The sequence below is a fragment of the Staurois parvus genome, unplaced genomic scaffold (genome assembly GCF_062004578.1).
Source record: "Staurois parvus isolate SC_StPar_1 unplaced genomic scaffold, SC_StPar_1.0 ptg000535l, whole genome shotgun sequence".
Classification (NCBI taxonomy): domain Eukaryota; kingdom Metazoa; phylum Chordata; class Amphibia; order Anura; family Ranidae; genus Staurois; species Staurois parvus.
In genome coordinates, this window is record NW_028318331.1 from 49043 (window position 1) to 193221 (window position 144179).

Consider the following 144179-nt stretch of genomic DNA (forward strand, 5'->3'; position numbering starts at 1 on the left):
AATCTTTGTATTCATTTAGAGAATACAAAGCTACCCATGAATGGCTCAACTCCGCTCAGCCACACTATTTTGCTTTGGGTGTGAGAGATAACAAGGTCTCTCACACCCAAAGCGGCAAAGCTGTATACTGTATTTAGTTGGGGCTACATACAGTTTTATACAGCCTGCCCAGCAGGCACACCTGGTAGTGTAGGCCCAGCCTGGTCCAAATAGACTATATAAAAGTGACAGTAAAGCTGGGGACCGGTTTTAAGGCTTTTTATGCTGACTGTTGGCCAAGGAGAACTAACGTCAGGTCTGCTCCATAAGCACACATTAATACATCAGTTCATACACATGTTTTTTTTTTTAATGGTTCTCTCATCATATCTTACTTGGTAACACGTGAACATGCTGATGTCCATCCATATGCTGAGGATTCTGTCCTGTCAACTCCCGAAACAGTTTGACTTGAGCGCACAGCTCCTGGCGAACCTGCCAAATAAACATGAGGACAGTAATATCTATTATGATCAGAAGCTTCATCTCATCCAAAAACATAATTCATGGCTTAACTACTTCAAGTGTTACTAAACCCACAAGAGTAAAATCAGTCTGTATATGCAACAAAGAATGCTTGTTATACTCACCGTGGAACCTAAGGGGTTAATCCTCTGCATTGTGTAAAAAAAGTCTGTTTGATCCTGTATTCGCTGATCCTCCCCTTCTACTGTCCCCAATCCATTTGCTGATAGTACAGAGCTCTGTATGTCATTCTGTACACTTTTCACTTGCTCAGTTTGGTGTGTTATTTTTCTTCTTTGGGAGGGTGCATGAGATCAGCACAGAGCCAATCAGCACTGTCCAGACAAAGGGACAGGGGACAAGCAGCCTCATAGGACGGTCAGAGGAGAATGAAAACTCCTCCTACAGGCTTTAACCAGTGCTCTGCTGGACACTGATAGAAGTCACAAGACTGCTCTAACTGCTGATGAGAAAAGCTATTTAGCAATTTATATTTACTAAAATAATTGCATTTCCATGTTCTGTGTACTGTGGGAGACCAAATAGAGTGAATGCAGGGTCCTGGTTTTAGTAACACTTTAAGTCCTGTAAATGACTTCACAACTCAAGCAGCTGGAAAACTTTAGAAAATAAGAGAATCAAACACTCTACTTGCATAAAACTATGAGAATATAAAGTTGGTCCATTAAGCACCAACTGCACATAAACTAGCCATGTAATGTAATCCATCCAAGAAAAAAAACCCACTACATGAAAAGAATAAAACAAAAACCCTTGTGGTTTATGGGGTCTCTTAAACGTTAATGTATATACATCATAAGCAGGAAAGGGGTAACTTTTAGGCAAGACTATATATTTCAGTGTTGATTAGAGCAGGACTTCACAATACAGAGGCATAGTAACACAACATGTAGTTTTCTTGGGAATATAAAAGTACAGAAATATAGTGAAACTACAATGCCCATTATTCTTTTCCCACAATTCTCACATTTTGATTGCCATAAAATCCTTTTCTTGTTGAGTTCACTGTGGGAAAAAGAGCATGCTTTGGGGGAAAATGTTCCACTTAAAAAAGGGTAGACGCTATCTGCCACCAAGTTCCAGCCTGTATGTGTAAAACACAACCACTAAGGAACCATACTTGACACATGAAATGATTGGCCAGGAAACAGTCTGTCTGTACTATGGATAATATATAAATAAAGGCTGGTTTTAGCAAAAGAAGGTGGGATTGCTTTTCATCTTCCTTCTACAGTTGCTGTTTATTGTAGGTTCAACTACTGCTGCTAGAGTTCTTGGACAACTCACTTGGCTGTGTAGTAGGTTAAAAAAAACTAGTCTGAAGGAGAAAAATTCAGGTTGCTGCCTATATTGGTAGTTCTCACATGCACGGCTTCTGCCATGTCCAAATCTGAATCTTCCAAGTAAAGTAGGCGAAAACAAGATGCTGGTGCGATTATTTGAGCAGTGCAGCATATGCTTTTGATATTGGCAGATAATTGACTAGCCATTCAAAGACAGAGTTAGGTAAACCCCTTTTCCATAGTGTGGGTCATAGTCCACACCAAAGCTGGGTCAGCTGCGCAAATTCCTGAAGGTCCAGAGGAAAGCTTTGGATGGCCTGAATGTGGCATGACAGGTTAGGCTGACCGCAGGACAGCTTTACCTTGAATCTCGAACAATATAATAGTAACTGCTACTAGATCCAGAAATGTCAACACCTGACCTGCGAAACAGAAGAAAACACTACCTATCTAAGGTGTTAATTTAGCACTCTAAAAGCTGGCTGTACAAGTTTTCCAGCATGTCCCTTCAACAGACGGTCAGTCAACAACCGACTTCTGTTGAACATTGACAGCCACACACTGCAGAACTGACTGCATTTTGAGCCATCTATGGCCAGCTTTAGAGGCAAGAGTTAATAAGACCTTATGCATAGGTGCTTTTTTAGGAATAAGTGAGCAGGTGGCAGAAAAAATCTCTGGCACTGAGAAAATGGACGCAAAGAAGAGAAGCACAGTCAGAAAGAACCATTGAAAAAAAAAAAATCTGAAGAAAGGATGAATGCCAAACATGAAAACACAAGATTGTTTCTACAAGTACAATAAAATGTTTACTAATGTGCGTTTTTACAGTTTGTCTATGTGCGGTCTACTTTTGTGTCAAACTATAACAAATAGCATAGTATACTAATATAAATAATAAATTACCAAAATGCAGTCACTGCCCATTCAAATGACTTCTAGCTGTAGGATACAAACTGTCCCCTATACCTGGATGTGCCTGTGCTGATAGACGCATTCCAGAGGGAAAAAAGGTGCTGTGCAGTGTGAGAAAATTGAAATGATATACGTTTGTTTACCAAGGGAACATGTTATGTAAAAGTTTAATACTGGTCATCTAAATAATTATTTTAGCTTTTCCAACCACTTTAAACTAAACACACAAAGACAATCTAATGAGTTATTGCATCCTACTACCAATGCCTCTATATAAATGTAAATGCAAAATATAGGAACATCTAAATCTAGATAGTATTGTGGCTTTGAAAATGATTAGAATAAAAAGCTGGCTGAAAGTGGCTGCATGCGGTGGACATCATGAAGGAAGAGATGGTGGCACTGGCATGCAAATAGGGGTAGGGAATTGGAACCTGTGGGAAGCAACATGTGTAGGCAGCCCCTCTGCCCTTCAACAGGTTTATACTGGCAACATGCCCCCTATATGTTCAAGTGTTTTTTTTGTTTTTTTTTAAAATATTATTAGATTGCGGCAAATTTAGCATTTTTATTGTTTTGGTTATTTTAATCAACAGACTGGCACACAAAAACAACATCTGGTTAGTTTATATCATATACCCACCTCTGCCATGTTGAGAAGACCTTGCACTAGTGCTTTTCGGATACCCATTTTACCATGAAAGACCCCCTGTGCACCGATAAGGGTGGAGTTGTGGTGAAGTTCTCCACATACTGGGATTCCTTCTGAGAGATTTGCATGCAGACCAATTGGTATACTATATCTGTACAACAAAACGAACAAAAAAGGCAACCATTTTTTTTTTCAATTTTAGGACATCATGCCTATGTAATAAAAGACCTATGAGCTCTTATTTTTATTATCTGAGTGATAAAAGACCTTTGTGCTCCTGTTTGCATTACTCATTTGAATTTGTACTAAAATACAGTACTTGTAACTAAAGTTTGGCTTGTGTCACACAGACTTGTGGGTCAAAGCAGCATTTTAGGTAGTCATATTAAACAGATAATCAAGTTTATTTTTCCCTCTCATTGCAGTGGCAAAATGAACAGTGAATACATGAAAATCAACTGAAGCCATCCTTTACAAGCAAACATTAACTGGATCTGTACAGTCAAACCTGCAATGACAGAAACACAGCTGTGGCTGTTTTTGACCTCCTGGTTTAAAATGCTAATTGACTGGCATCTATGCTGATCCAACAGGGTTTAATATTATCTAACTAACCCAGAACAAGTATGAAGATTAAGAGAGTCAGATAATTATCTGCATACTGATTCCAGGTCTACAATTCAAAGAGTGTCAACAAGACAGCCAGGCAAGCCTTAACCATAGACTCTCACTTTTCCTACTGCAGCATTGGATAAAATTACACCTTCACATGAATCCTTCAAGCCCTGACCAAGAACATATGTCAAGGGTAAAATACAGCTAACCATACCGGGACACCTAAAGGGAAAAATGTGCGGTAAGAGTAGAGTATACAAGCAGGCAGTAGGGAGATGCTGTCTACCTCCTGAACAAAGCCGGGGTCACAGTAGAAGAGAAGAAGGTGTATTTTTGGTTTCGTGCTGCCCTAGGCAAGACTAAAATCGGGCACCTCCCCAATCTAAATTTGTCTCACCGCAGCAACCGTACAGCTTCCTCATCAGACCCCGAGACATGATTCGTCCAAGTGCCACATATGTGGTCAATGGGCCAGAGGTCGGGGTCAGCAGGGTATAGGACAGGGCACAGTAGGGCAGAGCATGGGTTCAACAGGGCAGAAGATGGGGTCAACAAGCCCCTCTCTCTTCCTCCTGTACACTATGCACATTCTTCTCTCTCTCGAACATTATACACACTTCTCTCATGAACCCCCCCCCCCCCCCCCAATATCACGGCTCCCCTCACCACCCTTTTCCCGGAAACCCTCTGTTCGTTCCCCTCTTGGTCATTGGTCCATGCCCCCGTGACCCTCCTCACCCTGTCTCCGATTGGCCCAAGCTGCTGCCCGACCCCTCCCTGGCTGTAGTCATGAAGGAAGAAGGTGAGAAAACAAAAACAATCGTTCGGGGCCGCCATCTTGGGGGGTTCGGTGGCAGCTGAATGGGGTGGAAAGGAGATAATAGGAGACGGCAGATGCTACTAAACAAAGAGGTGCCTCCTCCATTACCTTGCCGTGTGTGTATGTGTGTGTCTTCTTACATGGGGGCCTCCAACCTGCTGCTTCTCCTCATCCTGCCCTCAGACCCTCACTGTTTAGGAGCAGAGGTGGCTCTTTAATTAGGCACATTAGGTGACCACAAGGCCTAAATAAAATACCGCTCAAGGTAGATACGCCCCTTCAGTCAAGTGGACTTAATTGAGGTTCATTCACTGTCAAGAAGGACCTACACATAGCTAGGCCAGTTCACCAAAGAGGCAAGTCACCTTATAGTGACTACTTATCTTATAGAACATGGGTGGGCAACTGTGGCCCTCCAGCTGTTGTAGAACTACAAATCCCACGAGGCATTGCAAAACTGACAGTTACAAGCATGACTCCCCAAGGCAGAGGCATGATGGGGTTGCCCACCCCTGTTATAGACCTATCCCAGCCATAGAAAGGAGTGGGCCCAGACCTTTACCTGCCCGTAAAAAGTAAAGAGAGTGAAGGGCAAATTCGCCCTTCAGTCTCTTTACTTATAAAATTTGCCATTCAGTCTCTTTACTTTTTACGGGCAGGTAAAGGTCTGGGCCCACTCCTAAAAGGCAAAAGTTTTTTTTTCCCATTTTGGATAGAGCCATGGAAGGTAAAAACCCCTGTCAATTTTTCTTCACCATCTGTGTCCCATTGCTGAGATTTCCCTTCACTTCCTGCCCCATAGCCAAACAGGACGTGAGAGAAAATCCCTTCAGATTAAGGGAATCCATTGAGGATTCCCGGGTCACCAGAACTAGTGTGCCTTTTGGAAGATTTCTCCTCTATTACTTTTCTGGGGCAACCAAAAATGTGGGATTTTCTTTTGCTTTCACTTTCAATGATAATGGTAAAGGGTAACGGTTCTAGAAAAAAAAGAAAAGAAATGGTTTGCCTTAACTTATATGTTAAATGCGAGTAGAAGCAAACGGAAAATTGTATCAAATACTTACCGTAATTTTCCTTTCCTGCTGCCAATCCATGGCTGAGTACATATCAGGGGCGGACTGACAACTCATGGGGCCCCCGGGCAATAGGGGATCATGGGGCCCCTGTGTCCTTGCCTACACTCAAAGCACACACAAAAAAGCCTATAAAAAAAAGGTACCAGGGGCATTTCATGGGGCCCCCGGGCAATAGGAGATCATGAGGCCCCTGCGTCCTTGCCCACACTCAAAGCGCACACAAAAAAGCCTATACAAAAAAAAAAAATAAATAAAAAGGTACCAGGGGGCATTTCATGGGGCCCCCTACTGACCCCGGGCCCTCAGACAGTGCCCGAGTGCTAGAATGGTCAGTCCGCCCCTGGTACATATGGTAGTATGCTGCCAGGAAAATAGAGAATTGTGTCAAATGCTTACCATACTTTTCCTTTCCTGGCATTAATCCATGGTAGCATACTACCACATGCATGCTGCCATGTTGGCACCAGGAAAAAGGAGTTGGTAGAGGACTGCAGATGGGAGCACTAGGCTGAACCAATTTCCACCAGTTTACAAGTGATTCATCTTTTTTAGACATAGGAAATACCAAGACTAAGCAGTTCTGTGGAAGGAGTTCCTCTTAAAGTTTCTGGTGATGCATTTCCCGTTTCTGGTGGAGAAGGGGCTCATTTATGTACTGATGCAATAACTGACTTGGGAAACTATAACCCACTGGCTGTGGGCACATTTACTAGACAGACAGGGAAACTCAAGTGCATTTTGCCAATGGAGTCCCTGAATGATGAAGAAATCAGGTGACTCTTTAGTATCTATCAAAAACGTTATGACCAATATTTATTGGACTGACCACATAGCTATACTAGGTGCCTCTTCTGATTCATTTCACTCTGGAGAAAAGTAATACAAGGGGTTATTAGTTTGTTAGATGGGTGTGGTGTCACACTTTGGATAATAAAAACAGTAGAAAATCATGCAAACGTGCTAACTGCTGATGCAAGAACCCACAGGTCTATGCTGATTGACTATAATATATGTGCAAACAAAACAAATAATGATTCACACAAAATGACGTCCGTCTTACCTGTTTGCTAGGTTAGCTGCACTAGCTGCTGAGTTTCCATTTACCAACAAAGACACATTGGAGATGGCACCAGCCCGGAAACACTCTACGATGCCAACATCTCTGCGAGGGCAGTAACCAAAGTCATCTCCCGTCACCACCAGCTTGAGAGGGTTTAGAGACATTGCATACATCAGGGGTCATCTGCATGTTGGAATTTATTAAAAACACATTAGTAAATGGACATTAAACTAGCCACAGAATTAAGATGGTGGCCAAACAAGTAAAAGCATACATGTATGGCCAATTTCAGCAGAGGAAGGAGGAGAGAGTGGCCAGATACTCCCAGGATCCTTTTATCAGTTTACCAATCACCTAAGACAATACAACTCCAAAATCTAAAGAAAAGCATGTGGCATCTGTAGCAAAATTAATCATTATCACTGAATTTGGCTCAAATGGGCCAGATCGTGCAACTGTTATCTCTGTTCTGTGGGTTCATTTAGAACCTGCAATTGTTTTATGTATTATTTATTACAGGTACCTATATAGAGCCGTCAATTTATGCAGCGCTTACGCTAACCCTCAAGGAGCTTACAATCTAAGGTGCCTTACTCACATTCACACAGACTAATTAACCTACCAGCATGTCTTTGGAGTGTTCGAGGAAACCGGAGTACTTGGAAGAAAGCCACGCAGGAACAGGGAGAACATGCAAACTCCAGACAGGTGGTTTCTTGGTTGGGATTCGAACCGACAACCCTAGTGCTGCCAGGTGGAAGTGCATCATCAAAGTGCAGATTATATCACATGTATCAATAGTATCATATGCTGGAGTATCCAAATTCTGTGTGCACCATCTTCCTTATTGCACATGTGCAGATGCTCCACAGCATGTACAGGACATGCGATCTTTACCTTGTCAGTACTGCCTAGTTTGCCGTAAAGTGACAGCATCACACACGCCACATTACAACATTCATATGTGCAAAAATGCAAGTGTAAGAGCAAGGCTAAAGCCCAACTCAAGAATGAGAAAAATCGATCCTCGCAATGTAAACTAGATTTGAAACCCCCTTCCTGCATTGTATAATAATGAGGGCTAGTGTGGGGACAAAGACACATCAGAATGTCTAGAAATTCCTAGAACCAGCCAGGACACCTGCTCCTTACAAACATATACATTATAGGAATGTTTTTCTTTTTTAAATATGTTGTGTGAATGAATGCCCAAAGGGTAGAGTATTTTTCTAAAACCAATAAAAACAATTTTTAAAAAAAAATGAATGTGCAAATGAGAACACATCATAAACATATAACAGGGTTTGATCAAATTTGACAGCAAAAAGTGGAAATTTGTTTTAGCCTAGGTTCACAATGTCAACCGCATGGGCATCGCACTGCATTCCTGTGCAATTCACATGCGACTTTGAGCACAGTCATTTTGAACGGCATAATAGCACCGCATCAGCATCAAAAAGGGGCTTCCAGCTTCTTTTGTTTTCTTTTTTTATTCGACCTGGATCCAAATTGCATGGGTGTTTATACCAATGCGATCCGGTTCAGGCAAACACACTGCATTTGCGACCTGCTTTTGGGGTGTCATTAACTTTCCATTGACAGCAGCAGTGGATTGCAGAACACAGTGCAATTGCTATGAGGTACGGGAAACGTCATCAGTGTGAACCGGGGCTTAAAACCTCTTGCACACTGGCACTCGAGCCCGTACAATGTAAATCCTGGCATATTTCCCTCCCCTGGAAAGCCCAAGTTGTGCATACAGCAGCCTATAGACATGAATGGTATTATTATTATTATACAGGATTTATATAGCGCCAACAGTTTGCTCAGCGCTTTACAATATAACGGGAGACTATACAGCAACAATACAGTGCAATACAAGAGGGTTAGGATGGCCCTGCTCCTTGGAGCTTACAATCTAGGCAATACTCTGGTGCTTAGATATTTTCTGCATACATCCATACAATATACAAGTGTATAAGTGAGCACTGGCACATACCCAAGTACAGTCAGAAAATGCTCTGCATGGGCTCAGGTGCAGGAGGCCGAAGAGCGCACTATCTTATCGCATTCCATTACCTACAAACAAAAGTCCAAGACTGATTTTGTAGAGTTCTAGCTGTTTATCTGAGAGCAGCTGTCTCTTTCCCACCAGTAACTCTGCCACATCAACACTGTGGGGCTAATTTACTAAAGCTAAACATCTGCAAAATCTGGTGCAGCTGTGCATAGTAGCCAATCAGCTTCTACCTTCAGCTCGTTCAGTTAAGCTTTGGCAATAAAACCTGGAAGCTGATTGGTTTCTATGCAGAGCTGCAGCAAATTTTGCGCTCTCCAGTTTTAGTAAATCAACTTCTATAGTTAGCTTGCATACTTTGTGTGCATCCAGCAGAGATCACTGCAGGTAATCGCTGGCTATATAGACAGCTGTGAAAAGCTGCGGCTGCCGGCAACTTGTTATTACAGTGATTGGGTACAGCAGCCGCAGCAGGAATCAGAAGATTCGAGGAGCCTTTTAGGGCCAGTTCCCACCATAGAAATGCAGTCCGGATGCGTTTCTGTATGTGCGTTTTTGACATGTTTCGGTTTATTTTTTTTCTCCTTTCTGTTTTTTCATCCTAATAAGGACATGTGTGTTCTGGTGTGTTTTGTATGTGTTTTACTGCTTTTCAGAAAAAAAGCAAAATGTTCTACTTTTTTTTCTGGAACTGGAACGCACTGGAACTTATTGCACTGGTGTAAACTATACCATTGTAAACCATATAACCTACTATCAAAGCTTTTTTTTTTATGCAGTCCAATGCGTTTTTTTTTTCTGCATGTGGTGTGAACTGGCCCTTAGGGGGAAAAAAAAATAGAATTCTGTGTGTCCACGGGAAGATAAGAAATCCTAAACATATGTAACTGCAGGCACATTTAGGGGTAGTTCACACTATAGAAAAGCAATCCAGATGCGTACCAGATACATTTCCACGGATGCGCTTTTGACGCATTCCAGTGCGTTTTTTCATACATTTCAGTTCATTTTTTCCCCCTCTCTTTTTCTTCAGGGCCAGTTCACACTACATGCGTTTCAGTTTCTTTTTTTCTGCATCCAAAATGCACAGAGAGAAGGTTATATGGTTGTCCATGTCATAGTTCACATCAGTGCTTGCAGTTTCAGTGCGTTCTGGTTGCAGAAAAAAAAGTAGAACATGCTGCATTTTTTCTGCACAGAACGGTTCAGGAACGCAGTAAAACTCATCAAAAACGCACTGGAATGCACCAAAAATGCACTGCAACACACATGTCCCTATTTAAATTAAAGAAAAAGAGAGTGGAAAAATTAAATTAGAACGCATCAAAAATGCGCATGTGGAAACGAATCTGGAACGCATCCGGACTGCATTTCTATAGTGTGAACCGGCCCCCAATTTAAATAGGGACATGTGCGTTCCAGTGCATTTTTTATACGTTTTGGTGCGTTCCGGTATTTTTTTTACCGCGTTCCAGTGCAGTTCTGTGCAGAAAAAAAATGCAGCATGTTCTACTTTGTTTTCTGCAACTGGAACGCACTGGAACGGCAAGCACTGATGTGAACTATGACATGGACAACCATTTAACCTACTTTCTGTGCGTTTTAGATGCAGAAAAAAACAACTGAAACGCATGTAGTGTGAACTGGCCCTAAAAGCAGGGGACAGGGATCTGGGAAGTATAAACTTTATGGATCAATGTCCCCTACATAATACAAAGGGCTCCTATAAGTAGAGCAGTACACACAAGTATACTAGAATTATCTGCACATCAACAAGCACGTGTACATCTAAAGATAGATAGATAGATATATATATATATATATACACAGACACACGTGCACATACATATCCTGTAATGTCTACATAAGGACACACACGTTCTATACTGAGACATGAGCAGTGCAGAACAGGGAGTAGTAACGTGTGCCTGCACTGTGGATGTCCTCCATACACAGGAAGAAGGAGAAGGAAGTGCTGATCGCACACACACTCACCATCCCCGGTTCCAGCTTCTGTACCGCTTCCCAGTGATCTGTCATTTCCTTCAACACTCATCACCCTGAAGTGTCCATCCGAAACCCCGCCCGGCTCCCCATGATGTCACATCAGAACCCCGCCCCTAACATGTTCCGCCTTCCTATTCCCCAGGACGGTGACGTGTAGAGCAGAAGGCGATCACTGTGCAGAGGACACCCAGCAGCTGTCATTGGGGCTCCTCCCTGCCTGTCATCCCTTTCCCCTGCCTCCAATACCTCCCATCACAGATAAGGGGCTGTGCACAGCTCTAATGCTGACTGATTCGTGCCATCTGCATACTTCTTCCTGTCCAGTGTGATAGAAAAGCATTGCAGGCAGAGGCAGGCAGCATTTTTAGGACTCATTTGTGCTAATGCTGCCATCTGAAAAGCAATATCGAGGAGGTTGCATGCCAGTTATTGTGGGAGAAAGGGTTAAATACTTTTTTGTTTTATAATGTCTTCTAATAATTTTTGTCAGCACACTTTCTCCCTCACCGCTAAGACCTAATCAATACTGCAATGTTTATTCAAGTCTATGAATCCTAGGTCATGATACTCTGTTTGCTGATCTAGCTGCAAGTACTGAACTTTGATTTCCACCAGTTTTAGAAATTAACCTAGCTGGCAAGATATAGGTATCCTTGGTAATAACGTTCTGATTGGTTAAAGTGTCATTGGTTGTAATATTCTGATTGGATGGAGGCACATCCCTCACTCGGTACCAGTTTGTATTTAGTCCCACCTCACGCTACTATTAAACGAACACACTTAAGAGTCTATCTGTGTCCTGGTCTTTATTGTGTGTTCCCAAGGATCCTTGAAAGGGGTCTCACAGATCATCCGAGGAACAAACATTTATGCTATCAGTTAGAACACTTGAAAGCCCACCTGTATGTGACTCAGCCCCAGGGGCGGACTGACAACTCATGGGGCCCCCGGGCAATAGGGGATCATGGGGCCCGTGTCCTTGCCCAAACTCAAAAAAGCCTATAAAAAAGGTACCAGGGGCATCTCCCGGGGCCCCCTACTGACCCCGGGCCCTCAGGCAGTGCCCGAGTTTCCAAATGGTCAGTCCACCCCTGGTCAGCCCTATTCACTTAAAATAGGGTTAACTTTCAGTACCAAAAGCAGTAACCCCGATCTACACTCGGGATTACCCTGCAATGTTGCTCTGGGATCCCTGTTTCACCTACCTTGTCCTTCGCTCCCGCGATGTCCCTCCTGCAGTGTCCCCAGCCATCTCCGGCCGATGCCGGCATCTGTCTTCTGAGTTCCGTTCCATACGAGCATTGGGATGTACGGGGGACGGAACTGGCGGGAAATTAAAAAATGTAAAAAGTGACACTCACTAAATACACTAAAATCTCATAGTATACATTACTGTATCAAACCATTTCACATACATTTTGTCCTGTGCCCTGCCTGCATTTTTACTGTTCTTTCTGCCTGGAAACTGAGAAACGTCCATGTCGTCCAAAAAGCGTCCCTTTATGTCAAAAGCGGTTTTAGACCAGCTAGAGAACAGCGAAAGTAAATCAGAACCACTTGCAGAATTGAGTGATAATGATTTGTGGGAAAATTCAGACACTGAAAACAATTTTGCAACTAAGCTCAACGATGTTCGAACTTGGTGCTCTATTTCAAATTTCTGTGTTTTTGGTTTGATTACATTATTGAATTAAATTTATTATTATTATATTTTTTTTTGTGATTATTATATTATAATTTATGATTTCATGTTTCAAATTTTATCATACCCGGGATGTTTACTAGACTCTTGTTCGGACAGATTTCAGTGAGTTATTCATAAGAATTACAGGCCTACAATAAAAAAACAACATATTTCCATGCAAAAAAATGTACCACTTTGAGCACAGAAATATTGACATAATCATACCACTAGAGAGGTTAAAGGAGAAGTTCACCTTTTAACAAAAAATAATAAATGCACATTTTTTTGCAGGTAAAAAAATGTGCATTTATTATTTTTGGTTGCAGGAGCCTGTAAAACATTGCACCAGTGATCAGCAGATTGCTGGTGCCATGCAGATCTCCTGCAGACCTGTCAGTATAACTGCTTGTCCATACAGGATGTACAGCCAAGCAGATATACTGACAGGAAGAATCAATGAACTACCACAGCGCCGTTACAGTTCATAGAGAACTACAAGCTGACAGTCGCTAAGGCTGCTGGGACTTGAAGTTTTTCATTCACAGAACACAGTGAATGAGTGATGCAACCAGGCTTCAAGCTCCACACAGCCATGGTTTTTTAAAATGGGACAGCTAGCAAGGGGGCAGAAGATCGCCTGCTAGCTGTCAAAATGGGAGCCAGTCTGATCATAACATGTTAAATCCTGAACAAAGGTATAACATGTTTGAAAGGTGAATATATCCTTTAAGTAAAAATAAAAACTCAGGTGAATACAGCATCAATGCGATGCTGCATCTGTCCTCTCCCCTAAGACTAACCACTCAGTTCTCAGTCTTCAGTGAGCAGAGCGTGGTGACGGTCATCTCCAGCTCTCTGCTTTGCCCCTCCAGTGCTCACTGGAGCACTGGTCCGTGGAGGGGGCAGGAATGGCAGGCCAACAGAGGACTTTAGCCCGCTTTCAGCTGAAAATGGGTCACAGGAGTGCAGAACGAACTGCACTCCTGTGATCCATAGAAGTAGAGCTGAAAACGCTTTGGCCATTCTTCTTTAAAATGGTCATATTTGGTGGGCTGTAGTGGCCACTAAATATAACTAAGGGGATCATTTGTGCATGTGTACACCCCTGTCCGCTGCCTTTGCAGCTTAAAGATGAATTCCAAGTATGGATTTTTTTGCATAGTTACATTAAGCCAGCCTGGACCAATGTACCTATATATACACCATACATAGCTGATCCCCCTGGAAACTGGAAATCACTGACGTAGACACTACTACTCCACTAGATTCTGGGTTCTGCGCTGAATTCTGATGCTTTGCATTTTATGAATGAATGCAAAATGTCCTCTGACTGGACAAGGTGGAGAGTGTGACATCATTCCCCCCAACTCTTCATCTCACCCCTTGCACTCATTCAAAAATTGCAAAGCATGTTGAGCAACCACTGAGACCAAGACCCAGAAGCAAGTGAAGATCACTGGAGTAGCGGTGTCTACTTCACTGATTTCCAGCTTCCAGGGGGATCAGCCAGGTATGGTATATACATACACTGCTCAAAAAAATTAAAGGAACACTTTTTAATCAGAATATAGCATCAAGTCACTTAAACTCCTGGGATATTGATTTGGTCAGTTTAGTAGCAAAGGGGGTTGTTAATCAGTTTCAGCAGCTTTGGTGTTAATGAAGACAACCCCCAAAACAGGAATGGTCTTTCAGGTGGAGGCCATTGATATTTGTTTCCCTATTCATCTTTTTTGACTGTTTTTCACGAGTTTTGCATTTGGCTAATGTCAGTGTCACTACTGGTAGCATGAGACAATACCTGGACCCTACAGAGGTTGCAAAGGCAGTCCAACTCCTCCAGGAAGACACATCAATACATGCCATTGGCAGGAGGTTTGCTGTGTCTCCCAGCACAGTCTCAAGAGCAAGGAGGAGATTCCAGGAGACAGGCAGTTACTCTAGGACAGCTGGACAGGGCCGTAGAAGGTCCTTAACCCATCAGCAGGACCGGTATCTGCTCCTTTGTGCAAAGAGGAACAGGATGAGCACTGCCAGAGCCCTACAAAATGACCTCCAGCAGGCCACTGGTGTGAATGTCTCTTACCAAACAATCAGAAACAGATTTCATGAGGGTGGCCTGAGGGCCCGATGTCCTCTACTGGGCCCTGTGCTCACTGCCCGGCACCATAGAGCTCGATTAGAATTTGCCATTGAACACCAGAATTGGAAGGTCTGCCACTGGCGCCCGGTGCTTTTCACAGATGACAGCAGGTTTACCCTGAGCACATGTGACCGAATTGAAAGGGTCTGGAGAAGCCGTGAAGAACGTTATGCTGCCTGTAACATCACTCAGCATGACCGTTTTGATGGTGGGTCAGTGATGGTCTGGGCAGGCATATCCATAAAGGTACACACAGACCTCTACAGGCTACACAATGGCACCCTGACTGCCCTTATGTATCGGGATAAAATCCTTGCACCCATTGTCAGATCCTACGCTGTTGCAGTGGGTCCTGGGTTCCTCCTGGTGCACGACAATGCCTGGCCTCATGTGGCGAGAGTATGCAGGCAGTTCCTGGAGGATGACGGAATTGATATCATTGGATGGCCTCCACGTTCGCCTGACCTAAATCCAATAGAACGCCTCTGGGATATCATGTTTTGGTTCATCAGACGCCACCAGGTTGCACCTCAGACTGTCCAGGAGCTCAGTGATGCCCTGGTCCAGATCTGGGAGGAAATACCCCAGGACACCATCTGTCGTCTTAGGAGCATGCCCCGCCATTGTCAGGCATGCATACAAGCACATGGGGGCCATACAAACTACTGAGTACCATTTTGAGTTGCTGCAATTAAATTTCAGCAAAATGGACTAGCCTGCTGCATCATTTTTTCACTTTGATTTTCAGGGTGTCTTTGAATTCAGTCCTCTGTAGGTTGATAATTTTCATTTCCATCAAATGATGGCGCATCCTTACGTTCTGAACATATTACCCAGTCTAGATATCCAGCATGATATTTTTCCCCATTGAGATCTGATGTGTTTTCAAAGTGTTCCTTTAATTTTTTTGAGTAGTGTAGTTACAGTGGTCCAAGCTGGAACAATGAAAATATGTATTAAAAAATCCCACTGGTGGGCGTTCAGGGCTAGCAAGGCGTTCTCTGCTGGCCTAAATACTGCCTAAACTATCAGAATCAATGACTTACGTTAATATATTTTTTCCATGAATGTGTTATTCCCACTGTAGTCTATTCTCTTCATTCCATAGCTTTTCTCTTGCTTTTGTTGCTTCCAGTAGTATATAATTATGTTACAGCTTTTATCCAATCATATTTCAGCCATGATAGCCATCATGTGTTGCCAGGGTCAAAGATATCTGCTTTGAGGCCTTCAGAATTAACAGTCCGGGGCCTGTAGTATACAGTAAATAGCAATGAAACAGTTGCTTTCAGTAATCAGATTCTGAGTTGGCAATACCAGGGCCATCTTGCAGGCGTACAGTTACATCAGCTTTTCTGGCTGACTTGCAAGGCTGTTTTTTTTCACTCTGAGTGCTCCTTTATCCTCACGTGGCCCAAAAATGTGACTCAAAAATTGCTGGATTAATTCAGGTAGGACATCACTGAAGGCCTAGGTGTGAAATGTATGGCCAGCCACTGATACACTATATTGCCAAAAGTATTGAGAAACCCCTCCAAATCATTGGATTCAGGTGTTCCAATCACCTCCATGGCCACAGGTGTATAAAATCATCACCTAGGCATGCAGACTGCTTCTACAAACATTTGTGAAAGAATGGTTCGCTCTCAGGAGCCCAGTGAATTCAAGCCTGGTACTGTGATAGGTTGCTACCTGTACAATAAGTCCATCCGTGAAATTTCCTTGCTACTAAATATTTCACGGTCAACTGCTAGTGGTATTATAACAAAGTGGAAGCAACTGGGAACAACAGCAACTCAGTTAGGAGGTGGTAGGCCACGTAAAATGACAGAGTGGGGTCAGCGCATGCTGAAGCGCACAGTGCGCAGAAGTCGCCAACTGTAGAGTCAATAGCTAAAGTGTCGGATGCAGTGATGTAAAGCACGCCGCTACTGGTTTCTAGATTAGTGGAGTTGTGTTCTCTGGAGAGACAAATCACGTTTCTTTGTCTGGCAATCTGATGCACGTGTCTGGGTTTGGCAGTTGCCAGGAGAACAGTACTTGCCTGACTGCATTGTGCCAAGTGCAAAGTTTGGTAGAGTGGGGATTATGGTGTGGGGTTTTTCCAGAGGTTGGGCTTGCCCCATAGTTCCAGTGAAGGGAACTCTTAAGGCATCAGCATACCAAGACATTTTGGACAATTTCATGCTCCCAACTTTGTGGGAATTTTGGGAATGGCCCCTTCCTGTTCCAACATGACTGTGCACCATTGCACAAAGCAAGATCCATAAAGACATGGATGAGTGAGTTTGGGGTGGAGGAACTTGACTGGCCTGCACAGAGTCCTGACCTCAACCCGCTAGAACACCTGTGGGATGAATTAGAGCGGAGACTGTGAGCCAGGCCTTCTCGTCCGACATCAGTGTCTGACCTCACAAACGAGCTTCTGGAAGAATGGTCAAACATTCCCATAGACACACTCCTAAACCTTGTGGACAGCCTTCCCAGAGTTGAAGCTTCATCAAACACCACTGTCATGAAGAGAAACTACAAAAAAAAAAAATGAGCAGATTTATAATGGAGATGGATACAGCTATCTGCTGTACTTCAGTACATTATACACACTATGGGCTGCCTTTTACAGCCCATTCATGAAATGTAGGCAGCAAGATGGAGCATGCAGTACCCCATGGAGTGCTGTCTGCTTAACAACTGGAGGACAGCGGGTCATGTGACTTTAACAGGTCAAAGGACCAAGTACTACTCCCAGATTTTTTACCAGCTATTCAACATACAATACATCCTTTTTATTTAATTTAAATATTTTATTATTAATTTTCAGATTAACAGTTTGTACAAACAAACCATTTAAAATAGATCAACACAAAAATAAACTCACATTTGCCTAACACAATATCAAAACAATAACATTAATCATCTTTTCCCCGCTCCCAATGCCCCCCCTACCAATAAACCACATACCACCCCGCCCCTCCATCCAACTGTTCACAGCCTCTACTCTGCATTTTTCTACTCTTTCTGGAGATCCTAATCCAAGAATAAGGCCATAATAATTCTATATTAATCACCCATAAACTCTAGGATTAAATTTGACTTTTTAAATTCCTCCCATTTTTTCCATCTTATATGGAAACTCTCCATCTTATCTTCATTCATATAGTAAAGTTCCTCTAATCTATATATCTGATCCACCCTATCTACCCAATCTTTTATTTTTGGTGCCTCTTGTTCCTTCCAAAATTTGGGTATCAATCCCTTCGCTGCATTCAGATAATACAATAAACCAGATTTTTTATATTCTTTAACTGAAAGCTTAGTACCATGAAAAAGGCAAATCTCTGGGTCTTTTGAGATATTAACCTTCATAATTTTCTGAATCTGGTGTACTATTCTCCCCCAATACTCTTGGATTTTAATACACTCCCACCATATGTGATACATTGTACCTCTACCTCCACATCTACGTCAACATAAAGGTGAATTGTACCATCTTGCCAAACATTTGTAATTCATTTCTACCTCCTTCATATTTACATTCACATGAATTCCAGGGCTTAAAATTTCAAGTCCTGAGCTACTAGCCAGGCCTTAGAGTTACTCGCCACCAACAAACACACACAGAGACACCTGTACACACACACACACACACACACACACAGACATGTACATAGATACACACACAGAAACATGTACACACACGCACAGAGACACAAGTACACACACACACATACGTACAGACACGCATACACAGATACATGTACATGCACAGAAATACACATCTTCTCTCTCTCTTTGCCCCTTGTCTCTCTCTTCCTTTCTCACATCGTATGGGGCTGCATACAAACACCTTCTCCAAGGGCTGCTGATCTCCGGGCAGCAGGAAGGGGGGGGGGGTTTCAGCCCCATACGATCCATCAGTGTAGGGAGGGAGGCAGGGAGATCCCACAGAACACAGCACAGCTCACCTGCTCCGGGCTTATTCCTCTCCGACACTTCTTCTCTCCCTGCTCCAGTCTGTCCCCTGGTCCCGGCTCATCAGCTGCTAGAGGGAGAGGTACAGGAGCATCGCTCTGCAACTGCCCTCCCCCGCATCGATTCTCCTGCTGTCCGGGCCACTGCAAGGGTACTGGTGCGACCCCTCTGCTGGCGGCCCTGCATGGCTCTGTCCGCTGCTGCCCAAAAGGTCCCTTCTTCTGGGGAGCAGTACCTCGAGGTAGATACGCCCCTGCCCTGGGGGACACACTCACCCCCACCATAATTTCCACTGACCATTGGCGAGCAGGCGAGTGGAAATTTCAAGCCCTGAATCAGACTATACATTTTCCTCAGCTTTTCCGCATCTATTGTTACTCCTAAATCCCTTTCCCATTTCTCTGAAATAATCACAGATATAAGGCCATAATTTATAGTGAGGATCTTATATATTTTAGAAATCCCATGTTTCCCATCTCCCTGTGTATCTAATAAGTGCCCAAAAGGGTTCCAATCTTTTTTCTCAATTCCTTATGTGAACCCATTTCCTCACCCACAATTATGTCTCTTAATTGTACATCTTCCTTCTTTATCCACTTCCCTGTGATACTTTCTTTACCTGGAGGGAAAAACTCTGTGGGCCCTAAAGGCATTAACAATGAATTCAATTCCCACCCCATCTGTTTGTGTAGAACATCCCAAACTCTTAAAACATTAAGTGTGAACAAACGTGTGCTATCTGCTAATCCTCTATATTGTGGAGATAACCATACAATTCTACTTAAATTACTATACCTTTGTGTATTTTCTATTTTTACCCAGCTTTTCCCATGTGCATTATGTGTCCAATCAAAAATTCTCCCCAATATTACCAAATTATAATATCTTTTCATGTCTGGTACTCCCAGTCCTCCTGTCTCTTCATGACTTATTCTAGGTTTTTTATTCCTCCAAATAAATCTTAACATTTTTTTAATTATTCTAAAGTATTCTTCTGGTAGTTTAATTGGTATCATTTGAAATTTATATAGAATTTTTGGAGCAATTACCATTTTTATCAAGTTTATACGACCTACTCATGACATAGTTCCCCCACCTAATTTCCTTAGTTCATCCTTGATCTCATTTAACAATGGGATATAATTTGATTTATATAAGTTCTTGGAGGATACAGTTAATTTTATACCTAGATATTTTCATTCTTTTTCTCTCCAAACAAAGGGAAATTCCTCCTGTAACATATTTTTCTCTCTATTTGGAAGATTTATATTTAAAATCTCTGTTTTAGTTGGATTAATTTTTAAATTTGACATCTCCCCATATTCTTTCAATGATTTTATTAAATTTGGCAATGTTATCCTTGGGTTTCCCATATAGAACAGCATGTCATCTGCATAAGCTGCCACCTTATGCTCCGTATTTCCTATTCAAATTCCTTTTATATCTATATTATTCCTTATTGTAGCCAAAAGAGATTCCAGTGATAAAACATATAGCAGTGGAGACAAAGGGCATCCCTGTATTGTTTCGTTTTGCATCCCAAAATACTCTAATAATTTCCCATTAACTATGATTGCTGCAGAGGGTTGACTATATAATTTCCTTATCCATTCTCTCATTCTGGGTCCCATTCCCAATACTTCCAATGTATCCAACATATATCCCCAATCTACTTTATCAAATGCCTTTTCAGTATCAATCGAGAGTACCACCGCAGGGATTTTCTCTTTCCTACTTTTTAGCATGAGAAACAGAGATATCAGTCCGTTATCTCTACCCTCTTTCCCTGGGACAAAGCCTACTTGGTCTATATGTATCCATTCCGGCATTAGGGCTTTCAACCTATTTCCTAGAACTTTGGCATATAGTTTAGTATCTGTGTTTAATAAGGAAATCGGTCTATAACTTGAACAGTGAATATCATCTTTACCTTGCTTATGCATGAGAACTACATGGGCTTGTAGGGATTCCCTCCTCATTTCCATCTCTTCTCCCAATGCATTCATATATATCTTCAGTTTGGGTACTAATAGTTCTTTATATTTTTCATAGGATGTCACTATGTATCCATCGGGTCCTGGACCTTTCCCAGCTGTAGAACTTTTTAATGCTAAGTGTATTTCTTCCTGCATTATTGCTAATTCAAGGGATTTTAATTGTTCCTCACTTAATTTCGGAAATCCCGCCTTTTTTTAAGTATGTCTGTCTTTTTTCTATTTTTCCTACATCATCTTTACTTATTGAACTGTGGGGAATAATATTATATAGCTTATTATAATATTCTTTAAACACTTTAGCTATATCTTTAGTTGAATACACTAATTCTCCTTTGTGATCTCTTATTTTCTCTATATAGTTCCTAGATTTTTTCTTGCTATGAGCCCTTATTAAATATTTGCCTGGCCTGTCTCCCCATCTGTATCTCTCACTTATTTTATTAAACACTCTTCTCTTATCTTCTTACAGAAAATTATTTAATTCTTCTCTTTTATTTATTACCCTCTGCATAATCTCTTTTGTTACTCTATGTTTATGTATCTGCTCTAACTCACAGAGTTCACTAAGGAGCGTATTTATTTTTTCTCTGCTTTCCATCTTCTTCTTTGCTCCAATCGCTATCAGGATTCCTCTAGTATAGGCCTTATGAGCCTCCCACACCATAGCTACAGACACTTCCCCGAAATAATTTTCCTTAAAAAATTGCTCTCTTTTTTCATTTTTTGATCTGTCTCTGGATCCTGGAGAAGTGTCTAATTTAATCTCTATAATTTTCCCCCATTCTGCTCATTTCCCCATAATAATTGCATTGTGACAGGAGCATGATCCGATATTGACATCACTTCTATTTTTACTTTGACCAGAGACTCAATAAGTTGATGGCCCAACAATATATAATTCAGTCTTGAGTACATCTCATGTGCATGAGAATAAAACATATAGTTTCTGTCTTTCATGTGCTTAATTCTCCATATATCTACAAGTTGGCATTGGTATATAATTTTTTTCAAGGATTTCAGAGACCTACTACCATCTCTCTGCACAGGAGAGGTCATATCCATCTGAGGATCCATGCAAAGATTAAAATCTCCTGCCACAATTAAACTACCTTTTTTGAAATCCATTAATTTCCTCAGAGTATTTTTTAAGAATACCTCCGGTTTCTTATTCGGGCAATAAATATTTGCTAATGTACAGCCTATTTCCTGTAATTTTCCCTTCAGAAGCAGAAATCTCCCTTTCCGGATCTACCAATTTGTCTTCCAGCTTAAACCTTATATTTTTCGCAAAACCTATTGCCACTTCCTTGGCACGTTTAATTGGGGAATCTGCATAAAACCACATTGGATAATATCTATAATTTAGTTTCACATTTGTTTCTTGCACTAAATGTGTCTCCTTTAAAAAAAACCACCAAAGAAAATCTATGCTGAATTTCTTTAAGAATCCTGAATTTCTTCCTAGGGCTGTTTAATCCTTTAACATTATAAGTCACAAAGTGAATCTCCTCCATTCTTCCCTTCTTCTCTCCTCACCTCCATCTTCCCCCATCTCTTCCTCTCTCCTCCATATCTTCCCCTTCGATCTCTAGGATTTCTCCAGACTGATGTTTCTCTTACTATTTCGCAGAGTCTTAAACTACCTACCCCCTCCCCATACCCTCCTCTCGCCCACCCTCCCATTCCTCCTCCCCTCCCTCCCATCCCCCCTCCCTTTTTAGGTCAATAATTTGCCTATGAATCATTTGTGGTCCTAATCCCACCCTTGATTCCACTTTAGGGTGAAGCTCTGAGCATGCACACCCTAACCCCATTGAACTCCCCCAGCGTCCCGCCAGGCTAGCCAAAAAGAGGAAGACACAAACAAACAAAAAAAAAAAAGAGGAGAGAGAGGGAGGAGAAAGGGAAGGACAACAGAGGGAATGGAGGAGGGATTAAAAAAGAAAAAAAAACAACTTCCAGCTTCAACACCCCCCCTCTCCTCCTCCACCCCCTCCCAACATATCCTCCTCCCCTCCCATCACCCCCTTCAATTTCCCCCCCACCTGCCACCTCTCACTCTCTATATTCCACATCTCTTCCTCCTCCACACCCCACCCAGGAATATCTATGTATTGCAACTCAAGTCTCTCACAGAAGTCTCTCAATTCTTCAGGAAATTTTAGTCTTGCAGAGCGCCCATTTTTCCAACCGATTAAACATGCTGGGAACCCCCAGCTATATCGAACGTTCTGCTTCCTCATTTGTTCTAGTAATGGTTTCAGGGTTCTCTTTCTTAACAGTGTCTCTGCAGCAAGATCAGCAAAGATCTGTATGTTTATTTCCCCATATTTTATAACTATTATTATTATACAGGATTTATATAGCGCCAATAGTTTGCTCAGCGCTGTACATTATAATGGGAGACAGTACACGAGACAGTACAGTAACAATACGATTCAATACATGAGGGGTTCGAGGGCCCTGCTCCTTGGAGCTTACAATCTAGGAGGGAGGGGATAGTGGTAACAGGAGGAAATAGCTGTGGGGGATGGAGTGGTAGGAAGAGTGGAGGAGATTGGCAATTAGCTGAGGGCGGGGTAGGCTTCCATGAATAGATGGGTTTTCAGAGTGCGCCTAAAGGTGAGGACAGTAGGTGATAGTCTGATGGATTGGGGTAGGGAGTTCCAGAGGATGGGGGAAACCCTGGAGAAGTCCTGGAGATGGGCATGGGAGGAGGAGACCAGGGAACTATAGAGTAGGAGGTCTTGTGAGGAGCGGAGAGTATGTTTAGGGTGATATTTGGATATCAGATCGGTGATGTAGTTTGGGGCAGTGTTGTGAACAGCTTTGTACGTCAGTGTTAGCATTTTGAATTTTATCCGTTGGGCAATCGGAAGCCAGTGGAGGGACTGGCAGAGGGGGGTGGCGGATACGGAGCGGTTGGTAAGGTGGATGAGTCTGGCCACAGTATTCAGGATAGACTGAAGCAGGGGTAGCCTGCGGTGAGGTAAGCCAGTGAGGAGGGAGTTACAGTAGTCAAGTTGTGATATAATAAGGGAGTGAATGAGTTGTTTAGTAGTTTCCGGGGTTAGGAACAGACGTATTTTGGAGATGTTGCGGAGGTGGAGTCTACATGAGTTTGTCAGTGATTGGACCTGGGGCTGGAAAGACAGATTGGAGTCTAGGATGACACCTAGTACTCTGGCTTGCGGGGTGGGACTGATGGTGGCGTTGTTGGTCGTGATGGAGAAGTCAGGGGGGGGGCGCGGGCTGGGGGGAAAACTAGGAGCTCGGTTTTAGAAAGATTTATTTTGAGGAAGTGGAGTGACATCCAATCCGATATGTCGTTCAGTAGGCTTGTGATACGGGCGGAGACTGAAGGGGTGAGGCGAGGGGTAGAGAGATAGATTTGCGTGTCGTCAGCATAGAGATTGTAGTTGAAGCCATGGGAGTGTATCAGTTGGCCAAGGGAGGAGGTGTAGATGGAGAAGAGAAGGGGCCCGAGGACAGAACCTTGAGGGACCTCAACAGAGAGGGGGAGTGAAGGGGATGTGGCAGCATTATAGGTAACACTGAAGGAGCGCTGTGATAGATAGAAAGAGAGCCAGGAGAGAGCGGAGTCTCTAAGGTCAAGAGAGTGTAGTTTTTTGAGGAGGAGGGGGTGGTCAACTGTGTCGAAAGCCGCAGAGAGGTCGAGGAGTAGGAGCACTGAATAGTGGCCATTAGCTTTGGCGGTTAGCAGGTCGTTGGTGAGTTTGAGTAGGGCATTTTCGGTGGAGTGTAGGGGACGGAAGCCACACTGTAGGGGATCAAGGAGGTTGTTGTCGGTGAGGTGGGAACTCAACTAATCCTCCTTTCATCCTCTTCCAGATCTCTTCTTTGTCAGGGTAATGATGGAATTGAACAATGACATCTCTCGAGTTTCCTTTCCTCCCTTCCTGATGAATTCTCCCAATTCTATACACCCCATCAATTTTATAGGGTTCTGTTGCAGATCTATCCATTATTGTGTCTAACATTTTCTCTATTGTTTCCCTCAAATCTTCTCATTGAGAGATCTCTGGAAAGCCTTGTATCCTTAAGTTCTAAGAAACGGACCTCCTGCGCTAGAAATGGGGCCCTATCTCAATAGCTGCTGACACTTAACCTCCTACCAAAGTGAGTGAATAAACAATAAATAATACAAAGTGCAGCGCTAAACCTTAAATAACATATAAAAAGGTAATAAATATATAAATACGTGCTCTAAAAGTCTGTGCAAATGTGCAAATAAAAGTTAAATAAAGTGCAACACATGTATTCCCACCGGGAATATTCAAAGTGTCAAAGTGATCACAGCAAACAATCTGTCAAAATCACTCAAAATAAGTCCATATGTAAATAGTGTCCAAAAAAACGCAATCTTCATGCATGTGATGACAAGTGTCCACACTGTGTGAATCCAAACAATGGCTACATTGACCCCACAGGGTCAGCTCGCCTTAGGATAAAACACCACTCTGATGTATCACCAGATCCTCCCCAGAGTCATATACTCTGTCAGCAGCTTCCTCCCCAGTTCATATATAAACAGAAAGCTTTCATAGTGTAAAACTGTATTTATTCAATCTATTTATAATAAAAAATGCCCACTCACATTTTAAATCTTCAATATCAGGCTCCTATACCTCATGCTATGAGTGCCTTGCATGGGTATTTGATATAGGGATTTCAAATATGGCCGCTACGCCGGAAATGACGTCACCGCGCTCCCAGAATCCTCCTCGCGTAGGGTGAGGAAGTCGCATGTCTATCGTGACGCAACGCGTCGGTACGCAAGGAGGATTCTGGGAGCGCGGTGACGTCATTTCCGGCGTGGCGGCCATATTTGAAACCCTTATATCAAATACCCATGTGTTGATAAAAAGGTTGGGGGTGCCCTTTTTTCAAATCAATGAATTGCTGTCACTGTGCAAACTCGGAATGCAGAATCCACACAAGTGTGAACCTAACCTTATGTGGAACACACTGCTCAAAGGTCCCTTCCAGGCTAGTTTTGCAACGTCTGGTCTAGTGCTGTCCAAATGTGCACTCCAAATTCCAGAGTAAGGATGGCTGAGCCAGATAGCTGCAGTTGAACAGACTAGTTCTATTGGTGATGTAGAGAAGAGTCTCGACTGAAGAAAAATGCAAAAAGTATGTCTCTTAAAAGCAGAACTGGAAAAAGACATCCATCCTCCTAGGATACCAGCAAAACACTGAGGCATGTTAGTAGTAGTAGGGGCTATTCTGGGCTGGCCTACAGGGTTTTTTTTGCCAGTGTCCAATCCTCCTGCAGGTGGCAATATAACCGAAGGTTTAAGATTTCCTGTGTCCCTCAATGGATGAGAAAGAATATTCTATTTTTGTCCTTAGCTACACTTCATCCTATGTTCTACAGTTTTCTCGCTCTCAGTGGGTTTTTCTGTAACAGTATCTCTGTCCTGCTCTACAGGAATTCAGTATGCTTTAAAGTGACTCAGGTGCCTATGAAAAATAAAAAGCAGTGTGGAAAAGAATCTTAACACATACCTGATTCACTGCCTGCATCGCCATTCTCTGTATTCAAGATTCAAGACTGAAGAAACTTCAGCATCCAGCACACATCTGGATATGTCAGATGCTTGGTTCCCCGCTCCGCATTGTATTTCCTTTTGCCAGCCCCTACATCACATATTGTGAGCTATGATGACCTAAGCCATGGTTCACACTGAATGCAGCTATGAAATTGCGCTACTTCATTTGAAGCAGCGCAATTTCAAATCCACTGGTCAGTGCGATTTCATGTGCGGCTTGCCTGATATTTGTGCTGCTTCATGCACAGATGTCTATGCAAGTTGCACATGAAACATCCAAAAATAGTGCAAGAACCTTTTTTCAAAACCGGTGCCACAAAGATTTCAATGGTTCAATAGACACAAATAGGGTGCGACTACCTCCATGGAAGTCACGTTGTGACGATACGCGTGAGAAGTCAGGTGACGTCAGCGCTCCTATATCGTTGCGACAGGCAGCGTCTTGCTCTCCATTGTTTGATTCTGACCGCTGTTTCATGCTTTTTTAACACTATTATCATGTGAGTTCATATGCTTTAATAAATATATGCCTTTTAAAGAAGCCTACTGCACTATGGTCTACTTTGTGGTTGTCGAGCTTTATCCACGGAGTTGGCTGTACTGAAATCGGGTGCCATTTGTGAAGGTCCAGTGCTGAATCATAAGGGGAAGAGTGCACAGAGGAGCAAGTTATGTGTTACCCCCACTAATAGGGGAGATGCTTTGTTTGACCTGTGTCCACATACAGGTCCATGCGAGAAGGTGAGAGTCCACCTGAAAGTCTATGTTCACTGTGGTGATTCACATATATTGAAGATTTACAGAACTGGGATTTTGGGTGCAATCACCAGCAGGAAGATTTGTCACTTATTTGGATTTTTTTTAAAAATTGCATTTATTTTTTGTTTCATCATCTTTTTGGGACTAGCAGTCACTTTTTTGCTCGTATATTTACATGTATTGATTTATGCTAGCAGCGTGACACTTTCATTTGTTTTAGTCTGTTTTTTATGCTCACACACATAACACGTGTTTGCAGCAACTCATCTATTATTATTTTCATTATTTGGCAGCGCACAATTTTCTTTTGCCTTTATTATCCAGAGAACTTGTTGGCCCTTGGTGAACTCCCGACCTCGGACCCTGCGGTCGTACCACACCTTCTGTCATGTCTGAGCCGCTTTGAGGTGGCTGTGGGCTACAGCAGCAAGTCGGGTTAGCTGCTCTCGCAGTTCCATTACATAAGATACGACTGGAGTGCGAGTATCTTCAACCTTCCCTTCCCAGTGTTCCCGCAGTAAAGTAAAGAGAGCCTCAGACTTTTCCCCCGTATAGGAGATCAAAGGGAGAGAATCCAATATGCAAAGAGAAGATGGCGGACCTCGACTGGCTTGGCTCCTGGTCACAGCCCCGATGTACTGGCATCGCAGCTCCCCTAAATCATTTCCAAGCAGGACATTTGCGGGATGCTCACTCATAACTCCAATCTGGCAGTGCCTTTCCCCAAATCCATAGCCAAAACGTACTGAAGCCCTTGGAATGTGCTGTCTGGTGCCACCTACTAGTTCGATGGAGAACCCAGGGCCTGGTTCGATAGCTTCCGGTTTCACCACACAGGGATCAGCGATGGTGAGGAATGCCACGGTGTCTCGGAATCCCGTGGTACTTTGCCCATCAATCAGGACTGCTTGCACGTGGCGCTGTCTCTGCTCAGGGTAGGAAGGGACAAGTGGGTGAACACTGTAGACACCATGGGGTGTACTAGCCTTTGTGGAGGTCACCCATTTGTATGGGAAGCGGCTCCTCCTTCGGTGGTAGTTCGATGTAGTTGACCAGGCTGGTGAGGTGGTGGTTCCTGGGACAGCTAGCCTGGAGGTGCCCAGTCTGGTTGCACCCATAACACCGACGGTTCAGGGGTGGCCCGATGGTCAGGGGTGGTAGAAAGGTATTGGTGAGGGCCCCTGGGCTGGCATGATGGGCCGCCGGAAGGGGGGCGTGGGGAGGTCGGGCGGGGCCCGGGGCCTTAGGTGGTTCGGTCACCCGTTTTTTCCAATGTGGCTTGATGGTGAAGACCTCGTCTGCCAGTGCAGTAGCATGCTCAAGGGTGGCAGGGTATCTCTCCTTCACCCACTATCGCACCTCTGCAGGGCATTGGGTATAGAACTGTTCCTTCAGAAAGGCCTGGATAACGTGTTCAAGGGTGAGGGCCTGTTCCCCTTCCAGCCAGCGCTGGCAGGACTGCGACATCTTGTGTGCATACATTTTGAAGGACGGCTCAACGTGACAAGAAAGGTCACGAAGTGGATTTCCGGGGTTACAGCGTAGTGTTCCAGCACAGTCTGTTTGACCCTCATGCAGTCTCAATACCATTGGGCATCCATTGTGCGGTATGCAGCAGCTGCACCCCCTTCCAGCAGGCTGACCATGTGCCACACTCAGTCTGTTTGGGGTACCTCCAGCAGTTGGCATAAATGTTCGAAGTCCTGGAAGAATCCTTCCACATCTCCTGCAGCTTCACTGAAGGGGTTAAAATCTTTACAAGTCATGCTTGGAGGGTTTCCCTCATGGGGGCCCTCCAGATAGTCTCCTGCCTGATGTCCAAAGTGGCCCCGGAGCCCAAGATAGCCATCTCCTCCTCATACTACTGTAGGTGATCCAGGGGCTCCTGGGGCATTGGTTGTCTGATGCAGGGCGTTCTGTCTCTGGTGCAGGGGCATCCAAGCTATCAGCCCCTCAAGGGCTGGCTTCCTCGATGGCAGTAACCAGTACCTCCTTGGACAGGCCCCTTCCAGGGAGGCCTAGTTCCCTCTCCTGCATACTCGCCACAGTCCATTTCCTGTATTCACTAACCTGGGCTAGGTCCAGCATCAGGGGGCTATTGCTCTCCATCGTCTTCTTCCGCGTTCTGATCCCACTGCTGCCAACCAGTATGTGACGTAGGTGGGACAGAACACACGCAGAGAGCAGTGGGGCACACAAGGCTTTTATTGATTTGGAGGGTGCACAGGGTGGGACACACGACAAGGAGCACACAACAGAGCGGCAGACTGGCAGGCAATGGGTTAAGTCTGGGTGGCACACAACAGGGAGTCAGACCGGCAGGCAATGGGTGAAGTCCGGGTGGCACACAACAGGGTGGCAGATTTGCAGACAATGGGTAAAGTCTGAGTGCCACACAGCAGAAGGCAGGCTCTGGCAGGCAATGGGTTAAGTCTGGGGGCACACAGCAGAAGGCAGGCTCTGGCACACAATGGGTTAAGTCTGGAGGCACACAGCAGAAGGCAGGCTCTGGCAAGCAATGGGTTAAGTCTGGGGGCACACAGCTGAAGGCAGGCAATGGGTTAAGTCTGGGGCCACACAGCAGAAGGCAGACTCTGGCAGACAATGTATTAAGTCCGAGGGCACACAGAAGGCAGGCTCTGGCAGGGAATGGGTTAAGTCTAGGGGCACACAGCAGAAGGCAGGCTCTGGCAGGTAATGGGTTAAGTCCGACTTGGCTGTAGGGGCTGGCCGCAGCAGAAGACCTCTCACAGCACACTGGGTTGTGAGCAGGTGAAGATACACGCTGCCCGGGTCCTGCTCCGGTCTTTTATCTCCGGAGCAGGATGCTCCCAGGTTGCCAGGCAACGGCTGCCCTGGTGTCAGGTTGCTGTGGCAACAAGCCCCGCCCCCTCACTCCGGCCACACACGGAGCGCAGCCTTTGTCTCCAGCGGGTGCAGAGTGCGGGAACATCGGGCCGCACTGTGCCCACCAAGACAAGGGGGGGGGGTGACATCCAGGTGGCCTGCATGTGGGGAATCCATATGCAGGCACAGTGGGGAGGCAGACTCCTCGGAGCTCAGCCGAGGAGAGGTGTGGGGAATCACAGCAGGAGGCAGCTCCCTGGCGCCCAGCACACCACTTTATGTGGGCTACGTGTGGGCGCAGGGGCATGTAATGGGGAAGGGGGGGTGCAGGGATCCAGGGGGGGAAGAGAGGGAGCAGGGGAGGGGGGGTCTGTGACAGAGGACATTTTAGAACATGATAAATGTGTTTGTTGCTGTCTATGTTACCATTGGAGAAATTACCCATTAAGGTGATGTCACAGACCAGGAAGCAGAAATGGGAAGTTTCTGATTGTGGACACAAAAATAAATATCTGATAAAGGTTCTAAACTCTCCTCATCTATTAAAAACAATATGTTTTGTTAGAAATTTGGCTTGATCAGTATTGAACATTTTTTTTAATGCTGAAGTTCATAAGTTAGAATTTTGAGCCAGTATTTCAAACTTTAAACAAAAACCTAAACCAGACCGTACCCCAAAATTTCTGTCAGTTCCCAGTAAAGTTCTAGTTACATACTTTTTAGGATAAGTTTTTTATTAAACATGCCAAAGATCATGTTATACAAAGTATGCTGCTAAAGCAGCCATTTTGTCCTTGGGTTTTTTAGGATTGCCTCGTCGGCCTCTACCTCTCCCTCTTCCCTGTTTTCTTCCTTGTCCCCCTCTGTGCATTGGGTGTCTCATAGTGGCATGTTTGAGTTCAACCAAGTCTTGGAAGACTGTGTCACAAAACACACAGCCAGTATGTTGTGTCTGATCTCCAGGCAATGGACTCTTAGCCTTGTTAAAGTCTACATGGACAAGGGCAGCATCGCACACCTCACAAGTATCTGCAGAAACCCGGACTCGATGAGCATTCTCAAAGAAGTGGACCATGACATTACATTTATTACAGGACATCTTCCATTTAGGACCAGACGTGGGGTCTAAGACCATCACTCCATTCTCACATTCCACACACTGAGCAATGCCAAGCATACTTAGCGAATGCTGGCAGGTAGGGTGGGTGCACTCATTGCACCCCATTCCTAAACAGAGAAAGAAAGAAATGAAAGGTTACTACTAGTTACATAACTGGAAGGTCAAATAGGCAGGAAAGTACATTTAACAATATTGAGTCAAAAATTAAAACAGTATTTTCAGTCCAAATAGTTTACCTAAAAAGAATTTTGATGCAATTTATATATTTTATACACAAATTTGTAAGTTCTGTAGTGCATACTATGTATGTAAATCAGGCAGCAGGTCAACAGCAGCTTTACAACTGCTAACATAAAAATCATATACAGGATATGCTATAATACTGCACTGTATTACTACGTAGAAAACACAGACAAAATAATTTATCTAAAAATTATATCTAAAGGCAAAGCTTTTGTTTAGTTCTGGATTAGGCAGGGAAGGGTTGCAAACCCTATTAGGTTTTTTTTTACTGTGTGTGCCAGCTAGTGGGATTTACCATTTCTATCTGTCCCGGTGACCAATAATATCTGAACAGAAAATATGAAGAATCCAAAATAATAAATTTGTCAATGTAACAAAAGGTGAGGGGAATTCGTCTTGTCAGGACACCTATTTTGATTACCAGTGTTTAAGAGGGAATTTCTCACACTTTGGGGAGATTTCTTCTCAATTCCTATTGTATCTCTGAGAAGTAAAAAGAAATCTTCCCAAAGGGTCCCGAACAGATTTGATTATACTGATAGATTTTATTTAAAACAATTCCACAGTTTAAAAGGTCAGTCCACCTAAAACTGATATTTTACCTTTGGCTAGATGGTAGAGAGTTAAACCACCTGACAGTTTATCTCTTGGGGGGCATAAGAGATGGGATATTTGCACTTGAGTTCCTTGGCTGCGCACATGCTCCGTGTTTGATTTCAAATTTATTGTATATTTTAAAGAATGTAACCAGATGTGCTGCAATACACAAATCTGAATGGAAACGCTCAAAACTGCCAGGCAGAGAGGCACAGAGTAGGGAGGTTTAGTGATGAGATTTCAGTGCTGGACTACTGAAAACATATACGAACTGATAACTTTACACCAAGCTTGACTAAGAATTACTTTTGTATGAACTCACCCTTTAATGCAAAAGAATTCAGGAACCATTCAAGAATTCTGCTGAACAGAGAATTGTTTTTCATCTAGTAATATGATTGTTTAGGCAAGCCTTAGCGTGGTTGTAAAGCCTGAAAGTTTTTTACTTTCATGCATTCTATGCATGAAGGTTAAAAAACCTTCAGTTTGCAGCTCCCCACACAGCCCCACAATACTTATCCGAGCCCGAGCCCAATCCAGTGATGTGCCTAAGAGTAGCTGCTGTCCCAGCTCTCAGCCTCCTCATTGGCTCAGAGACAGCAGTGGGAACCACTGGCTCCCGCTGCAGTCTATCATAACCAGTGAGGAGGAAGCGGGAGCAGGGCAAAGCCCCATTCTGTGTCTTATGGACACACAGATTAGTGCTTGGGAGTGAGCATGCATGAGTGCCCCCAGAGCAAGCAGGGGGCAGGGGTCCAGGAGCTCTGACGGGGGTCCCAAGAAGAGGAGGATCAGGCTGCTCTGTGCAAAGTATAACATGTTTGATATCTAAAAATAAAAAGTCTTTAGTATCAATTTAAACAGAATGTGCAGACTTTTAATATTTTGTTTTTTTTCTTTTAGAAAACATGGAAAGATGATTAGTTTAATGTAAATAATCTTACCAATATCTGCGACTTTAAAACCTTGTCCCTTTGGATATTTTGTAAGTACAGGTGGAAAATCATTACAGCCTTGTAGTGCGCTGCTCAGTGGTTGTACTTTATTTTTCTTTACAATCCAAATTCTTGAGCAAGCTCACTAACTGAAAACATTGCACTACCTTTGTGGCTGATATGTTATTATCAGTTGTTAGCTAAATAATTATGCTGAGCCACTGAGAGTTCCCTTTAGTGGATAATCTTTGAATGCATCTAGAGTATATTTAAAGTAGTTGTAAAGGTTAAAGCTTTTTACCTTAATGCATTGTCTGCATTAATGTATAAAACCTTCCATATTAGCTCCCCCCAGCCCCCTCCACTAAATACTTACCTGAATGTGATTTTGAGCCATTGCTATGCCTGAGAGCAGCATCACTGCTCTCTCTCTCTTCTCACTGGATATGATGGCAGCAGCGGGAGCCATTGGCTCCTGCTGCTATCAAATCCAGTGATGAGGGAGAGGTGGGTGGAGCCAAGCAGCGCAGCATGTGCTTACAGACACAGCCCAGCTCAGGAGCAAGCCCACACATCTACCCCCATAACAAGCTCTTGCTATGGAGGCAGACACTGAAGAGGAGGAACGGAGAGTGCCAGCAGAGTGCCCAAGAAGAGGAGGTTCGGAGCCTATCTGTGAAAAGAGCTGGTAAGTATAACATGTTTGTTATTTTAATTTAAAAAAAAAAAAAGGAAACCTTTAGTAACGCTTTAATACAATAAAAATATAGAAGCACGAGCTTGTAAAAAGTTACTGACCCTTCCCCAGCCTGTGACTTGACTGTGAAAAGCGAAGCAGTAGAGTGATGAGCTTTTCTCCCTGTCTCTCTGCTCCTTCCTTCTATCAGTATGTTCATTGCAATGCAGCACAACTAAATTGTATCCTTGTGCTGCATCTCCCTTTCTCAGTTCAACATTAAAAGGGCTGGCATCACACCAGCACACTGTTAACCTTAAATCGGTGAGGACAGGCAACAGATTCTACAATTATTTGCTACATACTGTATACAGTATAATGACAATATCAAAAATCCTGTGCTTTTGTAGGTTTAGGATGGTTTATATACCTACTGTTAAACGCTTTTCAAACAGTCATATGTATTTAAGGTTAGCTGTCTTTTAGCAGAAAGACAATAAAGTAGAAAGAAACAGAAGGAGAAGACCCCGTGAATATACTGATAAGTAGTTGGCAAAACAAACCTTTTTTCATGTCCCTGAAAGGAGTATGATTGTAACAGTAAGGGCACAGTGGGTAACTCTTCCCTCGTGAACCTGAAGACCACAACACAAGCTCAAAGTCATCTAGAGGACACCGCAACTCTTTGTAAAGTTTTATAGTCCCATTCTGAGGAAGGCTGTAGGTCTCATCACAATGCGAGCAATGCAGACGACTGGGCTTAGCCTGGCAGCAGAATACAAAATCATTATCGACATTGTGGTCAGTGATCACAAAAAAAAATTAAAGTAAAATTTATACAATACATCAACATCTAATATTCAAAAATCTTCAAATCTCTCAAGATCAAGGTTCCATTCACACTACATGCGGTGGGACTGCACTGGACAGTTATTCCTTTGTGTCTGATTAACACCACTGCGTGCACGCAGAACTTTTTTTCAACGTAACACAAAGCACTGCCTCCCACCTCGCAGTGGCTAATTGAACTTTATGAAAGGTCTGTGTTACATTTCAATAAGGTTTGTATTAAAAAAATGGGAAAAAAGGAATTGTGCAGTACAGATACCAGACCACACCGCACACCAACCTCTGCGTTACAAAGAGCTGGCTGGTGTGAATGGACCCTAAAAAGGCAATACAGATAATTAGTAGAGTTAAAAAAGATACAAGTCTATCAGTTTCAAAAAGCTAGCTATTGTAAGTTTGGTGTAATTTTGACTTGAAGTAATGAACCTGTGGTTTAGTAAAGGAGAAAGAGTGCTGCTTGCATTGACATTTAGAAATATAACTAACACTGGCAGAAATGTGTTCTTAACTGTTCTCTTGCCATGGTAGCACAGTGTTAATCGGTCTCTCTGGATTTAAAAGTGTTACTAAACCCACAACAGTAAAATCAGTCTGTATATGCAGTAAAGCATGCTTGTTATATTCACTATAGAACCTAAGGGGTTAATCCCCTGCATTGTGTAAAAAGGCTGTTTGATCGTGATCCTTCTCTGATCCTCCCCTTCTTCCACAGTCCCCAATCCATCTGCTTATAGTACAGAGCTCTTGGAGGCACTCTGCACATGCTCAGTTTGCGGTGTATTACTAGAGAGTTTTTTTAGTTTTTTTGGGAGGGTGTATGGCCAGACAGAGGGACAGGGGTCATGCAGCCTCATACAACAGTCAGATATGACTGAAAACTCCTCCTACAAGCTTTAACCAGTGCTCTGCTAGACACTGATAGAAGTCATAAGACTGCTATATACTGCTGATGAGAAACGTTATCTAGCAGTTTTAATTTATTAAAATAACTACATTTCCATGTTCTGTGTACTGTGGGAGACCAAATATAGTGAATGCAGGGTCCTGGGTTTAGTAACACTTTAAGGTAAGGCAGAAGATTGTTAGCAAGCTGGGACCTTTCTTTCTTTTCTTTTTTGACATGTGTTGCCCATCCATGTGTTCCTTGCTGTAAAGGCCAGTTATAGACTGGGGCAGTGGCCATTTTTTGTACTGTTGAGTTGTTGGTGAGTGGGTGCACTGGACACTCTAGCTGCCATTGTGCTACATGCTGGGTGTCCAGTGCGCTCCTGTACCTTTAAGGAGGGCTCCCTCAGGTTCACATGCCCTTGCTCTATCCATTAAATACATATGCCTCTACTATGGGGGCTCTCAAAATTTGTAGATTTAGGACCACAGAATATCGGGGTGCCATGATGTGGCTCTGTGGCTTATGTATGTATTTGCAAATGTGTGCTAACTAAACCTCTGTTTTTAACACATACTGTTAGACAGGTTAATTCAGTTGTTAGCAAGTTGGCTGGCAAGTTGAGCTGGGAACTTTCTTTTCTTTTTTTGATAAGGCAGAAGATGTCATTTTCTTTCTTGGTCATTGAGGTATTAAAATTCACATACAAACAGGACTCCAAAAGCAATGCAAGTTAGGGATGGGAAATACTACAAAATATACTAAGAGGACTCACAAAAAGAAGGGATGACTGCCAGCCCAAGGGCCACCTGATGAGTCAACACCTGAATTTAGGTTAGACCCCATATTAAACTGTTGAATCTGCCAACACAACCAAGGTACTATGTTTCAGGCCCAGATGGAGAAGGTCACTACCAGAGAGAAATGCAAGAAAAGACCAAACAGTCTATCTAGGAAGGCCCAATGCCTACATTCCTAACCACAACGGCCAAGGGTAAAAAAAAATCCTTGACCACAAAAAGTTGCCTGGCCAGACAACAGAATGGTACAACCAAATAGCCCCAAGGGCTTAAAGAGACCCCCAAGCCTACTGGAGATCCCAAGGGTTTGATCTCACAAAGTCAATGTGACAAGGCAAGAAGGTGCTAGGAAGACACTGCCGCCGCAGTAGGCCAGAATAAAAATTAGATTTTAGCCCCAGACTGGTGAGATAAGGACAACCAAAAGCCACTGAGGATGAAAACTAAAACATCCTCTCTAAGGCCCTTAGGTGATACTGGAGTCTGTAGAAACAGGCAGCTGTCCCTAGCTAGCCAGTGACCTAGCAAGTTCCAGAAGGATTAACAATAACACAGAATGGGGCAGGAATTTTAGCCAAAAGGATAAAATCATTCACCTGAATAAGGGCAGGATAGGGCAAGGAATCTGAAAGATCTTGAAGCGCGCATGAAAACGGATGTCTCTGCTTGTGAAATCTACGCGTCAATTTCCAGCAGTTTTTCAACATGTATGGTGTGAACGAGGCCTAAAACTGCCTCTATACAACCCACATAGTTCCAGAGCAGTCACTAACCCGAAGGTTGATCAAAGATTTCAGGCAAATGCAAAAAAAAGCTTATTTGCTTTATAAATGTTTACTGTTCACATTGCTTTTCATTTACCAGCAAGTGCCTTTTTGAACTGGGCCCAAGATCAACTCCTAACTAGTATCCTGATGTTCTGGGAACACCAGCTAAATTTTCAGGAAGATGCCACTCCCTTTCACCTCACTACTTAATGCCTGTGCTCTACCCCTGGACCATCTCCACTATTATTGATTACAACCTATAATACACCTCTTACATGCCCTATCACACACAGGCACCCTGTAAATAAATCTACATAAAAGATATATTGAGTTTCAGGCCTCTACAAACAATGCCATGTTTACCACAATACATGAACAGTTAACTGATTTATTCTACTTGTTTCCTTGAGCTGCTGCTTTATTTTACACCAAAATCCCTTAATTTGTACCTGGATATATTTCATGAAGCGATGACATTTACCACAGCGAGACAGTGGTTTGCCAGTGGCAGCCAGAGGTGAGAAGGATACTTCCATCAGCTCATCCATTCCTGGGGAAAAGAATAAACATCCAAAAGTCCAGAATTTCAATCTGACAGTGTAACATTCAGCCTTAATAAATCAAAAAATAATATTTGTGAAGCATGTTACAATAAAAAAAGCAGAACATTCTCACCTCCATTTTTCTCCATTCTCACCTCCAGAATCCACCAAGTGAATTCCTAATATGACTTCACTGACAGTCTGGAAGGCTCAAGAGGTGGGAGGAGCCAGGAAAAGTTCAATGGGATCTAATTATTGTTTGATTTATGGTTTCCACTGAAGGTAACCTTGGTTTATGAATTTCAATACATGTTTGGCTTATATTGCTTAGGTTTGTGCTTTAAAGCGGTATCAAACACCCAAAACAAAAAATGTCATATATTGTAGCTCATCAATCATTAGATGTGGTGGTTGAATTAGTTTTATTTTTGTAGGCTTTTTGCCCTCCGTTTTCACCTGGTGATCTGACCAGTAACATACATCCTGTATTAGAGTGCCCCACTCTGCATAAAGGAGCGCAGGGGCACCTTTGGGCAGCAGCATAGTCAGTCTGGGAGGAGGGTATTGTTTAGATCAGGGGTGGGCAACTGTGGCCCTCCAGCTGTTGAAGAACTACAAGTCCCATGAGGCATTGCAAAACTGACAGTTATAAGCATGACTTCCAAAGGCAGAGGCATGATGGGACTTGTAGTTCACCAACAGCTGGAGGGTCACAGTTGCCCACCCCAGGTTTAGATGAACTAGCAGTTTTAAATACACTAACAAATGAAGCCAAACTCCATCTAACACATTTCAAGCAGGTACAGCAGTATAAGTTTGTTACTTTTGATGAAAAGTTTTTACATAAAAAAGTTGACCACTGTAAGCATACATGTCCATGTAAATGATTTGTCTCAACCCTTTAACTGCTACATCTGCAGGACAGCTTGTTCTGTTGAAAAACAGACATATTGGCTAGATCACCATGTGAAAATAGAAGAAAAATCTAAAAAAGAAAACGAATGCAGCCATTACATCTAAGAATTGGTAAACTACAATATAATAAATGTTTGATTTGGGTTTACACCACTTTATTTAAAAGAAAGAAAATGAAAATATTGACATGAACCAGATGTCTCTACATGTCTATCAGACAGTATGGTGTATTGAAAAATAATAAACATTAACATATACTAATGATATATCTACTGGAAGACCAATTTGACTGATTATGGTTTACCTTCTGGCCAGACTAAGAAGCTCGTCTCACAGTGCTTTATAAAAGTTTAAATTATAATGCATCTTTTAATCAGATTAATAAATCTACAAGTTCTAAACAGATTGTAACATGCAAAGTCTGTAAACATATTTTCTATAAAAGGCATTGTACATACAGAATTTTTGTGGAATAATCATACAATCTTACAGCTACCTTCTCAGTAATTACACTTTTTAATGCTGCATGCGTTGACATCGTACGAAAATATCTCAATGGTTAAAGGGACCTAAATTCAAGCAACTACTATATTACCCTTCCCCTTGCAAACCTCTAACCTTCGCTAGTACTCAAGACCACTAGGATCTGTAGAAATAAGTACTGTCCAGTGCCTTCCACCTTTTACTTAGTGCTGGTAAACGTCTTTGGTCTGTGTACAGGCAAAGGTATTAATTGACTACCCCTACTTAACAAGCAATTAAAATCTCTACTTGATATAGACCTCCCACACCCTTGAGGGTGGGTCAGATAAAGAAATAGCAAGCAGCCACCGATCAGCAGAACATCTGAAAGTTAAGCTGGTTATATAATGAGAGAAATTTAGTCGGTTGTTGGCCTTGTCAGCACCACTCACCCAACGTCCTTCAAGCCAGACAGAAAATTGTTGGTCAGGCAGATGAAGGCAGTGCTCTGGGTATTGACAGCTGGTGCCACCAGCTGCCAGAATATGAGTGCTGCAATTGCAGGTTCGTCCATCCATACCATTTAGCATGGATGAAGAATTATTTTTTTTTATTTCTTTCATTCAGTCTAAAGTCTCTGAAGTCTCTTTTGTACTCCTTTATTCTGTCAAATTTGCCATTGAGGTGTTTTGCTAAACCCGTTCTATAAAAATCACAAAAATATCTGCTGATACTGTAAGAAACTTAGTGAGCAAATAACTTTCTGTGCTCTCTACCTCTGCTGACTGTTATCAGTTAGCATTGTTGCCAATTCTCTCTGTGGAGTACATAATACCTCCCCTCTTTCTGTTATGGAGAAGAGGAGCATGGGATATGTTTTGTAGTCCTGGCCCAGAGTAACATCACTGCTGCTCCATATATAGTACAGAAAGTGTTGTAACCTGAAAACAGGAAATGTGTCACTATAAAACGTGATAAACCAGGATCATAGAAAAAAGAAGAGACGTATGTGTCAATCTCTAAAGGTTGTAGTAAGAAAAAGAAAAGCGGTTCTGAGATTTGACCTGCTATGGAGTCCACAAAATAATGAAACTTCCTCTTGAAGATGTCCAAAGTGTGCTCCAAGACCAAATGGTAATTAACTTTTCCCAGTGCGATTAGATTTAGCTGTTTCTCTACTGCACTCCGGATAGTTGGTAAAACCAGCTCTGGGTCTAAAAGTAAGATGTAAGTAAACACAACATTTAGACAAGCGTTGTTCTAAATGAAAGCATTGTATTATTCAGAGTCGAGTGCAAATAATATTGTTTCTAATAAAGGTGCACTCATACTTATAACCTCAAGGCCTGTCCATACAAGCAACCTGTTGAAATGCCTGGCAATAACAAGTATTACTATGTGCAAATGCTTCTTCCATGCATGGCTATCCAATGCACTGCTTTGTTTTAAATTTTTATTGCTGTCCATGTTCCGGTTTGCGAAAGTCTCCCCTTTATTTGTCCTGGTGATCATGGACACTAAGAGGTCTATGTAGAGGAAATTTGCTTTGCAAAGTCTCAACATTGTGTCACTGGTTGTTAGAACACTGGGGAGGGTTAGGCGATTTTCTTTATTGGTGAATGTTAATTCTCATGGTCGATTTGTGCATGTGTGTGTATGTATACATATACAGTTAGGTCCATATATATTTGGACACAGGCACAATTTTAGTTATTTTTAGGTATTTACCAAAACATATTCAATCTAGAGTTATATAATGGATATGGGCTGAAAGTGCGCACTCTCGGGTTTAATTTGAGGGTATCTACATCCAAATTGGAGGTAGGGTTTAGGAATTACAGCTCTTAAGAGTAGCCATCTCCTCTTTTTCAAGGGACCAAAAGTAATTGGACAATTGAATATAATCATAAATAAAATGTTCAGTTTTAATATTTTGTTGAGAATCCTTTACTGGCAATGACTGCCTGAAGTCTGGAACCCATGGACATTACCAAAGACTGGGTTTCTTCCTTTCTGATGCTTTGCCAGGCTCTAACTGCAGCTGTCTTCAGTTGTTCTTTGTTTGTGGGTCTTTCTGCCTTTAGTTTTGCCTTCAGCAAGAGAAATGCATGCTCAATTGGGTTGAGATCAGATTATTGACTTGGTCATTGCAGAATATTCCACTTCTTTTCCTTCAAAAGCTCCTGGGTTGCTTTTGCAGTGTGTTTTGGATCATTGTCTATCTGTACTGTGAAGCGCCATCCAATCAACTTTGCTGCATTTGGCTGAATCTGGGCTGATAGTATATCTCTAAACACTGCAGAATTCATCCGGCTGCTTCTGTCTTCTGTCACATCATCAATAATCACCAATAACCCAGTGCCACTGGAAGCCATGCATGCCCATACCATCACACTGCCTCCACCATGTTTTACAGATGATGTTGTATGCTATGGCTCATGAACTGTTCCAAGCCTTCTCCACACTTTTTTCGGCTTTTTAGATGTTTTTTGACAAAGTCTAATCTGGCTTTTCTATTCTTCAGACTTATGAATGTTTTGCACCTTGTGGTGAACCCTCTGTAGTTGCTCTCTTGAAGTCTTCTCTTGATTGTAGACTATGACAATGATACGCCCACCTCCTGGCGAGTGTCCTTCACTTGTCTGGATGTTATGAATGGGTTTTTCTTTTCCATAGAAAGGATCCCGCAATCATCCACCACTGTTGTCTTCCGTGGACGTCCATGCCTCTTTATGTTGCTGAGCTCACCAGTGCGTTCTTCTTTCTTCAGAATGTACCAAACTGTTGATTTGGCCACTCCTAATGTTGCTGCTGTCTCTGATGGATTTGATTCATTTTTGAAGCCTTACAATGGCTTGTTTCACTTGCATGGACAGCTTGTCTGAACGCATGATGTAGGTTTACAGCAATAGATTCCAAATGCAAATACCACACTTAGAATCAACTCCTGACCTTTTTCCTGCTTAATTGATGAAGAAATAGGAGTAGCCCACCCCTGGCCATGAAACAGCTTTTGAATCAATTATCCAATTACTTTTGGTCCCTTGAAAAAGGGGGGGGGGAGTGGCTACCCTTAAGAGCTGTAATTCCTAAACCCTTCTCCAATTTGGATGTACATAACCTTAACTGTAACCTGAGAGTGTGTACTTTCAGCCCATATCCATTATATAACTATAGCTTGAATATGTTTTGGTCCATATATGGACCTAACTGTATGTACAGTGGGGATCGAACGTTTGGGCACCCCAGCTAAAAATTTGTATTAATGTGCATAAAGAAGCCAAGCAAAGATGGAAAAATCTCCAAAAGGCATCGAATTACAGATTAGACATTCTTATAATATGTCAACAAAAGTTAGATTTTATTTCCATCATTTACACTTTCAAAATAACAGAAAACAAAAAAATGGCGTCTGCAAAAGTTTGGGCACCCTGCAGAATTTATAGCATGCACTGCCCCCTTTGCAAAGCTGAGACCTGCCAGTGTCATGGATTGTTCTCAATCATTGTCTGGGAAGACCAGGTTATGTCAATCTCAAAGGTTTTAAATGCCCAGACTCATCTGACCTTGCCCCAACAATCAGCACCATGGGTTCTTCTAAGCAGTTGTCTAGAAAACTGAAACTGAAAATAGTTGACGCTCACAAAGCTGGAGAAGGCTATAAGAAGATAGCAAAGCGTTTTCAGATGTCAATATCCTCTGTTCGGAATGTAATTAAGAAATGGCAGTCATCAGGAACAGTGGAAGTTAAAGCAAGATCTGGAAGACCAAGAAAAATATCAGACAGAACAGCTCGCAGGATTGTGAGAAAAACAATTCAAAACCCACGTTTGACTGCACGATCCCTCCAGAAAGATCTGGCAGACACTGGAGTTGTGGTACACTATTCCACTGTAAAGAGATACTTGTACAAATATGGTCTTCATGGAAGAGTCATCAGAAGAAAACCTCTTCTACGCCCTCACCACAAAAATCATTGTTTGAACTTTGCAAATGAACATATAGACAAGCCTGATGCATTTTGGAAACAAGTTCTGTGGACCGATGAGGTTAAAATTGAACTTTTTGGCCGGAATGAGCAAAGGTACGTTTGGAGAAGAAGGGGCACAGAATTTAATGAAAAGAACCTCTGTCCAACTGTTAAGCATGGGGTTGGATCAATCATGCTTTGGGGTTTTGTTGCAGCCAGTGGCACAGGGAACATCTCACGAGTAGAAGGAACAATAGATTCAATAAAATTTTAGCAAATTTTGGATGGTAACTTGATGCCATCTGTGAAAAAGCTGAAGTTAAAGAGAGGATGGCTTCTACAAATGGATAATGATCCTAAACACACCTCGAAATCCACGGGGGATTATATCAAGAGGCGTAAAGTGAAGGTTTTGCCATAGCCTTCACAATCTCCTGACCTCAACATAATTGAAAATCTATGGATAGACCTTAAAAGAGCAGTGCGTGACAGACAGCCCAGAAATCTCAAAGAACTGGAAGACTTTTGTAAGGAAGAATGGGCAAAGATACCTCAAACAAGAATTGAAAGACTCTTGGCTGGCTACAAAAAGCGTTTACAAGCTGTGATACTTGCCAAAGGGGGCAGTACAAGATATTAACTCTGCAGGGTGCCCAAACTTTTGCAGACGCCATTTTTTGGTTTTCTGTTATTTTGAAAGTGTAAATGATGGAAATAAAATCTAACTTTTGTTGACATATTATAAGAATGTCTAATCTGTAATTTGATGCATTTTGGAGATTTTTCCATCTTTCCTTGGCTTCTTTATGCACATTAATACAAATTTCTAGCTGGGGTGCCCAAACTTTCGATCCCCACTGTATGTATGTATGTATATATTGTAAATATCCTTTTTTTCTCTTGTTTTGTAATAAGTGATCACATGACCTCTGTTTTCAGCTGCATAAGGGGCTTAGAGAGGTGAGTGTGGAGACTGCAGGTGGACACGTCAGCAGGAGGCAGGGAAACAGCAATACACTGATCTTCCAGTGGTTAGCTGTGCAGGAGGGGAGTGTCAGCACAAGTCTGACCATTGGAGGACAGGCAGTCTGTACTTCCAGCACGACCAGAAAACAGACCACGCTGGGAAGGATGTGCTTCTATGCCTAGTGCAGTCAATTTGAAATAGGAAAGCAGAGGGACTGGCAGGATCACCATGGATTTCACATAAAGGAAGAAATACGAAGAGAACAGGATACTTTTTCATACACAGACACATAGGAATATGAAATGATGGGATAACATACACTTTAACCTCCCTAGAGGTCTGAATATGTCCATATTTCTGTGCTCAAAGCGGTACATTTTTTTGCATGGAAATATGTATTTTTTTTATTGTAGGCCTGTAATTTTTAGGAATAACTCACTGAAATCTGTCTGAACAAGAGTCTAGTAAACATCCCGGGTATGATAAAATTTGAAACACAAAATCATAAATTATAATTTAATAAATAATCATAAAAAATAATAATATAATAATTATAAAAAAATGTAATTTAATAATATAATCAAACCAAAAACACTGAAATTTGAAATATAGCGCCAAGTTCGCACATCACTGAGCAAAGTCGCAAAATCGTTTTCAGTGTCTGATGACGAATTTCCCCACGAATCATTATCACTCAATTCTACAAGTGGTTCTAATTTACTATCGCTGTTCTCTAGCTGATCTAAAACCAATTTTGACCTAAAGGGACGCTTTTTGGACGCCATGGACGTTTCTCAGTTTCCATTCAGAAAGAACAGTAAAAATGCAGGCAGGGCACAGGACAAAGCACTCGGGACACAATGTATGTGAAATGGTTTGATACAGTAATATTTTACTATGTTATTTTAGTGTATTTAGTGAATGTCACTTTTTGTCATTTTCAAATTTCCCGCCGTTCCGTCCCCCGTACGTCCCGACGCTTGCAGGGGACGGAACCCAGATGACAGATGCCGGCATCCGCTGGATTACATTGCCGGGGACACTGCAGGAGGGACATCGCTGGAGCACAGGACAAGATAAGTGATGAACAGATGCCGGAGCTGCGCCGCGTTGTAAGCCCGAGTGTAGCTCGGAGTTACCACTTGTGGTACTGAAACTTTACCCCGAGCTACACTCGGGAATACCGCCAGGGAGGTTAAAAAGGAAACTTCACTGCATCTGAGCACCGCAAACCAAAAACACCATTTCATTAATGTTTAATATTCAAAGCAAACTTGCCCATCTCTCCATGTCTCCTTGCTTTATTTTGCTAAGAAATCACTTTAAAAAACACTCTCTAGCATTTCTGGCTGTGGACATCTTGATTAAGGGCAGATGAATAATGTAGCATTTACTTCCTGGAATCCATCTGCCCTAAGCTCAGGCATTGGCTGAGCTGAGAACCATCCCTCCCCTTCGGAAGACTGCTGGGATGTATCACATCATTTGCCTCAGCAGGAAACCAAGAAGTAATTAATGTTAAAAAAAAAGTTTAAAACAAGTAAATATGGTATACTTTCCTATTTACTAATGCTAGCAGCATAAGGATTACAATTATTCAATGATTGGGAGTGTGAAGTTCCACTTTAAACATCCTTCAAGATGTGTTAGGGAGGACAAAGAAGGCTTCTGATTTCATGTATGAGTTCAAGCACTTAGCTCAGGCCTGCAGGCAGGGAGGTGTGCTTAGCTAAGAAAACCACTCCTACCCTCCTGAAGACTACTGGGATGGATGACATAATTTGCCTAAGTATGGCAACCAGGAAGTAATTGAAGAAATGCTTAATAAAAAGTTTAAAACAAGTAAATATGACATACTTTCCTATCTATTTACTAATGCTATCAGCATAAGGATTAAAAATAAATCAATGTTTACTGAGAGGGTAAAGTTCCACTTTAAACAATGTCAATAAACGATCAAATGTTCCAACAGGCAATCCACTAGAGGGCCCTGAAAGCACTTTCCATGGAGAAATGGCAGTGATAACATTAACCCTTCTGAACACTTACACTAAGTGGAAGTCTCTGAACAGTATCAGAGACAATAGTAAAAATCCAATGGGAGACAAAATCCAAAACCACTACTACAGTAATGGAACTTCTTTTCCAGCACCAGACTTAACATTCATTTTACTGATACTGTATGTACTCACCTATCTTATAGTAGCCATGTACCAACACAATACCCAAACTGGTAGGCTTTAGTCTGCGTCCACTCTCCACTGTTACATAGTTTCGTTGGCAGACATTATTAATGTGCACAGGTATACTGGCATCCGTACCTGAAGAGTACATTGTATATTTAATTAAATGTTACTTATTGTAACCATGGGTGCAATCCTTAACCACCTTCAAGTATGTTCACAAATTGTAACACTGCTTTATTATAAGTCCTCAATGCATGTCCACGCAACAAAGTATGCACATGACCCCCCCCCCCCCCCCCAAGTAAAACAGGTATTTAATGGTTTATGTGCTGCAGTGTGCTGAAGGTCACGTGAGTTGCTTGCTGTGTGGATGGTAGTGCAACATGTAATGGCATGTAATACAATTCACCCATGGGTGTGAACAGAACCTTACTGTACAATGTCAGCGACTTATAGCGGGACTGCGGCGGGGCATTCTGACACTGGGGGGATATCTGCTATAGGGTGGAAGGGAAGCGATTAAAAGGCAATGTTTTGTTTTTTTTAGAACAAACACGTCATACTCACCTGCTATGTGGTTTTGTGCAGAGCAGCCCCGATCCTTCTCTTCCGGGGTCCTCCGCTGACACTTCTGGACCCTCCCTCACTCCTGCCTAGTGCCTCCGCAGCAAGCAGCTTCCTATGAGGGCACCAAAATAGGCTCGCTCCCGAGCTGCTGCTCTATGTGTTCATTCACACACAGAGCTGCAACTCGGCACAGCCCCCTCTCTTTCCTCATTGGCTTACTGGATGTGCTTGACAGTGGCTGTATTGGGTGTATTGGCTGTATCTGTGCTGCACACAGAAGGTTTTTCTACTTTCATGCATAGAATGCATAAAGGTAAAAAACCTTAAGCGGTTAGAACCACTTTAAAAATGTTACTAGCCAGTATATGCATTTATCACACTTTTCTGTCTGGCAATCTGATAGAACTGTCTGGATTTGGCGGTTGCCAGGAGAACGGTACTTGCCTGACTGCATTGTGCCAAGTGTAAAGTTTGGTGGAGGAGGATTATGGTGCAGGGTTGTTTTTCAGGGGTTGGGCTTGGTCCCTTAGTTCCAGTGAAGAGAACTCCTAAGGCGTCAACATACCAAGACATTCTGCACAATTTCATGCTCCCAACTTTGTGGGAACAGTTTAGGGATGGCCTCTTCCTGTTCCAACATGACTGCACACCAGTGCACAAAACATTGTCTATAAAGACATGGATGAGCGAGTTTGGGATGGAGGAACCTGACTGGCCTGCACAGAGTCCTGACCTCAACCCGACAGAACACCTTTAGGATGAATTAGAGCGGAGAATGCCAGCCAAGCCTTCTTGTCCGGCATCAGTGTCTGACCTCACAAATGTGCTTCTAGAAGAATGGTCAAACATTCCCATAGACACACTCCTAAACCTTGTGGACAGCCTTCCCAGAAGAGTTGAAGCTGTTATAGCTGCAAAGGGTGGGTCAACTCAATATTAAACCCTACAGACTAAGACTGGGATGCCATTAAAGTTCATGTGCAGGTGTATATATACACACACACCCACCCAAATACACAGCTTTTTTTAGTCATAGAATAGGTTCAGAAATTCCCTGCCTGTTGTTGCAATTGTTTTGTCGCACAATATTTGTGCAGCCATTTCTTAAACGCAAACTGTCCTTTTTCATTTCCTCTGAGCTGCATAGGAAAAAATTCTTCCTAGCGGTCATCTGTAAACTACCAATTGCTCTGCCCCCATGTAATGGAGATACGAACATGTTTGAAGTCCATATCAGGAGAGCAGCCCAAGATGACAAACGTGGCTCTCTCTATAGATACAGTGGAAAAATGTTGTAGCCACCTAAAGACAGGAAGTGTGTTATTTGCAGGATTTCCAGGTGAAAATAAAGCAAAAGAAGCTTAGAAACGAAAATACTTTTAACCACTACACCAGAGACTAGTAACTTGTAACATTACACTACATTTTTGGTTTGGGGTTTAGATACACTTTAATGATGATAAATGTAAAGTTATGCACTTGAGGGCTAAAAACATCCATGCACCATACACTTTAGTGGGAGTATAACTGGCAGAGTCAATAACTAAGTATCTGGGGGTTCTGGTAGTTCACAGACTTAGTAACCACATGTATTGCCAAGCTGCAGTTTCAAAGCAAGCAAAATACTTTCTTCAATTAACCACTTCCCGACCGGCCGTTGTATATAAACGGCCGGACGGTGGCACTGCAGGGTCGGGTGGCCGTCTATAAACGGCCTCCCCGCACCCTGCTTGTGCGCGTTCCCTGGGAGCGCGCAGCACCGCGATCCAGTGCCCGCTGTGTCCTCCGGACACAGTGAAACACCGATCGTCGGACGGGACCTCTGTACGAGGTCCCGATCATGTGATCACTGATTGGCCATAAATTTTGGCTAAGATTTATGATGAAATATTATTTATTTGCAAAATTTTATAAAAAAAACACTTTTTTTCAAAATTTTTGGACATTTCATTTACATAGCAAAAAAAATACAAATCCCAGTGGTGAATAAATACCACCAAAATAAAGCTTTATCTATCTCAAAAAAATGGTAAAAAATTCATTTGGGTACAGTGTTGCATGACCGCGCAATTGTCATTCAAAGTGTGATAGCGCTAAAAGCTGAAAATTGCCCTGGTCAGGAAGGGGGTAAAAGTGTCCGGTCTGGAAGTGGTTAAAGGAGGTATAGACTCCAGTAACAGATAGAACAGACATAATCTTGTCCCTTGTACAAAGCATTAGTAAGACCTCATCTGTAATAGGCAGTCCCATTTTGGGCACCAGTTCACAAAAGGGATCTTTGAGAACTGGAGACAGTGCATAGAAGGGCAACCAAACTGATAAAAGGCATCTAGGGCATCAGTTATGCAAACATTAGCTAAACTGAATTTATTCTCCCTTGAGAAGGGATAATTAAAGGGAAATGTGTTTGCCCTGTATAAATACATAAAAGGCACATATAGTCTATTTGGATCCTAAAGTTTTTTCACTTTAGGATCATTACAAAGGATAAAAGGGCACTCTTTGCGAGTGAAGAAATAGAAGTTTAATCTCCATATACAGAAAGGCTTTTTCACAGTAAGGACTGTGAAAATGTGGAATAGATTCCCTCAGGAATTGTTTCTAGGTAGCTCAATTGATTGCTTTAAAAATGTACCGATGAGCAAGGAGACTTACATTTATTCTGTATCACTTACCAATACCATGCTTTTCCATCAGGGAGATGAGCTCTGCCTCTGTTAAGTAATCTGGAGGACATGTTTGTTTCTCCACCAACTTCACCTCTTCTACACTAAACTTTTCGCCTCTTTCACAGGACTGAAAACTTTCCTCCAGGGGGATGCCTTGCCATGGCATGATCTCTGTGTATCCTGTAACATAACCAATGTGAAACTGTACTGTTATTTTAAATGGAAAGCACATTATATTTAAGTGAATATATATTTTGATATATTACATTACGGTAAAAATAATGTGGGTTGTAACAGCGCTGTATTTGGCAATTTCATATTTGCTTCATTACTTTAACACACAACAATTATGAAGATTTGTTGTTTTTTATTTCTCCTTTTCCTGATCTGCATAGGAGATTAGGAACTTAAAAAGGCCATAAGCCAATGAGTCAGCATAATAACCAAGTAACCAGCATTTTCAGAGGGAGGGTCAGCAATGGCAATGCTCATGTTTCGTCTTTGGACCCTGGCAAAAAAAAAGGCAGTAAATACCAAGTCTTGGGACAATCAAAGAAGGGCGGGGTCCCTCTGTCCTGTGATGTACTTCAAGAAAAGGAATTTACAGGTAAACCAAATATCCATTTTTCTCTATCGTTAATCACATATTCGTTAAGATAAGGATGTCCAAAAGCACTCAATATGAGGGAAGAGCAACACGACAACACAACAACATGGGTTAGAACCTCACAAAGCCGCCTGCAAGACACTCAGCTTGAAGGCTGCATCTACAGCAGCCCGAACATCAACCTGGAAGTACTTAGTAAAGGTGTTAACTGAAGACCAGGTAGCAGCCTTACAAACGTGAGCAACAGAAGCCTTATGTTGAAATGCCCAAGAAGTGCCAATACTCCCGGTAGAATAAGCTGTGACATGAAATGGCGGATCCCTTCCCTTAAGGCCATAAGCCTGCGAAACAAGCTGTGGAACCACTTAGAGATGGTAGATTGGAAACTGCCTGACCTGTCTTTGGCTCTTCATTCCTCCTGAATCTGCCACAATTGCACAACAAAGGTGCTGGCCCAGCTCATAATTTGATATATGAGAAGGGGAAAATCTAGACAGCCCCACATTGGCATCCTCTTTGTTGAAAAATATCCATGGAAAGCCCATAAAAACAAAGACCAACAAATACACATTGGAGGGGTAAGAGACCACTAACGCGTTTCACACTTACAAGAACTTATTTATGAATAAGCTCTAGAAAGCATAAAATGTGTTGCTGGTCTCTTACCCCTCCACTGTGTATTGATTGGACTTAGTTTTTATGGACATTCCATGAATATTTTTCAACAAAGGGGTTGCCAATGTGTGGCTGTCTGGATTTCCTCCTTCTGAACACAATATACTGGTTGAGATGAGAAGAAGAAAACAATTTAGGAAAAAAGATGACGGAGGTAAAAAAAAAAAACACCTTAGCCTAATGAATGACCTGGAATGGTTCTTTACAGTCAAAAGCCACCAACTCTGGAACTCAACAAGCTGGAGTAGTGACAAACAAAAATACAATTCTACCACGACCATTCTACTGAAAAGCACAAGGGGAACATTTGGAATGGGCTCAAATGGAGATTTCCGTAACACCGGAAAGTACTAAGTTGAGGTCCTTCAACTTCCTCAACACTAAGTGGTGGAACAATGCATACTAGGAAATGAGAAGCAAGTGGTCGCTGAAAAAAAATCAACAAAGTTGAAATCTGACTTTTTCCACTACAGATCTGTGAATCGCCAAAGACAAATCCCACAACGTTTCTAAGGGGGCTTCTGAGCCTTACACCAGGTAAAGTATGACTTCCAAATCCAATGATAGATCTTCTGTAAAGGAGCATTTCTAGCTTTGAGGAGGGAGGGAAAGACAGAATCTAACCCTATGGAGAAAACCCTATTTCACAAGACCCTGACCCTCAACTACCAGCCATTAATGCCAGCAACTGTAAAGCAGGAAGGAGTACTGGACCCTGCAATAGGAGGTCATGGAGGTCCAGAAAAGTCCACAGTTCACCCATGGACAAGGTTACAAAGTCGCAACACCACATTATCCTGGGCCAGGCTGGAATGCCCAGGATCAGCAGAATCCCCTCCAACTGTATCCTGTGAAGCAGTCTGGGTAGAAGCTGCAATAGCGGGAAGGCATAAACCAAGGAAAATCTGTTCCGCGTTGTCACCAGGGAATCTAACATGAATATCTGTGGGTCCTTGGTCCTGGATACAAATCTGTCCAGTTTTATCCTGACCTGAGATGCTAGAAGGTCTACATCTGGAGATCCCCATTGCTTGCAGAATGCTTCAAGCACCTCTGGGTGAGGAGCCCACTCCCCAAAATTCAGACACTGTCTGAAGAGAAAATACGCTTTCTCAAAAATGATATACACCACCGTCATGGCATTGCCCAAATGTATTCTCACCAGAAGGTCCCTGAGGAGCTGCAACCAATGCAGAAGGGACTAAATATTAAAAAATGCAGCGCACAAATGGATAAAATTCTACTACATCAAACATATATAAATAAATATAACACAGATAATAAGGCGTTTATAAACGCATGTGAGTTGAGCTGATGCTCAGTCCAGTATGAGAATAAATGAAAATAATTTAAATATTAAAATATTAAGAAGTGTCACATAAAGGTGCAAGGTTGCGCTGGAAGGGGCAACACAGTGTATCAGTGACAATATAAAACTCCAAAAAAGTGCAGATCCGTGCGTCAGGTGCATGTGGAAAAAGGGGGGTAAGTTGCACTAACAAGATAGCGCAAATTATAGCGCTTTTGAGTAATCAAGACCACTCCTGGTCCATCTGGGGTCAAACGGGGTACATCTGGTAAAAGCGACTGCCCACAGCCTCTTCTCCACTAACACTCTCCGGATCATAGGGAAGATTCCATTTCACTCCTACGCACCCAATGATAAGCACTTAAAGGGATCCACCTTAGTGGCTCAAAAAGTGGCTCTAGCGCTCGTTTACCATTTTATCAATGCAGAAGGGACTACTGAATCACCCTCAGTTCCAGGATGTTGATACGCAACCTCTTCTCCTGATGACCACGTTCCCTGAACTGAGAGGTTCTCCATGACTCTGCCCCAGCTGGCCAGACTGGTATCAGTCATCAGGACTTTCCAGGCAAGTGTGGAGATCCACCAGCCCAAGGTCCACCTTGTCTTAGGTGCAGGCACATCAGAGAATCCAGTTACTGCATTCTCCTGTTCCACAATGACAAGACATTTAGTTGAAGAATCCTGGAATGAAACTGGGCAGAGAGCACTGACTGGAAGAAGCAATCATTTTCCTCAGAAGTCTCATGCGGAAACGTATCAAGGGTCATGGCGAAGCTAGCAGGGAGTTCACAGCGAAAAGCATTTCTCCGGGGGCAGAATCACCTTTGATGTGACCGATCTGTGTCCAAGAACAGTATTAGGGTGAAGACTAAGACCGATTTTTGGAGGTTCAGGATCCACCTGAACCTTTCCAAAGTCAACACTGTGCTGCACGTTCAACACGGGGTCCAGATACATATGCCTCTGGACTAAAAGCTGTAGGCAATAGATTGGAATGTAAGCAGTCTCCTGTTCTCATCAGGAAATCCTGACAAGATGAGCTGTAAACAATTTTTGTTCAGACTGTACCAACGTGACCATCACCTAAGACACTAACAAAAAACTGAGTCTGTGACTAGCAGGGAGGAGTTATGCCTGGGAAGGGATTAGCCCTCTTTTTTTGCCAATGTCCAATCACCTGAGGGTGGCAGCATAACCATGTCATAATGGATATGAAGATACCCTGTGTCCTGCAATGTATGATAAAGAAAATAGGCACTGACCAGCATTACTAACTAAACCAAACTTCTGGTCGGGGAAAGTGCGCTCTGAATGTAATAAAAATCTCTTGATTCCTGATTACCCTTCTTGGGACTACAGCCCACCATTCCTAGTGCCCTCATGCATGCATGCCCCATTATGATGTTGTTTCTCTGGTATGCCTGTGCATAGTCTGTAAACACCCACGAAAAGGTGTCTATGGTGGGGTTCCATAGGACCCTGCAAGCCAAGGAGCCACCCTTACAGTGGAAAGTGGAGCCAGTGATCAAAGGACTGGGTGAATCGAGTGAAAAGACAAATATGAACAACAGAAGAAGCAACAAACAGTGTATGTCTTACCATCAGGATCCTAAATTGTAAAAATTAAATTAAGATTTAAATATCACTAAAAGTTATTAAAGCCTATTGGCCAAGGCCAATAATAGCATTGTTTGTATGTTGTATGGAACACAGTTTTATCTACTGAATATACATATATGTTTATATATTTGTACTCTATTTGTACTTTACAATGTCAGTACAGGACAGAGTTCCAGATGCATCTGTATGCTATTTTTTTTTTTTTTAAAGTTTCCGAACTTGCATGTGACCACTCTGTCATATTTGACATAGAGATCACATGTCTAATTGGTTCCTGATCATTATTGGGGACCAAAGCTGTCAGTGACAGTCTGAGTAGCAGTGAGCAGTATCAAGTAGCACTTTCAATTTTATGAGGTACCCCTGTTAGACTCGGTACATCACATACAAAACAAGTCCTGCTATCTGTTATAAAGCTCTACTAACATTTATTTCAGGTATTGTGGGAACTAGCACCAAGGGTAGAGCTTTTGAAGCACACAGTCACTCACTTCCTTATTTTTAAAGGCCATTTTTGCCCAATTTTATTTAAAAGAAAGTTCCATACAACATAGGTTTCCCACGCAGGGGTATCCACCATCAATGCAAACGAAAACAAAGATTCAGCCTCCTGGCTCTCTTTAGCAGCACTGCTGCTCAGGCTTCATGCCTCGATCCTCTTGAACATTCACGTGCAACACACTGCACCTGGGTTAGTGCTCTTTCCCAGCACTCCTGTTTCTCCAGCCCACAGGCTTGAGCCCTGTCTGCTCTGTCAGACTATACTGTGCCACCATGCACACTTATGGCTGCTCTCTAGCACCCACATGGACTCCTCAGGAGGGTGGAGCTCAGAACCCTGGTTCTGAATCTAGAAGAGACCCACACACACCTGACCAATCAGTCTCCTGGCCATTCCCAAAACCTGGTCCGAGGATTGGAGATTTCATCCCTTCCAAATCTCCAGGCTCCAGGTCCCAAAATGGACTTTACAACTAAATGAGGAAAGTGAAAAGCCAGTTTCCTCTGCATTAAACAAGTACCCTGGAGCCCCTCAACCTGCCTTGTTGAGAATCCCGGGTGCAATATCCTTTCTACACTGTGACAGGTCGCCACACTGTCAGATATCCCCCCCCCCCCCATTTGTTTCGTCCTGGAGGGTGAAACACACGACCTACTGCTTCTGGCACCTCTGTGCCAGCTCTCACTTACAGGGGTCCAATCCGGTCTGACCATACTTTTCCTAAAGGGGAACGCTACTCAATGACTACTTTGGTGTCTCTCCCCAAGCACCATTGTCACTCTGCTATGGGCTCTAATCAGACCTTCCCCACTCTTTTTCCGGGTGCACTTCCATAAACAGTTCCTCTCCTGAAATCTTAACGGGGTCCCCCTGGTCTTTCTTTCGACCTTTCTGTTTCTTTACTTCAGGTTCCCAGGTTTCCTGATACCTCTCTCATTATTACCATCCCAAGGCTGTAAGGGACCTATGTCTACTGTATTTGTACCAGGACCAACCCTCTTATTTCTGGTACCTTTGGATATCAAACCTGCATGACTCATCCCCACAGTATTTAGTTTACCATGAACAGTCAATATTACACCTCTCAATATCTTTTCCAGCATTTGTTAGGACAGTGTCTGTAGAGGGCACACACACCATAGGGCAGCCATCACCCACGAGAACCTCACAAGATGCCACTTCACCTGGTGTCATGTACTCTGCAGGCGGCTGTCCCACCATTTTAACTTTTCCTACACCACCTGGATCTGTATCCAAATCCTGAACAGATGAGCGCTCTTCTGATCCATTTTTGCCAGTTTTCACATACCATTTGTCCCTGTATTTCAAGTGTCCTATCAGACCTGTTACATAAACATCTTTTTGGCCCAGTGATCCTAATTTCTTTAAGCACATCCGTTTGAGCCCTGGTCAGGATCTCTGCTGTTCTCTGGTCCATGCTTGGCCCTTCCATCTCATGTGGTTTGTACACTGGTGCAGTAAATACACCCTTCACCGACAACTGACCAGCACCATCCTGGGCCATAGCAGCAGAAATGCTTCCCACCTGGCTGTTAGGAGGTGTAACCTTTTTTGACTCATTTTTCATTTCTCCAAAACCTCTCTCATATATCATATTTACAGGAAGTAGTCCAGCAACGTACCCAGAGGCAACTTTTAACACCATCAACAAATTCAGAAATAAACCACTTCTTTCTTGTTCCCCTTTGATCTGTACAACTGGCCATTCGGTGGTCCACCTAGTGGTACTCCACAGTACCAGACCATCTGACTGTGGAAGAGACACCCCAGTATAGATTGGCTGTACATCCCAAAGTTCAAGCATCTCCTTTAATACTTTTGTCACAACCCAGCCACTTGACACCAGACCCAAGTCCTTCCTGAAGATATTTATGATACTGGGAATGCAGAGAGACTCACCTGCTGAGACTTGAGAAGTTGCAACTTAAGGGCCCTCCTCCCAGCTGGAGGTAACCACAGCCTGGTGCTCCACCAAAGAACTGCCAGGGGCTGGGCTCACTCTCAACTTCTCAGACTCAGCATCCATAAGCTGCGCCCAATCATTCCCAGTGACATCATTTGGACACTTCATGCCAACATCACTTTTGTGGGTCACAGAAAAAGTCTCTGCTGTATGCTCACCCTTATCTATAGGTTGTTCTACAGACCCCCCTGCAGGCACAGCAGAAACAGTGTCCACCTTATTTTTTTGCATAAAAGCCTCATCTATCAACAAGACTATCCTTTTACCCCAACTATCCCAATCCATTGTATATGTGCTCAATTTGCTAGTGCTCCTCTCGGTGCCACCATGCACACTTGTGGCTGCTCCCTTGCACTCACATGGACTCTTCGGAAGAGTGGAGCCCAGAACCCTGGTCCTGACTCTAGAAGAGACCTACACACACCTAACAAATCAGTCTCCTGGCCATTCCCAAACCTGATCCAAGGATTGGAGATTTCATCCCTCCCAAATCACTTTGAAATCTCCAGGCTCCAGGTCCCAAAATGGACTTTACAACCAAATGAGGAAAGTGAAAAGCCAGTTTCCTCTGCATTAAACAAGTACTCTGGAGCCCTTCAACCTGCCTTGTTGAGAATCCCAGGTGAAATATCCTTTCTACACTGTGACAGGTCGCCACACTGTCATAGTATACTATCAAACACCATTTAAATGATTACATCCTGCTTATTTTTTCTTAAATATCTAAAGTTGCCCACAAATGCAAGACATGGTTGGATGATCTAACCAGAATGACTGACATAAACCTGCAGGTTTGTAGCAACCAGATATGCTTGTTTATGCGTTGGGTAACAAAATTCTTACACAAGAAATGTGTTCTTCCGGAGATTGGCCAGAGGTGTTCTGCACATGTTGCAGAGTGCCCCCTGACACAAAGGCAAGCTTTATTTTCCTGTGATGCAACATAAGCTTTCCTTATTCTGCTGCTCATACACAAAAAAACTTAAAAAGTCATCCTGGATGGATGCGTTTAACAGCTTTTCATAAAATAATATCATGCTCTTCCTTAAAACTGGGGCTCTTTTTCATGGTTGGTTCAAGTCACAGTTACAAGTCAATCTACATTATTCCACCTTTTACTCACCTAGAGAGATCACCTCTTTGCAGGTGGTTGAGAACTGCTCACGTCCAACGCTAAAAACAATCACTGTTTGAAGGTATTTGCAGTCGTTACTAATGGTAGCAATGAAATGTCGTGTTATATATTCATACAGCCGCCAAGCATCACCACCTTGGAAGGAACAAGAATGTATGGTCAGTTTAGGCAGCAATGTGGTTATGGAAAATGACTATTATTTATGCAGAAATAAAGCACCATAAAACTAAATATACACTATATTGCCAAAAGTATTGGGACCCCCTCCAAATCATTGGATTCAGGTGTTCCAATCACCTCCATGGCCACAGGTGTATAATATAATCAAGTACCTAGGTATGCAGACTGCTTCTACAAACACTTGTGAAAGAATGGGTCGCTCTCAGGAGCTCAGTGAATTCAAGCCTGGTACCATGATAGGTTGCCACCTGTGCAATAAGTCCATCCGTGAAATTTCCTTGCTACTAAATATTCCATGGTCAACTGTTAGTGGTATTATAACAAAGTGGAAGCGACTGGGTACAACAGCAACTCAGCCACGATGTGGTAGGCCATGTAAAATGACAGCGGGGTCAGCACATGCTGAAGCGCACAGTGTGCAGAAATCGCCAACTGCCTGCCGAGTCACTAGCTAAAGACCTCCAAACTTGGTGTGGCCTTCAGATTATCACAACAGTGTGTATAGAGCTTCATGAAATGGGTTTCCATGGCTCAGCAGCTGCATCCAAGCCTTCCATCACCAAGTGCAGTGCAAACCGTCGAATGAAGAATTAAAGCACACCACCATCACAGGACTATAGAGCAGTGGAGGCATGTTCCCTGGAGTAACGAAGCAGGCTTTTCTGTCTGGCAATCTGATGGATGTGTCTGGTTTTGGCGGTTGCCAGGAGAATGGTACTTGCCTGACTGCATTGTGCCAAGGGTAAAGTTTGGTGGAGGGGGATTATGGTGTGGGGTTGTTTTTCAGGGGTTTGGCTTGGCTCCTTAGTTTCAGTGAAGGGAACTCTTAAGGCGTCAGCATCACAAGACATTTTGGACAATTTCATGCTCCCAACTTTGTGGAAACAGTTTGGGGATGGCCCCTTTCTGTTCCAACATGACTGCGCATCAATGCACAAAGCAAGGTCCATAAAGACATGGATGAGCTAGTTTGGGGTGGAGGAACTTGACTGGCCTGCACAGAGTCCTGACCTCAACTCGACAGAACATATTTGGGATGAATTAGAGCAGAGACTGTGAGCCAGGCCTTCTCGTCTGACATCCGTACCTGACCTCACAAATGCACTTCTGGAAGATTGGTCAAACATTCCCATAGACACACTCCTAAACCTTGTGGACAGCCTTCCCAGAAGAGTTGCAACTGTTATAGCTGCAAAGGGTGGGTCAACTCAATATTGAACCCTACAGACTAAGACTGGAATGTATTTTTCAACTACTGGGTTAGAGGGTGACTTTTCTAAATCAATCAGGTTTTATTTCATTGCATGTTGCTGTGAGGTTTACACTAGAAACATTCTCACAACAGGTGGAAAGCACAGTGATCTCAGCAGTGTGTTGCTCCCACTTTACTGACCTTCATCGCAACTAGGACTGGTCCTTGACCAAGCTGTACTGCTTAACCTTGAAGTCAGAGACCTGTGAGAGTATCTGAATTCATGGCTGAACAGAGGTATTACAAATGTATCTAAGCGGTTTATCTATTTGGCTGCCTGTTCAGCTTTAAAAACTTGCTCAGGGAATTTTTCAGGATTTCATCTGTGGTTCAACAGAAGAACTGCATTTTCCAACATTGTTTGCATGGCCATTTCCTTAAATTAGTTCACCTTTACTGCCTATTCAGATAAGGGGCACCTGTAGATTAAAAACAAACTGTGCAGCTCTGACATAAGTAAATAATGACCCTGCTATAGGCATAGGCCATTTACGTATCTCCGGAAACCTGGCCATAAAACATCCAAAGATGGCATCATCCCGTTCTGCCTTGTTCCTAGGACAACATTGCTAAGACATTCCCAGCCAATTCAAACCCCCTCACATGATCTTTCTTCAACTTGTTGCAGTAGATCGGAGCTCAGTGATGTGATGTTATGGAGGAGATAGTGGACCACACTGTGTGGGGGTTTGAGAGCTTGCTCCTGTGATAGTGGGGGCCAGCAGTAATGACTGGGAGGATCTAAGCAACATTCTAGCAACAAGGCAGAATGAGATGATGCCGTCTCTAGGAGTTTTTCTGCCAGACTTCAAGACATAAATGGCCTACACCTACAGCAAAGGCATCATCTAACTCTGGTAAACACTGCGCAGTTTATTTTAATCTACAGGTGCCCCTTACCAGCATAGGCAGCTTTTTTCTTTTTTTTTGGTAAAGGTGAACCAACCTTTTAAATATGTTGCAAATGTATTGTAGAAAACATTTTTTGCACAGGCTGAGGTTGGTCTGAATACCCTATTTTTCACTGGTCTCTGGTACAGTCTCTGGTCATCTCCTGTACTGTGTCCGCAGTCTCTGGTCATCTCCTGTACTATGTCTGCAGTCTCTGGTCATCTCCTGTACTGTGTCTGCAGTCTCTGGTCATCTCCTGTACTGGGTCCGCAGTCTCTGGTCATCTCCTGTACTGGGTCCGCAGTCTCTGGTCTGACTTGCACAGGTGACCAGGCTTCTCTTCCACCTATTTTTTTCTCTATTCAATTAAAATAAAGGGGTTTTGCTTGCTTTGAAAAACTAAAGCAAGTAAAGTGCAGCACATTAGTACAGCACAAAGCTGTTTTATAAATGTGAGGGGGTTTTTTTAAACCGTGAAATGGCAAAGGCAAACCAACACTGCTGCTTTATAAATAGGATCCTTAGTCATAAATAAGTTACTGTAATGGTTTGTAAGAGGACTCCGGAACGTACCAAGTTCTGCCTCTGTTGCTGAACGCATGGGCGTAATGGGTGGGTGATCTCCGGCATCAGTTCCTTTCCTTGGACGATTTATACCATCGGTCAATAAAGCTTTAACCTGAAATGTCAAGATAATACACTGCTACACATGTTAAAGTCACAGGATGCAGCCAGAAGCAGTATATCTAAACCTGTGGCAGAACTTTAAAAAGTTCTGTTAAATATGCAAAAGAAGCTTAGCTATAAGGAAGGCTATCTTACATTTTGGATTATAAAAAGACATAAATGAGTATGTTCTCTTAGAGATAACTTCAGAATACACAAAGTTGATGAATAAATGACAAAACATAAACGTGTACATGACATTAAAGTGGAAGGTAATTCTTCCTATACTTAAACCTGCTCCCACCCCCATTCTAAGTCTATTCTAACTACCGTATTTTTTGCTCCATAAGACGCACTTTTTTCCCCCCAAAAAAGGGGGGGGAAATGTCAGTGCGTCTTATGGAGCGAATATGGAGCGGCCAGTCCGGTATTCCCGCCGCCGCCGTGTGAGAATACCGGGCCGGCCGCTCGTCTCTTCTCTGCAGCAGAACCTTACCTGTTCCTCGGTCCAGCGCTGTACAGTCTTCCCGCGCCGGCATCTGTAGTGTGGGCTCTCGGCTGTGACAGCCGGGTGCCCAGTGCGCATGCGCGAGAAGCGCTTGCGCTTTGTGAATGGTTACGGCGTCTTCTGGTACACATGACAGGTCCCAGAAGACGCCGGACCAATCACAAAGCGCAGCGCTTCTCGAGCATGCGCACTGGGCACCCGGCTGTCAGCCGGGTGCCCACACTAAAGGGAGGACAACTCCGCGGGAGCGGGTACCTGTCAAATTCAGATACCCGCTCCCTCCCCAGTCTCTTGGTCATCCCCTGTACTGTCTGCAGTCGCTGGTCATCTCCTGTACTATCTGCAGTCTCTGGTCATCCCCTGCACTTTCCGCAGTCTCTGGTCATCCCCTGTACTGTCCGCAGTCTCTGGTCATCCCCTATACTGTCTGCAGTCTCTGGTAATCCCTTATACTGTCTGCAGTCTCTTGGTCATCCCCTATACTGTCCGCAGTCTCTGGTCATCCCCTATGCTGTCCGCAGTCTCTGGTCATCCCCTGTACTGTCCGCAGTCTCTGGTCATCTCCTGTACTGTCCGCAGTCTCTGGTCATCTCCTGTACTGTCCGCAGTCTCTGGTCATATCCTGTACTGTCCGCAGTCTCTGGTCATCTCCTGTACTGTCCGCAGTCTCTGGTCATCTCCTGTACTGTCCGCAATCTCTGGTCATCTCCTGTACTGTGTCTGCAGTCTCTGGTCATCTCCTGTACTGTCCGCAGTCTCTGGTCATCTCCTGTACTGTCCGCAATCTCTGGTCATCTCCTGTACTGTGTCTGCAGTCTCTGGTCATCTCCTGTACTGTGTCCGCAGTCTCTCGTCATCTCCTGTACTGTGTCCGCAGTCTCTGGTCATCTCCTGTACTGTGTTCACAGTCTCTGGTCATCTCCTGTACTGTGTCCACAGTCTCTCGTCATCTCCTGTACTGTGTCCGCATTCTCTCCTCATCTCCTGTACTGTCCGCAGTCTCTGGTCATCTCCTGTACGATGTCTGCAGTCTCTGGTCATTTCCTGTACTGTGTCTGCAGTCCATTGGTTCAGAATATTTTTTTCTTGTTTTACGCCTCTAAAACCTAGGTGAGTCCTATGGTCAGGTGCGTCTTATGGAGCGAAAAATACGGTAACTAGTAAAAGAAAGATGCTTATGCTTACCTATTCTGTGGGCGCTCCAGTCAGGTCACATGATAGGCTCCTAGAGCCTGCTTCTGTGAGAAGATGGGACAGCCGACATTGGATGCCCCATAGTAAGCCTATGACTGGCATCACCACATAGCCTCTGCAATAATTTTCCATGATCTCTCCTCTTCACTGAAGCCGGCCAATGGAGAGATCTGTGACCGGACCGGAGTACCCCCAGAATAGGCAAGTATAGACATCTACCCTTTACAGGGTAGTTACAATAGGCTAGGAATATGGTGGGAAAAGGTTTAAGTATAGTTAGCATTTGACTGAACTTTCACTTTAATTTTTCTGCACAAAGTAAGAAATATTGCTCAAACACAACAACATTGACAACATAGGGTTGATTTGCTAAAGGAAATAGACTGTGCACTTTGTAAGTGCAGTTGCATTCATTTTCCCCAGAGCTTTGTGAATGTGGTGAAGTCTCACTTTGTAAAGAATACCCAATCAGGCGCAAGGAAAACAAAAACAGCAATTTTGTTTGTACGCGATTGGAAGATGAAAATCAGCAGGGATTTACTACATTCACTAAGCAATGAGTACAACTTCACTTGCAAAGTGCACAGTCTGTTTGACTTTAATAAATCAACCCCTATGAATTTAAAACTGAAGGTTCACTGCTCACCGTATCACCCCAAAAAGGATTGCTGGACTGCTGTTTCAGTGTTCCTTTTAGGTCAAAGTTCTCTGGATAATGTGTGGTTTCTGTTCGGGGATAGCTGATATAACCCTGTGTGTACAATCGCTCTGCAATCTGCATAGTATGCTGTGGGCCCATTCCTGAAACAGAATGTAAATGTGAGATGCGCAGTTTGCTGATCACTTAGAAAGGTGGTCAGATTTGCTTTAATTTTACAAATGACAACAAAGAAAAGTAGAGCTACCACTTTTCTAGTGGATGTTAAAGGTTAAGTTCACCTTTTTAACAAAAATAATAAATGCACATTTTTTTGCAGGTAAAAAAATGTGCATTTATTATTATTGTCCAAAGGAGCCTGTAAAGCATTGCACCAGTGATCAGTAGACCTGTCAGAATTTCTGCTTGCCGTATGGGATGTACGCAAGCAGATATACTGACAGGAAGCTTCAACGTGCTGCCACGGCGCTCCACAGTGCCGTGGTAGTTATTGAAAACTATAAGCCCACAGCCACTAAGGCTACCGGGACTTGCAGTTCATTCATTCATGGAAGTCCATGAATGAATGATGCAGCCATGTGGACGGAGCCCTGCAAAACTCCGCTGTTTTCAAATCTGACATGGTACAGGGAAACTTTTCCTCGTACTATCTGTCAGAGGGGGGGGGGGGGGGGGGGGGCAGCGGGCAATGCTGCAGCTATGGGAACATGTTACATGCTCCCCCTTAAAAACTGGTGGAACATGTAACATGTTCCAAAGGTAAACTTATCCTTTAAAGTGGTATTAAGCCCAACACCAAAAATGTAATACACTGCTCTAAAAAGTTAAAGTTAAAATCAATAACAGACTTCATGAGGGTGGCCTGAGGGCCCGACGTCCTCTAGTGGGCCCTGTACTCACTATCCGGCACCATAGAGCTCAGTTGGCATTTGCCACTGAACACCAGAATTGGCAGGTCCACCACTGGCGCCCTGTGCTTTTCACAGATGAGAGAAGGTTTAGCCCGAGCACATGTAACAGACGTGAAAGGGTCTGGAAAAGTCGTGGAGAATGTTATGCTGCCTGTAACATCGTTCAGCATGACCGTTTTGGTGGTGGACCGGTGATGGTCTGGGGAGGCATATTTATTGGGGGACGCACAGACCTCTATAGGCTAGACAATGGCACCCTGACTGCCATTAGGTATTGGGATGAAATCCTTGGACCCATTGTCAGACCCTATGCAGATGCAGTGGGTCCTGGGTTCCACCAAGTGCACGACAATGCCTGGCCTCATGTGGCGAGAGTATGCAGGCAGTTCCTGGAGGATGATGGAATTGATACCATTGAATTGCCCTCACGCTCGCCTGATCTAAATCCAATAGAACACCTCTGGGATATCATGTTTCGGACCATCCGACGTCGCCAGGTTGCACCTCACACTGTCCAGGAGCTCAGTGATGCCCTGGTCCAGATCTGGGAGGAAATACCCCAGGACACCATCTGTCATCTCATTAGGAGCATGCCCTGACAGTGTCAGGCATGCATACAAGCACGTGGGGGCCATACAAACTACTGAGTACCATTTTGATTTGCTGCAATGAAATTTCAGCAAAATGGACTAACCTGCTGCATCATTTTTTCACTATGATTTTCGGGGTGTCTTTGAATTAAGTCCTCTGTAGGTTGATAATTTCCAGTGCACCCACTCACCAACAATTCAACAGTACAAAAAATGGGCACTGCCCCAGTCTATAACTGAACTTTACAGCAAGGAACACATGGACGGGTGACGCATGTCAAAAAAGAAAAAGTTCCCAGCTCAACTTGCCAGCACTGGACACTCTAGCAGCCATTGTGCCACATGCTGGGTGTCTGGTGCGCTCCTGTACCTTTAAGGAGGGGAAGGCTCCCTCAGGTTCACCTGACCTTGGTCTATCCTTTAAATACATGTGCCTCTACTATGGGGGCTCTCAGAATTTGTAGAGTTAGGACTACAGAATATTGGGGTGCCGTGACGTGGCTCTGTAGCTTACGTATGTATTTGCAAATGTGTGCTAACTAAACCCGTTTTTAACACATACTGTTAGACAGGTTAATTTGGTTTGTTTGCAGGCTGACTGGCAAGTTGAGCTGGGAACTTTTTCTTTTTTGACGTGTTTTCAAAGTGTTCCTCTAATTTTTGGAGCAGTGTATATTGCAGCTTACCAGTCCTTAGATGTGGTGGCTACAGTAGTTTTCTTTTTTAAGGCTTTTTTCCCTCTATTTTCATCTGGTGATCTGGCCAGTAATGCACCTCCTCTGCATTAGAGTGCTCCCACTCTAGATGAATGAGCAAAGGGGGCACAGCAGACAGCAGCATTGCCAGTCTGGCAGGGAGGGTAGTAATAAATGATTTTGTTCGCTTTTAACATTTGATTTTGGAATGAATGGACTTCACTGAAATTATATACGCTGTTAGAAATTAATTTAAAAAAATTTCTTAGAATATGCTTTTCCTAATAATTTTCATTTGAAATTCTACCCATCTATGGCCAGCTTAATAAACCGAAGCCAAACGCCAGGTTACACTTTATAATCAGAGCAAACAGTTTTTTCCCCTTTTGGATAAAGATTTTACAAGAATAAATAAAAGCTGATCATTGTAAGCACCCCTGCCAGTGTTAAATGGTTTTCCTCATCCCTGTAAACTGACACATCTGCAAGAGAAAAACAACAGAATTACTGGCTGGATCACTAGATGAAACAATAAGAAAGAAAGCCTTAAAGTAGAACTATAGGCAAATCTTTTTTTTTTCATTTTGGATAGAGCAAGGGAGGGTTATAACTCAGTCAGATTTTTTTTCATCATCTGTGTCTGACTGCAATGATTTCCCTTCACTTCCTGTCCCATAGCCAAACAGGAAGTGAGAGGAAATCTCTGCAAATTAAGGGAATTCCTTGAGGACTCCCAAGTCACCAGAACTAGCGTCCCCATTGGAAGATTTATCCTCTATTACTTTTCTGGGGACAACCCAAAATTTGGGATTTTTTTTCACTTTCAATGATAATGGTAAACAGGACAAATAGGGTGAATCTTCCTAACAGGGGCACAGACAGCAATGCAAATGTGACAGATGTTCTAGTACCTCTCCACTCTATCCAAAATAAAAAAAAAAAGTTTTACCTTTAGTTATACTTTAAAAAGAAAACACATGCAGCCATCACATCTAAGAACTGGTAAGCTGCAATATAACAAATGATTGCTTTTGGGTTTAATATTGCTTTAAAAAAAATGCTATTTGATTGGATGCTTTTGTTACTATAGGATATATCTCTTTTTTGTTTTTTGAATTATAATACTATTAGATCAGCTAGTTGTATATCTGGAAAGTCATTCAGTATGTATAAAGTCACTCAACAGAGCAAATATTTTTCCAACATACCCAATGCAGAACTTGCCACACGCAACATTTCCACAGTGTTTAATGCCTGCGGTCTCTGCTTAGCCTTCTCTTTCTTACTGACTGATTCCACCTGCAGGCAAAAATACTCATTCTGAATACATTTCAGCACACACACAACACAAAATGTTCAGTGTAACTGGGTGAGCCTGAGTTTACAAAAGAACACCGAAATGTTATTGCAGTGCCTATTTTATCAGACTTTTTAAGTCTTTTAAGGACAGAAAAACAAAGATATTCAGAGGGTGTTCAATACATTTAATAATAGCATGGACAAAGCACAATCAAATGTTTCCCTATTATTGACTACCACTGATACTGCCGAAAAGGTAACCAAATAAACCTTCCACTGATACTGCGCTGATGTCAGCAGATTCATGTAACAGAACGAAATCGATTTTGGGCTGCATTTGAATTTAGAAGAACATTACACACAAAGGCAGATATTAAAATATACTTTGATTTTATTTGATAGCATTATCCAGCATATTTTAATTATAATATATAAGTTATATATACATAGCAAGAAGTATGGCCCCTTTTACACAGGCGTTCTGTATGTCTGTTTCTCATCCGTCTGCTTACAGATGATTGTTTAATTAAAAAATGAAACTGAGGATAAACGGATGTAGATGATCCAGTTTTTGCATTAATTGTTAGGAGCCGGCACCCACCAGCGTCCTAACAACCAGTGACTGATCTCTGCTGTCAGCAGGGATTCTGCTGTGTGTACTGCAGACAAGGGAGGGGGGTGGAGAAAGGCAGGAGAGGAGAAGATACAGTGAGGGGGCAGTATGTATAGACAAGCTACATCATATGCTGGTGCTGACTGTCATTGTCAGGTTTTTTTTTTCTCCTTTATGTCATAGAAACGAGAAGGAGCTGTCATTCGGCCCCACCACTGAAGTAAACAAAGGGGCGGGGTCACCATGTGATATCACTAGCAAGGGCCGAATGACAGCTCCTTCCTTGGTGCTATAAAACCAAAAAAAAAACAAAAAAAACACTGCTCTTCTCCACTCCTGCCTCTCTTCTTGCACCTCCCCCCACCCTTCACCCCCACAAAGTGGACCTGTCACTTTTATGCTATTACATAGGGAACTATTGGTCCCAATAGCAATAAAATCATAATTTAAAAAAATAAACACTTAAAAAAAAAACGCAGGGGCGCTTACATAAAAAAAAGGCAGTTGTGCTACACAAGTTACATATCACTGTGCACGCCAGAGTGAGAGCAATGATTTTAGCACCAGAGCTCATGTTGAATGCTAAACTGATGACCTGCAGGGGCTTTTAAAGCAACGCTATATGGAAAATATAAGGTATTGATGTTTTTTCGCTATTTCGCAGATGCATGCACATTTAATGTTTGACATGTTGTGTGTCTACTTACTTGGTGAAACTTCATCTTTTATATTTGCACACAAGGTTCTCAGTTATCCTAGCTGTGTAAATCTAACATACACTGCTAGTGCTATGTCATACATGACACAAAAACAAACATTTACCTGTTCTTAATGGAACATGATGTCAAAATTCAACCTCATAATTTTTTAAACCAACTGTAAAAGTTATTTACATCTGAAAAATGTCTGATGCCAAGGACTTTAAATTTGCTAAGTGCTGCTTATTACTTGTTGTTAAACCCCATCTTATTCCAAATTATGCTTTGATCAGCTATTCTGTTGGGAAAAACTGCAAAGTACAGCCAACCTACAGAAGAGGCTAGCAGGAAGAAGTTCATTTTTATGATGCCCAATAATTATTTATTGTACAGTAACTGTGTCTCATTGAAACAAACTGCTCAATTACAAAACATTGAAATGTAAGGCCCTTTTAGGGTCCATTCACACCAGATGTAGTGGAATGTTTTCTTGACAACACCAACTGCATAGAGAGTCCAAAATCCAGCTTATCCTATGGACTATGAAGTGTATGTAAATGTACTAGAATGTAGTGCCATGCACATTAAAGCCTAAAGAAGAAGACGAAAGTGACTTCAGAAAATGTAAGCTTAGGAAAAATGCACTGCAAATACCTGCAAATGTGCATAAAATTTTTGAGTCAAATGCATGGCACCGTGCACACAAAAAAAGCGCAGTAATCGTTCAGTTTCTGATGTGAATGGGCCCTGCTGCAAACTGCTGCTTGCACATTTTAAGTATCTTCAGGTGCTTGCACAACATCTTGGTTGTCATTTTCTAGAACCCAAAAATCTCGGGTCATCTTGGCATCTTGACCTAGCTTTCTGGATCAATAGTCTGACCCAATCCTTCAAAGTTTCTAAGTCTTACTGTTCGCTCAGCATGGTGATGACTGGCTTCCCTGACCACTGATATTAGAGAGGCAAAGGGGGTAGGGTGCTGCTCTCAATTCAAAAGGCTGGGTGATCTTTAAAAGTCAGAAGAAGGTGGAACTTGCAGGCACTAGGAGTTTTCTGCTATGCGGGCTAGCAGTAGTTCAGGTATATATTTTTATTTCAGGTATGCTTTAAACTTGATAAAAAAGGTACCTTAGCTTCCCTGCTTGTCTTTGTGATATTTAGGAACAACTGAGCAATCTCTCTGTCGAAGACCCGCACTCGATCCCAGTCCAGTGTAAGAGGATGTTCTTGGCCACGGCTCACCTGAACAAAGAAAAGAAAGGCTTTGAGGTCACTTGATCAAATCACATTGATTTTTATCATTGCAAAAGACGTGTAATGTTTTGTTGTTTCCTAAGAAAAAAAATATATTTTATTTATTTTTAACTATTCTATAAAAATGTTTCATATTTATAGATTGTGGCAGGTATGGCGATACATTTGTTTATGATCTCCACCACATTTTCTGAGTTATTTTACTGCTTTGATGTGGAAAGCCTGTCAAAACCAGGTACCCGCTCCCCCCTCCCCCCCAAAAGGTGCCAAATATGACAGTGGAGGGGGAGAGGAGGCAAATAAGCAGAGCTTCCGCTTTTGAGTGTAACTCCGCTTTAAGCAACATCATGTATGATTTAACCATTTCTAATCTGTGTACTTTTGATATGTTGATCTACTTGACTGTAGCTATCTGCTGTTAGTACCTGAACTCTCTGTATTGTTATTGAAAATCTCAAGAAAATGAATAATACAAAAAAATAAAATAAGATACATATAAATTAGTTTGGAAAAAAAAGAAAAAGAAAAATGACTAAACTGTTACATTTTATCCTTAAAGTCCTTCGTATGATTACATTATGTACTTTTAACCACTTCCTGTCCGAACACTTTTACCCCCTTCCTGTCCAGGCCAATTTTCAGCTTTCAGTGCTATCACACTTTGAATGACAATTGCGCGGTCATGCAACACTGTACCCATGTGAATTTTTTAGCATTTTTTTGAAACAGACAAAGCTATATTTTGGTGGTATTTATTCACCACTGGGATTTTTATTTTTTTTGCTATGTAAATGAAAAAGCCCAAAAATTTTGAAAAAAGTGTTTTTCTTATAAAATTTTGCAAATAAATCACATTTCATCATAAATCTTGACCAAAATGTATTCTGTCATCTTTTTAGTAAAAAAAACAAAAAAAAACCCAAATTAGTTTATAACCAAAAATTATAATTTTGAAAACATTTGTTTACATTGTTATTTTATTTTTTTATATTATTATTTATGTTTTTTTTTTTACTTTCACCCTAGCAGTACAAGGTCACCATGGTGACACTGTACTACTTGCAGGGGGTGATGAATTTTTTTTTTTTTTTTACACTGATTGCTTTTACACCCATAAAGGCTGTAAAAGCAATAATTTCTTCTTCTCTCTGGCTGCATTCTTGCAGCCACTGAGAACTACTGTGTGAGCTGTGATTGGCCACAGCTTGTCACATAGTACAAGGCTGTTGTGGATAGCCTTGTACCATGTGACCTCTGTGCTCATTCACAGATTTCACACGTAGTAAGCAATGATGTCAGAAGTGACATCTTGCTTACTACTCTACATGTGATCACTGATTGGCCAATCAGTGATCACATGATCGGGACCTCGCAGAGAGGTCCCGTACGACGATCGTTGTTCCACTGTGTCCAGAGGACACAACGGGCACCAGATCGCGGTGCTGCACGCTCCCAGGAAGCACGCACAAGCAAGGGGCAGGGAGGCCGTTTATAAACGGCCACCTGACCCTGCACTGCCACCATCCGGACGTTTATATACAACGGCCGGACAGGAGGTGGTTAAAGGAAACTATTAAACAACAATCAAGCAAGGAAAAGATGACCCTTGTAGGTGAAAAGCAAAATAAGTGAAAAAAGGAAGAAGAGCACACCGACCTAGTGCAATAGAAATGTCCACATATTATTATAAAGTTCATGAACACATTTTGATGAAAGCAGAACTTGCATATGGCCTGTATTTCAATGAGATGAGCCCACTTCACCGGGGTCAGACACAGAAGGAGACTTTCTGCATTACGGCCCAATGATGTTAGGAGGGAGAGATCAACTCAGGATGGCAGAGAGCAGCATCCTCTTTGCTCTGGAGAGAGCACATGTACAGCTCCAAACATTGTGATGGGCAACTATGACAAAAATTACACTTTCTAGAGTCTATATCTAAACAAATAACATTGTTGGGTGCTGCTTCATTGAGGCTCCAGAATAATGAGGACACAGCTTTACACTATCCTGAGAAGAGAGACATGCTCTGCCCCCCTACCCCAAACACCTATGGACCTTCACACAGTAAGCATCATAGCTGGCCACAGTGAGCATGCTCATCTCACTTAGGGACTATTACAAGGCTATATACATCTACATTTGTTTTTAATAAATCTGGAGCTTTTATTGCACCAGGTTGGTGCACTGTTCTTCCTTTCTCCACTTTAAGTAGGACCTTCCCTGTCTGTAATAGTGAAGCTGCAAAATTGGTGCCATTTCCTTCCTGCTGCTGCCTTTTTTGACTGAACTAAACTGACCATTAAGTTTGTTCATATTGCTGTTATAGACTTTAGTGTGCTTTAGACCAGGTTCACAGTAATGCGGTGCAGGATACTGTATGTAATTCACACAGGAATCGTACGGCATTCCTGTGCGAATTACAGGCGATGTCTGTGGGTCGTGATTTGAGCCATACAATGTATGGCTCAAATCACATCGCATCCGCACCAAAAACGTGAAGTACCCTTTTTTTTACCCGCACCTGAATCGCATTGCATGAGTGTTCTCACCCATGCGATGCAATTTCTGTCAATCACACTGCGTTTTGAGATCTGTTTCAGATTGTCATTAATTTAACATTGACACCCGCACCAGATCGCTTGCACACCATGCGACTGCAACGTGGTGTGGGAAACGCACAGGATGCAAGTGTACAATCCAAACGCACACGTTCCTGCGTTAAAAATTGCTGTGTGTATAAGTGGGTGCTGCACTGATCGTCAGCTGGAACTGAACAGTATCAGCAAGGGAGAATGTCACCAGCACACCGAGAATCACCAATATGGGTCCAAAAGTTTTAATGAACGATCACAGTTACAGCAAGGCAACGTTTCGGAGTCTCGCAGGACCCCTTCATCAGGCATGTGACCATAAGATTCGCAGCGTTTCCCACACCGCATCAGTGAGATGAAAAGTAGAAAAATAACTTTTCCTGAAGAAATTCTAAAGTTTATTGGTTGGTACGAAACATTTCTTTTAGACACATTTACACAAGGCTCAAGTTCACCATCATCAATATGACCCACCTTGACTTGAAGAACCCAGTAAGTCTCAGGTTTGAACGACTGAATCTTGTCATGTCTCTCCACACAAAATCCCAATGTGGGGGTCTGGCAGGGACCAAATGATATTAAAGAGCTATCCAGGTTACCATATTTCCCTTGAAAATACTTAGTCTGGAACCTGTATGGCAAACAAAAAAAAAGTGAAACATCTTAAGCTTTTCTAGACTTTTCATGATATGTAGATTAGCTGTCAATAAGCAAAATGACTAGCTGAGAATTAGCCCATAACTAATCGTTGTTTATCACACAGCTGGCCTGACAGGCAGAAGTAGTAAATATGCTAATAACACCTCCATTTCCTCTTTTCATGGAGAACATGGCTCTGTCATTATCTGTTGAAAAATCTGTTTGCTATAAGCACTTTCAGCACTGAAAACTCTCATTAGGGTTCCTTAATGTTTCACTTGAATGGGTTGCCGTGCCCTGGGACATGCAGGAAAGAAGTCCCTGCACTATTTTTGAAATTGCAGACCGCATGGGAACCTAGGTTCCCAGTACGTTTGTGATTTCCAGTACAGGCAGCGTGCCATTAGGATTAATGTCACCTGCCTGTAGGTCCCGCATTTCTTAGCATGGGTGGTTGTGGCTGCTGGAATTTGTGCAGAGCAGAACCACCTGCACAAACATGAACCTAGACTTAACAGCACTATCTTTACCTAAGAATTTTTTTACAGTTACATAGGCCCACCTTAGATCAATGTATGCATGCATATTCCATACTTGGTCAATGGCTGTGGAAGCTGGAAATGACTGAAACAAGCACCATTACCACAGTGATTGCCACTAGCCTGCATGACACACGCCAAGCGGCTACCCAGCTGCTTGGTGAACACAACAGGTCTCAATAAATGCAAAGCATTCTCTGACTGGACAAGGTGGAGAGGCAGGGCTGGCGAAGTCATGATCTCCATCTCGTCCAATCAGAGAATGCTTTGTATTCACTGAGAAAATACAAGGTATTCCCTGAATGACACTCGTGACAAGCAAGGGACCTTCTGTGTTCACTAAGCAGCACAGCAGCAACTTGGCATGGGCCCCAGAAGTCAGTGGTGATCACAGTAATAGCGATGCCTACTACAGTGATTTTCATCTTCCATGGGCATCGCCCAGTTATGGCACATGCATCATTCTATTGGTCCAAGCTGGACCAATGTAACTGTGCAAAACAGTCCATACCTAAAACTTAATCTTTAAGGCTATCCTTATTAAACTATACAATTCCTGAATGGAAAACAGCATTACTAATGGTTTGCTTGATTCGGAAGAGCTGTATTAAATGAGATTTTGTGATCATTTGTACTGCATACACTGAGGTTGCCACACAATGGTGCTATGTCTATTCTTATGGTACAATTAGCTGTAATTAAAATTTTCATCTGATTTACCACTGTCGGTAATATTTTACAGTAAAGGTTTATACAGTATACAGCTTCTAGGCTTGCAGTGTCCTCTGTGAAGTTTGTGTCAGGATTGCATACATTTTCATGGATCAACATTTCCTATACAGTCACCGGCCACTTTATTAGATACACCTGTTCATTTGCTTGATAACACAAATTGCTAATCAGCCAATCACTTGCTGAAGTTCAAACCGAGCATCAGAATTGGAACAAAGGGGATTTAAGTGACTGAGCGTGTCATGGATGTTGGTGCCAGACAGGCTGGTGTATTTCAAAAACTGCTGATCTACTGGGATTTTCATGCACAGCCATCTCTAGGGAAAGTGAAACTCATCAGACCAGGCAATGTTTTCCATTCTTCTATTGTCCAATTTTGGTGTGTGAATTGTAGCCTTCATTTCCTGTTCTTAGTGGACAGGAGTGGCACCAAGAGTAGTCTTCTGCTGTCGTAGCCCATCTGCTTCAAGGTTTGTGCGTTCAGAGATAGTATTCTGCATACTTTGGTTGTAAGGAGTGGTTATTTGAGTTACTGTTGTCCTTCTATCATTTCGAACCAGTCTGCCCATTCACCTCTGACCTCTGACATCAAAGCATTTTCTTCCACACAACTGCCGTTCACTGGATATTTTCTCTTTTTTAGACCATTCTCTGTAAACCCTAAAGATGGTTGTGCGTGAAAATCCCAGATCAGCAGTTTTTTAACCATTTGACGCCCGGCCTATGGCCAAATGGCGTCCGCAAAAATGTATTAGCTTTCCGGGAGGCCGCCATATGGCGTCCTCCCGCACATGCGCAGTTTGCGCGCTTGTAGAGCTGCGCAGTGGCGCGATCTGACACCGGCCGTGTACCTCTGAAATGGCCGATGACAGATCTGAGTACCGGCCCCCGTTGCCGGTACCATGTGACCTGCTGTGACCAATCACAGCAGGTCACATGACAGTTGTATACAGTGGATGGCTTCATTCATGCCATCTATTGTATACTAGTGTCTAGCTGTGAATGGTCACAGCTAATCACATGTACATGTCATGTGATTAGCTGTGGCCAAATCACAGCTAAGCACAAAAAAAAAAACCCTGAATGAATCGATGTCATTCAGGTAAATGCTTGCTTATAGCAAAGTAATTCTTTGCTACAAGCAAATTGTGTAAAAAAAAAAAAAAAATACTGAACACTTCCCCAAAGTAGTACAATGTTACTATGGTAACATTGTACTACTTTGGTCATAGTAAAATATAAAAATAAATCTTAAAAAAAATAAAACAAATGTAATAAAAAATTTAAAATAAAAAATATATATATATATATATATATTTTTTTTTTTTTCACATTGTCACCAGTCAGTGTCCCTGATCACTGCCATGCCAGCTATATGATGACGCTGTACTGCACTGGTGACAGTATTTAAAAATTTTTTTTATTTTTTCATTTTCCGAAAAATTATGACAAAAAAATTATGACAAAAACTTAAAAAAACTCGCCATGCCTCTTATGAAGTACGTTGAACTGTCTACTTTGCAAAAAGTGGTCATTTGGGGGATATCTGTACTATTCTGACAATCTTGGACCTCAAGAAATTAGATTGGCTGTCAGTACTTCAGGATTGATCAATATTCAGATCTATACCATAGTTTGTGAACTCTATAACTTTCCTACACACTAAAAAATACATCCTAATTTGGGTTATTTTCACCAAAGACATGTAGTAGGATACATCTCAGCCTAAATTTATCAAGAACAATTATTTATTCGCAAACTTTTATAACAGAAACAAAGAAAAACGTGTTTTTTTTCAAAATTTTCGGTCTTTTTTGTTAATTTAGCAAAAAATAAAAACCCCAGCGATTATTAAATACCACCAAAAGAAAGCTCTAGTTGTGTGAGGAAAATGATAAAATTTTAGTTTGGGTACAATGTTGTATGACTGCGCAATTGTCCTTCAAAGTGTGAGAGCGCTGAAACCTGAAAAATGGCCTGGGCAGGAAGGCGTAAAATTGCACGGTATTGAAATGGTTAAATACTCAGCCCAATCCATCTGGCACCAACAATCATGCCACGTTCAAAGTTTCTTAAATCTTCTCTCTTCCCCATTCTGATGCTCAGTTTGAACTTCAGCAAGTTGTCTTCACCACGTCTACATGGCTGAATGCATTGAGTTGCTGCCATGTGATTGGTTGATTAGCAATTTGTGTTATCAAGCAATTGAACAGGTGTATCTAATAAAGTGGCTGGTGAGTGTACATAGCTTTATGCAGGCCATAGACGGGGAGAAAAACGGCCGATTTTTCTTTTAAAAAACGAAAAATCGGTCGTTCAACCGGCCGACGTTACCAGCAATGGTAAAAAAAAAATCGGCCGATTTTCATCCCGTCTACAGCCGGCAAAAAGTGTCCCTGCAGAGAGCTCTGCTATTTCTTTGACAGTTCTTTGACATTTATAGCGGTTGCAACAATGTATCTATGTTTTTATTCGGAAACAAAGAGATACAATGTTGCAACCGCTGTAAATGTCAAGGAACTGTCAAAGAACTGTCAAAGAAATAGCGGAGCTCTCTGCAGGGACTTTTTGCCCTACTGGAATTCCTCTTATTTTTCATCCTTCTTCTTCTTCATCATCATCATCCTCTTCTTCCTCTTCATCATCCTCTTCTTCTTCATCATCCTCATCTTCTTCTTCTTCATCATCCTCATCTTCTTCTTCATCTTCATCATCATCCTCTTCTTCTTCATCATCATCCTCTTCTTCTCCTTCTTCTTCATCATCCTCTTCTTCATCATCATCCCCTTCTTCTTCTTCTTCATCATCATCCCCTTCTTCTTCTTCTTCACCCTCTTCTTCTTCCTCTTCTTCTTTTTTTCTTCCTCTTGCAGGTCACTGCTCATGCGCAGATTTTTTATCGGTAAAAAATCGGCCGATTTGCCCATCATTGCCGCAAAAATCGGCCAATCGGCAAAATCGGCCGATTTTTTTCCAACTTTACCAATAAAAAAAATCTGCCAAAATACCGAAAAACGGCCGAACAAATAGCCCACTAACGATCCGAAAATCGGCCAATTTTATTTTCGGCCGAAAAATCGGCCGATTTTCGACCCATCTATGGCCTGCATTACTGTGTCCCACAAGTCCTTTTTGTCTTCCATTTTACCGTCACATCTATCCCAGCATAATACCCAATCCCCTCTAGGTAGTTAAATGAACATAAAAATATATGTAAAATGTGATTTGAAAAGAAAGCAATTGTCAACTTATATAAGAAAAAAATACATAAGCACATCTGCACTAGAAATAAGAACATGACATTTACCTGGTGAATGCACAGCCAATTCGTAGGTCAAGCTCCTGTCTGGCATCTACAGAAAGAGCTTCATTCTTATTGGGCTCCCCCAGTCTGTTCATGGCATTCATGATATCTGTATCTGTGATGGAGCTAAACTTGGCACGATAAATTGTTCGCTCCCCACCATGTGCTTTATTCATCCCTGGCAGCACAGCATCTAAGACCTGAGAGAAAGGCCAGCAACATAAATGATGGGTTGTACAGGATTTATCAAAACAAACTGAGAAAATCTCACTAGCACTTCTTAGAAGATAAATGTTTCTATTGCTGCAAAGGTTTAAAGAATGTTAACTGGAATTAGGCACTTACTTAAAGTAAGTAAAGTTTCGCTGCTAGCTCTCCATTTAGGATCTTTTGGACAAATTTTATTTATAAAATTGGAGGATCTTACTGTGTATGGAGCTGTGTTTCTCTATTAATCTCCTAGGAATATTGACTATACTAGAATTTATGGCTGACAAATTTTAACACATTTATGTTCAATTACGATTGATGTAACTTTTATTCATCTTTGTGATGCCTTTAGAGTCTCAATTAGGGGGGGTTTCCACCAACAGTTTGGTACATTCTGAGGAAAGAAGAACGCACTGGTGAGCTCAGCAACAGAATGTACCAAATCTTGATTGTAGACTTTGACAATGATACGTCCATCTCCTGGAGAGTGTCCTTCACTTTTCTGGATGTTGTGAATGGGTTTTTCTTTACCATAGATAGGATCCTACCATCATCCACCACTGTTGTCTTCCTCGGACATCCATGCTCACCAGTGCGTTCTTCTTTCCTCAGAATGTACCAAACTGTTGATTTCGCCACTCCTAATGTTGCTGCTATCTGTTTAGTTTTTGAAGCCTTACAATGGTCTGTTTTGACTTGCATGGACAGCTCCTTTGAACTCAAATTGTAGGTTCACAGCAAAAGATTCCAAATGCAAATACCACATTTAGAATCAACTCTAGACCTTTTACCTGCTTAATTGATGAAGAAATAACAAAAGGAGTAGCCCACAACTGGCCATGAAATAGCTTTTGATTGAATTGTCCAATTACTTTTGGTCCCTTGAAAAAGGGGGATGGTTCTTAAGAGCTGTAATTCCTAAACCCTTCCTCCAATTTGGATGTACATACCCTCAAATTAAACCTGGGAGTGTGCACTTTCAGCCCATATCCATTATATAACTATAGCTTGAATATGTTTTGGTAAAAACATGAAAAAAACTAAAATTGTGCCTGTGTCCAGATATATATGAACTGTAGATGTTGCTGGTGTGCTGGAAAGATGGCGACATATAGACACTAGCCTCTGTGCACATCAAGGATATGCAAGTCCCCTTGACAGAGGAAAGCTACAACAGACCTGGTGGATTCCATGTGGAATATAAGCCCAAATGAAAACATTTAGTGCTTTGAAATCCAAGCTTGGTGAATGTTCTCTTTTTATTTGTGAACAGGTTGGAGTAAGACCGCTGAAACTATAAAGCCACAAATAATGGAGCAATGACACCCTGTTCCAGAAGGGCTACCTGAAGAACTGCTAATCTGTGCAGTGAAACATGGAGGTTGGAATTGAAAAACTGAGGAGAGGGCTGGGAGTGAAACTCTAGCATGTAGCCTCTGGAAACCATCTCCCGCAACCAAGCATCTGGGATGCAAGCCATCCAAATGTCCGCAAACGCAAACAGACATCCCCCACTTTGGAATGTGGGACACACATTCACACCAAGAATTGTCTGGGAGTTTAGTAGACGTGGAGTTCCTGGACTTGTGGTTGGCCTGGGAGCTGACTTGGACTCTTTGGAGTAACCTTCAGTGAAGGATAAGCTTTCCCAAAGTGAGCCTTAGGTTTCATTCACTGAGGAAGATGGGTGTTCATAGCATCTGTGGCATTCTTGATTTTGATATCTGTTAAAATTGTAGGTTCACTGCTGCAGCTTTTTTATTTCAAATGTTCCATGATCAAGGGATCAACCATCATAGTGGTCAGAACCCTTATAATAGCCACAAAACCTGGATGCAGAGTCAGGCCTGCCAGAGAGAATAAGGCCATGAATACTATTCTACCATTAAAGGCTAATGTATCCTTAGGCAGGGTATACACTGCACTCACAGATGCCTGCAACAACACAAGCGATGTTCTATTGTAGTCTGACAGGGAGGATCTCTTCCCCCCTTTAGAATACACAAATCAGTGCTGCAGCAATTGGCTGCAACTGCTGATCGAATGCTGGTTTTGCAGCATGACTGGCTGACAGAAGCTGGTCATAAGAACAGCTTCTGGTGAACAGCCAGCAGTACACATGTACCAAAATGTGGCCAGTTTCTGCTGAACCAGCAGACTTTCTGTAGGTGTATACCCACCTTAAGGCTGTAGAGAGGGTCACCAACCACTTACTATTGGGGTTGTTCAGGATGGGCCCATCTTTCATCCAAATTCTGTATATTTTGTTAAAATGGGACAGTGCAGACCATATTTTAACAAAGTCCTCTCTCAATATATCCTAGTCTCCATAAAGGAAGACCTGGAACAGCAGGGGGTGCCAGAAAGGTCTTGGCAATCTTAGGAGCTCCAAAGGATCCTGGACTGGAGACAGAGCTGGTAGAAGTGTCCTCTAGTTTTAAGGTGGTGCATACCACATCGGTAAAAGCCAAAACGGTTTTCCTTATTTTGAGAGTGATGGCAGAAGACTTTGAGTCCTCAGAGGCAGATTCCTCTGGCAAGGACTGGAGAATCAGTGCCAGACTCCTGCCTGTCCCAGTGGCTGGTTAAAGGCTGCTTATGCTATGGGCGCTTCAGATATACTGTATAATCTGCAGGGCACATTTGTGACCTCTGTTTTCAGAGTTAGCAAACACCTGTGTTTTTTGGCCCCTAAAGTCATGCATGACTCCTAGACTCTAGAAGCAGAGGGCAAAAAGATTCCAGGCTTCAGATGTTGGCCACATCAGTAGGCATGCTGCAAGCACCCCCAGAAGCATTAGTGGAGTGTGAGCTGGGGGTATAGTGGGAATGTCTCCTTTGTGTCTAGAATCAGATTTATTGCAACCACAAGGCTGACATGTAGCTCATAGTATAATGCAAGGCCCCAAGTATTAACACCCAACCACAAGGTTTTGGGTCAAAATGCCAGAGGTAACAAAGTCACTAATGGTGGGCAGCAAGAAAGGAAAGAGGATTGGGACTCCACGTGGCTCCACGTGGCTTCTGCAAGCAGGAGCAGCAGCAGTGAAGAGCTTTCTCGAAGCTGAAAGAGACCACAGAGGGGTTGATTTATTAAAACTGGAGAGTGCGAATCTGGTGCAGCTCTGCATAGAAACTTCAGCTTCCAGGTTTTTTTTTGTCAAAGCTTAACTGAACAAGCTGAAATTAGAAGCTGATTGGTTACCATGCACAGCTGCACCAGATTTTTCACTCTCCAGTTTTAGTAATTCAACTTCAGAGTGTGCGTGTGATTCTCCACCCAGTGGACGGAGCCCTCACAGAGGTGTCCGTTTATGAACCAGCGGTAAATGATCGCTGCTCAGTTCTCCGGCATTCTCGGAGAACACAGTTCTCCTGTGAATACCTTTTATGAAGCGGTGTAGATAAGTTCTCCGAATGAAGGGAGAACGATCTACAAACACTGGAAAACGTCTACTTTTAATATAATCTCGCAAGATTACAGTAAGAGGTCAGTTTACTAAACAGAGGTAAATTATCGCTGCTCAGTTTGCGGTTCCTCCGAATCTCCAGCTCTGGGCTGGAGAATCTGGAGGGAGAACACAGATCTCCAGTGAAGGGCTGACATCGCTCCTCGCTGATCTCCAGAGTGTCATAAACTGTGAATGACTAGAGAGTAGATCCTCTGTATCGCAGCTATTCTCTGTGTCATAAACGGACACCTAAATGCCTCAGCGTTAATCCTTTCTGTGGAAAAACCAACAGAAGAAAGCAAGAAATTTGAAAGCTACAAGCAGACCAAATAATTAAGTAACTGCTTGTCCTCATTCTGAATGGCCTTCTCACAAAGTGAGTCCTCAGATACAGGGTGAGTGCTGAGGCAATATCAGCAGCTCTGGATCTGGAAATTGCTTCCTAGCTAACTGGTTACCAGATAACGGTCTGGAAAGAGCCTTAAGTTGAACCCAATGTTCGAAGATCACCTCCACAATGTGGGGCAATGGCAGTGATGTATGAAGTATCGTGATTGAATGAACAAATTGGTGAGACTTTCTCCTGGAAAACAGAAGAAAAGGACCCTAACAAAAAAATTTAAAACAATTAATGATTCATGTGTCCCTTAATGGATGAGAAAAAAAAACAACAAGAAAAACAACTGCTCTGTCAATGCTGGTGCCTTACTGCAGTAGATATGTCAATCTTGATTTTTTTCCATATACAGTGGGGCAAAAAAGTATTTAGTCAGCCACCAATTGTGCAAGTTCTCCCACTTAAAAAGATGAGAGAGGCCTGTAATTGGCATCATAGGTAGACCTCAACTATGAGAGACAAAATGAGAAAAAAAATCCAGACAATCACATTGGCTGATTTGGAAAGAATTTATTTGCAAATTATGGTGGAAAATAAGTATTTGGTCACCTACAAACAAGCAAGATTTCTGGCTCTGACAGACCTGTACCTTCTTCTTTAAGAGGCTCCTCTATCCTGCTCTCATTACCTGTATCCATGGCACCTGTTTGAACTTGTTATCAGTATAAAAAACACCTGTCCACAACCTCAAACAGTCACACTCCAAACTCCACTATGGTGAAGACTAAAGAGCTGTCGAAGGACACCAGAAACAAAATTGCAGACCTGCACCAGGCTGGGAAGACTGAATCTGCAATAGGCAAGCAGCTTGGTGTGAACAAATCAACTGTGGGAGCAATAATTAGAAAATGGAAGACATACAAGACCACTGATAATCTCCCTCGATCTGGGGCTCCACGCAAGATCTCACCCTGTGGGGTCAAAATGATCACAAGAACGAAGAGCAAAAATTGGTGGCTGACTAAATACTTTTTTGCCCCACTGTATACACTTCAACACTTCACTGGCTAAAATAGACCAGCTTACCTTTACTAGCCACTTAGGCGCTGCAATTTTAAATTGTAAGGGATTCAACAGCCTAATTCCGTGCCCCCTATCCGTAAATGCAAAATCACGTATATTTACATAATTTTGCACAGCGAGCCCACCCTGTAGCAGTACATATGCTATGGGGTGGTCTTAAAGTGGATAAAATATTGCAGTTTCATCTGCAGTAGTCTCTCCTCTGATTGGAAGTATACCCTCATTTTCTGTGTGACAGGCTGTCTTATCTCCTGCTTAACTTCTTGCCGACCGCGCATAGCCGAATGACGGCTTCACCGCGGCCGGCCAGTTCTGAGTGGACGTCATATGACGTCCTCCCAGAACGCGCTCTCCTGCGCGCCCCAGGGGGCGCGCACCCGGCGATCTCCGTGATCGCTGTGTTCTACGGACACAGCTGATCACGTGATGTGGTGAAAGGCCGATCCCACCGGCCTTTTACCACGTGATCAGCGGTGTCCAATGACACGCTGATCACAGGGAAATGCAAGTGCCGGTTCTCGGCTGCACTTTCCTCACGCTGTCAGATCGTGAGGAAAGTACTGCCGAGAACCGGCAGTTGTCAGAGCGGGGATCGGCACCGATCATCAGGGCACTGATGATCAGTGCCCTGATGATCGGTGCCCAGCAGTGACACCCGCAAGTTCCGCCCAGCAGTGCGCCCACTAGCCCCGCCCACCCGTTCCCAGCAGTGCCCCCACCTGTGCCCAGCAGTGCCCCCACCTGTGCCCAGCAGTGCCCCCACCTGTGCCACTCTGCAGTGCCACCTACCTGTGCCCAGAAGTGCCACCTACATGTGCCCAGCAGTGCCACCCACCTGTGCCCACCCACCAGTGCCACCCACCTGTGCCCACCAGTGCCACCCACCTGTGCCCACCCACCAGTGCTGCCCACCAGTGCCACCCACCAGTGCAGCCCAGCAGTGCTGCCAGTCAGTGCCACCAGTCAGTGCCCAGGGGTTGTGCCAGTCAGTGCCGCCAGTCAGTGCCCAGAAGTGATACCAGTCAGTGCCGTCTATCAGTACCCATCATCAATGTCACCTATCAGTGCCGCCTATCAGTGCTGCATATCAGTGCCGCCTATCCGTGACCCCTAATTAGTGCTGTCTATCAGTGCCGCCTATCCGTGCCACCTCATTAGTACTGCCTATCAGTGCCCTTTAGTGCTGCCTATCAGTGCCCATCAGTGCCGCCTCATCAACGCAAATCAGTGAAGGAGAAAAAATACCTGTTTGAAAAATTTTATAAAAGAAACAAATAAACTTTTTTTTTTTTTTCAAATTTTTTGCACTTTTTTTAATTTATAGCGCAAAAAGTAAAGCGCCCAGTGGCGATTAAATACCACCAAAAGAAAGCTCTATTTGTGAGAAAAAAATGATCAAAATTTCATATGGGTACAATGTTGCATGACCGCGCAATTGTCAATCAAAGTGCGGCAGCGCTGAAAGCTGAAAATTGGCCTGGTAAGGAAGGGGGTATAATTGCCTGGTAGGCAAGTGGTTAAAGAGGAATTTTACTCTTATATAAAAAAAACTACAAAAAAAGGCACCTTTAGAAACATTTAGTACTGGCAGATTGAGATCTGGTGACTGTGGAGGCCATTGGAGTACAGTGAGCTCATTGTCATGTTCAAGAAACCAGGTGATTTGAGCTTTGTAACATGGTGCATTATCCTGCTGGAAGTAGTCATCAGAAAATGCATACACTGGAGTCATAAAAGGATGGACATGGTCAGCAACAATACTCAGGTGTGACGTTTAAACAATGCTCAAATGGTACTAAGAGGCCCAAAGTGTGCCAAAAAAATATCCCCCATACCATTACACCACCACAAGCCTGAACTGTTGATACAAGGCAGGATGGATCCATGCTTTCATGTTGTTTATGCCAAATTTTGACACTACCATCTGAATGTCGCAGCTGAAATCGAGACTCATTAGATCAGGTAACGTTTTTTTCAACCTTTTATTGTCCAATTTTTGTGATCCTGTACGAATTGTAGCCTCCGTTTCCTGTTCTTAGCTGACAGGAGTGGCACCAAGTGTGGTCTTCTGCTGCTGTAGCCCATATGCTTCAAGGTTTGAAGTGTTGTGCATTCAGAGATGGTATTCTGAATACCTTGGTCGTAACAAGTGTTTATTTCAGTTACTGTTGCCTTTCTATCATCTTGAACCAGTCTGCCCATTCTCCTCTGACCTCTGACCTCTGACATCAACAAGGCTTTTTCTCCCACACGACTGCCGCTCACTGGATATTTTCTCTTTTTTGGACCATTCTCTATAAACGCTAGAGATGGTTGTGCGTGAAAATCCCAGTAGATCAGCAGTTTTGTATATAATCAGACCAGCTCGTCTGACATTAACAACCCCGCCATATTTAAAGTCACTTAAATCCCCTTTCTTCCCCATTCTGATGCTCAGTTTGAACTTCAGCAAGTCATCTTCACCACTCTAGATGCCTAAATGCATTGAGTTTCTGCCATGTGATTGGCTGATTAGCACTTTGTCTTACCAAGCAATTGAACAGGTGTACCTAATAAAGTGGCCAGTGAGTGTGTCTTAAACTGGCCAACTATGGATTGAGTTTCAGCTAGTTCCTGATAAGCCATTCAAGATTTGCTTAGTGGGTGGACCCTGTAAGCTGCCTCTCGCTTGACATCCCTCAACTGAAAAATAAAAGTAATAAGGCAGAAAAATTTCAGCCAAGCAGCGACTGAATCATATCAGATGCAGGCACTGTAAGGGCATTCTGAAAGTTGGTGGGGCCAGCGATCAACATACAAGAGTTACAGCAGGAGATATGTCCATCTAAAAGCTGAACGGAAAAAAATCTATGCATGTATGGCCAGCTTTACATGATAACATAGAACATATAACATATGATAACAAATCAAGCTTTGTGGGGGATAGCAAAAAAGGTGTTGGATTGTTACCTCAAAACAGATATTTTCTCCTTCTTTATCACAGTCCAGCCACAAGACTACATAGTCACAGCCACGTCCTTCAACCTGGGAAATGGCAGACACACAAATTACCACACTATGAACTACCATTACCCCAAATATAGACTGTCTATGGAACATGCAAAAACACAAATGGTCTTTAAAATTGATGTCTGGAAACCATTCCATCACTTTGTGCATTAGGATGGTCACTTGCAGACACTACTCAGCTGCCAGATGGTAAAATGAAACTTTAAAATGGATAAAGCCTGTTTCTGCTAACAAACATTTAAATAGCAAACTCAAGCAATCTCATGAAAATAAAGATAGATGACTTTTGTTACTAAAACATCAGTCTCCATAAATTCATGTTAGGTGAAGGAACGGGTTTTAGGGCTCAGGTGTGAGGAGAGTGGGTGTTGGCAACGGTTAAATTATTATTAAAAGCAACACTTTTTTTTCATTTTGGATACAGGATTTTACTATTGTCTGTGCTTCAGTTAGGAAAATTCACCGTCTTTATTTGTCCTGTTTAGTGCTAATACCAAGAGAGAAAGTGAAATTCCCAAATTCTGAGTTTATTTATTTATTTCAGGTACTTATATAGCACCTTCAATTTACGCAGTACTTTACATATATATTGTACATTCACATCAGTCCCTAACCCTCAAGGGGTGTACAATCTAAGTTCCCTAACTCACATACATATACAAGGGACAATTTAGACAGGATCCAATTAACCTACCAGCATGTCTTTGGAGTTTGGAAGGAAATCAGAGTACCCGGAGAAAACCCACGCAGACACAGGGAGAATATGCAAACTCCAGTTGTCACCAGAATAGAACTAGAGGAAAAATCTTCAATCGGGGACACTAACTCTGATAGCAACCAGAGATTCCCTCACTTTGGCAGAAATTCCTCTCACATCCTGTTTTGGCTATGGGACAGGAAGCCAAGAGAAATCTCCCGAATAGGACACAGGTGGCAAAAAAACTCCCCACACATACAGATTATAACCCTTCCTTGCTCTATCCAGATTGAAAAGGAATGTTTTGCCTTTAGTTTTGCTTTCAGGGTTTGGATTCTGGGAATTTAGTAGCAGTATTTTTTTTGTTCTGAAAACCCTGTATTAAACATACAAATTCTAGTTTCTCTGAGCTGCTATGCAGCAGATGCCAGATTTTATTTTTCAACTTGGAGTCCCCTGAGCACTGCTGCAAAGCCCTAAAACACTTAAAGACAGAACTTCAGAAAGTTGAGTTGTGCATAGACAAGCTATTCTGCTTCCCACATGGCAATGTTTAAGCCTGGCTAAAAGTCTCTCGGGCACTAAGTATTGCATTGTGGAATGCGGAAAGGGTTGCCCCTCTCCTACCCATAGCAGGTGGTCAAATTAAAATAGAAGCTTTAAAAGGTTCTGAAGGCAATCTGGGGTACATGACTGAAAAAGGCAAATGTATTAACTGGCAACTATGAAACCTGCTATCCAGCAGAAATAGTCTATACATTTTTATGAGAGACAATAATTGTGTTACAAAATGCATTACAGACCTAAAGCTAGACATAAAAAAACAGTTACCCTCAAGGTAATTAATATTTGCAAGTCAACATTATTTACAGATCTTGCTGTTTAGGAGTGATATCATCAGATTTTTCACTTACAGTATAACTAAAGGCAAACAGAGATTATAACACTTGTTAGGTTTTTATTGCTGTATGTGCCCCTATTAGGGAGATTCAACCTCTCTATTTGTATGGTTTATCATTCTCATTGAGAGTAAAGAAAACCCCAAATTTTGGGTTGCCCCCAGAAAGGAAATAGAGAGAAATCTTCTAATGGTGACACTAGATTTGATGACCTGGGGATTTTCAAGCAATTTCCTAATTTGCTGAAATTATCTCTCACTTCTCGTTTTAACTATGGGACAGGAGGTGAAGGGAAATCTCCCTAATGGGACACAAATGGCAAAACATAAACTGACAGGGGCTATAACCCTCCCTTACTCTATCCAAAATGAAAAATAAAGTTTTGCCTATAGTTCTACTTTGATGACAGGAAAGTGAGGGTAGTTATTTTGCTGAGTTGTGTGGATTCCTCACTATCAATAGCACTACTGGAATAGTGCCATGAGCAATGTGGATGTGCAAAGGCTATTACCACTGATGTGAAGTATAAGCCGCGTTCTTTTTGGTAGTCCAATACTCCTCCAATAACTTGGCAATCCAAGAAAACCAGTATATGTCAATAAGAATGCAGTGTTAAGGGCAGTCTGAATTGAATGTTGTGTGATACAGCACAAGCAAAGTAATTTGCTTCAGTACAATCTTTTGGGCATGGTGATTGTGCAACATCTATTTGAAAACTGTGAGCATAATGCCATAGAGACAGCAGAGATTGCAATAATGGTTATAATTAAGAAATCTGAAGGCTGAAAAATATTATTCCAGAAAAACCCTGGAAAGTAAGTGAGCATCTGTCTCTAACCTGCAAGAACTTCACCATACTGAGCTTGGGGTTGGCTTCCTTCTTCTCTGTAGGTGCTTTACTGAACAGCTCTGCTGGGTCTACTTTATCCCAGTTGTTATATTTCCCTGAAAGATAAAATCAAATAAACAAATAAAAAAGTGTTTGCCTGGTATACAGTTGTGCTCAAAAGTTTACATACTGGCAGAAATTGTGAAATTTTGGCACTGATATTGAAATTATGACTGATCATGCCAAAAAATGTTCTTTTATTGAAGGATGATGATCATATGAAGCCATTTATTATCAAATAGTTGTTTGGCTCCTTTTTAAATCATAATGATAACAGAAATCACCCAATTAGCCATGATCAAAAGTTTACATACCCTGGAATGTTTGGCCTTGGTACAGACACACAAGGGGACACACAAACGGGTTAAAATGCCAACTAGAGGCTAATGTCCCACATCTGTGGTTTTTTAAATTGCAATTAGTGTCAGTGTATAAATTGTCAGTTTGTTAGCTCTTACGTGGAAGCACTGACTAGGCTAGATACTGAGCCATGGGGATCAGAAAATAACTGTCAAAAGTTCTGCGTAACAAAGTAATGGAACTTTATAAAGATGGAAAAAGACATAAAAAGATGTAAAAAGCCTTGAATATGCCAGCCATCACTTCCACTAAGAAGTAGAAAATTCAGGGCCTCTTGATACCAAGACAAGTACAGGTAGATCAAGAAAGATTGCAGCCACAACTGCCAGAAGAATTGTTCGGGATACAAAGGGAAACCCATAGGTAACCACAAGAAAAATACAGGCTGCTCTGGAAAAAGACAGTGTGGTTGTTTTGAAGGAGCACAGTATGATGACACTTCAACAAAAATGAGCTGCATGGTCAAGGTGCCAGAAAGAAGCTTTTACTGCATCAATGATACAAAAAGGCCTGGTTAGGCATGTGAAGGTTTTGTCAGGCATATTGTAACTGGGCATTTTTGTGGCATTGGTGCAGAAAAAGCTTCTTTCTGGGATCTCGACCAAACAGCTCACTTTTGTTCAAGTATCACCGTATGGTACTCCTTAAAAACAACCACACCATCTTTTTCCAGAGCAGCCTGTATTTCTTTTAAAGGTAGTCTGTGGGTTTTTCTTTGAATCCCGGACAATTCTTGTCAGTTATGGCTGCAATCTTTCTTGGTCTACCTGACCTTGGCTTGGTATCAACAGATCCCCGAACTTTCCACTTCTTAATATGTAATTTAACAGTACTGATTGGCATATTCAAGGCTTTGGACATCTTTTTATGTCCTTTCCCATCTTTATAAAGTTCCATTACCTTGTTACGCAGGACTTTTAACAGTTCTTTTCTGATCCCCGTGGCTCAATATCTAGCCTAGTCAGTGCTTCCACGTAAGAGCTAACAAACTCATCGACTATTTATACACTGACACTAATTGCAATTTGAAAAGCCACAAATGTGGAACATTAACCTCTAATTGGCATCTTAACCCGTTTGTGTGTCCCCTTGTGTGTCTGTACCAAGGCCAAACATTCCAGGGTATGTAAACTTTTGATCATGACCATTTGGGTGATTTCTGTTATCATTATGATTTAAAAAGGAGCCAAACAACTATTTGATAATAAATGGCTTCATATGATCATCATCCTTCAATAAAAGAACATTTTTTGGCATGACCAGTCATATTTTCAATATCAATGCCAAAAGTTCACAATTTCTGCCAGGGTATTTACAACTGTAAAAGACATAGGATTATACTCTTATCACCTCTTATTCCTTTTCCAAGAATGCAAATGGCAAGCTGGCTTATAAACTAATCACATTTGAACTAGTTTTAAAGGCTAAAGGGTTTTTTTTTTTTTACCTTAATCCATTCTCTGCATTATGGTAAAATCCTTCCAAGATTAGGTTCCCCCACAGCTTCCCCCTAAATACTTACCTGAGACCGATCTTGATCCAGCACTGTGCCTGAGAGCAGCACTGCTGCTATCTCCCCTCCTGGATACAGAGGCAGCAACGAGAAGCATTGACTTCTGCTGCTGTCAATCATATGCAGGGAGCAGGGGGCAAGGCCGAGCTATGTGTGTCTATAAACACACACAGCCTGGCACGTTAGCAAGCCCACTTGTTTGACCCCATAGCCATTGCTTGCTATTGGGCAGGCACTGAAGAGAAGGAGCGGCGGACAGCGCTGATGGAGGACCCAAGCAGGGGAGGTTCAGGTAAGTATAACTTGTTTGTTATTTAAATTTTTTTTAAAATAGCCTTTAGTAACACTTTAATGGAGAATTCTGAAAACAAGTGGTTGTAGCGTAATGCACTGCAATAAAATATGTACAGCAATACTTATGTGTACATCGCAATACAAAAATTTTTACTTTCCATGACAAATTATTTTGAGATCTAATACAGTCTAAAATATACACTGCTCAAAAAAATTAAAGGAACACTTTGAAAACACAGAAGATCTCAATGTGGAAAAATAGCATGCTGGATATCTACACTGATATGGACTGGGTAATGTATTTGGAACGTAAGGATGCCCCATCGTTTGATGGAAATGAAAATCAACCTACAGAGGACTGAATTCAAAGACACCCCGAAAATCATAGTGAAAAAAATATGCAGCAGACTAGTACATTTTGCTGAAATTTAATTGCAGCAACTCAAAATGGTACTCAGTAGTTTGTAAGGTCCCCACGTGCTTGTATGCATGCTTGACAACGTCGGAGCATGCTCCTAATGAAACAGATGGTGTCCTGGGGTTTTTCCTCCCATATCTGGACCAGGGCATCACTGAGCTCCTGGACAGTCTGAGGTACAACCTGGCGGCATCGGATGGACCGACACATGATATCCCAGAAGTGTTCTATTAGATTTAGGTCAGGCGAGCGTGGGGGCCACTTAATGGTATCAATTCCTTTATCCTCCAGCATCTGCCTGCATACTCTCGCCACATGTGGCCGGGCATTGTCGTGCACCAGGAGGAACCCAGGACTCACTACACCAGCTTAGGGTCTGACAATGGGTCCAAGGATTTCATCCCGATACCTAATGGCAGTCAAGGCAACATTGTTTAGCCCAGGGGTGGGCAAACTTTTTGACTTGAGGGCTGCAATGGGTTCATATATTGGAGCCGGGGGCCGGACCAAAAGTAGATGAATGATGTGTATGTGTCATCCATAGTAAGTATAGTAATATTCCCCCATAGTAAGCATAGTAATTAATCCCCCATATAGTAATTCATCCCCCATAGAGTAATTCATCCCCCATATAGTAATTCATCCCCCATATAGTAATTCATCCCCCATAGTAATTCATCCCCCATAGTAATTCATCCCCCCTATAGTAATTCATCCCCCATAGTAATTCATCCCCCATATAGTAATTCATCCCCCATAGTAATTCATCCCCCATAGTAATTCATCCCCCATATAGTAATTCATCCCCCCTATAGTAATTCATCCCCCCTATAGTAATTCATTCCCCATATTAATTCATCCCCCATATTAAGTCCCCAAGTCCCCCCTGTGTCAATTCACTTACCTTTGCTCCGCGCGTTCCTCTCGCCGTGTTCCCGCGCCGTTCCGGTCTTCAGGGCTGACTGTGAGAGGAGCCTAGCTCCCCTCACGTTCCTCACGCTGCCCCGCCTACACACATTCTGACAGCCGATGTTTGCCACGCCCCGCGGGCCGGATTAAAAGGTTCGCCAGGCTGTATACGGCCCGCGGGCCGTAGTTTGCCCATTGCTGGTTTAATCTATAGAGGTCTGTGTGTCCCCCCATGGATATGCCTCCCCAGACCATCACTGACCCACCACCAAAACAGTCATGCTGAACGATGTTGCAGGCAGCATAACGTTCTCCACGGCTTCTCCAGACCCTTTTACATCTGTCACATGTGCTCAGGGTGAACCTTCTCTCAACTGTGAAAAGCACAGGGCACCAGTGGCAGACCTGCCAATTCTGGTATTCAATGGAAAATGCCAACTGAGCTCTATGGTTCCAGGCAGTGAACACAGGACCCACTAGAGGATGTTGGGCCCTCAGGCCACCCTCATGAAGTCTTTTTCTGATTGTGTGGTCAGAGACATTCACACCAGTGGTCTGCTGGAGGTCATTTTGTAGGGCTCTGGCAGTGCTCATCCTGTTCCTCCTTGTACAAAGGAGCAGATACCGGTCCTGCTGATGGGTTAAGGACCTTCTATGGCCCTGTCCAACTCTCCTAGAGTAACTGTCTCTTAGAATCTCCTCCATGCTCTTGAGACTGTGCTGGGAGACACAGCAAACCTCCTGGCAATGGCATGTATTGATGTGCCATCCTGGAGGAGTTGGACTGCCTGTGCAACCTCTGTAGGGTCCAGGTATCGTCTCATGCTACCAGTAGTGACACTGACCCTAGCCAAATGCAAAACTAGTGAAAAAGTCAGAAAATATGAGTAGGGAAAAAAATGTCAGTGGCCTCCACCTGTAAAACCATTCCTGTTTAGGGGGTCATCTCATTGTTGCCCATTTAGTGCACCTGTTGTTATTTTCATTAACACCAAAGCAGCTGAAAGTGATTAACAACCCCCTCTGCTACTTAACTGACCAGATCAATATCCCAGGAGTTTCATTGACTTGATGCTATACTGATTAAAAAGTGTTCCTTTAATTTTTTTGGAGCAGTGTATATGTGTGTGTGCATGTATACTATGTATATATATATATATATATATATATATATATATATTCTACTAAATTAAAGTACTACAAAAACGCTTCACAGCACCACACTTAACCAAGAAAACATTTGTGAGAACAAAGATTAGGACAAGAGGGCGTTTGTTGAAGGCTTAGTGGATGCATAAAACAGCTCAAATTTGTATTTATCAATGAGTGCCAGGAATATTACGCTGCCGAGTGCAATTACTCCTGTGCTGAAGAATCATTACAGAGATTAACCACCAGATGTCCTCAGTAATTGTGCGTACTGCTATGATAATGTGTGATAAAATGTGATTTGGAATAACAACATTCAGAAAAAATGCATACGTAGAAATGAGAACTATGGTTCAACCAGATAGTGACACTGGACTTCTTAGAAGTTGGGAACCCAACCATTAGTGTGACTTTTCTCTGGGACACAAAGGAATATATTTATAAAGCAGGGAACGTGACATTCCAAGCATTCAATGCATGTAAATCATCCTAATGCATGTCTTTTAGAAGACAGCATTTCACTACTGGTGAATGTTTGTTGAAAGTCACATTCACTGATTTATAAATATGCCCAAAAGTGTCATTGCGAAGGAGCTCCAAATATGCGATATTAATATATTTACTAAAGGAGTGAAGAATCTTTACTAAAAAAAGTTGTGTGATAGCTGGTTCACACCAGCACACACACAATGGAACATGCACACCAATGTGTGTTCTGATGCTACAACAGATTATATTGTGTACTTTTTTACACTTTATTAGTGTCATAAATAGACAATCTCTAACTCTAGGCACCACATCATTTTTATGCAACACGCTGCAATGCACTTAAATGCAGCATTAGATTGTGAACAATTTTAATTCTCTATGTACCCTTGTACTGAACTATGCAGACAAATACAGCTCAAGATAGTGAGAAAAAACCCTTAAAGTGATATTAAAGGCAATAGAAAAAAAAAAGCATACCAAACATGTCATACTCACCTGCTCTGTACAGTAGTTTTGCCCAGAGCAGCTCCAATCCTCCTCTTCTCCAGTCCCCCCCGCTGGAGCTTCTGGCCCCTCCCTTGTGCCTAGTGCTCCCAGAGCAAGCAGCCTGCTATGGGAACACCCAATCAGACTCAGTCTCAAGCCACTACTCTGCATGTCCATTCACATTGCTTAGTTGGATTCCGAAGCCATGCTGAACACCTCCAGTGCAGGTAACATATATGGGGTGCAGTGTCAACTATCATTGCTTAGTATCCTAGTGAACACAAACTACTGCTCCTTTATCTTTTGTAAAGCATTTATAGTAATGCATATAAATACTAAACATTATTTAAATAGAAGTACATAAAATGACACATATTTGTACAAGGCATAAAGCATGTGTTTACAGCTGTGAGACCATAGTATAATAAACTAGGCTGGGTAATATTAGCAACAAAACCCAATCAACATATTAGAATAACAGAGATATCAACCCATGCTTGTTGAAATGACTAAATCTAAAAGGTCTGTTTTTGGAATGTTGACATTAAGTAGATAGCCGTGGCTGACCTGTGACTTTCTACCTTTCTAAAAAATGAGTACACCTCTAAGCATGCTTTGCTTGCCATGCTGGGGAAGGTAGTTTCTCAACAGCTGAAGAGCCTTAGCTAACCCAAGACTACCACAGATAATTATAGCTGTGCCAGCAGAGGGTGCTCCCGTACATTAGATCTCTACACCTCACAGATTGTGACTCACTCCTCCGCAGACATGCAACACGTGGCTCAGAAATCTGCCCCTTCCTTTTTTTTCCTTTTTTTTTTATTAAGACCTCATGTAGGGCCCTGCTGCATGCTGAGCTACCTCATTAAACCTCTTCCTGCGTTTCCTGCACTTAGACTACCAAGAGGTGTATGGGAAGCCAGTCAGTGAAGTAATTGTCTTGAAAATGTACTCTAATTCTGACACACCACTCAAAAAAAAAAAAAATAGCAAGCTGCATGTAAAGTGAAAACTTTGCTGGCAGAAAACAGGTCCTGTAGAGAGTTTTATTAACACAGTGCTAATAGTAAATCCATTATTTTGATTTACTGTTATGATTTAGAAGTTCTATTTAATAAATGCTGTAAATAAGAAAAAAGGACACAAAACAATAAACTTATTGTGGAGGAGTTTAGAAAAGTGTTCAAAAATGCAGTCTACATTAGGCAGAAAAATTTGTGAATTTAAATGCAGACACAGAAGGTGTGCATAGAGAAAACAGGAAGACATCACCCATGACAGGTTATTCATTCTTGCTGTACAGTATACCCTTCATCTATTCCCTGCTACCAACATGCTGGATTTTAAGAACTGCACTGCACATGGGGTTATGAAAAAGTAGTTTACCATGATCTAAAGAATACCTATAAAATCCAAGCTCATTACATGACCACAGACTGATGTCATTTTGAAACGCACGGTCTGTCCTAGGAATGAACCCGTGTACTCGTGTACAGAGCAGGCGCCATTAAATCCTTTCCGTGTGCTGGCAGACCCTATAAAAGAAAACTATAGTGAGAACAGTGAATGTGCTGAAATAAACCCAAATTGCGCTCATATCAATAACTTAAACCAGTTGTACACTTGAAAATGAGTTACACCAAGGGTTACATTTAAATGAAAAGCATATTTACATTTTACAGTATTTTTACAAATCAAAAGCAACTTAAAAGGAGAAATACTGTATTTTTAATGTTTCTAAATATACATACAGCGGGCAAAATTAGTACTGAACATGGCACCATTTTTCTAGGTAAATATATTTCTAAAGGCGCTATTGACATGAAATTTTCACGTCAACAACCCATGCAATCCATACAAAGAAACCAAAACAAATAAGTTCAGAAATTAACCACTTTCCCTCCTGAGGATTTACCCCCCTTCCTGACCAGTCCATCTTTTGTATTACGGCGCTGCGTTGTTTTAACTGACAATTGCGCAGGCATGCAATGCTGCACCCAAATGAAATTTACATCCTTTTTTTTCCCACGAATTGAGCTTTCTTTCAGTGGTATTTGATCGCCTGTGCGTTTTTTTGCACTATAAGCAAAAAAGACCAACAATTTTGAGAAAAAAAAAAAATATTTTGGACTTTTTGCTATTAAACATGTCCAGTAAAAAAATTTTAAAAATCTAATTTCATCATAAATTTAGGCCAAAATGTATTCTGTGACATGTCTTTGCTAAAAAAAAATTATTTTCTATTAGTAATGGCGGCGATCAGCGACTTTTAGCGGGATTGAGGCGGACATTCTGACACTGGGGGTGAACTAACTTGGTGTCACTGACATCTCCAGTGACACCAATACAGTGATCAGTGCTAAAAAAAAAAGCACTGATACTGTACTAATAACACTGGGCAGGAAGGGGGTAATGTGTGGGGCAATCAAAGGGTTAACTGTATGCTGTGTGTTTTACTAGGGGGCGGGGGTGTGTTCTTCACTGTAAGCACACTGATCGGCATGGCTGTACTGTGCACAGCCATCCCGAGCAGTGTGCTCAAGCAGACAGGGAGGATGATTGTTTGTAAACAAAACAATCTACCTCCCCGTCAGAGATGCTTGGTAATCACTGGGCGCCAGTGGGTAATTACCAGCCAAAACCCGGGGATTGACATCCGCGGCTGCGATTGGGGGCGCGCGCCCCCTACTCGGAAATGCTAAATCATGTACAGTCAGGTCCATAAATATTGGGACATTGACCCAATTCTAACATTTTTGGCTCTATACACCACCACAATGGATTTGAAATTAAACGAACAAGATGTGCTTTAACTGCAGACTGTCAGCTTTAATTTGAGTGTATTTACATCCAAATCAGGTGAACGGTGTAGGAATTACAACAGTTTGCATATGTGCCTCCCACTTGTTAAGGGACCAAAAGTAATGGGACAGAATAATAATCATAAATCAAACTTTCACTTTTTAATACATGGTTGCAAATCCTTTGCAGTAAATTACAGCCTGAAGTCTGGAACACATAGACATCACCAGACGTTGGGTTTCATCCCTGGTGATGCTCTGCCAGGCCTCTACTGCAACTGTCTTCAGTTCCTTCTTGTTCTTGGTGCATTTTCCCTTCAGTTTTGTCTTCAGCAAGTGAAATGCATGCTCAATCGGATTCAGGTCAGGTGATTGACTTGGCCATTGCATAACATTCCACTTCTTTCCCTTAAAAAACTCTTTGGTTGCTTTTGCAGTATGCTTTGGGTCATTGTCCATCTCCACTGTGAAGCGGCGTCCAATGAGTTGTGAAGCATTTGGCTGAATATGAGCAGATATTATTGCCCGAAACACTTCACAATTCATCCTGCTGCTTTTGTCAGCAGTCACATCATCAATAAATACAAGAGAAGCAGTTCCATTGGCAGCCATACATGCCCACGCCATGACACTACCAACACCATGCTTCACTGATGAGGTGGTATGCTTAGCATCATGAGCAGTTCCTTTCCTTCTCCATACTCTTCTCTTCCCATCACTCTGGTACAAGTTGATCTTGGTCTCATCTGTCCATAGGATGTTGTTCCAGAACTGTGAAGGCTTTTTTAGATGTCGTTTGGCAAACTCTAATCTGGCCTTCCTGTTTTTGAGGCTCACCAATGGTTTCCATCTTGTGGTGAACCCTCTGTATTCACTCTGGTGAAGTCTTCTCTTGATTGGTGACTTTGACACACATACACCTACCTCCTGGAGAGTGTTCTTGATCTAGCCAACTGTTGTGAAGGGTGTTTTCTTCACCAGGGAAAGAATTCTTCGGTCATCCACCACAGTTGTTTTCCATGGTCTTCCGGTTCTTTTGGTGTTGCTGAGCTCACAGGTGCATTCCTTCTTTTTAAGAATGTTCCAAACAGTTGTTTTGGCCACGCCTAATGTTTTTGCTATCTCTCTGATGGGTTTGTTTTGTTTTTTCAGCCCAATGATGGCTTGCTTCACTGATAGTGACAGCTCTTTGGATCTCATCTTGAGAGTTGACAGCAACAGATTCCAAATGCAAATAGCACACTTGAAATGAACTCTGGACCTTTTATCTGCTCATTGTAATTGGGATAATGAGGGAATAACAGACACCTGGCCATGGAACAGCTGAGAAGCCACTTGTCCCATTACTTTTGGTCCCTTAACAAGTGGGAGGCACATATGCAAACTGTTGTAATTCCTACACCTTTCACCTGATTTGGATGTAAATACCCTCAAATTAAAGATGACAGTCTGCAGTTAAAGCACATCTTGTTTGTTTCATTTCAAATCCATTGTGGTGGTGTATAGAACCAAAAATTTTAGAATTGTGTCGATGTCCCAATATTTATGGACCTGACTGTATATATACGTGATTTGGGGTACAGGTGCCATCCTGTGGAAGTATATCTGCTATAGGGTGGTCCTTAAGCGGTCAAGTTATGTGTAATAAAATGGAATCACACAAGGAAAAGGTGTTGAGCACGCTAACTGAAATTTAATACTTTGTACAAAATCCTTTGTTGGTAATGACAGCTTCAGGATGCCTACCGTATGGAGAAACTAGTTGCATGCATTGCTCAGGTGTGATTTTGGCACATTTTTCCAGTCTTCAGATCTTGAAGGCTCAGTGGACCTCTTCTATGAACTCTGATCTTTAGTTCTTTCCATAGATTTTCTATTGGATTCAAATCAGGTGATTAGCTGGACCATTCAAGGAGCCTTACTTTCTTTCTCTCAAGTGAGTTTCCATGGCTTGTGTTTGGAAGCATTGCCTTGCTCAAATGTCCACCCTCGTTTCATCTTCATCATTCCGGTAGATGGCAGCAGATTTTTATCAAGAATGTCTTGGTACATTTTTCCATTCATCCTTCCTTCAATGGTATGCAGTTTGCCAGTACCGTATGCTGAAAAACGGCCCAACACCATGATGTTCCCACCTCCAAACTTCACTGTTGGTATGGTGTTTTTGGGGTGATGTGCAGTGCCGTTTGACCTCCAAACATGGTATGTTTTATGCAATTCAAAAAGTTCAATTTTGGTCTCATCTGACCAGACTATATTCTCCCAGTATTTCACAGGCTTGTCTAAATGTTGTGTAGCAAACTTTAAAAAAGCTTCAACATGCTTTTTCTTGGAATTAGTAGGTACAATTGTTCCAAAGCAAACAATAAGTAATGCCCTCAACTGCCACAGCCTGTATCCACGCTCACCACGCAAGAGCGTGGTAAGTGTGCATACAGGTCATGTCGGTTAAGGGCATTACTTATTGTTTGCTGTGAAACAATTGTACCTGCTCAATCCAGGTCTTTCTGAAGCTCTTCACAAGTGGTATTCGGCTCCTGGACAACTCTGATAATTCTTTTAACTCCTCTAGCAGAAATCTTGCGAGGAGCACCTGGTCATGGCCAGTTTATGGTGAAATGATGTTCTTTTCACTTCCGAATTATGGCCTCAACAGTGCTCACTGAAACATTCAGACGTTTTGAAATCCTTCTGTAACCAATCCCATCAGTATGTTTTGCAACAGTAAGGTTGTGAAGGTCTTGAGAGAGCTCTTTGCTTTTACCCATCATGAGATGTTTCTTGTGTGACACCTTATTAATGAGACAACTTTTTATACGCCATTAGTTGAGACTGAACCAGCTGATATTAATTTGTACTGACAAGGGGCAGGATTGCTTCTAATTACTGATAAATTTCAGCTGGTATCTTGGCTTTCCATGCCTTTTTGCACCTCCTTTTCTTCATGTGTTCAGTACTTTTCCCTGAGTCATTCTGTTATTACACATAACTTAATTTCTGAACGTATTTGTGTTGGTTTCTTTGTATGTATGGCTTGCATGGGTTGTTACCGACATGTGGTGAAAAGTTCATGCCACTAGCACCTTTAGAAATATATTTACCTAGAAAAATGGTGACGTGTTCAATACTTATTTTACCTGCTGTATATTATCTAATGCTTCCTTTTTTTCAGACATGAAGACTTGCAGTATATTAAAGTGTATATAAACTGCCGGCTGCATTCCATCCAACTTCCAATTGAAAAATGAAAGGCGCCACATGGAAAAATGCCACAGAAAAGTTCCTGCATCTAGTCAGATACAATGGCTGCAGTGGGAAATTCGTCCATCTGTTCTGTGTAGAATGGATGGAGGGAATCTGTATGTGTGGCCAGGTTTACATTTAGAACAGTTTGTGTATACATATCCATGTTACGCTTCTCCTATGTATGGTGCCTAGCCTGTTGACCTCACACCTCCCTTGCTATGGTTTCTAGTTCCACTGTAGTTTTGCAACCCTCCTTTAATTTCTTCCTTAAAGTCGTACACCTCAGACATGAAATATGAACAAAGAATATCTCTCTATATTGTGTACTTGTCTCAATTAAGAGCACTTTGTCTGCTCCTTTGATCCTCTGCTATAAATATATATATTTTGCACTTTGTATGGATGCAGAGAAGACTGCAGATAAACAGGTACAACTTATGTAGGAGGATTTTTTTTTTTAGTCTTTGTGTCTCACCTGAGGCCAGTCACTTCACTGGGTATATGTAAGGGTTTACAACCACTTTAACCTCACCTCAGTACCAGCATGTTACACCCCCTTACTTTCCAAGCCATTTTCAGTGGTGAGATTGACAATTAATCATGCAACTCTGTACCCTAATTCATTTTACATCTATATACTTTTAGACAGATAACAAATTCTGTCTGTGGTATTCAATAACCAGTGGCTTTCCTTTTATTAAACATGTGAAAAAATACTAACATTTCAGAAAAAAATGTTGCTTCCCTTATTTTCTGTTATAAAAGATATCAAATAAAAATGCCAGGACAGTACAAACACCCCCAAAATGACGACACCCTAAGGTGCTTATTTTTTTGCAACAATTTCTTGGAAATGAAGAAACATGCCGTATTGAGGTGGTTAAGGTGCGTTCTGTCTTTAAAAGTTGCTTACTAATGTCAAGTGCAAATGTTTATGTCATGGGTAACCCCCCTCAAAATATCTCAAAATTATTTGTGGTCAGTGACACTTTACACCACCTCCCTTTCCCAAAACAACCTCACAATCATTGCTGGTCTGTGGTATTTTAACACCACCCCTCATCATTGGTGGTCTTTTAACTGAGCCCAAAACAATCCCACAACATTGGTGGTCAGTGACATTTTGAAACCTTGCACCTCCACCCGTTATTGGTTAACCCCTCAACATATAAAGTGATGCTAAACATTCAGCTTTTAAAAAAAAATAACAAACATGTTATACGTACCTGCTCTGTGCAATGGTTTTCCACAGGTCCTCCGCTTCTCAGGATCCCCTGCCGGTGCTCCTGGCTTCCCCCTTGCTCAGTGCCCCCAGAGCAAGCTGCTTGCTTTGAGGACACTAGTGCATGCTACTTCTTTGTCCATGAGACACACAGAGTGCTGATTAGCCCCCACTCCCTCATAACTGGCTGTGATTGACAGCAGTGGGAGCCAATGGCTCCCGCTACTGTGTCTCAGCCAATGAGGAGGGAGGGACCCAGAAGATCTGCTGCTCTTGTGCACATCGCTGGATCGAGATAAGGTTCAGATAAGTATTAGGGGGGCTGTGGGGGGAGATGCACACTGAAGGTTTTTTACCTTCATGCATAGCATACATGAAGGTAAAAAACCTTCAGCCTTTACAACCACTTAAAAAAAAAAAAAATCTCACAACCACCCTAAATTGCAAGGCTCCCAAATGTAAACTATGGAACATTTATTATTACTGATTTGCCATCATGAGACACAGAGCTGCTCTGATCTGCTCTGTTCCTTTTGCCTATGCTCTCTACTGTCTGACAGTGGAATTTAAGGCATTTTAAGTACACCTGGCACCTCAACAGTGAACACTGAGACCTTTTAAACGTTCACAACAACAGCATCCCCCGAGCAACCATTTAACTGCCATGTCTGGTCTGAAGGTGGTTCAACTTCTATTGGATTGTCTTGTCTAGTGGAAAAGCTATCTCTTCTGTATGTCATACTGGAAGATTTCTGGACCAGGAAACTAACAGATTTTGCATTACAGTGCCTTGAAAATGTATTCATACCCCTTGAAATTTTCCACATTTTTTCATGTTACAACCAAAGGCGTAAATGTATTTTATTGGGATCTTATGTGATAGACCAACACAAAGTGGCACATAATTGTGAAGTGGAAGGAAAATTATATATTGTTTTCAAAATTTTTTACAAATAAATATCTGAAAAGTGTGGCATGCATTTGTATTCAGCCCTCTTTACTCTGATACCCCTAACTAAAATCTAGTGGAACAAATTGCCTTCAGAAGTCAACAAGCAGCATTATGAAGGCCAAGGAACACACCAGACAGGTCAGGAATAACATTGTGGAAAAATGTAAAGCAGGGCTAGGTTATACAAAATATCCCAAGCTTTGAACATCTCATGGAGCACTGTTCAACCCATCATCCGAAAATGAAAAGAGTATGGTACAGCTACAAACCTACCAAGACATGGCTGTCTACCTAATCTGACAAGCCGGGCAAGGAGAGCATTAATCAGAGAAGCAGCCAAGAGGCCCATGGTAACTCTGGAGGAGCTTCAGAGACCCACAGCTCAGGTGGGAGAATCTGTCCACAGGATAACTATTAGCTGTGCACTCCACAAATCTGGCCTTTATGGAAGAGTGGCAAGAAGAAAGCCATTGTTGAAAGAAAGCCATAAGAAGTCCTGTTTGCAATTTTCGAGAAGCCAAGTGGGGGACACAGCAAACGTGGAAGAAGGTGCTCTGGTCAGATGAGACCAAAATTAAACTTTTTGGCCTAAAAGCAAAACACTATGTGTGGCAGAAAACTAAAACTGCATATCATCCTGAACAGACCATCCCCACTGTGAAACATGGTGGTGGCAGAATTATGTTGAGGGGGAATGCTTTTCTTCAGCAGGGACAGGGAAGCTGGTCAGATTTTATGGGAAGATAGATGGAGCCAGATACAGGGCAATCTTAGAAGAAAACCTGTTACAGTCTGCAAAAGATTTGAGACTGCGGCGGAGGTTCGCCTTCCAGTAGGACAACGACCCTAAACATACAGCCAGAGCTACAATGGAATGGTTTAGATCAAAGCATATTCATGTGTTAGAATGGCCCAGTCCAAGTCCAGACCTTAAACCCAATTGAGAATCTGTGGCAAGACTTAAACATTGCTGTTCACAGACGCTCTCCATCCAATCTGACAGAGATTGAGCAATTTTGCAAAGAACGGACAAACATTTCACTCTCTAGATGTGCAAAGCTAGTAGAGCCATACCCACAAAGACTTACAGCTGTAATTGCAGCAAAAGGTGGTTCTACAAAGTATTGACTCAGGGGGGCTGAATACAAATGCACACCAAACTTTTCAGACATTTGTAAAAACATTTTGAAAATCATTGATCATTTTCCTTCCACTTCACAATTATGTGCCACTTTGTGTTGGTCTATCACATAAAATCCCAATAAAATACATTTACGTTTTTCATTATAACATGACAAAATGTGGAAAATTTGAAGGGGTATGAATACTTTTTCAAGGCACTGCATGTTGCTTTCTGAATTGTGGTTCTTGCCTTTTTTTTCTCACCTTTAGAAAGAATTTTAGAAATAGACTGAGCCAGTGAAGGCTTTTCTGCTACCATTAGCACCGTCTTCATTCTCAGGCTCTGGTAAAGGCCTTTTCCACACGTCACAGATATTCACCTGTTCTTATAAATAACAAACATTAGAAGCAGCAGGAAAAAAAACAATAAATATGCAGATGCTCAAATTTTAAAGCAGCATTAAATCCCAAAACAGAAATGTGATTTGTTGCAGAGTATCAATCCTTAAATCTTGTGGCTGCATTAGTTTTCTTTTTAAGGCTTTTTTTCTCATTATTTTCACATGTTGATCCAGCAAGGTGAGCAAGCAAATGAGACACCTTGGAACAGCAGCATTATCAGTATGGGTTGAGGTTAGTGTTAGATGTACTAACATATTTAGATGGATTTGATTAATGAATTAAAGCCAAACTCCTGGTAACACTTTTTAAGTCTGAAGTTTAGCTAAAGAAAAATGCCTGTGAAGGTACAGTGAAGAAGCTCTAGATGGGGACTTGCCCTTTCCTCCACTGTAAAAAAATTGTTTCATAATGTACACTGCATGTAACACAATCTATGAACAAGGCAGAGTCTGATCAGTCATGGAACTCTCTCCCTCATTCACAGACCATTATACATGCAGCATAATCAATGAAAGAGGAAGAGGGGGCGGGTCCCCATCAGGAGCTTCTTCACTGAAGCTTCACAGAAGACTCAGGGCTATTAAAGTGGTAGTAATCCACAAAAGAATAAAACAAGATCATCTTCTCCCTGCAAGGTAAGAGCATAATGTGCTGGTAGGCGGTCTTGGTCACTCGATTTTTCTCAGAAGAATACTGTACTTATTAAACGAAAATCATTTGTTCTGTTATCATATTAGAACATTTTTTGTGTTTGTCCCTTTGGATAATTTCGCACTAACTGTCGTGACCGGCTCTTGAAAGCTGAGTACTAACAATCAGATCATCAGATGAACGCTCTGAAAGCGGAATTTTTCACCTGATTTTCTCATTGTGTACAACAGGATTTATTGACTTCAATGGGTGAGTTTGGCAAGCAGTACCACTTGGAAACTCCACATGCTGAGTTACAACTGCCTTACCTTGAAGTGAAGCGCCACAGCAATGTACAGTGGCCCCATGTCACACTGTAGATGGGCAGTCAAAATGTGAACCAATGTCCTGATATTACAACCCCCAACCCATACCTCCGACACCCCCTCCCCCATCCTTGCCTCCCTTGTGTCTAACCAACCTACAACAAAATGTGAGCCAACCTCCTGATTTTACAACCCCCAACCCATACCTCCGACACCCCCTCCCCCATTCCTGCCTCCCTTAGTCTAAAAATTATGCTGATTTGCACTTTATATCAAATGTTCAGCTACGTTTGCAGGCAATTTTTAAAAGAGGAACGAGTGGGGAGAAATCTCCTTGTTTTAGATGTAGAACCAAGAACTGTACTAAAGAAATTACATTTATTAGAGCTGCAAACTTTAGATTATGCTGGGAGAAGCATAGTGATGTATCTGAACACAACTATATACTGAAACTCAGGGCTCGATAAATCCCAGGTCGCCATGGTGACTAAAAATTGCGTCCTGACACATGGGTTCACACACTGCCTCCCATTGATTTCAGTGCAAAATCGCGTCTCATAGACTTCAATGCAAACGTCTCCCATTGACTTCAATGCAAAATAATCCCCTACTGACTTCAAATGCAAAATTGTATCCCATTGATGTCAACGCAAAATAGCATCTCATTGACTTGAATGCAAAAATGCCCCCTTTCAACTTCAGTGCAAAATCGCCTCCCACTGAATTCAATGCAAAAACTTCTGTCAATAGCAATCGTATGTGAACACTTACAATATATTGCCAAAAGCATTGGGACGCTTGCCTTAACACGCACATGAACTTTAATGGCATCCCAGTCTTAGTCTGTAGGGTGCAATATGGAGTTGGAGCACGTTTTTGCAGCTATAACAGCTTCATCTCTTCTGGGAAGGCTGTCCACAAGGTTTAGGAGTGTGTCTATGGGAATGTTTGACCATTCTTCCAGAAGAGCATTTGTGAAGTCAGGTACTGATGTCGGAGGAGAAGGCCTGGCTCACAGTCTCCACTCTAATTCATCCCAAAGGTGTTCTATCGGGTTGAGGTCAGGACTCTGTGCAGGCCAGTCAAGTTCCTCCACCCCAAACTTGCTCATCCATGTCTTTATGGACCTTGCTTTGTACAATGGTGCGCAGTCATGTTGGAACTGGAAGGGGTCATCCTCAAACTGTTCCCACAAAGTTAGGAGCATGAAATTGTCCAAAATGTCTTGGTATGCTGATGCCTTAAGAGTTCCCTTCACTGAAACTAAGGGGTCAAGCCCAACCCCTGAAAAACAACCCCAAACCATATCCCCCCTCCACAAAACTTTACACTTGGCACAATACAGTCACGCAAGTACCGTTCTCCAAACCCAGACATGTCCAATGGATTGCCAGACAGAGAAGTGTGATTCGTCACTCCAGAGAACATGTCTCCGCTGCCCTAGAGTCCAGTGGCGGCATGCTTTAGAGCACTGCATCTGACACTTTGCATTGCACTTGGTGACGTAAGGCTTGGATGCAGCTGCTCGGCCATGGAAACCCATTCCGTGAAGCTCTCTACACATTGTTGTGCTAATCTGAAGGCCACGCAAAGTTTGGAGGTCTTTAGCTATTGACTCTGAAGTCAGTTGGTGACTTCTGCGCACTCTGTCATTTTATGTGGCCTACCACTTTGTGGCTGAGTTACTGTTATTCCCAGTTGCTTCCACTTTGTTATAATACCACTAACAGTTGAGTGTGGAATATTTAGTAGCAAGGAAATTTCACAGATGGACTTATTGTACAGGTGGAAACCTATCATGGTAGAACGCTTGAATTCACTGAGCTCCTGAGAGCGACCCATTTTTCCCCAAATGTTTGAAGAAGCAGTCTGCATGCCTAGGAGCTTGATTTTATACACCTGTGGCCATGGAGGTGATTGGAACACCTGAGTCCAATGATTTGGAGGGGTGTGCCAATACTTTTGGCAATATATTGCATCTCTACATGTCACTTGCAAGTCTGAAACGCACTGCTAAAAATGCGCATAGGATCCTTTTTTTAATAGCGCTCAAAACAAATGCATGTGGATTGCATCTGTGTGAACCACCTCAATAGGAACACACAGTATCTAGCCTGTCATGCAAATCTGTGAGTTTGAAAACACATCCATAATCGCATACGAGTGAACCAGATCGGCTCCATTCACACTTGGGCATTTTGGGATCGTGGCACTGTGATCGTAAAACGCAGGTTCAGGTGCCATTATTTTCAATAGTGCCTAAAACAAGGTGCAGTTTTGCCATGATTGCCTTACGGCAAATGTGAAGCTTGTCAGCCAAAAGTTGCCTTGCCCCCGGGAGCTGACAATCCACTCTACCCTAGTTGGCTCCTAGATTAGAAGCAAAATTTTCAAACCCTGCCGAAACTGATCTTTTAATAGATAGCAGGACAAATGAAAAAGGAGGGTGGAGGGTAACAGACCAAACATCTGTGGATCAGACATTCTAAGGGCCGGATCACAGTGTGCATGGATATGAATTGCACAGGAATATGTTGTATGTTCCTGTGTGATTCAGATCGTATGCAAAATGCACTCCATTTGCAATCTGCAGCGGGCGTCAATAGAGAGCTGATAACACCCTAAACACAGGTCACAAACACAGTTTATTTGCCATGCGATCCAGTTGCAGTGCGTTTTAAAAAGTACTTTTGGTGCGGTGCGATTTTAGACCATTCAAAATGAACAGACTGAAATTATATTGCACAGAAACGCACAGTGCGAGCATGGTGTGAACTGGCCCTTTATCAGAATTAGGTCTTGTTCACGCATGCGTTCTCGCCATAATACATGCACATTAGTGTACATTGTGTATGGGCAGTGTGTTGTATTGCGAACAATGCATCTCACCACTTTCTTTTTTACTTTCTTGGAACCTCACAAAATGACACTTCAACTCTAGGCACTGTGGTGACATGCGCACCACCTCACATGTGTGGTGTAAAGCGGACACACACAAAACAGAGGTTTTCTATGTGCCCTTGTGCTGATCTACGCGGATCGATGCAGGTCATCGAACGTAGGATGGGACTACACTTGTGCATTGCCAGACACATCTGATTTGCACAGGAATTGCACCGCATTCCTACGCGCATCACGTGATGTCTGTACGATGCAATTTGAGCCATACATTCTGTATTGCATCCACACCAAAATGGTGCAGGACCCTTTCTTTCTGCACCTAAATCGCATTGCATGGGCGTTCACATTCATGCAATTTGATTCTGGCAATCGCCCTGCACTTTGCATTCTGTTTTGGAGTGTTGTTAATGTCATATTGGCACCCGCAGCAGATTGCATGGCTACTGTGCGATCGCAATGCTTTGCAGGATTCGCTGCGTTTCCCGCATCACATCAGTGTGAATCAGGGCTAAGAGTGCCAATATCTCATCTTCAGCAGAGAAGTAACTGGCTTCCAGTCTGCATTTAGTTGTCAGGGTGGCATATGGTGACAGGGCCTCTTTATACATAGAAAATGGATAGGTGTTCCCTATTTAGGAAAGTTTCTACACCCTGTGAAGTAAAGGGATCATATAGGTTGCTATTAGCGACCAATAAAATAATTCACAGTACATAGTGAGAGCTGATAAGGTCACTTGTCACCATGGGCACCACCAACACTTCAGTCACTTTCCCTCACAGGATGGATTCCCCTGCAGGCAGCACATACACCCCGTACTCCCGAAAAACACACAATACGCCGCCTAGTCCCGTCCCCTATACTGACCGCCTTCCCGTACACATCAACCGGGAATATATTCCAGAGAGCAGGGCGCCGCCATGCTTGTTTACGTCACTTCCGGGGATGAACATCCGGCCCAGGAGCTGGAACACGCCATGCGGGCTGTAGTAATGTGTGCTGCTGTGAGGAGAGGAATGACATTGACAGGCTATGGGCGGCTCGTTACTATGTACTGTACACACTCACAGGAGAGTAGTGAGCTGTCCCTGGCTCCCTCAGCACTAGGCTGTCTGCCCCCAGGCTGCCCGCCCTTGGCTCCCTCAGCCCTGGGTTGTCTGCCCCTGGCTCCCTCAGCCCTGGGTTGTCTCCCCCAGCCCTGGGCTGTCTGCCCCTGGCTCCCCCAGCCCTGGGCTGTCTGCCCCTGGCTCCCCCAGCCCTGGGCTGTCTGCCCCTGGCTCCCCCAGCCCTGCGTTGTCTGCCCCTGGCTCCGTCAGTCCTAGGTTGTCTGCCCTTGACTCCCTCAGTCCTAGGTTGTCTGTCCCTGGATTCCATATCTAGTCTACTACCACCCTCATATACTATGTCATACGAATCATGGAGGCTGTAGTACCCAGCATATAGAGATTTCATGGATAAGGTTGTCCATTGACAATAGAGCAACAGTGGTCAACTTTGATTTGGGGGGGCAAAAAAGTGGCCTCTGACGTCACCAAGGGCCACTTTTAGTGCTCGTTCACACTAGAATGTGGTGCGGGTGAGCTGCAGTCCTGTGCAGCTTCCTGCACCGCTTCTCGATCGCCATGCCCTTGTGATCTGCTGTGTTGTTTAGTTATAAGTTAACACTGCCCCAAATGCATTGCGTGTGCCCGCACTGGCCCACATCAAATTGCATGGTACAAAGTACCATGCGATACGGTTGCTGTGCGTTTCAAAGGTAGTGCATGTACTACTTTTGGTGCGGTGCGATTTCAACCCATTCAAATGAATGGCCTTGAAATTGCACAGAGCTGCAGATGACACGCACAGGCTCGTTCGTGTGCAATTCAGCTCAGGGTATAGTGTGAACTGGCCCTTACCCTAGGTTCATTCCTAAGTGTTTTCCGCAGTGTTTTTCAGAAACGCCCTACAGTCCATTTAACATGCTTTCCTATGGGACATGTTCATATCTCCGTGTTTTTTGGAAAGGGTCAGGGACTTTTTTTTTAAATGCAAAAAGTTCTGTTTTTGGTTCTATAGACTTCAATGGAAACTCTGCAGAAAAGCATGTAGTGTGTTTTTGATGTGTTTTGAATTTTAATCTGCCTAGCAACAAGAAGAAAAAACCAAAACGCGTCAAAAACGCATGTGCAAAAACGCAAAATGGACTGCAAAAAGCACTGCAGAAACGGATCAAACGCAAACTGTATAGGTGTGAACCTAGCCTAAAACCCATTGTAATGGAACCGACCCTGACTGCACTTGGGTATTTCCGTTAGACTCCTGCTTCCCTGTCCAAACACAGATCTATGGACACCACCGCTGACCATACGAGACTAGATGAGACCAGTCTTGAAATAAATCAGGAAATAGACTGGTATATATACAAGATATATACATTCAAGGGAACAATTCTCCCCTCCTGCATAAGGACACGGTGGGGCAAACCAAATCTAGCAACAAGAAACACATCAGCAGACACCCCCCACCAAGCCAATACACAAACACATACATCCCATATTAAGTTTTCTCCCAAGCAAGACACACAATAGAACAATGGGATGCAATCACATAACACCAAACAATCCACAACCCCCACCTATCTCCTATACATGTCTACACAATATCAGGACATTTCACCCTGCACCCCTAACAGGCACAGGGTGACTTACACATACGAAGGATATGGGGAGCTGAGACGGGTCTCCCCACCCCTCCAAAGTGAGCTGTGTTCCATGGGCCCCCCACCCAAAGTCACTCCTGTCACACTGTTTTTACTGCTCCCCCTGCCACTCCCACTTTAGCTGCTGATCCCAGGGGTAGACGCATGCCATGGCAGGAATTATACTCCTTGCTTTATGCAAATGAATAAGACTCCGTAAGTGCCCTGCAACTTCATGGAATGCATGTGGATGTGGGGTGAGCAAGGGGTTAAACAGGTGGTGAGAACGCGAACCAATGCCTCCTCACCAACTGTCAAATGCTCTCCGAGCGTGGATTTTTCTTCTGCTTCCAAAGCATGTGTGAACAAGCTCTTAGGCCTGCTTCATATCTATGTGTTTTTGGGAGCTTTTTGCAGAAACGCACTTCATTCCATTTTCCATGGTTTCCTATGGGACACGTTTACATCTAGGCTTTTTCAAGCCGTTGTATTTTTGGAAGGGTCTGGGACTGTTTGCAAACAGTGCATTTTTGGTTCAATAGGCTTCAATGGAGAAGCTACAGTGTGTTTTTGACAAGTTGTGCAGTTTTAAAATTTGCCCAACAGCAACTTGGCCAAATAAGAAAGTGCAAAAATTGTGTGTGCAAAAACCACTGCAGAAACAGATCAAAAGCAAACTAGGTGTGAACTAGTCTTTAGGCCTTGTTTACACTGGTGGGCGGTAAAAACATGCCATTGATGCTCCAATTACCACTCGCCCTTAGGTCCAGTTCACACTACATGCATTTCAGATGCTTTTTTTCTACATCCCATCAGTGCTTACAGTTTCAGTGCGTTCCAGTTGCCGGAAAAAAAGGAGAACAGGCTGCATTTTTCCTGCACAGAACTGTACTAGAACGCGGTAAAATGCATAAAAAAACGCACTGGAATGCACTGAAACGTACATGTCCCTATTTAAATTGGAGAAAAAGGGAAAAAATGAACTGGACAGCATCAAAAATGCACTGGAACGCGTCAATAATGCGCATGCACAAATGCACCTGGAACGCATCTGGACTGTATTTCTATGGTGTGAACCGGCCCTTAAAGCGGGAACTAAACCCATTAATTTAAATGATAAAAAAAACAGTTACATTCCCGGCATGCTGGAAATGCTGTCCCATTTGTTTGTGCTGTCAAACAAACTGTCAAACCATCAAGTGCTTGGTGTCATAACTGATCACTTGTACAGCAGCACCATGGCAGTTGCAGATCAAACAGGTTAAGATGGCAACTTTCTTGGCTGTAAAGGATAAGGGTTTAGTTCCACTTTAAACTGCAAAGGCAGCATACAGGGATGTACACTTGCCATGAGTGCAGTGCTTTGCAGCACAGCAAAAATCAACCCCTGGTTGCATTCAGTAGGTGGTACTGCCTGCTAAATATGACCCATTCATCTGAACAGGGCTGCGCAGCAGTCGTAGTGTGGTAGTGCAGGTTTTCAGGAGTTAAAACAGGCAGTGAGGAGGCCATGTAATGCCTGCTTGCTGCCTGTCAAAGCCCTCAGAAAAGTGTTCCACCAAATGTATCGATGGTCAATATGTGAAATCATATATTAATTTCTACATTCTATTTCAATTATCTATAGCCTAGTCCTTGTAACCCCTTCCGGCAAGCCACATCCCGTCCCCTTAAGGAGATCTAAATCCCGGGAGACAGAGGTGAGCATTCAGATCATGCAAACACTGTGATTGACTGTCACAGCGGTCACATAAGCAGAAGCTCCCAGTTGCAGGTATGTATCTGGAGCTTTCCATTTGCACTTCAGTTACTGCCCTGGGAGTGTGCAGTGAGTGCGCTCTCAGCACAATAAACACTACCCTAAGGACAAATATATGTGGCCACTTGGTGTTAAAACTCAACCACCGAGAGGCTGCAAATATGCATACAGCTAGTGGGAAGAGGTTAACGAAGAACTTCAGACCCTTTACCACTGCCCCCCCCCCCTTTCCGGCACTGCCTTCTTTGATGGTCCATCACATGCTTAGTCTTCGGAACCTGGCAGAGCCCTGCGCCACATCTGTGCAGGCACCGAAGAATTGGTGCATTAGAAGACTGGTGTACCACCTTTAGACTGGGTTCACACAGATGCAGTGCGGGAAAAGCTGCGAATCCTGTGCGTTTCCCGCACCGCATTGCAATCGCATGGTGTTCATATGATCTGGTGCGAGTGTCAATGTTAAATTAATGACATCCAGAAACAGATCGCAAATCGCAGGGCGAGTGCCAGAAATCACATTGCATGAGTGAGAACATTCATGAAATGCAGTTCAGCTGCAGGTACAAAATGTCCTTTTTTTGGTGTGTATATAAAATGTATGGCTCAAATTGCACCGCACAGACATCTCATGTAATTCGCACAGGAATGTGGTGCGTGAACCCGGTCTTATTGGGATGTCATCATGCATGTGCTTGGGCAACCCTGTGCATGCACAGATCTGCCGAAGGTCTTTGCCAAGTACTGAAGGCTGGTCGGAGCCCTTCAGCACCACTGCATGCACGTCGAATGAGTGCAACATCATTCTCAACTAGGCTAGAAAGGAGAAAATGTGTATTACCTGCTACACAGAGTGAGAACGACCTGTGTAGCAGGGAAGAAGCGGCCCAGCTAAAAGGCCTGGTAGCAGCCACCAGCAGCACAGGAGAAGGACTGAGAGAGTAGACCTGCACCGCCTGGGCCAGATAGGGGAAGGAGGCACTCTAGTGGGAAGCTAGATTAGCCTGCCACCCAGGACTGTTTCACTCTATGTGGCAGACACTGAATCCCCTGCTCGGATTCACCCAGAACAGCTTGATGAGTATCTAGGGTCTGGAGTGGTACTGCAGGAGATGCTGGCTAGCTCTCCAGAAGAGACTGCTTTGCTGTAACCACTTGTACATCGTCCAGGAAGTTGTCCTCTGTTTCCCAGTTTCATAGGGCATCCTGTACACCCCTTACCCTATCCAAGTTGAAATCCCCCTAATAAAAATCCAAAGAAAGCTCAAGGACTGGTTACTAACTCCTGAATTCAAGTCAGTGTGGAAATACTTGTTGCCTGGCTGTACAGGACTATAGGGGGACCCAAAATATTCAGCAACTCTTAAGGGGGTAGTGCTACAGATAAAAAAACTTTCTATGACTGGTTCCCTCTCCATCCTACCCATATACTTACCTGAGCCCAATCGTGATCCGGCACTGTGCATGTCTACAGCAGCAGCCCTATTCCCTCCCCTCTTTTACAGGAGACCGGGCAGCAGCTGGAGCCATTGGCTCCTGCTGCTATCAATCACAGCCTTTGAGAAGAGAGTGAGGGCAGGGCTGAGTTGTACTGTGTGTGGCAATAGACATGCACAATGTGGCTCTGGAGCCCCTATAGCAAGCGGCTTGCTATGGGGGCACTCGGCAGGGGAGGAACTAAGAGCACCGTCAGGGACCTGAAAAGACAAAAATCGGGGCTGCTGTGTCCAAAACCATTGCACAGTTAATAAGTATAACATATTTGTTAAAAACATTAAATGTTTTCAATCACTTTAATCCATCTTTCTACCCCTCTTCACCTCATCAGTCTCTTCACACATCACTAATTTACTAATTGACGTATCAGTATGGATGTCACATCACATCCTCAAACACAATCTATCTACATTGCATCCAGAAAGTGTTCATAGCACTTAACGTTTGCCACATTTTGTTATGTTACAGCCTTACTCCAAAATGGATTCATTTTATTTTTTTCCTCAACATTCTACAAACAATACCCCATAATGACAACGTGAAAGAAGTTCATTTTGAAATCTCTGCAATTTGTTAAAAATAAATAATGAAAAAAACCCCATGTACATAAGTATTCACAGCCTTTGCTCAGTACTTTGTTGAAGCACCTTTAGCACCAATTACAGCCTCAAGTCGTTTTCAGTATGATGCTACAAGCTTGGCACACCTATTTTTGGGCAAATTCTCCCATTCTTTGCAGTACGTCTCAAGCGCCATCAGGTTGGATGGGGAGCGTCGGTGCACAGCCATTTTCAAATCTCTCCAGAGATGTACAATCAGGTTCAAGTCTGTGCTCTGGCTGGGCCACTCCAGGACATTCACAGAGCTGGCCCGTAGCCACGCCTTAGTTATGAGGGCTGTGTGCTTAGAGTTCTTGTCCTGTTGAAAGATGAACCATCGCCCCAGTCTAAGGTCCAGAGCGCTCTGGAACAGGTTTTCATCAAGGATGTCTCTGTACATTGCTGCATTCATCTTTCCTTCGATCCTGACTAGTCTCCAAGTTCCTGCTGCTGAAAAACATTCCCACAGCATGATGCTGCCATCACCATGCTTCACAGTAGGGATGGTATTGACCAGGTGGTGAGCAGTGCCTGGTTTCCTCCAGACATGACGCTTGGCATTCAGGCAAGAGAGTTCAATCTTTGCTTCATCAGAAAAGAGAGTTTTATTTCTCATGGTCTGAGAGTCTTTCAGGTGCTTTTTGGCAAACTCCAGGCGGGCTGCCAAACACTGGAGCCCTTTCAGAGTGACAATTGGGTGCTTGGTTACCTCCCTGGCTAAGGCCCTTCTTCCTCAATTGCTCATTTTGGCCAGACGGCCACTGTGCTCATTGGGACCTTCAGTGCTTCCGAAATTTTTCTGTATACTTCCCCAGGTCTGTGCCTTGATACAATCCTGTCTCGGAGGTTTACGGACAATTCCTTGGACTTCATGGCTTGGTTTGTGCCTTTCCTAATCATGTCCAGTCAACTGAATTTCCCACAGGTGGACTCCAATCAAGTTGTGGAAACATCTCAAGGATGATCAGTGGGAACAGGATGCACCAGAGCTGAATTTTGAGTGTCATGGCAAAGGCTGTGAATACTTATGTACATGTCTTTTTTTGTTTTCGCTTTTTATTTTTAATAAATTGCAAAGATTTCAAAACAAACTTCTTTCACATTGTCATTATGGGGTATTGTTTGTAGACTGTTGGGGAAAAATTAATTTAATCCATTTTGGAATAAGGCTGTAACATAAAAAAGTGGCAAAAGTTGAGCGCTGTGAATAGTTTCTGGATGCACTATAAAATTGACCATGTTCCCTCCCAAAGCCTCCTTCCCTGACTTCTATATCAAGTTCAATGGCACAAATATCAGTCTCTCTACACATGCCAGAGTGTTAGGTTTAAACTTGGACTCTGAATTCTCCATTTGACCCAACATCCAATCACTGTACAAATCTTGCTCAACCTCCATAAAATTTCATAAATAAGCCCCTTCCTAACCAACAACATCACAAAGCTACTACTTTACTCACTGGTTATCTCTCACCCTTGGATGCTCACCATATGAATAAAATTCTGAATACTAACAACCTACAAAGCCATCTACAACTCTGCCCCCAGTTACACCACTAATCTAGACTCAAAATACCAACCAACCCATTCTCTTCACTCCTCCTCTCATGCTTGCCTCCAGGACTTCTCCAGAATTTCTCCCACCCTCTGGAACTCCATACACCAATCTGACAATCTCCTACTCTATCCACCTTTAGGTGAACCCTGAAAACCCACCTCTTCAGAGAGGCCTATCCCGACTCTAGCTAATAAACTGAACTTATACTTTCTCCATCAGCTCATCCCCACAATTATCACCTTTTGTATCACTTGACCCTTTCTTTTGTATTGTAAACTTTAACAAGCAGCACCCTCTGATTCTTCTTGTACTGAATTGTATTGCAACTGTACTGTCTGCCCTCATGTTGTAAAGCACTGAGAAAACTGTTGGAGCTATATAAACCTTGTGTAATCAGAATACATTTGTGTGTTTCCTTTTTAACCTCCAATGCCACCAATTCTACCGACACATTCTTCCTGTTTGAGTGTCCTCCCCACCACTTTCACAGTCTGAACCTCAGCATTGCTGACACACTCTCCACTGCCTCCACTGTCTCAGAATAACCTGCTTCAATTTTAGAGAGCCTGTTTACTTGACACTGATTTTGGCCTTTACTGCACCTCTGTAAAACCCTATGTGTGAAGAGTTTAACTCCCATGTTGCTAGTTTATCATTTGTGCTGTGAATCAGTGCTACACTGTATTATGAGGACACTTCCCCGCCTCTGACATTTACCGGTATGGCTATGAACATATTTGTTAAAGGAGAAGTTTGGTGTATTGAAAAAACACAAACACATCTATGCTCACCTCTAGATCGATGCTGCAGCTGTCCTCTTTTGGCTCTAAGAGTGATCACACGACTGCTTTTTGGTCAGTTTTCTGTCTGTCAGTCACTGCTTTCCACTCAACCCCTTCAGCACTCACTTGAGTACCGTGCTGGAGAGGGGGCGGGAGCAGCTGTATTCGCCTCCCAGCCCTGCGCTAATAACTGGAGCCAGCTGTCAGTCAGTGCATTCCGACAATATGGTCGGGATCCTTCCAGAGTCTGGAGCGGCTCTGTGGTATCAGTTGACAGCCGCCTTTAGCGTCACAGGAGAGCAAAAGTAAGTGCACTGCTGTGACCCAGAAGAGAAGTATGGTCAAAAGGCTTTGGTTATACTTCTCTTCTAATACTTTTGTGTCTGTTTATAGAAATATCACATATTGCTTACACTCATACCCTTCACATGCCTTTCCTGCACATACTGCCCAGTGTCATACCCTCTTCACTCCTCTCTTGCACATACTTCCCAGTGTCATACCCTCTTCTCTCCTCTCTTGCAGTATACTGCCCAGTGTCATACCCTGTTTACTCCTCTCTTGCACATACTGCCCAGTTTCATACCCTGTTCACTCCTCTCTTGCACATACTGCCCAGTGTCATACCCTGTTCACTCCTCTCTTGCACATACTGCCCAGTGTCATACCCTGTTCACTCCTCTCTTGCACATACTGCCCAGTGTCATACCCTCTTCACTCCTCTCTTGCACATACTGCCCACTGTCAAACCCTCTTCACTCCTCTCTTGCACATACTTCCCAGTGTCATACCCTCTTCTCTCCTCTCTTGCAGTATACTGCCCAGTGTCATACCCTGTTTACTCCTCTCTTGCACATACTGCCCAGTTTCATACCCTGTTCACTCCTCTCTTGCACATACTGCCCAGTGTCATACCCTGTTCACTCCTCTCTTGCACATACTGCCCAGTGTCATACCCTGTTCAGTCCTCTCTTGCACATACTACCCACTGCTATACCCTCTGCACTCCTCTCTTGCACATACCCACTGTCGTACCCACTCCACTCCTCTCTTGCACATACTGTCCACTGTCATACACGCTCCACTCCTCTCTTGCGCATACTGTCCACTGTCATACTAGCTCCACTCCTCTCTTGCATATACTGTCCACTGTCATATCCGCTCCACTCCTCTCTTGCACATACTGCCCACTGTCATACCCGCTGCACTCCACTCTTGCACATACTGTCTGTCACGATCGCGGCATCAGACCCCAGACCTTCTCACCAAACTCATGACCGAAGGACTGGCCAATCCAGACCGCGATATGATGTGCGTAACAATGCCACACCCCGCTGCCCCCTACACAGCGATTTTCCAGCTAATGGATTTCAATCTGTGCCTGCAGCCTGGATGCGCTTGTTACCGGGTCAGGTTAATTATGCAACTGACCCTTACACACTGCCACCACCCCTTTTTTGTACAGAGAAAGAGGAAACTCTCTTTATCAAATATGCACTATAATGGTTGAAAACTCGTCTGTCCAATACGGTCACCGCAGGCCAATTGTGCAGAGGATTAAACAAACACAGTAGCGTCTCTTTAGAGGCAGGAATTCGTAAATTGCAATTAAGTGCTTTAGAAACAGTCTAACACTTTCAGAAAGAAAGATTTATTACTAAAAGAGTCAAACAGGTGCAATAAAATATTTACTGAAAAAGATGTAACGAAGATATATATATATACATAGAAAGAACCATAGCACAGCAAAGAGATAACGGAGAAGTTAAAGGGTTAAGTTACTTGCCATTTTAGCCTTTGATGTAAGCAGATCCAAGTTGCAGAGCGAAAGGGTCTCCCCAGGTGGTATTGATGTTACAAATGGGAGATGTCTTCAACTTCCCTTTTTAGGCCTGCTAGCCTGTTTTTTGAAGTCCCCCAGCAGGGGGGTGGCTCTGAGTAACTGACCAATACTCTGTTTAGGGAGGGATCGTTGGGCGGAACCCTAAATTAGAACCAACATCTTTCTTAATTCATATTCTGGTCTATAGCTTCTCAGCTGCACGAGCGATAGTCCCCTCGCGGGTATATTATTACACTGATAAGTCTAAGGATCATGTAGATATGAATTATGAAATTGTACGTTACACGGTGTACGAGTTTTATGTTTTGGCTCCCCTGATGATCTGAGGTGGGCGTGTGACCCATCAAAATGTTAGTCTGCGCATGGGCCATCTGAGCAGTTTTTATGTAAGTCTTCCATATTTCAAGATATGAAACATAGGGGAAAACTGGATCTTTTAAAAATGTTATCTGGTTTGTGCTTCTTGGGAATGCCTTGAACTCTTGGGAAGGCTCTGTTATCTTTTCCCAAGTTGTGAAGTTACACAGGTTCTTTGGACAGTGTGGTGCCATGTGGCTCCCTGCTAGGATCTGGCCTGTAACACTTTTAACACACACACATCTGTCAGGGTGCCTCTCAGAAAGGGAGGGGGAAAGAGAATAAGGGATAAATGAATACTTTTAATAAAGGGGGAATCTGCGTCCATCTCTGATGCGCAAGTTTGCTACACTGTCATACCAGCTCCACTCCTCTCTTGCATATACTGTCCACTGTCATATCCGCTCCACTCCTCTCTTGCACATCCTGCCCACTGTCATACCCGCTCCACTCCTCTCTTGCACAACCTGCCCACTGTCATACCCGCTCTACTCTTCTCTTGCACATCCTGCCCACTGTCATACCCGCTCCACTCCTCTCTTGCACATCCTGCCCACTGTCATACCCGCTCCACTCCTCTCTTGCACATCCTGCCCACTGTCATACCCGCTCCACTCCTCTCTTGCACATCCTGCCCACTGTCATACCCGCTCCACTCCTCTCTTGCATATACCCACTGTCGTACCCACTCCACTCCTCTCTTGCACATACTGTCCACTGTCATACACGCTCCACTCCTCTCTTGCGCATACTGTCCACTGTCATACTAGCTCCACTCCTCTCTTGCATATACTGTCCACTGTCATATCCGCTCCACTCCTCTCTTGCACATACTGCCCACTGTCATACCCGCTGCACTCCACTCTTGCACATACTGTCTGTCACGATCGCGGCATCAGACCCCAGACCTTCTCACCAAACTCATGACCGAAGGACTGGCCAATCCAGACCGCGATATGATGTGCGTAACAATGCCACACCCCGCTGCCCCCTACACAGCGATTTTCCAGCTAATGGATTTCAATCTGTGCCTGCAGCCTGGATGCGCTTGTTACCGGGTCAGGTTAATTATGCAACTGACCCTTACACACTGCCACCACCCCTTTTTTGTACAGAGAAAGAGGAAACTCTCTTTATCAAATATGCACTATAATGGTTGAAAACTCGTCTGTCCAATACGGTCACCGCAGGCCAATTGTGCAGAGGATTAAACAAACACAGTAGCGTCTCTTTAGAGGCAGGAATTCGTAAATTGCAATTAAGTGCTTTAGAAACAGTCTAACACTTTCAGAAAGAAAGATTTATTACTAAAAGAGTCAAACAGGTGCAATAAAATATTTACTGAAAAAGATGTAACGAAGATATATATATATACATAGAAAGAACCATAGCACAGCAAAGAGATAACGGAGAAGTTAAAGGGTTAAGTTACTTGCCATTTTAGCCTTTGATGTAAGCAGATCCAAGTTGCAGAGCGAAAGGGTCTCCCCAGGTGGTATTGATGTTACAAATGGGAGATGTCTTCAACTTCCCTTTTTAGGCCTGCTAGCCTGTTTTTTGAAGTCCCCCAGCAGGGGGGTGGCTCTGAGTAACTGACCAATACTCTGTTTAGGGAGGGATCGTTGGGCGGAACCCTAAATTAGAACCAACATCTTTCTTAATTCATATTCTGGTCTATAGCTTCTCAGCTGCACGAGCGATAGTCCCCTCGCGGGTATATTATTACACTGATAAGTCTAAGGATCATGTAGATATGAATTATGAAATTGTACGTTACACGGTGTACGAGTTTTATGTTTTGGCTCCCCTGATGATCTGAGGTGGGCGTGTGACCCATCAAAATGTTAGTCTGCGCATGGGCCATCTGAGCAGTTTTTATGTAAGTCTTCCATATTTCAAGATATGAAACATAGGGGAAAACTGGATCTTTTAAAAATGTTATCTGGTTTGTGCTTCTTGGGAATGCCTTGAACTCTTGGGAAGGCTCTGTTATCTTTTCCCAAGTTGTGAAGTTACACAGGTTCTTTGGACAGTGTGGTGCCATGTGGCTCCCTGCTAGGATCTGGCCTGTAACACTTTTAACACACACACATCTGTCAGGGTGCCTCTCAGAAAGGGAGGGGGAAAGAGAATAAGGGATAAATGAATACTTTTAATAAAGGGGGAATCTGCGTCCATCTCTGATGCGCAAGTTTGCTACACTGTCATACCAGCTCCACTCCTCTCTTGCATATACTGTCCACTGTCATATCCGCTCCACTCCTCTCTTGCACATCCTGCCCACTGTCATACCCGCTCCACTCCTCTCTTGCACAACCTGCCCACTGTCATACCCGCTCTACTCCTCTCTTGCACATCCTGCCCACTGTCATACCCGCTCCACTCCTCTCTTGCACATCCTGCCCACTGTCATACCCGCTCCACTCCTCTCTTGCACATCCTGCCCACTGTCATACCCGCTCCACTCCTCTCTTGCACATCCTGCCCACTGTCATACCCGCTCCACTCCTCTCTTGCATATACTGTCCACTGTCATACCCGCTCCATTCAACTCTTGCACATACAGCCCAGTGTCATACCCTCTTCACTCCTCTCTTGCACATACTGCCCAGTGTCATACCCGCTCCACTCCTCTCTTGCACATACTGCCCAGTGTCATACCCTCTTCACTCCTCTCCTGTGCACACTGCCAAATGTCATACCTTATGCACCAGCTCTCCAGCGCATGCCCCTAAACATTCCATTTATTCCTTTATTTTGCTGTTAGGTTCACTGTGAAACGTACACAGATATATTTTTTTTTTACGTGAGCTATAATTTCTTTAACTTTTTCAGGACCAGCAAGTTACACTCCCTTCCTGTCCAAGTCATTTTTCAGTTCCGGCCCGCTGTTGGCTGATTTTGGGTCGCAGGAGAGCAAAAGTAAGTGCACTTCTGTGACCTACAAGAGGAGTATGGCCAAAAAAATTTTTGGTCATACTTTCTTTTAAGTATTATCATGTTAGTACAAGGACTATGTACTGCAAGTAGTCTTAAAAGCTCTTTTGGCTATACATTTCCTATGGATCACAGGAGTGCAGTTATCTCCTGCCATCACAGAGCCAGTGCAGGCTCTGAAAAAATCCAGACCATATGATCGAGATCCACCCAGAAGTGATCTGCTGCAAGCCTAGGCCATCCTCTCCTTCCCTCTCCACAGCCCAACAGTCCAGTGAGCGCCAGAGGTACAGAACAGAGAGCCGGTGACTGACAGTCCCTGGCTTAATGCTCACAGAATGCTCAGAACTGAGTGATCAGCTGTTTTTGATCACTCATATCTCTGTGCAGAGCCGGCAGGGAACAGAGGCAGCATCAGATCGATGCTGCATCCACTCAGGTGAGTATAAATGTGTTTTCTCTAAATCCCGTACTTTAAAGTGGTTCTAAAGCCTTAAGGTTTTTCATCCTAATGCATTCTATCCATTAAGGTGAAAAACCTTCGGTGCTTCAGCTGCCCCCCCCTTTTTTTTTTTTTTACCTGAGCCCGATCTGATCCAGCTATGTGCACAAGAGCAGCGGCTTTAGCCCTGCTGTCTCCGTCCTCGTTGGGCAGACTGATAGCAGCAGGAGCCATTGGTTCCCACTGCTGTCAATCAAATGCTGTGATGCAGGGGGTGGGGCTGAGCTGTCCGCTCTGTGTCAATGGATGCAGACATGGTGGCTCAGGAGCGAACCCGCTCGGGTGCCTCCATGCATAGCAGCTTTCTGTGGAGGCACCCGCTGAAGAGGAGGAGCCAGGAGCGCCAGCAGGGGACTCCAGAAGAGGAGAATCGGGACTGCTCTGTGCAAAACCATTGCACAGAGCAGGTAAGTGTAGATATGTTTGTTATTTTAATTTTAAAAAAAGAAGGTTTAATATCACTTTAAGCAGGGTATACATACTGATTTTTTTTGTTCAACCAATGGGTTGAGTGGAAAAAAACCTCATCCCAGCACTAATACAAGCGATGTAGATGCAGGGATCTCTTCCTCTGTGTTTGTATTCTGACAGCGGGGACTCTCTCATCCATCAGAATACACCAATCAGTGCTGCAGCCATTGGCTGCAAGCACTAATCGAATACTGGTTTTACAGCAACACCGTTTGACAGCAGCCAATCATTAGACATGCTGAACTAGCCAACTTTCGGTATGTGTATACCCAGCTTTAGAAGATTTCAAGGAACACAGCCGTCACCAGCATATAGGACACTGTCATGTCATTCATGTAAGTATCGTCCCTGGTGCTAAAAAAAAAATCATAAAACTCATTAAACTTCACCTTTAAAGCACATCTTTAAGGCTTCATTCATATGGCTTAAAAAATGCAATTACACATGTTTAGATTTACAGATCTGAACACAGCTGCATTGTTTTCAATGGTGACATCCACATAGGTGCATAAATAGGTCCATAAACATGCACTGTGTTCAGATTTATAATACAAATTGCAAAAATTTGCGTTTGAGGACAAATGTATACACGTATGCCAGATGCAGGTATTGGGGGAAAAAAAGGATAATTTTACAGTATTTACTGAACGTTACGGAGGACATTTTTTGCTATAAAAAAAAAAAAGTGTAATAAGATCAGTAAACTTTTAACACCCATGTGAGTGTAGCCTAAAACATATTTTACTGGTTATGTATTTTCAGGATTTCATGGTAAACTTTTGAATTGAACATTTTGTTTTACTGATCCCTGCAACCTTTTGTTTTTAGATGTTTCTAGTATTCTTTTTTTTTCAGATCTGTGCCGGAATCCAGCATAAAACGTTGCTTTATGCAGGGGATTCGTGTAATAAAGACTCCTAGTGCAGGGTGACCGGTCTTGTATCCAGCCCCCCAACAGACCACCTGTGGTGGGTAGGCCTGCTGGGCCCCTCCCACAGCTCAGCTCTCTGCACAAGTTATATGCTGCACAGTGATGTCGCTGCTACCTTCACAAAGTAATATCTGAGTTTGTAAGACCTTGTTCACACAGTGCATACTAAAGTGTACGCCTGCGAATGGCAATGTTTACCCACACAGGGATGCATAGGTGTCCTGTGCATCCCCATGCAGGTAGTCGTACTGATATCAGTTGGGACATAGCAGCTGCACAGACACAGACAGTTTGTGTTCTGAGCCATACACCTGCACGGATGACAGTCCATGCAGCTGATGTATCTTAATTGACATTTATTTTATTTATTAATTACAGGTACTTATATAGCCCTGTCAGTTTACGCAGCGCTTTACATATATATATTGTACATTCACATCAGTCCCTAACCCTCAAGGGGCATACAATCTAAGGTCCCTAACTCACATTCATACATACACATGCTAGGGCCAATTTAGACAAGAGCCAATTAACCTACCAGTATGTCTTTGGAGTGTGCGAGGAAACCCACGCAGGCACAGTTAGAACATGCAGATTCCAGGCAGGTGCTGCAGTGGTTGGGATTCAAACCAATGAGCCTAGTGTAGCTAGGCAGAAGTGCTTAGCACTTAGCCACTGTGCTGCCCCATCAATGGATCCACCTGCACAGCCCACATGTAAGAAAAATATATTTGAAATATATTTTTCAAATATTCTTCCCAAATATATTAACATATATTTGAAATACTACAATTTTGGTCATATTCAATATATTTCAAAATATATTTCAATAAATATATATATATTATATATGTTGAAATGCATTTTTATTACAAAATATATGAAAAATATTTGTAAAAATACATTTTCAAATATACTGTATGTCTTTAAAAATACAAATGTACATTTTTGGAATGCATTTACATATATATGTAAAAATTACTTTTTTATATGTAAAAAACAAATCCGAAGAATATATTTAAAAAATATATATTTTAAAAAATATTTGTCATATATTTTATAATATATATAAAAACACATTTCAACATACAGTCAATATATATATATATATATATATATATATATATATATTGAAATATATGTCAATACATTTTGGAAAAAATATTTTTAGAATATATTTCAAATATATTTTTATTCCATATGCGAGGGGTGCTCAGAACACAGCTCTCCACAGACATATGCTTTAGTATGCTCCGTGTGAACATGGCTTAAAGATTTTTGGGTCATACAAATGGATTTATATCCTTTGTGGCTATTAATTAACATATTTAAAGAAATTTTAGTGCCCTGCAATTTAACTTTAATTACAAAAATCCCAGAATCTACACCTTTAAAAAAAAGTAATCAGTGACCACTCCGATATTTATGAGACTAGGCTTAAAAAACAACATTTAAAATGTATAAATTTTTTAAGTCTTACCCTTCCTCTTAGATTGTAAGCTCTAACAAGCAGGGCCCTCTGTTTCTTCTTGTACCATCCACAAGCTACATCACCAAGCTGATCCGCAGATATCGCCCAAATCGCCTGATCCACTCCTCCCAAGACATCTTCCTCTCTAGCTCCCTCATCACCTCCTCCCACGCTCACCTCCAGGACTTCTCCAGAGCCTCTCTCATCCTCTGGAACTCCCTACCACAGTATATCTGGTCAGCCTCCACCCTGTCTGCCTTTAGGCAATCTTTGAAAACTCATTTATTCAGGGAAGCCTACCTCACCTCCACCTAAGAACTGTACTTAAATCACCTCCACCAGATCATCCTCCGCAGCTATCATCTTTTCTATCACCTCCCTCTTCCTTTAGATTGTAAGCTCCACGAGCAGGGCCCTCCTATTCCTTCTGTACTGAAATGTATTGTAATTGTACTGTCTCCCTTATATTGTAAAGTGCTGCCAAACTGTTGGCGCTATATAAATCCTGTATAATAATAATACCAAATTGTATTGTATTTGTAATGTCTACCTTCATTTTGAAAAGTGCTGCGCAAACTGTTGGCATTATATAAATCCTGTATAATAATAATACCAAATTGTATTGTATCTGTAATGTCTACCTTCATTTTGTAAAGTGCTGCGCAAACTGTTGGCATTATATAAATCCTGTATAATAATAATACCAAATTGTATTGTATCTGTAATGTCTACCTTCATTTTGTAAAGTGCTGCGCAAACTGTTGGCATTATATAAATCCTGTATAATAATAATAATACCAAATTGTACTGTATCTGTAATGTCTACCTTTATTTTGTAAAGCGCTGAGCAAACTGTTGGCATTATATAAATCCTGTATATTAATAATAATAATACCAAATTGTATTGTATCTGTAGTGTCTACCTTCATTTTGTAAAGCGCTGCACCATCTGTTGGCGCTATATAAATCCTGTATAATAAGTCTTGTGAATATCAAATTTTGCTTTCTGTTCTCCAGCCAGCAGGTGGAGCTTTAGGCTCAGTGTGAAGTTTCAGTCAGACAAATTTTGCCCCAAAGCAAGTACACTGCTAACCAATAGTGCTCTGGGAACCCTTGTCATGTATTCAATGTTAATTTGCAAAACAACTAAAGAGTGAAAAAAAAAAACAGATAAAAACTTATAAACAGAAGAGATTTGATGCAAAACCATGATGGCCTCCATTAAGTATGCATTCTTAGGATCTACATTCATAACATTAAACTTGATAATAAATATTTATTTATTTATTAGAGGTACTTCTATAGCGCCATCAATTTCCGCAGCGCTTTACATATTTATTGTACATTCACATCCGTCCCTAACCCTCAAGGGGCGTACAATCTAAGGTAGCATCTGAATATTCAAGCACATTTGTGTTTAGACTGTTTTCTCTCTTGGTGGGGTTTTTGATGCTGCTGCTCCACATGCAAACACACTTTTGCAAAAAAAAAAAAAAAAAGAACTGAAATGAAATGACGAGGGCGGTTTGGTTAGGTAGTATATTTATATGTGAAGCGAACATGATATAAGAAAAGCTCATGCAGCCTGCTCGGAGGTGAATTCCTGGCAGCACATTTCTGGCATTCTGTGAAGCAGTCTCCAGGGGACTAAGCTCCCCTGCCTGCCTCCCTCATGGTATTCCCTGTAACAGATTGCAGTGTGTGGTTTGACATCTGATCCCAGCTTTGTGAATAAAAAAGGATGACTGTATCCTGCAGGCTTCCTGCTCCCATCCTTTACAGCTTTCTATGAGACCAGCTCAATAAAATCCACACCAACGCTTCCTCTTCCTCCACAACCTGGAAATGAGATCTGGCTTCTTGTGTACGAGATGCTAATTGGTTTGTGTTCAACCAACAGTACCCTGAGCAGGGGTAACGTAAAAAAAAAAAAAAAGCATCGCCTTTGCAACTATTTTATGCACAACTTGTTACATTATCTGAAGCCAAAGCATCGAATTGAAGGCAGATGGAAATCCGCTGGTCTGGTTTCCTTTTTTACGTAATCAGATCCTTTTTTTTTAAATCTAAACATTCTTGTTCTAGACAGCACTTTAGTCTATTAATACATATGCTATGCCAGTACAAACTCTGCTGTCAATCTGAACATACACGTTGCAGTTCAATTGTTTTGGTAGACATAGAAATTAAAATATGTGGACCAGGATCCAGTAGGCTCAGTTTATATGCCATTATTTCAGTGTTGTTTTTCTGCTTTCTTTGCCCTCATTAACCACTTGCCCTCCAGAGGATTTACCCCCCTTCCTGACCAGGCCATTTTTCGTGATACGGCGCTGCATTACTTTAACTGACAATTGTGCAGTCATGCAACGCTGCACCTAAATTAAATTTATGTGCTTTTTTCCCCACAAATAAAGGTTTCATTCGGGGGTATATGATTGCCTGTGCATTTTTTATTTTTTGCGCTATAAAAAAAAGACTGACAATTTTGAGAAAAAAACAATATTTTCGACATTTTGCTATTAGACATGTCCAGTAAAAAAATTTAAAAAATCAAATTTCGCCATAAATTTAGGCCAAGATGTATTCTGCTACATGTCTTTGCTAAAAAAAAATTTCCAATACGTGTAAATTAATTAGTTAAGCGTGTACAAATGGCAGTATATATACTGGAATTTTTTTATTGTTTACATACAGGTCTCTCCCCCATCAGTGATACTTTGCGATCGCTGGTCGGGAAATCACTGGTCGGGACCCGGTGATCATCAACTGAGGCCGCCAATGGAAATGCAAAATCATGTATATAAACGTGATTTTGCACAGCCCTGCCACCCTGTAGCAGCAGTTCTGCTATAGGGCGGCGGGAAAGCGGTTAATATAAATAATGGCAAATAACATTTGTTACAGTTTAGTGAACTAAACCCAATGTATTTATTAAACTTGGGTGAGGTTGTATAAAACCAGCAGTTGTTTCAAATATTTCTGTTGGATCTAAGCAGATTGTAAAGCTGACCATGCACCTTGCAATCTCTGCTTGAAGATTACTTGAAACTTCCAGAACATTTGTTTTCTGAAAGCAGGGACCCTGTAAAAGCCTTTACAGCCTATCCATTTAGATTGAACTGTAAATGACAGCCACAGAATTACTGCTCTCATGGGTGCTCAGCAATACCTAATATGTGTGGCATAATTGTTGTTATTGCATGCATGAGGACTCGTTGCACGTTTGCATTTGTATGTACATGTACACAGGGGCTTATTTTATTAAAGTGATATTATTAGTCACTGTATGCTCAGTTTAAGGCTCGGTTCACATTAGCTTGACTCCAAAGTCGCACAACTTTCAGTTGCTTCAGTGTTTACACTTTGTGGCATTGAAGTCTTATTAAAGTCAGACCAAAGTAGTGCAGCAACCTTTTCTAAAGTTGGACCAACTTGTTTATCAGTTAAGACAGCTCTCATAGGGAAACATTGAATTTCATATATCATCCAACTTGAGGTCCCACAAGTCGGATCCTGTGTCGCAGCAGTGTGAAAAGAGCCTGAATTGTCCAGGTTTATGTTTATTTGCAAGAAGATAACTGGTACTAATAATGAGATTCTTGCTTTCCATCATCATAAATTAAAAGCATTATGGGGAGATTTCCTAAAACTGGAGAGTACAAAATCTGGTGCAGCTCTGCATAAAAACTTAAAAACTTCCAGGTTTTATTGTCAAAGAGGAGTTTCAAACCGCTCTGCAAAAATTAAAAGTCAGCAACTACAAAAACTGTAGCTGCTGACTTGCAGCCTCCCTAGCGATCTGATTAGATCAGTATTTCTGTGCTTAAAGCGGTACATTTTTTTGCATGGAAATATGTATTTTTTTTATTGTAGGCCTGTAATTTTTAGGAATAACTCACTGAAATCTGTCCGAACAAGAGTCTAGTAAACATCCCGGGTATGATAAAATTTGAAACACGAAATTATAATTTAATAAATAATCATAAAAAATAATAATACAATAATAAATTTAATTCAATAATATAATCAGAACCCAGAAGACAGATGACGGCATCGGCCAGAAGACATTGCCAGGGACACTGCAGGGGGGACATCGCGGGAGCACAGGACAAGGTAAGTGAAGAAGACATCCCGGAGCAGCGCTGCAGGGTATTCCCGAGTGTAGCTCGGGGTTACCGCTTGTGGTGCTGAAACTTTACCCCGAGCTACACTCGGGAATACCTCCAGGGAGGTTAAGAAAAAGGATACTCACCTGTTGAATGATCCAGCACCATCTTCACCCGGGGAAATTCTTCACCAGTCTTTGGGTCCCCCGCACCGGCATGTTTTCTGTGTGCAGCCAGCCATGACATCTGGCAGCTTCACAGCAGCCTGCTCTCTATGTATGCAGGAGCATTGTTTCACATGGTGAATGGTCCCGCAGCCTTCTTGGACATGAGACATGTTCCAGAAGGTTGCGGGCAGGGAAGGGGAAGCAGACCACCCAGCAAAATCACCATGGAGATCCAACCAGAAGTGGGAGCAGATACCTGTCAAAACAAGGTACCCCCCCCCCCCAATAAAACATTTGTATGTACATGTACACAGGCGCTTATTTTATTAAAGTGATATTATTAGTCACTCACTTTGCTTACTTTAAGGCACAGTTCACGGTAGCTTGACTCCAAAGTCACACAACTTCAGTGCACCTTTGGAGTCCAACTTAGATATGACTTTGATGTGCCTGTTTACACTTTGTGATATTGAAGTCTTATTAAAGTCATACCAAAGTAGTGCAGGAACCTTTTCTAAAGTTGGACCAACTTGTGTAGTATCAGCTAAGGCAGCTCTCATAGGGAAACATTTAATTTCATATATCATCCAACTTGCACATTGTGAATTGTCCTGCAGCCTTCTTGGACATGAGACATGTTCCAGAAGGTTGTGGGCAGGGAAGGGGAAGGAGGCCACCCAGCAGAATCACCATGGAGATCCAACCAGAAGTGGGAACAGATACCTGTCAAAACAAGGTACCTTCTCCCCCCCCCCCCCCCCCCCTTCCCAATAAAAAATGATTCCAGATATAGCAGAGGAAGGAGGAGAAACAGAAAAACATCCCCTTTTGGGTGAAGTTCTGCTTTAATTGAACAAGATGAAATTAGAAGCTGATTGATTACCATGCACATGTGCACCAGATTCCTAGTGCTCCAGCTTTAGTAAATCTCCACCTATATGTTATTGTTTGTAGAAAGTGCTGAATATGCCACTTTAGTCCTAGGAATTAAAAAAAGCATGCAAATAAAAAACCAGCCAAATGTACTTGACTTTGGAAAATGAAATCCATGACATCCTGTCTGAGGGGTGCCAATAAATCACTCCCTGGGTTCTTACTTTTGTTTTTCTACACCAGTAAACAAATGTATAGTCTTGTCTTTACATAGCAGAGATGAAGGTCATTCAGGGCACACACGGAAATGGGATGTGTGGTTATTTCCTGAAGAAAATGTTTAAAATAAATATAATTTAAATAGCCCTTCACCTCTAGGAGATATTTCCTTTGCCCCAGGCTAGGAGCCCTGAAATAGGTGGGTCAAATCTATAGGATCATGTCCCTCCTTGCCTTTCAAAGGGGTCATGGGTCATGCTGGCCAGAAGGCCCCATTCTGTTGCTACGGCAACTGGGACTTAATCAAACAAGCTTGAGATTGCAAGTTTGTGGGAACGTAATGAATCCATCAGGGAGCTGATATCCCTGGGTATCCCTCCTGATCTATCGTTCCAGCTTTAAACACACCCAGAAACAAAGGCCTCTTTCACTCTGCAGATATCTTACAGCATATACCTCTTGGGCCTCAAATTCTCTTACATCTTTCTTCTCTATGAACTAAAGAAACAACTACAACAGACCTCCCTTAACTTCAACTGCACTGCAACACGTCACAACTGTAGCAATCTATGTGGGACCGACATATATAATTTAATGCAGTGCTTCTTAACCTGTGATATATGTGATAGTTCAAGCGTTGTGCACAGCTTGTTCACATAGGACAACAGTTGGCTGTTTTTCTTTTCTTGAGTGTGGAATGATCTCCCTTTTTAACTTGGTTGAATAGAGCACAAGGGGCATACAAGTACATGTGTTTGGAATGGAAGGCTCCTTTGCAAGCAATATGCATTGTTATGGTAAGTTTGCACAAAAATTGCCACTTTGTAATTGCTGTAAATCTAGGAGAATATTCATGTGAAATGGCAGAATGAACACATAAATGTACAAGGTCTATTAGGCAAATATGCGGTAATATCAATTCATGCACCCAGGCTCAGTTACGTAAAATAAAAAAAGCGTATTTAACCCACCTCAGAAGATAGTATTAAAGTGACACTAAATGTTTTCTTTATTCTTCAAAAACATATTGGCTCATCAATATGCTTATAGTATAATAATAATAAGAAGAAGAATATTATTACTATTATTATTGTTGTTATTAATAATAATAAGAATAATAATATAATATAATGTCATATAATATAATTTAATATGTATATAATTATAATAATATATATTTATATGCTGAAGATTTGTACAAACAACACTATGTATGATGGAGGATATCATTGTATAATGGGGCAACATGCTATTCCCCAATTTTAGCATTTTTTCTTCGTGTTATGTGAATCTTTTTGTCTTCCCTTGGTACCAGTAAAGTCCCTTTTTTAATCCCTATTTGGGATTATTTGTGGTATATTTATTCTCTAAAAACAATCCATTCACATTATTTATTTATTACAGGTACTTATATAGCGCCATCAATTTACATATATACAGTATTGTACACTCACATCAGTCCCTAACCCTCAAGGGGCATAGAAAATAAGGTCCCTAACTCACATTCATACATACACATACTAGGGCCAATTTAGACAGGAGCCAATTAACCTAGCAGCATGTCTTTGGAGTGTGGGAGGAAACTGGAGTACCCGGAGGAAACCCACGCAGGCACAGGGAGAACATGCTAACTCCAAGCAGGTGGTGCTGGAATTTGAACCAACGACCCTAGTACTGCCAGGCAGAAGTGCTAGCCATTTAGCCACTGTGCTACCCACATCCACTACTTAACCTCCCTGGTCGTAATCCTGAGTGTGGCTCAAGGTTAATTTTCAGTACCAAAAGTGGTAACTCTGAGCCACACTCAAAATTACACTGTAGCACTTGTCTTGCAATCCCCTGATCCTTTCCTTGTCCTGCAATCCCCTGATGTCCTCCCACTGTGTCCTCCGGCCATGTCCTCTGGCCGATGCCGGCCTCCGTCTTCCAGGTTCCCTTCCCTGTGAGCGTCGGGATGCAGGGGGGCGGAACCGGCGGGAGATTAAAAAAAGTTATAATATGACATACACTCAATACATTGTAATCTATTAGGATTGCATTACTGTATCAAACCATTCCACCTTAGTTTTGTCCCTAGCGCTTTGTCCTGTGCCCTGCCTGCAGTTCTATCGTTTTTCTGCCTGGAAACTTGAGAACATCCAAGGCATCCAAAAAGCATCCCTTTAGGCCAAAAGCAGCTTTAGACCAGCTAGAAGACAGTGACAGTGAATTATTTATTTATTTCAGGTACTTATATAGCGCTGTCAATTTATGCAGCACTTTACACATATATTGTACATTCACATCAGTCCCTGACCCTCAAGGGGTGTACAATCTAAGGTCCCTAACTTACATTCATACATACACATATTAGGGCCAATTTAGACAGGATCCAATTAACCTACCAGCATGTCTTTGGAGTGTGAGAGGAAACTGGAGCACCTGGAGAAAACAAACACAAGCACAGGGAGAACATGCAAACTCCATGCAGGAGATGCCATGGTCGGGAATCAAACCCATGACCCATTTACTGCAAGGCAGATGTGATAACCACTAAGCTGGACGACACAGTGGCTTAGTGGTTTAGCACATCTGCCTTGCAGTAAATGGGTCATGGGTTTGATTCCCGACCATGGCGCCTCTTGCATGGAGTTTGCATGTTCTCCCTGTGCTTGCATGTGTTTCCTCCCACACTCCAAATTAGAATCACTTGTAGAATTGAGCGATAATAGTTATTCATGGGGAAATTTGTCATCAGACACTGAAAGTGATGACAGCGATGATTCTGCAACTGAGCTAAGTGATGTGTGAACTTGGTGCTCTATTGACTGTGGTACTGATCCGGCAGCACCCCCCAGATTCCCATTTACTGGAGCTTCTGGTATAAAAGTAGACGTTGAACACGACAACCCCTTGGCATACTTACAATTATTTCTGACCGATGAGGTTATTGAAAAAATAGTTACTGAGACAAACCAGTACCAACAGCAACAATTGGCTACTCTGCATCTGAAATTTTCAAGAATCTCAAGAATCAGAAAGTGGGAACCAGTGACCAAAGATGACATTTGGAAAATTCCTGGGCCTAATAATACTTCAGGGAGTGGTGGGGAAACCCCTGCAGAAGTGGTTTTGGACAACTAATAAATTACTTGCCAGTCCATTCTTTGGCACGGTCATGGCAGAGTACATATTTTCCCTGATCATTAAATGTTTACACTTTGAAAACAACGAAGAATTTGATGAAACTACTCAGCCTACACCAAAACTAGAGAATTTGGGAAGTATCTCAAATGATTCTAAAGAATTTCCAATGGAGCTATGTGCCAGAAAGAGGTATCAGTATAGATGAAAGTCTAATAGCCTACAAGGGAAGGCTCAGCTGGGTACAGTACATTGCATCAAAGAGAGCACGATTTGGCGTAAAATCCTACATGTTATGTGAATCATCAACATTTGGAATTCAGTCATATACACTGGAAAAGGAACACAATTCAATCCAATATACAGCAACTATGGAATGGCAACATTTTCCGTTCTTTCACTCATTGAGCCATTGCTAAATCAGGGCTATTGCATAACAACCAAAAACGTTTATACATCTCCTGAACTTTATGAGTTTCTTCTGCAAAACAAAACAGATGCCTATGGAACCGTTAGGGATAACCAGCGCGACATGCCGCCAATGTTTGGCAATAAGAAGCTGAAGACTGGAGAAATGGTTGCCTGGCAGAAAGGCAAAATGATGGCACTGCAATGGCGTGACAAGAAAGATGTGTGCCTAATGAGTACAATTCTTAATACCTCCACTGTTATGGTACGCACAAAAGGTGGGAAAGAAATCATGAAGCCCAAGTAGTGATAGACTACAATAACACCATGGGAGGTGTCGAAAGAGCCGACCAAGCAATGACATTCTACCCAGCAATAAGGAAACGGCAAAAGAAGTACTACAAGAAGATCTTCAGGCATTTTCTTGAGCAATGCTTGTGGAATGCCTACATTCTGTTAAAAAAAAGAGTGACAAGCCTGTGATTCATTCTGACTTCATTTGGAAAATTGCAGAACGTATCTCTGTGAACCACCAAACACCATCAATGGCTGTGAATAGAGGTCGTCGTGCTGTTGGCGTTGTCAACCCGGAACGCCTGACTGGTCGTCACTTTGTGGACCACATCCCACCAACCGAGAAAAAGTCAGCACTTACAAGGATTTGTGTGGTTTGTTGCTCGAAGCGAGATGACACTGGAAAGAAAATCAGAAAGGAAACCAGGTTCCATTGTCCTGATTGTGATGTCGGACTTTGTGCAGTCCCATGTTTCAAAATTTTTCATACCCGGGAGGTTTACTAAACCAATATGCAGTGTCTAGTAATATTGCACCCTTATTTGGACAATTTTCAGTGTTTTTGGCTTGATTACATTATTGAATTAAATTTTATTTTATTATAATATTATTTTTTATAATTCTTTATTATTTTATAATTTATGATTTCGTGTTTCAAACTTTATCATACACGGGATGTTTACTAGACTCTTGTTTGGACAGATTTAAGTGAGTTATTCCAAAGAATTAAAGACTTACAATATAAAACAACAAATTTCCGTGCAAAACAATGTACCGCTTTGACATTCAAAAATACTGACATAATCAGACCGCCAGGGAAGTTAATGGCACTGTAAGCTATTTTTCATGGAATTGTTCCTTAGCCTGGGTTCACACTGATGCGGTGCGGAATTCGCAGCGGTTTCTGTGCAAATTCCACACCGCATCACAATCACGCCCCGTTCATGAGAACCGTGTATGTTAACAGCACCCCGAAATTGGTTCGCAAAACACGGTGCAATGTGCAGAATCGGATTGAATGAGTGAATACCCATGCGATCCGATTCTAGTGCGGACCAAAAAAAGGGTCCTGCACCTTTTTGGTGCAGATGCGGTACAATCTGAGCCATACAAAATGTATGGCTCAAATGGCACCGCACAGAATTCGCATGGGATTTGCACAATAATGCGGTGCGGTTCCTGTGCGAGTCACATGCGATATGCTGCACCGCACAAATGTGAACCCAAGCTTACTGTGTTTTTATGCCTCCTTGTAGCATCCTTCATTAGCTCCAGAACCTCTCTTTTTCCCCTCTCTTCTGTTTGTTTGGAACAAATAGTGCAGGATAGTTGCGGTCATCCCATATTCCATAGTCCCTAGTCCATCTCAAGCAAAAGAGGGTGGCTACGTTCCTTCATACAGTGAGACCATGGGGAATGAACATAGTCACCTCTAGCAGGAAGTCAGATCACGGCTGCAAAAAAGGATTTTGAAGATTTGGAAGACACTGAGAGCAATAGAAGGTACTTTTATGAGTTAATAATACATACATGAACAGATATTTTTTAAACCAGAGTTTAGTGTCCCTTTAGGCCTGACACATAGAGGGTAAGACTGGAGAGTGTAAAATCTGGTGTAGCTCTGAAATAGAAACCAATCAGTTTCCAGGTCTTATTGTCAAAGTTTAATTGAACAAGCTGAAGGTAGAAGCTGATTGGCTACCATGCACAGCTGCACCAGATTCTGAGTGCAGCAGTTTTAGTAAATTTCAGATTTGTTAGTCTTTGTAATGAAAGCAAACCAGTGGAATCGTCAGCTCTCTTTCAGTACTGTAAATCAGTGAATACCTGGGTAGACATAAAAATCTAGCATGTCTACAGTTCCCCATACCAGGAAACAACACCTAAACATATCCTGTTGGGGGCTTAGAATTCCCTACACCTGAAATGTGTTTGTCATGGTTGCCCACCTGGCTCCCCCAAATGCCCCACCTGCCCACCATTCCTCACACTGTTATACCCTCTGCCATTGCCTTCCCTGCTGCCCACATACAAACCACATAACCTCCTTGCTGGGCACCAGGGAGCAGCCTCCTACTGAGGGCTTCCACACCTTTCCCCCGGGCCGAGCGCCGAGAAGTCTGCCTCCCCACTGTATATGGATTCACCATATGCAGGCTACATGTCCACGGTGCGGTCCGGATGTTTCTGCACTCTGTGCTGCTGGAGACAAAGACCGTGCTTGGGTTGCCTGATGACAAGATAGTATCCCGCTCCAGAGATATATCCAGAGTGGGGCCCAGGCAATCTTCTGTCTCCCTTGCTCGCTCTCCCATTCACACTGCTACCATGCTATGAGAGGTCCTGTGATGCAGCAAGTCCCCACAGCCCCCCCACCCCCCCAATCCTCCCCTTCCAGGACCCATTGATCTCAGAAGAGCCTGTCTGGCCTGCTACTGCTACTGGTCCTAGTTCTCTCTACCCCAAGTCCTCTCCATTGCTGGCTGGTGATCCCTTCCCTGCTGTGTGCCCAGCCTGTGTTAGAGAGTTACCCTTTGCCTGCCAGAGTTCTGCCATCCCTGCAGTGTGCCAGCCCTGTTCTACGGGTTTAACACTTTGCCTGCCCAAGTTCTGCCATCTCTGCTGTGCCCCCAGTCTGTGTTACAGACTTAACCCTTTGTCTGCTAGAGTTCTGCCATCCCTGCTGTGTGGCCAGCCTTTGGCATGGACTTAACCCTTTGCTTGCCAGAATTCTGCCATGCCTGCAGTGTGCCAGCCCTGTTATACAAATTTAACCCTTTGCTTGCCAGAGTCCTGCCATCCCTGCTGTGTGCCAGCCCTGTTCAAGGGATTCAGGTATTTGTCTGCCCGAGTTGTGCCATCCCTGCTGTGTGCCAACTCTGTGCTATGGACATCCTGCTTGGAAATAATTTAGGAGAGCTGCAGTGCCATTACGTCGGGGCTGTGACAATGAGCCAAGCCAGACGAGGACACCCAAATGGATACCCCTCTGCTCTGGATCCGGTGAGTGCTACCACCCCTGACCTGAATACCACACTTACCTAGGACCATGAAAACTTTAAACAGGCACTGGACTCTGACCCCACACTGTAAAAATTTCGGGCTCAAGCAGATGCCAGTCCGTTAGGGGAGGGTGAAGAAGAAGTCATTTGGAAGCTAGTGCTACTATATCGCCTTACAGACTCTAGCCTCCCAGGCTGCAACCAAACTGCTGATAGTCCCTCAACTGTTTAGGTTCCCACTGTTTAAAATTGCCCATGACATCCCCTTAGCTGGACACCTGGGGAAAAGGAGAACAGAAAAAAGACTGACCCAAGCATTCTACTGGCTGGGGATTTACCAGTCCATTTCTCACTTCTTTTGGACCTGTGATGTTTGTCAAAGAAATGGGCAGCCTGGGGAACACCTCCGCCCCATGCTCATCATTTAGGAACCCTTGCAGAGGGTGGCTATGGACATCATCAACCCTCTGGCTCAGCCCAGTAACAATATATTCTGACTATAGTTGACTATGCGACCCGCTACCCAGCATTTCAGTAGACAAGGTAGCGGAAGCGCTTATCACCATTTTCAGTCAGATGCAATCCAATCCCTGTGGTGCATATGTGGGGTAAGGGTCATCCGGACCACCCCATACCACCCCCAAACCAATGGCCTCTGTGAGTACTTTAACGGGACCCTTAAAGGCATGCTGAAAGCCTTTGTAGACAGTGAGGCGGACTGAGAAAAACTCTTCCCCCATCTTTTATTTGCATACCAGAAATGGTGCACTGGCTTCTCCCCATTTGAACTCCTATATGGGAGGAAGGTCTGAGGCTCTTTAACCTTACTGCGGGAACATTGGGAAGAGAGGTTGAGGACACGGCACCCCAGTCATATCTTATGTCTTCGAACTATGTGAGCAGCAATCCCGACTTGCTAGCATGTCCCACAACCACCTAAAAGCGACTCACACGCGTCAGAAGAAGTGGTATGACCATAGTGCCTGTGGATGAGAGTTCACCGAGGGCCAACAAGTTCCCCTGATAGTCCCTCACCCCCAGAACAAACTCCAGCTTACCTGTGAAGGACCCTACAAAATCCTCCACAAAATTGATAAAACTAGCTATGTGGTTAGCCTAGATGATCGTGACCGCCGACAGCGCACAGTCAATGTAAACATGCTTAAAAAGTACCATGACCGGCTCTTGCCCATACTGGCCATCTGCCCTACCCCCACAGGCTAGGCTGATGAAGGGGCCCTGCCAAACCTCCTGCAAGCCACCAAAGCCACCCACTCTCTTGATCAAATTCCCACTGGGGTGTGGCTAAGTTCCCAGCAGAAAAGTCAAATGTGGCACGTGATGTAGAAACCCATGGACAAAAATCCATACAACAAGCCCCCTACCAAGTTCCTGAGTCTGTGAAAGCAGCCATATGAGCAGAACTCACAGAGATGCTACAGCTGCATATTATCAGGCCCTCTCACAGTCTCTAGGCATCTCCAATGGTGCTAGTTCCTAAAAAGGATGAGAGCACCCGATTTTGTGTAGACTATAGATGACTAAAGGGCTACACTGTTAGCAGTGTAGCCCTTTAGTCATCTGTAGTCTACGAATAGACAAGCTACTGGACAGAGTAGCTGGGGCCCAATATGTCAGCACCCTGAATCTCAGCAAGGGTTACTGGCAGATTGCCCTTACTAGAGAGGGTGTAGAACGCTCCACTTTCATTACCCCATTCAGACTGTTCGAATTTCTGGTGATGCCCTTCGGCCTGTAGTAGACCAGTTGTTAGGGGGATGCCAGGGATTTGCTTGTACCTATTTAAATGACATAGTGATCTTTAGTGACACCTAGGAGGAGCATCTGCTGCATGCGGAGACCATGTTGGATAGCATCTGCAGGGCAAAGCTTATTGTAAGACCGCACAAATGTCAGCTGGGAATGGCTGAGGTACAGTACCTAGGCCTCTGAGTGGGGGGAGGAAAAATTAAACTAGAACCCGCAAATGTCCAAGGCATCCATGAGTGGCCTAACCCTCAGACCAAAAAACAAGTAATGTCTTTTCTTGGCACTGCGAGTTACTATTGTAAATTTGCTCCTAATTTCAGCACCATGGCAAAGCCCCTGACCGGCTTCACCCGGAAGAACAGCCCTAGGATGGTAAACTGGACCTTGACCTGCAACCTTGCCTTCAACAAGCTCAAATCTGCTCTTTCACGTAACCCCATACTGGCTGCCCCTGATTACAATCTTTCTGGTACAGACTGGTGCCTCCACACACGGACTGGGAGACATTCTCAGCCAGGTGAATGCTGCCGGAGAAGAGTATCCTATTGCCTTCGTCAGCCGCAAGCTCCTGGACCAGGAAGAGGCCTATGCCACTATTGAAAAGGAGTTTATGGCCATCTTCTGGGCCTTGAAAAACTGCAACCTTATCTGTATGGCCAAAAATTCACCATCCTCACAGATCACAAACCGCTCACATGGCTGAATAAGATCCCCTGTAGAAGTAAATACATCCACAAGTGCCTCCATGGAAACCAGCCAAACTTCCCTTGCCAGCAAACCCCCCACCTGCCCACCATTCCTCACACTGTTATGCCCTCCCCCATTGCCTTCTACTGAGGGCTTCCACACCTCTCCCTGGCTGAGCGCTGAGAAGCCTGCCTCCCCACTGTGCCTGCATGTGGATTCACCACATGCAGGTTACATGTCCATCGTCGCGCACCCCTCTCCCCTTGTCTCGGCAAGCACGATGCAGTCCCAATGTTCCTGCGCTTCATGCCCACTGGAGATAGAGCGGGCAGGCCTTGCTGTCAAGTCAACCTGACGCCAGGACTTGGGTTGCCTGGTGACCCAAGATAAATACTGGAGAGGGACCCAGGCACCTTCTGTCTCCCCTGCTAGCTCTCCCATTAACTCTCCTGCCATGCTCTGAAAGGTCCTGTGCTGCAGCCAGACCCCACAGCCCTCCCATTCCAGGACCCATGGACCTTGGAAGAGGCTGTCTGGCCTTCCACTGCTATTAGTTCTCCCCACCCCAAGCCCTCTCCACTGCTGACTGGTGAGTCCCTTAACCCTATCTTGCCAAAGAGTTCATCCTTGCTGTATGCCCAGCCTGTGTTAAGGATTTACCCTTTGCCTGCCAGAGTTCTGCTATCCCTGCAGTGTGCCAACCTTGTTCTACGGATGTAACCCTTTGCCTGCCCGAGTTCTGCCATCCCTGCTGTTTGCCCAGCCTGTGTTATGGACTTAACCCTTTGTCTGCCCTAGTTCTGTCATTCCTGCTGTGTGGCCAGCCTTTGGTACGGACTTAACCCTTTGCCTGACAGAGTTCTGCCATCCCTACTGTGTGACAGCCCTGTTCTACAGATTTAACCCTTTGCCTGTCCGAGTTCTGCCATCCCTGTTGTGTGCCAGCCCTGTTTTACAGATTTAACTCTTTGCCTTCCCGAGTTTTGCCATCCCTGTTTTGTGCCAGCCTTGTTGTACAGACTTATCTCTTTGCCCACCAGAATTCTGCTATCCCTGCTGTGTGCCCAGCCCTGGACTACAGACTTGGCCCACTGCTTATTAGAATTCTACCACCCTTGCGCTGTGCCCCGACTGCTCATGGACTTGATCTGTGCTGTGCCAGTTTGTTCTGAACTCTGACCCTTGCTCACTCCCTGCCAGTCCTCATCACTCAATAAAAGCCTTTTGTGCACTCTAGCTCTCTGCTTGTGTTCTGTCCTGCCTACACCTCTGTCACAGTGTCATTGAGCTGCATTATGACCCTTAGCCCTGGTTCACACCATTGTGACTTGTCATGTGATTTCACAGTTTCAAATCACATGAAAAGTCACACCCTATTGTTCGGCAATGGAACTGTTCTGACTTTGCGGTGCCGCACCGATTTGAAAAAAGGTTCCTGCACTATTTTTTGCAATTTCAGGTGCGACTTGCATCTGTGCATGAAGTCACACAGATGTCATCCTAGTCGCTACTGAAATTGTACTGACATGTAGCTTTGAAATTGTGAGGATCCAGTGTGAACCAGGGCTTACTGTGTGGTTTCCAGGATTGTCAGTATGTGAATGTATAGACGAATGCTGAAAGCTGATTTGCTGTTGGAAACTAGACAGTTCTGCCTCTTTTCTTTAGTACTTTGCATCCTGAAGATGTATGGTATATATAGCACATTTCCCATGAATAAATGACTAAACCAAGCTGTAACAATTGCTAAGCACATTGACTACAGTAATGGTTAGACTGCAAGGGAATAAAATTAATATCTAAAAACCTACTTGCACAGAAGTGTGTACATACAGATTACATTTACTAATGCTACTTTTGAAGGTGATGATTTCCCTGTGGTGCACATAGCCTGTACAGAGGAAACCAGAGAGCAGAGCTTTAGGTTAGAACCAGCAGGTCCATCCACTACAGGCTGCCTGCAGAAAACTACAGGAGGTGATGGATATAAGGCCAGTAGGGAGAGCTGCAGTGACCTGTCTATTACAGAAAATTGCTGCATCTGCAAAAAAACAATAATTTAAAAAAATTAAATAACTTTAGTAAATGGACCTGTAGTCTAACCAGAAGAGGTTTTCCATTAAAATTCACTCTAAGCTCTGTACTTGTGGTCAAAAACCAAAAATGTGGATCTCAGCAGTAAAAAACAAAAAAAAGCAGCTCCAGCTGCTGTACTTACCCCATATCTGGCACTGCTCCCTTAGCCTCACTCATCCAGTGATGCAGCATCTAATGGGTCCCAAAACCTTGCATTATTAAAAAGTAGCCAGTAAAGGATATCACTTAACCACTTTACCTCTGGAAGGTTTTACCCCCTTCATGACCAGTGCTATTCAGCACTATGCTACTTTAACTGGCAATTGCACGGTCATGCAACACTGTAAGCAAATTACATTTGTAATTTTTTTTACACAAATTGAGCTTTCTTTTGGTGATATTTAATTACCACTGGGGTTTTTAATTTTTTTGCTATATAAACAAAAACATACCGAAATTTAAAAAAAAAATATTTTCTACTTTGTTATAAAACATATCCAATAAAATCACATTACTTCATGAATTTAGGCCAAAATGTACAGCTGTACCCAAAAATTTGCATACCCTGGCAGAAATCATCAAATTTTGCTATTTATATTGAAAATATGACTGATCATGCCAAAAACTGTCTTTTGTTTAAGGATAGTGATCATATGAAGCTATTTATTATCACATAGTTGTATGTCTCATTTTTTGAAATCATAATGATAACAGAAATCACCCAAATGGCCATGATCAAAAGTTTACATACCCTGGAATGTTTGACCTTGGTACAGATGCACAAGATGACAGACACAGGTTACAATGGCAATTAAAGGTTCATTTACCACATCTGTAGCTTTTAAAACTGCAATTAGTGTCTGTGTATAAATATTCAGTGATTCAGTTAGCGCTCACAAGGATTTACTGAGCAGGCTAAATACTGAGCCATGTGGAGCAGAAAAGAACTGTCAAAAGACCCACGTAACAAGGTAATAGAACTTTAAAAAGATGGAAAAGGATATAAAAATATCTAAAAATTTTGGAATATGCCAGTCAGTACTGTTCAATCACTTGTTAGGAAGTGGAAAGTTTGGGGATCTCTTGATACCAAGCCAAGGTCAGGTAGACCAAGAAAGATTGCAGCCACAACTGCCAGAAGAATTGTTCAGGATACAAATAAAAGTGCACAGGTAACCTCAGGAGAAATACAGGCTGCTCTGAAAAAAGACAGTGTGGTTGTTTTAAGGAAAGCAATATGACAATACTTGAACAAAAATGAGCTGTATGGTTGAGTGGCCAGAAAGAAGCCTTTACTGTGCCAATACTACAAAAAAGCCCAGTGACGTATGTTAAGGTGTTGTTGGACATATTGTAACCTAACCTGTGCCAATCTGCGCATGTGCAGGTGGAGTTTCTTATTTGAGTGGGTGGACACATAATCCTTGCCTAGGCAAAGGTGCAGAAAGTGCATTCTTGCACAAATAAAATAATAATTTTTTTCAGTTCTGTAAGAAGAAGAGGAGAAGTGGCAGAAGAGAGGAAGTGCTAACTGTGGGTGAAAGCTCCAAATTTTCTGCAGTAATCGATGACTAAAGTAGCCCATAGGTGATGCAGTTTATTTAATTCAACCAGTAGGTTGAACAAAAAAAATTGACCTGATTCACCTGTGACGATCGCGCGTCAGACCCCTGACCTTCTCACCAAACTCGTGACCGAAGGGCTAGCCAATCTAATACCGCGATGTCATGTGCGTAACAATGCCACGCCCAGCTGCACCCTTCACAACGATTTTCCAGCTAATGGGACCACAATCTATGTAACGGCAGCCTGAATGCGATTGTTACTGGGTCAGGTTAATTACGCAATTAACCCTTCACACTGCCACCACCTCCTTTTTGTACAGAGAAAGAGGAAACTCAGCAATACACTAGGATGATTGGTTAATCGTCGGTATACCGCTATCTCCGCGGGCAGGTTATACAGAGGGTTAAACACTCATAGTAGCGCTCTTCAGCGCCAGGGATTCGTAAGTCACATTAAAGAGCTATAGAAACAGTTCAACACTTTCAGAAAGTAAGATTTATTACTAAAATGGTCAAAAGGGTGCAGTAGAAATATTTACAGAAAAAAGTTGTAACCAATATATATATATATATATATATATATATATATATATATATATACAGAGCACAACAGCACAGCAAACAGATAACAGAAAGAAGTTTAGCTAAATAAGTACTTGCCAAATAGATGCCTGGGGTTAAGCAGTTTCAAGTCTGACGAGCTAAAAAGGGATTTCTGGTCTCGCACTCAGTTTCGTTGTTACAGCGAGATTCTCCTAGATGTTAAAACGCAGAAGGTCCTCACTTCTCTGTCTACACACAAAACATGACAGCCTCTTTTCTACTCAAAATCAACGGGGTGTCCCTTACAACAGAACCCAACTGCCTTATTTGGTAAAAGGATTGTTAGGCAGGGGCTCAGCATCATACACTGATTGCATTCCTGAGGGAGGGGGAAAATCGGAGGAGGGAGACTGATTTGGAATTTAAGAGAAATACCAAAATGCAGAAATTTGGAGCAAAATGAAGAACCGCGCCTCTCCCTGTGTGCATGATTGTGACATCACCCATCTACACATTCGAAGTGGATGGGGGAATCACTGGCTATTGTATTCTCACAGCTTGGAGATTTCCCTACCGTCAGACTACAATGATCAGTGCTGACAGCTATAGTCTGTGGCGCTGATTGAGCATCATTAATCCAACAGGCTGGTTGAACAGAGGTAGATCGGTAAATTGATTTCTGTACAACCACTGTCCCCATATGTGCATGGATCAAAATTCATCTGGTTCAGCAGGGAATTTCAGTCCATGTATGGCCAGCTTAACTCAGTACGCTACTCTGCCAGCAAAACCACAAAACTAATGCTTTGGCATGACTGTCTTTGATGTGGTCAAGAATTTACCCTTTTATTTAAATATATACAATACTGATTGTAGCAATTGTGCACACAAATATGGACGCAAACATCCATTTTGGTAAAGACCCTCCATCTTGTATCATTTCTCACTCCAAATCAGCTCCCCCCCTCCCTCTCTGTTGAGTGACACATGGTCCTTCTGTGCTGGGTTCAGAAGTGCACAGGACACAGTTGGATATCCTTCATGGTTGTAAACCCAATTAGCTGATGCCAGGGTGTCTGGCAAACTCTTGCTCTGAAGCTGATCGTAAAGCCATAAACCCAGCAGTCACTGGATTTCAAAAGCATTCCAGGATAGCAGTAAAACATATATCCCATGTGAAAACAATTTTTCATACAATTTCTCGTAGGTAATACATACCATAAAGCAAAACATATATTCAGATTGGTCATTTTAATGCGAGTCGCCTGATATCTTACACCCCTAGTTAAAGTCTACAGGAGAGAAGGAAGCCATATAGTTCTAGCTGAAATAGTAAAATATGGCATATTTGATGTCTGGACGTTCAGGATATCATTCTGCATATTAATCTACTAGTGGCTAGGCTGCTACATGTACCTAGGAAAGGTTATTGACCATGATATAAACTGTGAGAAATTTGGACATAGCCTGAGTTCCCCACCTAAACCACCCCTCCCCAAATGAGGCGATTGGTTCTCTGCTTTAGGGAGATACCCTGCTGGGTTCCTAGAAAAAGGCTGTTATGCTTGGAGCAGTAAGTTGAAGAATTCTCCCTTTTTAACATCAGGAACCAACTTTGGGAGAAAAGGCACCCTTTTGCTCTGACACTTGAACGCTGCTTAAACCAAGGCTGATGGCAAGTATTCTACCACTCTAAACTTCTTTCTGTTATCTCTCTGTTGTGGTATTGCTGTCTGTATTTATATATATATATATATATATATATATATATATATATATATATATATATATTGGCTACATCTTTTCTGTAAATATTTTTTATGGCACCATTTTGACCTTTTTAGTAATAAATCTTATTTTCTGAAAAGTGTTGAACTGTTTCTAAAGCTCTTTAATGCAAACTAAGAATCCCTGTCTCTGAAGAGTGCTACTGTGTGTTTTAAACCTCTATATACAGTGGGGATCGAAAGTTTGGGCACCCCAGCAAAAATTTGTATTAATGTGTATAAAGA

The 144179-nt window shown here is 42.8% G+C and overlaps 2 protein-coding genes across 3 annotated transcripts in view; both read right to left on the reverse strand.

Moving 5' to 3' along the window:
* YDJC (YdjC chitooligosaccharide deacetylase homolog) overlaps positions 1-11072 on the reverse strand; it is a 23913-nt gene extending 12841 nt beyond the window's left edge. Inside the window, exons 1-4 of one of the 2 annotated variants that reach the window (XM_089690597.1) lie at positions 10962-11072; positions 6950-7132; positions 3367-3526; positions 375-474 (exon numbers count right to left, since the gene is read on the reverse strand). In XM_089690597.1, the coding sequence (XP_089546723.1) occupies positions 375-474; positions 3367-3526; positions 6950-7122 (433 nt within the window). In that variant the 5' untranslated portion in view covers positions 7123-7132; positions 10962-11072. The remainder of the gene's footprint in view (positions 1-374; positions 475-3366; positions 3527-6949; positions 7133-10961) is intronic. The other variant, XM_089690596.1, reaches the window with a different exon arrangement.
* Positions 11073-30667: 19595 nt separating this feature from the next.
* On the reverse strand, positions 30668-106885 carry TOP3B (DNA topoisomerase III beta). Its single transcript, XM_089690598.1, has 18 exons — positions 106816-106885; positions 101956-102071; positions 93752-93883; positions 86680-86786; positions 84186-84260; positions 76158-76354; positions 71415-71571; positions 68221-68334; positions 65691-65781; positions 62275-62429; positions 59834-59939; positions 56926-57072; positions 49109-49282; positions 45873-46001; positions 39808-39957; positions 37274-37374; positions 34086-34287; positions 30668-31178 (listed from the first exon to the last, which is right to left on the reverse strand). Exons 2-18 carry the CDS (start codon positions 102023-102025, stop codon positions 30709-30711), a joined length of 2577 nt encoding a protein of 858 aa, XP_089546724.1. The 5' UTR covers positions 102026-102071; positions 106816-106885; the 3' UTR covers positions 30668-30708.
* Positions 106886-144179: the final 37294 nt, after the last annotated feature.

Bases quoted from the DNA above. Each gene is read 5' to 3' on its own strand.
- TOP3B (XM_089690598.1), bottom strand. From the start codon at position 102,025: ATGAAGACGGTGCTAATGGTAGCAGAAAAGCCTTCACTGGCTCAGTCT. The intron at 76,355-84,185 runs GTAACAATCCAA...CCTTTCTCTCAG, and splicing joins GAGAAAATATCTGTTTTGAG to GTCTTAGATGCTGTGCTGCC. The intron at 59,940-62,274 runs GTGAGCAGTGAA...TTGACATTTCAG, and splicing joins ATCCTTTTTGGGGTGATACG to GTTAAAGCTTTATTGACCGA.